General features: G+C 33.3%; 2 protein-coding genes across 3 annotated transcripts; both read left to right on the top strand.

The window, feature by feature from the left end:
- The first annotated feature begins 54,759 nt into the window (after positions 1 to 54,759).
- LOC139841708 (probable receptor-like protein kinase At2g23200) lies at positions 54,760 to 121,116 on the top strand. 2 transcript variants are annotated; one of them, XM_071831912.1, is made up of 2 exons: positions 54,760 to 55,805; positions 120,358 to 121,116. In XM_071831912.1, exons 1-2 carry the CDS (start codon positions 54,909 to 54,911, stop codon positions 120,406 to 120,408), a joined length of 948 nt encoding a protein of 315 aa, XP_071688013.1. In that variant the 5' UTR covers positions 54,760 to 54,908; the 3' UTR covers positions 120,409 to 121,116. The 2 variants fall into 2 exon arrangements, with proteins under 2 accessions (XP_071688013.1, XP_071688014.1); XM_071831913.1 differs by lacking the exon at positions 120,358 to 121,116 and adding an exon at positions 56,063 to 56,996.
- On the top strand, positions 120,549 to 122,274 carry LOC139841136 (receptor-like serine/threonine-protein kinase At1g78530). The gene is made up of 4 exons (XM_071831369.1): positions 120,549 to 120,572; positions 120,861 to 121,886; positions 122,073 to 122,144; positions 122,257 to 122,274. Exons 1-4 carry the CDS (start codon positions 120,549 to 120,551, stop codon positions 122,272 to 122,274), a joined length of 1,140 nt encoding a protein of 379 aa, XP_071687470.1.
- The last annotated feature ends 21,905 nt before the right edge of the window (positions 122,275 to 144,179 follow it).

The following is a 144,179-nucleotide window of genomic DNA, read 5'->3' as shown; positions in this document are numbered from 1 at the left end:
TAAACTCAAATTGGAAGTATGTTTTCCAAAATGGTCATCAAGACGTCGTTCTTTCGACTGAAATGACTACCTTTACAAAAAATACTTGTAACCTGTATTTACGACTATAAACTTATACTTTTTCTGTTTAGATTCATAAACTTAAGTTCAATATGAAACCATTGCAACTTGAAACACTCAAAACGGATTTAAAACGAAGAAGTTATGGGAAAAATAAGATTGGATAATTTTTCTTGTTGTAGCTACGTGAAAATTGGTAACAAATCTATATTAATCATATCCTAGCTAACTTATATTGTATTATACATGTATTATAATATATTATGTAATCTTGGGATACCATAGACACGTATGCAAATGTTTTGACATATCATATCGACCCATCTATATATATTATTTAGAACAACCATAGACACTCTATATGCATTAATGTTGGAGTTAGCTATAAAGAGTTGAGGTTGATTCCAAAAATATATATACTTTGAGTTGTGATCTAGCCTGAGAAGTGTATACACTGGGTCGTGGATTGACTCAAGATAATATATATCGATTTATTTCTGTACATCTAACTATGGACAACTAGTTGTAGGTTACTAACGAGGACAGCTAACTTAATAAACTTAAAACATTAAAACGTATTAAAAATGTTGTAAATATATTTTGAACATACTTTGATATATATGTACATATTTGTTATAGGTTCGTGAATCGACCAGTAGCCAAGTCTTACTTCCCGACGAAGTAAAAAAATCTGATAAAGTGAGTTATAGTCCCACTTTTTAAATCTAACATTTTTGGGATGAGAATGCATGTAGTTTTATAAATGTTTTACAAAATAGACACAAGTACGTGAAACTACATTCTATGGTTGAATTATTAAACCGAATATGCCCCTTTTTTAGTCTGGTAATCTAAGAATTAGGGAACAGACACCCTAATTGACGCGAATCCTAAAGATAGATCTATTGGGTTCAACAAACCCCATCCAAAGTACCGGATGCTTTAGTACTTCGAATTCATCATGTCCGAAGGGAGTCCCGGAATGATAGGGGTTATTCTATATGCATCTTGTTAAGGTCGGTTACCAGGTGTTCACCATATGAATGATTTTTATCTCTATGTATGGGATGTATATTGAAATAAAAAAAATCTTGTAGTCTATTATTACGATTTGATAAATATATAGGTTAAACCTATAACTCACCAACATTTTTGTTGACGTTTAAAGCATGTTTATTCTCAGGTGATTATTAAGAGCTTCCGCTATTGCATGCTAATATATGGACAAGATTTGGTGTCAGCATGCTTGTATAATATTGTTTAAAACTGCATTCGAGATTTATTTTGTTGTAACATATTAATATTGTAAACCAATATATATTGGTAGTGTGTAAGTGTGATATTTTTAGATTATTATTTCTGGATAATCTAGGTGGTGTCTTTTTAACCTTGTCGATAAAATAAAGGTTATGGTTTGTTTTAAAAATGAATGCAGTCTTTGAAAAATGTCTCATATAGAGGTCAAAACCTCGCAACGAAATCAATTAATATGGAACGTTTATAATCGATATGAACGGGACATTTCAGTTGTATGGAACATTTTGGTTATAATTCTGATTTTGATTGTAGTTTGGTCTTGGCGGTTGATAATTATTCTGATAATTATTTCCAGGCCTTTGGTTTATATATGAAACATTCTCTCTTTGTTTCATTGTTTGTTCAATACTGAGACAATCTTTTGTCAAATGTGGTCCTCCACACTGCTCACAACTAATTCGTATTGCGTGAATATCCTTAGTCATCTTTTCCATTCGTCTTTCAAAAGCATCTAACTTTGCGGAAATGGAATCAAATTCATGGCTAGAATCGGCTCTAGCCTCTTTAGATGATCTAACGATGTCTTTTTCTTGGTGCCACTCATGTGAGTGGGAAGCAGTGTTATCAATAATTTTGTAAGCTTCAGGTGCGGTTTTCTTCATAATGGAACCACCAGCTGCTATATCGATATCTTTTCGTGTAGTAATATTGCATCCTTGGTAGAATATTTGTACTATTTGATAAGTGTCTAAACCATGTTGAGGACATCCTCTCAACAACTTTCCAAATCTTGTCTACGCCTCATATAGAGTTTCATTTGGCTTCTGTGTGAACGTAACTATTTCTCCTTGAAGTCTCATAGATTTAGATGCCGGAAAGAATTGTTTAAGAAATTTTTCAACAAAAACATCTCATGTATCAATCGCCCCTTCAGGTAACGATTCTAACCAATCTTTGGCTTCTCCCTTTAAAGTCCAGGGAAATAACATGAGATAGATCTGTTCATCCTCAACTTCTCTGATTTTGAATAGAGTATAGATCTTATTAAAGGTTCGAAGATGTTCTTTTGGATCTTCCTTCGGCGCACCACTAAATTGGCATTGATTAGTTACCATGTGTAGGATTTGTCCTTTGATTTCATAATCTGGCGCATTAATATCTGGTTGAGTAATTGCGTGACCTTGGCCAGTGCATTTAGCTCTCATACGGTCTTCCATACTTAGAGGTTCCAGATTCTCCATGATTGAAATTGTTGAATCTCAATCATTAGAGGATTCTGACTTAATGGTTTCTTCCTCGATAATCTCCGGATGAGTGATTTGTGGTTCAGGATCTCTGAATTGTCCCTGACTATCCTCCGGATTCTCAATTGTGAGGTCGGGTTCAAAAAATGGATTATCGGAAATTTGAATTGGAGTACTTGGTCGACTTGATGACGATTCTAAAGAAAAATCAACGGCGACAATGTTGGCTAGATGTCTTGATCGAGTTACAGGTTGTGAACGTATGAAAGGTGGTGAACATTTTGCTCGGTGCATTCACTGAATATCCTATTAGTTATAAAAGATAAAAAAAATTATATAAGTTATCAAATTAATAGACTTTTCTGATTTTGCCCACGTTTCGAATAGCCAATAGATGCAGCAGGTAGCCAGGACCCTTTAAATCGGAAGCCCACAACTCGCCACTAACAAATCCAACTATTACTACGAACCAGAAAATTTTGGATGTCTATCAATTTAACCGCTTAAAATAATTTTTCGTTTAATTTAAAAAATAAAGAAAATTCTATGTCCTAAAAACTAGAGCGTCGAGAAATAAGAAAGAAAAAGAGTGCGTCGAAAAATAAAAGTCGAAAAATAATAATAAGAAAGAGAAACGTCGAAACTTAAAAGTCTAAAAACTAAAAATTAAAACTTACGTCTAAAGGTATTAAAGCTTAAAGAAATTCTATATTCAAAACGGCAATAACTTAATTAGGCACTAAAATCTATTAAATACGGCGTCGCAAAATTCTAAAGCACCTAAATCTTAGTCTAAAGAAATGCACTTAAGGGATTTTACGGCAAAGCCTAAAAATCTAGAGATAAGAATAAACTACGGCAAAACTAATCTTAAAACTAATTACGAACGATAAATATACAAATTAAGAATTATATGTTTAAAAAGATACGAAATGAAAAAAAATAAAACTTAAGTTATAAAAGTACAATTTTTATAAAAATATTATTTTTATATTATTATTTTATAAAAGTATTAATTTTATAAATTAATAAAACTAATTATCACTTAAAATTTAAAATAAAACTTTAATTAAACTATAACTAATTAATATTAAATATAAACTCTAATTAGTTTAATTAATAATAATTAAATTAAACCCTAATCTGTAATTAATGCGTACAAGGTTGCAGATGTCAGACGGCTTCGTGAGTGCGGATGTCTTCTGCCCAAAAATTCCGCTAGTGCGGAGGATGCAAATTCAAACGAGCTGCAGGTTCAAATTCGTTCGACAGGTTTAGTTTTTAATATTTTTTTTACTTTTTTACTTTTAATTTATATTTTCTGTTTTTAGTTTTTATAAAATATAACTTATATAAAATTTATATTTTAACAATTACTTATTAGATTTTTATAATTCTAAAAAAAATTAAACTTTTTAATTAAAACACCTAAATAGATATATATTTTTTTATGTTTTTATATTTTTTTTTTAATATTTAAAACTTATATTTTTACAAAAATAGATTAAAACTTAATAAAAATCTTTTTTTATAGCGTTTAGCTTCGACGTTGAATTTTCCCCGGCAGAGGCGCCAAAAATACTTGATGTTATGCGAGGTGTATACGAAATAGTTATATTTTTACTACCAAATACTATTAAATACGATACAATTTTACACAAGTTATTTATTTATTTATAGAGTGGATATACCTAAACCTTGCTACAACACTATAGACAGTGTACCTAATCGTAGAGTAGTGTAGTTTTTAGTAAGTCCGGTTCGTTCCGCAGGGAGCTAGCCAAGTTTAACGCTATATTTTATTTTAAACTATATTTGTATATAAATATATATATATATATATATATATATATATATATATATATATATATATATATATATATATATATATATATATATATATATATATATATATATATAAGTAGTATTATTATTATAAAAAGGGGGTTTTACCGTTTAACGACTGGTTTGTCAATTTTATGTCTCAAGTCGCAATTAAAACCTAATGTAAAATATTAAATATAAATACAACTTAATTTAAAGCGTAAAGTAAATAACGAAAATAAAAGTGCGCTAATTAAAAGTGCGATAAATAAAATGACGATAAATAAAATTGCGATAATTAAAAGTACGATGAGATATAAAATAAAGGAATTATGCTTATTTAAACTTCCGTAATCATGATGTTTGACTTGTTGATTTTAATTTATTACCATGGGTTAATTGTCCTTTGTCCTGGATTATTCGATATGTCCATATAGTTTTGTCCATAATAGTCCATCAGTCATAATTATAAAGTGCGAGAGTCTTCGTCAAATTATCCTTATACTCGAAGTCAAATATTCCAACTAATTGAGGATTCGAACTGTAACAAGGTCTTAATACTTTGTTTAATGAATACACCAGGTTATCGACTGCGTGTAGTCCAAGGTTTTAATACTTTGTTAACAATTACACCAATTACCCTTGAATGTAATCCACCCCTGTTTCAACGAGTCCATTGACTATTAATCCATCCCCGTGTCCGGTCAAATGAACAATAATTCGTATTTATATATATCCCGCCCACCGTACCCGATTAAGCGTATGTGGTTATATATAGATACGTCAAATTATAACCTTTATATTAAATTAACGAGGTATCATTTAGTTAATATAAAGCCCATTGATAGCCCATAGTCTAATTTCCACAAGTGTCGATCTTTTGTCCAAACCCCAATTATGGTCCAAAGCCCAATAACCCCGTCTTAAATATTTAGCCCAACATCATGATTACTTCAATTTAAATAAGCATAATAATAACTTAGCTACTAGACATTAATTTAAAAAGGTTGAACATAACTTACAATGAGTATTAATAGTGTAGCGTTACACGGACAGCGTTTCGACTTACAAACTTAAAACATTCGCCACTATAACCTTATTATTATTAAACTTAAATTAAAATTAAAATAATAAAATATAAATATAAATATATCATAGATAGATAGATAGAAAAAGGTGTGTTTGATCGAGCATAATTTGTTGTCTTTTATAGGCCCACTCGATCACTGTGTAACTCCGCGAGTGCGGATGTTTTGTTCCTCACAGCTCCGCGAGTGCGGAGCTCTGGATTCCAGCTCATTGATCAAATCCAAAACTTGGGCTGCGTATAATTATAATAAATAATAATATATATAATTAATTATATATTATATTATATTCTTGTGCATAGTTGACTTGTAATTTTTGGTCCGTTGCGTCGCGCGCTGAAAGTTGGTTCATGTCTCGGTTCCGGATTTTCGAACACCTTTTCGTACGATTTAATATCTTGTACTTTACGTTTCACGGCTTGTACTCTTGTAATTTTTAGACAGTTCTCATCAATAATTTAAACAACTTGGATTGTACTTTGTACTTTTTAGCTTTTTGGTCATTTGCGTCTTCAATTCGTCGAATCTGTCTTTTGTCTTCACCTTTTATTATTTAAATGAATATAACTTGTAAATAGAACAATTGCAACTAAAAGCTTGTCTTTCTTGAAGGCTAATGCTATGAAATATATGTTCGTTTTTAGCATTATCAAAAATCAACTGTACACACATCAATAGAACACCAAAGATTCTGAGAGTTTCCACCAAAAGTTCTTCATATCTTCAATACTAATGATGAAAATCGAAGAAATAAAGATCTCCATAAGAAGAATTTCTTTATTATCTAAGTCATGAGTTATCTAAATCTTAAACACTAGAGTTTTATAAACCAAAGAATCCAATCCATAACATCAAAGAAAAGTCTCTAGACAATAACAAATCGTCTACCAAGTTTCCTCAGAAGAACAAAGGCAAGAGACTTGTTGGACATATAGAGAACTTTAAACAATTAGAGGGAAGCTTCCACGAAGTTGTTAGGAAACTCACATGTAGCTTCTACGAAGTTATGAGGAAATTCACATGTAGCTTCCATGAAGCTGTCAGAAAACTCACATGTAGCCTCCATAAAGCTGTCAGGAAACTCACATGTAGCTTCAAGGAATTGTTTTTAGCTTACTCCTTAAATCATTCTATAAATAGACCATCTTGTAACTCATTGTAAACACACCACAAATATTCAGTAAATACATTCTCTAGTTGGTCCGTGGACTAAAGCTGTTGGGGTGTAATATGATGAATATCGTATGAATGTATGAATATCTATGAAGATTGATATGAATATCTATGAAGATTGATACGAATATTGATAGGAAAAGTCAATTGGTCAAGATTGACTTTTCCACAACTCTCTTGAACTCTTTTAGGTACTTGACTATTGTGTGTGAATGGCTCACTTCTAAGGTTGCCTTGTGGGATATATATAGCCCTCGTCTATATCCCACCTTTACAAGGCTTAGCACACAATCTATGCAATTCCCGGGGTTCTAACAATCTCCTCTTTGCATTGATTGTGTGCAAAAATTTAGCAACCTTACAAATTACATACAAAAAATCTAAAACTACAAGTCTAGTCTTCGATTCATGTATGTAGCCGTTGTTGACGAACTTGAATTTCTTGAATTCTTGGAACTTCAATGAACTTCTTGAGAATCTTCTTTGATTTTGCAAATTGCTAAAGACCTCGTACTTTCCCTTATATCTCCCCTTCAAAATGTGACTAACTCTTAAGCATATTTTGATCTGAGAGGGAAAGGGTATCAGAGCCTATGCAAAGATAATCGGCATTGAATCTTCATGCATAGCTCCCCCTTGACTAATGCAGAAACTTAATCAAGGTATCAGAGTCAGGAATCGTTGTAAGCATGTGTTCACTCCCCCTGGAAAGAATAACTGGTGCTCCCCCTGGAAGTAAGAACACTTTCTCCCCCTTGACAAGTTACGTCCGTCAAGTTATTATGTTTAACATCTCTTTGAAGACCGGGTCCCATACTGAAGTATATGGAAACCATAGTGAAGTTAAATCATCGTCGTTTGAGATACCATTTGTAGGTATCATCAATTGCATCTATAGATTCTTCACTCCACTTTGTCGGAACATTTGGTTTAGCTTTCGAGAATAGTTCCGGTGGCACAGAAGGAAATGAAGTTTTAGCCATATTCACGGATCTTGGCTTAAACTTGATCAACTCTTGAAAAGAGTATTTGGTTTTTGTTGTTGCGGAAACGGGTGTGGTGCCAGCTTTGATTGACACTTGTTTCGGAAACTGAATCTTTGAAGGTTTAGAAACTAGGTCAACTTTGGTGCGAGGGGTTTTTCTCGGACCTATGGATGACTTATTGGTTTTGTGTGGAAACCAACCATATTGATCGCGATAACCCGTAATTTCTCCATTCTCCCCGTATGTGGTTTTCAAAAACGGACGATTCAAGTTGGTTTCGTAACCGGAATAAATCTTTTTGCTTGAGGAAAATGTTGTCTTGGGTTTAGAAACCGTAGGAGGAGTGGATTTCGTCTTGATTACCTTATTCTCAACAGTTTGAGGAGAATTCAGAATCGTCATCGTTGATGTATCCACTACTGATATCGGATCAGTATTAACTCCTAATGACACCATAGTGGGTTTCAGAATTGGTGTTGATTTAACATCTAACTCCTTTTGTAACTCAGACATGCGTTTCTCAAAGTCACACATTAATGTTCGATTCTGATTTCGAAGTTGAGTGATGATCTTTGAATCAAGCTCACATTCCTTGAAAAGTACTAGTTTTTCAACAACCTGTGAACGAAGATCATGAATGATGTGAGCGTTACTCTCATCTTTTTCTTTGTAAGTCTTTGCTTGTATCTCTAAGTCACTTTGAAGATTAGTCACTTTCTTTTGAAGCTTTTCAGATTCTAATTTACTGTATGCAACTAGAGATTCCAATTCTTTGATTTGATCTTGCAACTTGAAAATCTCTGAAGATGTCATTTGATCTTCTTGTTTTCGCATCTGTTGAAGTTCTGTTTGAAGTTGTTGATGAAGTTTGTGTTGTATAAAGATACAATTGGAACGTTCACTTATGTTGTGGCATGAACAACCATATTCATAATGTGCAGTCACTTCAACAGACGATGGTTTGCGTAGAGTCATTAACAAAGCAATCGACTTAAGTGGAGTAGCTTTTGTCGCTTCCACAAATATGATAAAAGCACATTTTTCGGGAGTGTTGTAATAACAAGAACATCTCTTGTCTCGATGATTAAATCGTTCAATGAAATCGGGTTTCGGAGGTAAATCTTGTGTAACACGCTTCATTATCACGAAACGTTGAATAATATCAAGTATTATCGTCTTTTCTCCCCCTCAAAATATGATTCCGGTGAATCAAATTTTGTTTTTGGACGTTTCGTTAACTTTCGTTAAGTCCTCGTCAGTCTAGATTCGGTATGGGACCACCCTTGTAAATTCTGATAAACTGACAGGGGCTGAAAGTGTCAAATAAGTCCTCAAATTCGGTAAAGGACTGATGTTGCAAAAATCCTAAAACTTTCAGGGACTAAAACTGACAATTTTGCACTCAGATTCGGTAAGTGGACTCAATTAATAGTTCGGTAGGCCCAAATTCGGTAAGCCCAAGGAACAATCCAATACCGAACCAAATTCAGAGTACAGTAACCATCATCCTCAATACCGAGTCTCAATATCGAGTCTTAACCGAATCAGTAACTGATTCAATACCGAGGCTAATACCGAATCAAACTTCAAGTTGAGTAAATCGAATCAATTATGAATCAATACTGAATTAGAATCAGTCAATAATCGAATCACAGTTTTAACTGTATACCGAATCTGTAACAATATTGATCTGCATCTGCTTCTTCACCAACAACGACCGGTCATCCTCAATTTTTTCAAACTCGATATCACTTCGAATTGATTATTAAAATCGATTTGTAAGGACTTCTATATTTGCGATGAACAGCATATGTGAACAATTACTTGCCAAAACAACATCAGCATCATCTAATTGATGATGAACATTCGCGACATTGAAGATGAAGATGAGAAATTGATTTTCATATTCAGACACGTTCAAGCTATGAATCCTTCATGAAAAACGTGTGAAATCCTTCCAACAATGCTCGAAAATCATCATCTATAATAGAAACTTCATATAACTCGCGAATTCAAAGAATCGAAAACCGTTTGACTTTTTATTTTGAACTTTAACTCAGTAATTCGATCTCAAATCTGCATGTTTGGATCTGAATTTGAACAAGTAGTTTCACGAGATGAATACGAAGGAATCTACACTTTTACTTTTTCTCAAAACGTGATGAATCAGTTCGAAGCTCAAATCGGTCCTCAATGAACACGAATGAATAAATTCGAATCAATTTCTTTGAATTTGTTGTTGATTTAATCTCCTGAGGATGTCGGGTGTTAGATTCCAGATTAGGAACAAGAAACGGTACACAATTTTTGATGAACATCAACAATTAATGATTTGATAATTTGAGGTGATGATGAACTCATTACTCGTACTGTAGCAAGTAATAATATGAATCTGAATTTGTTTTATATGTAGGTGTTGATCGATGTTGTTGATGAATGATATATTCGATAATGAAATTTTTTTATGAAGAAGAAGATTCGGTAAATCGTATTTTGTTTATGATGTGTGTATGGTTGAAGATAGATCGATGTTGATAGATTAGATGATCGATGTAATTTTTTTGTTGCTTGATGTATGGGAATTTATATTTCCACTCTCACTTTTACTTCTTCCACATAAAATGTCTAAACTGCCCTTAATGATATACTTGCACAAACTTTTTAAAACATTATAATATAATTTAATGAGAGATATTATAGGAATGAAACATCAAATGATGGTGGAAGAAGTAAAAGTGATGTTGGATTTATCATCTCCCTGTATGTATAGTATTAGGAGAGAGATGATGTTACTCGGTACTGTATATTGAGAGGAGAGATAGATGTCACGTGATGAAATGTCAGGATAGGATTCGGTATCCTTTGTTTTTATTTAATTGTTATATCTGATGAGAGAGATGAGATATATGGAAATGATTTTGGTACTGTGTATGTCAGATCACATTCGGTATGTGATATATTTTATTTTATTTTTAATTTGAAGATTCGGTAAAAAAAAATTTGAAATTCGGGTTCGGTAATTTTTGAGTTTGAAGATTCGGTATGAATATTTGAAGATGTGTATAAAGATTGGAAAATGTGTATGAAGATTGGATGAAGATTTGAAGATATGTATGAATATTGGATGAAGATTGGAAGATTCGGTTTGAATGTGATATGAAGATTCACACGATATTCGGATCGATGCTAAAAGCTTTTGCTCTGATACCAAATGTTGGGGTGTAATATGATGAATATCGTATGAATGTATGAATATCTATGAAGATTGATATGAATATTGAGAGGAAAAGTCAATTGGTCAAGATTGACTTTTCCACAACTCTCTTGAACTCTTTTAGGTACTTGGCTATTGTGTGTGAATGACTCACTTCTAAGGTTGCCTTGTGGGATATTGTAACGACCCGGAAATTTCCGACCAAATTTAAACCCTAATCTCTATATGTTTCCGACACGATAAGCAAAATTTGTAGTATTGAGTCTAGAAAGTTCGAAATCGATATTTAAATAACCAGTTAACCTTTGACCAAGCCTGACGATTCACGAACATTATTATAAATAAATATGTATATATTAAAAATATATGAATATATAATTTTGATTAAATAAAGTGTACTTTAAATAATAGGATTTTAAAATGTGATATAACAATTAGAATAAATAAGTATGTATATATTATTATAAATCTATTATTTTTATTAAATATATATAAAATATACATATTAGCTATTCATTAGATATCAACATATAATATATTATTACATAAAAAAAAAAATGACAAGATTGAATATAATTGATATATTAATATTATTAACGTTACTTTCATTATTATTATTGCTATTAATATTTGTATTAGCAATGTTATTAAGTATAAAATCTGATATGTATAAATTGTTATGATATTATTATTATTAACATTCTTATTAATATTAATGTATTTTTTTATCAGTATCATAATTAACAAAAGTGTTATTCTATTAAAAATTATTATAAGTATTGTTATTTTTATCAAAGATACAATTTATTATTAACATCATTAATATTATAATTATTATTAATATTATTAACATTATTATTAATAATTATTATTATCATTATTACTAATAATATTAAAAGAGTTATTATTATTATGATATATATTTACATTTATTATTAGTAGTTATTAATATTTATTGTATAAAAAAAATAGTAATAATAAAAAGAACAGATATGCGTAAATTATGCTTTACATCATTATCTGATTATGAATAAAACCAAAAAAAATTCGTTTTCTGTATCTTGTTCTCCTCGTGAGTGTTTGTCGAGCCACAGACCCCATATAACACCAATCAACCTTTACTCCATTGATATCAACTATCAACTTCACCTGCGAATTTAAACAGATAACAGACCCCAAATATCCACTGCAAATCGAAAAAAAAAAAATATATAAACAGATAGTTTAAAATAGACCCGACGGCTACCCTGTACGATACAACTTTTAAGCCATACCTCGATTTCGGATCAAAAATCAAAATCTAAAAATACAGTTTTGTTAGGAACTTTTTACTTAATCTTTCTGAAAAGTTTGAGGCCACAATTCATATTAGTTAACAAGAATTTTGAGGTCAAAGGTTAAATTTAAAAAAATCGAACCGAATGCATTTTAATTAAATTCGACTTGGGTTTTGTGTTTCAAGATAATTTGTTATTACTGAAAGTTTCTATATGTGATTTAAAACCTTTTCTATGTTGGAGTCGTGGCCTGAAACATTCCAAAATTCGATACTTGATGTTGAGTTCTTAAACGGGTTTCAAGGGTTTGACACAGGAATTTCTTTTTATTCTTTTCTGTTTTAATCAACTTCAGTTAATTGGTAAACGTTTTTGTCAGTAATTTAAACCGTAAAAAGCAATGAAGGAAAAGATATTAACAAGTTTGGAACCCTGGCCGAATTATGTTGGAGAAGAAGATGACTTAATTAGGGAAACTGTTAGGGAGGAGTTAAATAAATAAACGGGTTATATAATTTCAGAAAGACGAAAATGGTTGGGTGGTAAGGAGTGTTTGTGGTATTCACGAGGTCACAAGGTCGATCCTTGCTTGGGACATCTTTTTAGAAAAGCATTTGAAAGGGTATATATCTTTTTATTTCTATTATTAATATTATTATTACCATTATTAATATTATTATTATTACAATAATACAAGTTGTCATTAATTTCATTAATAATAGTATTGTATCAATTTTGTAACTATTAATATAATTACTATTATTACTAAACAAATGTATCATTAATAGCAATATTATTATTTTCTTTAAATGCTATCATTCTTAATAAAATTATAATTATTAGTAAATCATTAATAACTCTCACAAACTGTAAAATTAGTATTTTTACAAGTATTATTAATAATATCATGATTATTATTATTAATAGGATTATTATTATTATTTTTATCATTTCTAATATTATTTTAGTATCCGTACAAATTTAACGAATAAAAGATATATATACATAAATATACAAAAATGTATTAAATATATATAACATAATAAAATTAATATTTTTATATATATAAAATAAATATATGAATAATATAAGTTATTAATATAACAATGATATAACTTATAAATTATTATATATATAAATTTATTCGATTATAATTATGTGTATTGATAAATAAACACATGATATAGGTTCGTGAATCCGAGGCCAACCTTATAATTGATTAATGGTGTTATATGTATTTTTACTACAAAATACATTAGGTGAGTATATAGTCCCTTTTAAACTCTAAATATTTTTGGGCTGAGAATACATGCGCTGTTTTTTTTAAATGATTTACGTTATGGACACAAGTGATCAAAAATAAAATCTACGTTGAGTTGTACCATGGCATATTTCTTTATACTTGGTAGCTAATATTTACGTGAGGAGCGTAAACGCGAATCCTGTTGATAGATCTATCGGGCCTGACAACCCCAACCGGGCTGGACGACCAGTTTTAAACGGTTGCACAGTACTTCGTTTCGTTACTACACTTTGTACGGTGTAGGGTTTATTTAAGAATATGCTGCTGTGATTTAAATGTTAAGTATGGTTACCAAGTGCTCAACGACTTTTCCATACACGAGGAGTGTATTATGTATAAACATGAAATCTTGTGGTCCATAGTTATTACGCTGCTAGCATCAAACCTATATATCTCACCAACTTTATGTTGACGTTTTAAAGCATGTTATTCTCAGGTACGATTTAAGTCTTCCGCTGTGCATTTGCTCATGTTAAGGACATTACTTGGAGTCGATCGTCGCAATGGAACCAAATGTTGATGACTTCGTCCAGGTGGATAAGGACGGGTCCTCACAGATATATATAGCCCTCGTCTATATCCCACCTTTACAAGGCTTAGTACACAATCTATGCAATTCCCGGGGTTCTAACAAAAGCAATCACAACGATTGCATATAACCACATTATCTCTTGTGTCGATTTACATTTCTTGCATTTATAATCTTTCGTTCATTAAGTGGGTTAGTAATCTTGTAGAATTACTATCGGTGAGTGATTTTGTTGAATCACTTGCGTTGTTATGGGTCCTAATATCCTTACAACTGGTATCAGAGCACAAGGTTTCGTTAAGGGAACGATGGCGGAAGACGGGAAGTTTAGAATCGACTGATTCGAAGGGAGAGACTTTGGCTTTTGGAAGATGCAAATTGAAGATTACTTGTATCAAAAGAAGCTACACCAACTCTTGTTAGAGACCAAGCCTGAAAGCATGAACGATGCCGATTGGACACTTTTGGATCGTCAAGCTTTGGGCGCTATTCATCTTTCACTTGCTAAGAATGTTGCATACAACGTTGTGAATGAGAAGACGACGTTTGCTTGCTTGAAAACACTCTCTAATATATATGAGAAACCTACCGCTTCTAATAAGGTATTTCTCATGCGTCAGTTGTTCAATACAAAGATGAAGGAAGGTACGAGTGCAACGGATCATATCAATGAATTTAATAATATCGTTTCAAGGCTTGAATCGGTAGAGATTAAGTTTGATGATGAACTAAAAGCACTAATCTTGCTTTCATCATTACCGAAAAGTTGGTCGGGTACGGTTACTGTGGTTAGTAGCTCTACGGGAACTACTAAGCTAGCGTTTAAAGCAATAAGGGATTTGATTCTTGGTGAAGATACTCGTAGGAGAAACTCGGGGGAATCGACATCCGGTTCTTTGTTAAGTACCGACAACCGTAGTAGAAAATTTGATCGCGGTGAGAAGAAGGGTAGAAAGAAGGCTAAGAAGAGGTATCCATCGAAAGATAGAAGTGAAGCTGTTTATTGGGGTTGCAATCAAAAAGGGCACTTTCAAAGGAATTGTAAAAATGGTCCGGCGAAAGGTGTAAACTTGAGCGAGGAAGAAAGTGATGATGCACTTTTATGTAGTGTTGAAAATTCTATGGAGTCTTGAATTATGGATTCGGGAGCTTCGTTTCATGCTACTCATGTCAAAAGCATGATGAAGAATTTTCGTTCATATCAAGGCAAGGTGAGATTGGCGGACGACAAACAACTCAATATAGAGGGCATTGGAGATGTTGTATTGAAGACTACTCTTGGCTCTAATTGGACCTTGAAAAACGTAAGGTACATTCCTAAATTAAAAAGGAAACTTTTTTCGGTTGGTCAATTAGATGATGAAGATAATGCGGTTACTTTTGAAAACCGCCAATGGAAGGTGGTTAAGGGTAGTTGTATTGTGGCCCGTAGACATAAAAGGGGAACTCTTTATATGGTTGAAGTGTTTGATGAAGACACGGTGGTTGCTACGGTTAATGTTGAGTCTGAATCAACTCTATGGCACTGAAGACTAGGGCATATGAGTGAGAAGGGTATGAAGATGTTTGTTTCGAGTGGGAGAATTCCGGATTTGAAAAAGGTAGAACTTGGGTTTTGCGAACCATGTGTATATGGGAAGCAAAAGAAGGTGACTTTTGGGGAATCGGGGAATGCTCCTAAGTTGGAGAAATTGGAACTTGTTCAGACGGATGTATTTGGTCCAACGAATGTAGAATCACATGGAGGTTCTCGCTATTATGTCACCTTCATTGAGGACTCCACTCGAAAGGTATGGGTTTATTTTCTTAAAGCTAAATCTGATGTATTTAATATATTTGTGAAGTGGAAAGCTATGGTAGAAAATGAGACTAACTTGAAGGTCAAGTGCTTGAAGTCGGATAATGGAGAGGAATATGGTTGTTTTGAGTTTAAAGACCATTGTGCAAAGCTCGGTATTATAATGTTGAAAATGGTACCGGAGACACCGTAACACAATGGGGTCGCCGAACGTATGAATCGTACGTTAAATGAAAGGGCTAAGAGTATGAGACTACATGCCGGTTTGCCTAAGATGTTTTGGGCAGATGCGGTTAATACGGCGACTTATTTGATAAACAGGGACCCTCAACACCGTTGGGTTTCCGAATTCTCGAGGAAGAATGGCAAGGTAAGAAGGTGAGTTATAATCACCATAGGATCTTTGGGTGTAATGCTTATGTGAAGACCAAAGATGCGGATAGAGACAAGCTTGAAGCTAAGTCAAAGAAGAGTACTTTCATAGGTTACGGGTCGGATGAAATGGGTTATCATTGTTGGGATAACGAGGCTAGAAAAGTGATTCGTTCTCGTGATGTTACCTTTGATGAAGATTCGGTTCATGGCAAACCGGAAACGGGGAGTCCTAAACCGGGTCATGTTACTTTTGACGATGTTTCTATTGATGATCTTGCAGGTTCTAGTGAGAGTACGGGTAACAATGAATTGCCAATTAATGGTGAGGCGTCAGAAAATGCTAATAATGGAAATGATTCGGAAAGCGGTGATGATTCCGAACATAGTGCGAGTTCTAGTGATGAGGAGGACACAAATGAAACCGTTCCAACCATTTCGGTTGCTCCTACACTAAGACTGAAACGACCCATTCATATCACTATAAACGTAGTACGTTATTCATTGGTCCCATAGCGAAGTATTTGACCTCTATATGATACGTTTTAGAAATTTTTGCATTCGTTTCATAAAAAGCACACCATTATTATACATAATGCATGTTTTAAACAAGTGGGCGATTATTAAGAAATAATCCCTATAATACATCGGTTTCCAAATACTACACACATGACATAAAAGTTGAATATAATACATGACGAAGGTTTTATTGAATGCAACACTTCATTTAAACAAAAACATGAGACTCCATGCACAGCTTGCTCAGATAATGCAACAGCGGAAGACTTTCTTAAGGACCTGAGAATAAACATGCTTAAACAGTAAACACAAAGGTTGGTGAGATATATAGGTTTAGCATCGATATAAATATAGACCACAAGATTTCATAGTTATAAATATATGTACACTCGCAAGTGTATAAAAGTATTCTATAAGTTGTTGAGCGCTTCGGTAACCATACTTAACCATTAATGTGGCATATTCCCTTTATTATGAAATCTCCCTACACTGTACTAAGTGTAGTAAAAATGAAGTACTATGCAACCGCTTACGATACTAGAGCGACTAGCCCGGTTGGGGTTGTCAAACTCGATATATCTATCAATAGTATTCGCGCTTACATGTTCTTACAACATGTAAATATTAGTTACCAAGCTATTAGGGAAGATATGCAATGTGATACAACTCAACGTAGAATATATTTTAAGTACTTGTGTCCATGGCGTAAAATATAAAATGCATGTATTCTCATCCCAAAATATTTTTAGAGTTTAAAAATGGGACTATATACTCACAGTAGTAAAAGTATATTAATAATAAGTTTTCAACTTATTAAAAATATGACCGTCGTCCTTGGATTCACGAACCTATAACAATAATAACGATTCAGATAATAATACGACATATGAATAAAATAAAGCAAGTTCATAGAATACTTATATAATAATTTTTAACATTTTATGTTAGTAGTCCATTGTTAGTAGTCCAAAATAGTTCGAAAAGTCCAACAGTCCAATAATCGGTATATATATATATAATCTTAGAATTACCCCACGATGTATTGTATATGTATTGTATTTGCATCAACCCAGAGATGTATTGTATACGTATTGTCTTAGAATTAACTAAGACGTATTGTGTACGTATTGTCTTAGAATTTATCAAAACGTATTGTATACTTATTGTGTTAGGACGTACCAAGAATATTATTATACATATATACAATCACAGAATTAACCAAGATTATAATATTTTGTTATAATACTGATAACATGTCCAAATATATATAGGATATAGGAAATTTTAACAAGGATATGGTTAATATAGTTTTTATAATATAAATTTCGTCCATACAACGTTAATTTTAGCAGATTTTGTTTTGCTCACCAAATATTCATTACAACTCCGTTTAAAGTGAATCAAATTGCTATGGATTCATTAAGAAGTAAATTTTACAAAACCAATTCTAAAAGTTCATCCCAAGAAGTAATTTTTAGAGCTTTACCCTATTTTTGTGTCGGTGGACAGATTTGAAAAAATTCCGGCATCCACCCAATATATGATTTTTGATAAAATACTTTCACTTTGTCTAAAATCATGAAAAAAATACTGGAAGTCTTATTTACATATATTAACATATTTCCAAAGTCTTAGCCTCAAACTCAAAGTCTAAGATAGGTTTTTAATTCCCTACCCAAAACAGCCCGCTTTTTACCGAATGGAGATTAAAGGATATATGTTAAGTTTCAAGGTGTTCTTCATATGTACAAGTTATAAGTTCTTATATTAACTTAATATAACATCATAATACATATAAATAAGTGTTATTAGAGTTAAGTTAGAAATATTAGATTAGTTTTTCAAACAAGCTTGGTGTTCACCAAAACAAGTTCTAGTTTTTACAAGTTTTATAAATATAATAGATAGCAACTATACAAGGAATTGAACAAGGATTTTGAGAAGTATTTTACCTTGATTATGAAGAGGAAAGTTTCTGAAATTAAAGTATGATATGGGAGCATTCAAGTGTGTGTTTTTAGTCTAAGAAAAATGTGGAGTAAAAATGAGTTAAAATGGTCCTTATTTATAAGCTTATAATTTTGGCTTTTAGTGAAAATATCTAAGATAAGTTAAATTGTATTAAGTCATGCATGACATATTAAATTAATTAGGTCATGGATGACATATTACACAAATAATTGCAGATTTCTATTGGTATATACCAATAGTAAATACTTCTAGAAGCTGTGTATAATACGGGTAAAAATACCATATGAATGCAAGTAGAATTCTTGAGGAAATTGAACAGAAATACGAGTATAGCTATCCTTTATATGTATTGATATATTATAAAGTGTATTCAATACTTGTAATGATGTATTTACACTCGTAATACACTATATGTAAAATGTAAATACATTTTAACATAAGTTAATTACGTCGTAAAAATAGTAATATATATATATATATATATATATATATATATATATATATATATATATATATATATATATATATATATATATATATATATATATATATATATTGTTTGAAAACTCTTTAAATTAGTAGTATGAAAATATATATATAATACTTTGTTAATATACTTAATGAGATATTTAATTATCATATTTTCAAGTTAAATATATATAAATCCATATATATACACAATAATTAAACAATTAAATCAAGTTATGACGTTTGTGAATCCTCGGAATAAAAGGGTGACCAAAAGCTTGTGTAAAACTATTTTCGGAGGTTCAAGATTTATTAAAATTCATTGCTTATCAAGTCAGAATTATATAAAGATTAAGTTTAAATTTGGTCGGAAATTTTCGGGTCGTAACAGTACCTACCCGTTAAAGAAATTTCGTCCCGAAATTTGATCGAGGTCATCATGGCTAACAATAAGAATGTTATTATGACGAATATAAGTTGATTCATAGGGTTTTATCATGATTGAGAAATATGGATAAAATAATTCGATTACTCGAAACATATGAGTGAAGCTATCGTAAAAGAGTGAAATGATAAAATAGGGATTCGTCTTATCATTTGACATCATCACGGTTGATCTTTGGATTAAGAAAATCTTTGTAATCTATATAAGTTTTGATTCTTCGGCTATTAAGGAAATTATGATCCTCTTCGATTTAATGCAATAATCTGTCTCGATTTCTCTGTCGGATATTTTACTATAAATCAACCTCCTTCGTTTCCTTATTTCCACATCTCCCATCTTTTATACTTTCTTCCTTTCTTCGTACTTCCAAAACATTTGTCAATATGCTCCATCCAGTTTGATATATTCTTGACTATCACATCTATCATTCTTCTTTTTCATCTCCCACAGGAGGAATCCGTTAATTTCTACTATGCTCTTGGGTTTATAGTGTTCTTAGTTTTTTCGTGTCTTTATATTGCTATACGCATCGATATACACGGTTTGTAATTTCTGCGTTGTCTTCGTGCTTATATTTTTCCTTATGTTTTGGAGTTTCATGCTACCGTCTTCTTTTTCCGACTTCAAGTCAAGCGAATAATGGTCTAGAATTCATAGATATGAAATTCGGAATGAACATAGCTAATGCTCTAAGAGAGAAATTGTAATAGCACAATTTGACTTGTGAAATTACCAGTATCCAAAGGAAAAGATAGAACTATCAATAGAATATGTTCTTGATAAGTTTAGAGATTAGATTGAATGTAAGAGTCATGTAACATGGCACATGATGACGTTATGGTCTGTGAATCATTACGTACCATTTAGAAACTCACATGACTTACTGTAATATAATCACGTTGATCAAGTGTCATTATATTATACTAACTCATGCTTCAGTTCCCAACATTACTTCAAATACATTCATACTTTACACTCAGAGGTTTCAGATGTTTAGAAACTAAAACAGTTTTCTTTATGATGTGATACATATAACGCGAAGGAATAAATGATTTCAGATAAGAATGGTTATGAAAATATCTTCAGAAATATGAAGGATAATGATAATGGAAGATACGATGATATCTTAGAATATTTAAGATAAGAGGATGATGAAGAATATTGTCCGCAAGGGTTTTAGAGTAAGGAGCAAGGTATTTACTAAGGATTTTAGCAGACACCGAATCATTTGGATTCTTTGAAGGTAGATTTTGTCCTAGTGATTTGTCCACAGCCTCCTTCAGGGCTTGCTCAATCCGTTTTCCAGTTCCAAACCTTCTCTTTTTCTATGCTTTGCTAACGCAATATTCTTTATCATCAACTTTTGACTGCTACGGTTGTCTACAGTTTCTGCTGTTTCATTCAGCTTTTTCAAAACTTCATAGTACTGATTCGTAGGCTGAAGTGCTATTCCAGATTTTAGAATTATAATTCTAGGAAATAACGTTATATGTATATGCAAAAATGATGTGAGATTCAAGAATAATTATTGATGCTTCCTGGAGTTTGGTATGACAATTATTGTTACAAGATGTAGATGGGTACATGACAAGGTTTTATAGTGATCTTTCAGAGAGATTTAATTCAAAGAGTGATGTCGTGCGGGGTGTATATAAAATAGTTATTAATTTTAGCAGGAAATACTATTAAATACGATACAATTTTACTCAAGATATTTATTTATTTATAGAATGGATATACTTAAACCTTGCTACAACACTTATAGGCAGTGTACCTAATCGTACAGTAGTGTAGTTTTTAGTAAGTCCGGTTCGTTCCACAGGGAAATCTTTAAACAAAGCTTAACGCTATATTAGTTTACTTTTATAAAAATACAAATATATATATAAGTAATATTATTATTATAAAGGGGGGTTTTTACCGTTTAATGACCGGTTTGTCGATTTTAAAACTTTAGTCGCAGTTAAAACCAAATGTAAAATAATAAAAATAAATACAAGACTTAAATTAAAGCGTAAAGTAAATAACGATAATGAAATTGCGAATAATAAAAGTGCGATAAAATAAACTTGCGATAATTAAAAAGTACGATAATTAAAAGTGCAATTAAATAAAATAACAATAAAAATGCGATAATTAGAAGTGCAATTAAATATAAAATAAAGGAAATTAAGTATGAAATAAAAGAATTATGCTTATTTAAACTTCCGTAATCATGATGTTGACGTGTTGATTTTAGTTTTATGCCCATGGGTTAATTGTCCTTTGTCCTGGATTATTTAATATGTCCATACGGATTTGTCCATAATAGTCCATCAGTCATAAATATAAAGAGCGAAAGCCTTCATCAAATTATTCTTATTCCCGAAGTCAAATATTCCAACTAATTAGGGATTCAAATTGTAACAAGGTTTTAATACTTTGTTTAATGAATACACCAGGTTATCGACTGCGTGTAAACCAAGGTTTTACTACTTTGTTAACAATTACACCAATTACCCTTGAATGTAATTCACCCCTGTTTCAACAAGTTTATTAACTATTAATCCAGTTCCGTATCCGGTAAAATGAATAATTATTGGTATTTATAGATATCCCGCCCACCGTACCCAGTCAAGCGTATGTGGTTATATATAAATACGTCAAATTATAAGTTTGTATATTAAATTAACAAGGTATTGTTTAGTTAATATAAAACCCATTAATAGCCCATAGTCTAATTTCCACAAGTGTCGTTCTTTTGTCCAAACCCCAATTATGGTACAAAGCCCAATTACCCAATTTTAGTAATTAGCCCAACATCATGATTACTTCGGATTAAATAAGCATAATAATAACTTAGCTACGAGACAATAATGTAAAAAGGTTGAACATAACTTACAATAATTAAAAATAGCGTAGCGTTACACGGACAGAATTTCGACTTACACCCTTACAACATTCGCTAACATACCCTTATTATTAGAATTATAATTAAAATTAAAATATAAATTATAAATATATATATATATTTTACGTATGAATGAGGAGAAGAAGAAAAAGATGGTTTTTGCGATCAGAATTCGGTTGCTTTTATAGGGATTTTCGATTTTTGGGGCTCCACGACTCGCGGCATTTTTGCCTTCAAACTCCGCGAGTCGCGGAGTTTACTTTTACAGCTCACACAAGATTGGCTCTTTGTTTACCGACGGTTTAAATATAAATATAATATATTAAATAATTATAAGAATTATTTAAATATTATATTATATTTATGTGCATAGTTGACTTGTAATTTTTAGTCCGTTGCGTCGAGCGTTGAGAGTTGACTCTGGTCTCGGTTCCGGATTTTCGAACGTCCTTGCGTACAATTTAATATCTTGTACTTTGCGTTTTGAATCTTGTAATTTCGAGACGTTTCTTATCAATAATTGGAACCTCTTTGATTGTCTTTTGTACTTTTGAGCTTTTTGGTCGTTTGCGTCTTCAATTCGTCGAATCTGTCTTTTGTCTTCACCTTTTATTATTTAAACGAATATCACTTGTAAATAGAACAATTGCAACTAAAAGCTTGTCTTTCTTGAGGAATAATGCTATGAAATATATGTTCGTTTTTAGCATTATCAAATATTCCCACACTTGAGCGTTGCTTGTCCTCAAGCAATATCGTCTTGAAATACTAGAATCACTTCTTTATTCTTCACACTTTGTACATCAGTGATTTCTATACGGCGGTATAAACAATGGTAGTAACGATATGGTTTACAGTCCCACATGACTATAAAAATTTAGATCCATTAAGGAAATTGGATCTTTATGAAAACATTTGATCTTTTGAAAATTAAATCTAGTTTTTACCCTAGATAAGTTTTCCGGAATAACCCTTTACCGGTGTTTGCAAAATATTTTTGTAGGTTTGGTGGGTTTCAGATTTGAAAATTTTAGCTCAAAACTTTTTGTTTTGTGTCACCCACTTGCTAACCTTGTATTTGGAAAGCAACACGTCCAGTTCACTTGTCCCGTATATTACCTTTCGGTAAACTACCGTCCAGTTGTAAAGGAAATCGTTGAACAAGCAACTGTTAAGGCAATGTCCCCTGACATGCTTTTAATTATGGTCTATAACGTGTCGGACGCAATTACTATCCTTGGTAGGAGCAATAGTAAAGCTCACCCTTATAATTTTTTGGTATGGCACAAGGTCCTGTCTTTGACCACTATGCAACCACCGTTCTTACGGTTGACACCCGATTTAGTTCAGGTGACCTAATGAATTCCAGGTGAATTCCTAGGATTTTACGTTCAATGGTAATGAACGCATTGAAAATAGGGTTTTCAGAAAACAAATCGGTTTGTAATTTTGATCAAAATATTTTCTCGTTCAAGCTCGAGTTTAGATATCATTGAATTCCATGAGTTTGAATTCTCAATCTTTAAGGTCAATCTCTAGGATTGAGTAATATCAGGCTTAAAAGCTGATTTTTGATCTTTTAAGGAGATTATCCTTTCTGGGGATCTGATTCATTAGTCTTATCCAGCTAATTTGCATGGTGCCCCCCCATTGTACGAGATAAATCCTTCTCATGGTTAGGATAAATCTTACCACTTGGCGACCCTGTTTAATGCTGAGGTCCGTGGATTTCCTGCTGATTTTAGTGATGACTTTTCTAGATTTTTCGTCAACCTACAGCTGGTCTGGACGACAACTTCATGACCTAAATCAAGAAGTGCGTTTCTTTTTCGAAAGACTTTACTTCCTTTTAATGATGGAATTGATTCATCGTGTAGATCCATCTTTCTTTTCTTTCATCGGGTAAAACAGTTTAGTTTAGTTCAAAGCAAAAGTATTTTCAGTTATTTGTTACAGATATATGTGACATATGTTTAAGATAACTTGGTAAATTTTCCCACACTTGGCTTTTATTTTCCTTTTTATCGTCCTCTATTCCATTTTAAATGAATTTTAACATTTTAGTTTGTTTCTCAATTTATGTCCTTTCCGAGGTAACAATAATTTCGGTGTTAACACCTAGTTTTATCGTTCATAAATATGTATAAACATGAATTTGAGTTCATTTAATTGAAAATTTTTAAAAATTTTACTAGAATTGGGTAGTCAGTATATAAGACTAGGGCTGTTCTTTATTATCAGAGAGCACTAGATTCTAATACAACTACTACTTTACTAGTATTTTTAATGGTAACCAAGTGTATAAAGTAAAAAATTTTAAAATCCGAAAGAATTTAACCCCTTCCCACACTTAAGATCTTGCAATGCCCTCATTTGCAAGAAATCAGTAATAATTTAAATTATTGAGGGTGATTTGTGTGAAAATGATTAAATTTTTACCAAAGTTTCCAAATATATTGGCGTTTGTTTGCTGAATGATAAATGGTGCACATCATTTGTTCATTCCGTCTTGTTGTTATTTCACATATATTTTGCATCTTGTCGTCAAAATTAGTTGCTTTTGCTGAACTTAATGCCAGTCTTTGAAAATGCGTTGTTTTAACCTGTTGTGTACATAAGATAAACTGCAAACATATATACATATTTTTGAAGTTTGGTATATTACCCCACATTCAAAATTTAAAATCTAGGAATAAAAGTTAGAAAATTATAAAAACTATTACAATATTAACAAAAGTATTAAACGTATCAATCATTACAAATTACAAAATAAAAAAAAATAAGTATACTAGGGATGATATTGATACCAATAGGGGTTCCAGGCATAACCATAGGTGCTATAGAATGCTTCGGCAGGGTTATACGTAGGATACGGTGGCTGCATCTCTATAGACCAGGGAGGGAAGATGGGTTTCGGTGTAGGAATATAGTTTCTACCTATATGTTGGCAATGAGCTATGATTTGGTTCTGATGAACTTGCCAATCTTCAAATGCTCTCTGTCTAGCATTTTCGTACTCCTGAGAAGCTATAAACCTTTGCATTTCTTGCATCTCATTCCCCCCTCCTACATTACCTTGCTGTTGGTTTCTCTCAACCTGTGGATGTCTACCATGGTATGGTACTGCGGCGTTATTTCGCCTCTTCAAAACTTTCGCACCATGGTATACATTTAAACCTATAGTATCGCGGGGTTCTGGTTCTTCTACTAATAATCCCCCCCGACTTATATCCACACCGAGATATTCACCAATCAAAGTAATAAAAATACCACCTCCTATTATGCTATGTGGTCTCATCCCCCTAACCATAGCTGATAAATAATAACCCACACAATATGGTATACTTACAGCGCTTTGTGGGTCTCGAATACACATATGGTAAAACAAATCCTGTTCATTTACTTTTTCCTTGTTCTTACCCCTTTGTGTAATCGAATTAGCTAAAAACTTATGAATCACTCTTAATTCGGCTCTATCTATATCCAAATAAGAGTAATTTCCCCCTTTGAAACGGTTATGGCTTGTCATTTGACTCCACACACCGTGTGTATCAAAATTTTCATCTATCTTTCTACCGTTTAGTATCAACCCTCTACAATCGGCAGATGCTAACTCCTCAGGCGTATATATACGTAAAGCCTGAGCCATGTCCAGTAAAGACATGTGGCGCATCGAACCGCCTAACAAAAATCTAATAAAAGAACGATCGGTTAAACTAGCTACCCGATCATTCAACTCTATACTACACAACAATTCTTCACACCATACTTTATATACAGGTCTACGCATGGTGAATAAACGTACCCAGTCATTAAAAGTAGAATTACCATACCTCTGTACAAGTAATTCCCTAATTGGCCCGGCCAATTCTACAGCTTCTAAGGGTCCCCATTCTATGACCCTCGGTACCTCAACAACCTTAGAATGAAGAGTATGCAAACCCCTTTGATATTTTGGATAATCTATCCAGAGTCTGTCAAATCTCAGGTTCGGGTGCAACTCTTCCAAGTGCATATCAGAAAAGGTCATGACTGGATGAGGTATATCCTGCTTGTAGTAGTTATCCACCTCCTGTTGTTTCGCATTCTCAGCAGGAGCATTGCGAGCTTGGGATGAAGATTCACCCCTTTCAGTCTGCAAAACACATCAAACACAATTTTTGTGCATCCAAATATGCATTAGTGTCAGCAAAATCATCAATCAAAATAATTACAATGACATGATCAATTTATATCAAACTTAAGCTCATTTTCATATTTTCATCAAATCTACACTTTTTCAAAATAGTATATACGAAAATGTTTGCCAAGTTCATAAGCATTCAACTCAAATAACATGTCAAAATAATCATTACTAGCAATTAAACAAGTTTCAAATGGCATTATCTCTCAAAAATCAAGTTCATGAATTTTAGACTTTGAAAAAGTCCACTTTAATTCTCAAAATCATGTTTAGGCTCAAATTTTGGATCATTTAACTACCTAAACATATTACACTACTTAATTTAGCAACAATTCATGACAAAAATCGGCCATAACCTGTTTATATCAAAAAGCCCCAAATTTGCTCAAGAAAACAAACCCTAGATTACTCAAAATTTGAAGTTTAAGGCTTCTAATCATGTTAAACAGCATCAATCTAGGTTATACAAGCATAATACATAAACAATTTAAGCCTAATTACACTAAAAAGCATCAAAATCAAATTGGGGAAAAAAAATTGCTCAAGAACACCAAATTTCGAATTAAATGGTGTTTAGGTGTAGAAATTTACCGTTTTTCTTGAGTAATTCCTAGATAGCATCCTTCTCAATATGATTTTAGCAAAAGATTTGGTGATTAACGGTCAAAAATTGTGAATTTGGGGTGTATTTTGCGGGGTTTTTCGGCTTTTTTCGCTGTTCTTCGCAGTATTTTTGGGTGGGGGAGTGAACTGATCCGTTTTTTACGTTTTATTTTTTTCTGGGTTTTGGTCCCTCCGCGACTCGCGGTGTTTGGACCCTTCAAACTCCGCGAGTCGCGGAGTTTGATTTTTTTTTTATAATCTTTAACTTATAAAACAATTAAGTAATTAATTTTAAAATTTTGTTTCCCTTGTTATTTAGGACGAGGTCGTTTCGGATCGATGTCCTAGTCCGTCCTTCGACAAAATTTTAAATTTTGTCTTTTTGTAGCGATTGTTTTAAAAGCTGAGATTTTTGGGGTTTTTTTAATGTTTTTGGCATACTTTAATTCAATAAGATTAAAAATAATGATAATAAAAGTTCTCGTCCCTCCCTCGGGTAAAGCAATTTCGGTTCAAAGACCTAGTCTTCAACTTACGACGAATTTTAAAAATCATCTTTTTAACTTAATGAGATAAATTAAATTTTTGTTTTTAAATTCACACAACTTTAATATGAAATTCAAAATTAATATTAAAAATTCACACCAAACTTAAAATTTAAAATGCATAAAATTACAAATTCATATTTTAAAAATTCACACCAAACTTAATTTAAAAATTCATATTATAAATTCACACCAAACTTATATTATGGTTCAAATATTAACAATTTTAAAAATATTGTTTTTACAAAGTTTATAATATTAATTTAAGATTTATATATTAATTTTAAAAACAAGGTAAAAATAAAAGTAAAAATCTTTTTGGCTTTTTATCCCACTTTAATCAATCAAATATTATCAAAAATATGCGCCCCTCTTTTCGGTAAAGTAATTTCGGTTCCAAGACCTAATTTAACTCATGACGAATTTTTTGAAATATTTTGGGTTGATTGATTAAAGATATTTATACCTTAAGAATAAACGTTAAATTTCGCAGTGATGTAATAAATTTTTGAATGATATCAATAATTTCGGTCGCCAATCCTAATTTTATTCAATACCAATTTAATACTTTTTAGCGAACAAATTAGCGTTTATTATCAAAAGGTTAAAAATAAAAAAAATAAAATAAAAACTGTACAGACATACCTGTGAAATAGATTTCTTAGTTATATGATCTATCTCATTCATAAGATAGTCGGTTTAATTGGTTTTCCATAGCTACATAGGCGTAACCTCGAGCATTCAGTGTCTTTTCTTCTAAACATATGAACGGTCCGTCTCTGCATAAAGTAACAAATTCGGTATTTGAATAGGTTTGATTATTTGAACATTTACCTCCATGTGACCATTTTCCGCATTTGTGACATCTTTCTAGGTGTCGTGCTCTTCTTTTTGCTGCGGATTTTGATTTTCCTTTACCAAATTGTAATTTATTATCTTCGCATCTGGATTCTTTTCTAACTCCGTCCATTCTTTCTCTGATTACTGATACTAATTCACTAGGTAGTATGTCATTATTACGTTTAGTGATCAAAGCATGTAGCATTAGACCATGGTTTAGTTCACAGGCAGTCTTCATTTCGTAAAAACCTAAAAAAAATTAAAAATTCGAATGGGGGGAGAAGACTAGTTCTTTAGGGTCTGCTAGGGAAAGACCATTCGGGTTCCATTTTCGAGAACTACACGAAAACAGACAATCTAACTCTAACAGAAATACATATTATCCTTTAAAGACTTGATTCTCCCCACACTTAGTTAGCTGTGGTGTCGAAATTGTGATTAACTTCGTTGTCAGCTTCCATCGGACCATGTATGTAATGTTTAACTCTGTGACCATTAACTTTAAATTCAATTCCTTTTAAATTTATTAATTCTATCGTTCCGTATGGGAAAACTCTTTTGACTATGAATGGTCCAGACCATCTTGATTTCAATTTTCCAGGAAATAGCTTGAATCGTGAATTGAAAAGAAGAACTCTGTCTCCTTCTTTAAATTCTTTTGAACTTCTGATTCTTTTATCATGCCATTTCTTCGTTCTTTCTTTATAGATTAACGAATTATCGTATGCTTCATGTCTTAATTCTTCTAATTCGTTTAGTTGACTTAATCGTAGACGTCCGACTTCATGTAAATCAAGATTACATGTCTTCAAAGCCCAAAATGCTTTGTGTTCAATTTCTACTGGAAGATGACATGCTTTTCCATAAACAAGTCTAAAAGGTGTGGTTCCAATTGGAGTTTTGTAGGCTGTTCTAAAAGCCCAGAGTGCATCCTCCAATTTAATGGACCATTCCTTTGGATTTGATCCTACGGTTTTCTCTAGAATACGTTTTAAAGCTCGATTGGTATTTTCAACTTGTCCACTTGTTTGTGGATGATATGCGGTGGATATTTTATGAGTTACTCCATATCTTTTAAGAACTTTCTCAAGTTGATTATTACAGAAATGAGTACCCCGATCACTTATTAAAGCTTTCGGTGTTCCAAACCTTGCAAAAAGACGTTTTAAAAAGTTGACTACAACTCGTGCATCGTTAGTTGGGAGAGCTTGTGCTTCCGCCCATTTAGATACATAATCAATGGCTACGAGTATATATAGATTATTATGAGATTTTGGAAATGGACCCATAAAGTCAATACCCCAAATGTCAAATACTTCACATACTTGGATGACATTTTGTGGCATTTCATCACGTTGACTTATTTTTCCGGCCCTTTGACAAGCATCACAGGATTTGCAAAGAAGGTGTGCGTCTTTGTAAATTGTAGGCTAATAGAATCCAGCATCATAAACTTTTCTTGCTGTTAGTTGAGGCCCATAATGCCCTCCTGTTGGTCCTGTGTGACAATGGTTTAATATTTTACTAGCTTCATCTCCAAATACACATCAGCGTATTATTCCATCGGGACAACTTTTAAACAGATGAGGATCTTCCCAGAAATAGTGTTTTATATCGCTGAAGAATTTCTTTCGTTTTTGGTACGATAATCCTTTCTCAAGGAATCCACAAACTAAGTAGTTTGCATAGTCTGCAAACCATGGAATTTCATTATAATCTATCTTCAATAGATATTCATCAGGAAAGTTGTCTTGTATGGCCGATTCATTCAGAACTTCTAATTCGGGATTTTCAAGACGAGAAAGATGATCAGCGGCGAGATTTTCTGCTCCTCTTTTATCTCGGATTTCAATATCAAATTCTTGTAAGAGTAAGATCCAACGGATTAATCTTGGTTTAGCATCTTGTTTTGAAAATAGGTATCTAAGAGCAGAATGGTCGGTATAGACCACCGTTTTTGCTAGAACGAGATATGATCAAAATTTGTCAAAAGCAAAGACAATAGCAAGGAGTTCTTTTTCAGTAGTTGTATAGTTCGTTTGTGCTCCTTGTAACGTCTTACTAGCATAATATATAGGTTGAAATCGTTTTTCAATCCTTTGTCCTAAAACGGCTCCCATTGCAAAATCACTTGCATCGCACATTAGTTCAAATGGTAGATTCCAATTTGGTGTTATCATGATCGGTGCATTAGTGAGTTTCTCTTTAAGAATATTAAAAGATTTGATACACTCATCTGAAAAGATGAATGGAGCATCCTTTTCTAGGAGTTTATTCATAGGAGTGGCAATTTTAGAAAAATCTTTTATGAAACGTCGGTAAAAACCGGCATGCCCTAGAAAACTCCTAACTCCTCTAACATTGGTGGGATGTGGAAGTTTAGCAATTACATCTACTTTAGCTCTATCCACTTCAATTCCTTCTTTTGAAATTTTATGACCAAGAACGATGCCTTCTTTAACCATGAAATGGCATTTCTCCCAATTAAGAACTAGATTTGATTGTTCGCATCTAATAAGCATTCGTTCAAGATTAACTAGACATGATTTAAATGTATCACCGAAGACTGAAAAGTCATCCATGAATACTTCCATGCATTCTTCTATCATGTCGTGAAAAATCGCCATCATACACCTTTGAAAGGTTGCTGGGGCGTTGCAAAGTCCAAATGGCATGCGTTTGTAAGCAAAAGTACCATAAGGGCACGTGAATGTGGTTTTCTCTTGATCTTCAGGTGCTATTGAAATTTGAAAATATCCGGAAAATCCATCTAGAAAACAATAGTAACTATTTCCGGCTAATCTTTCCAACATTTGATCTATGAAAGGTAAGGGAAAGTGATCTTTTCTGGTGGCGTCATTTAATTTTCTATAATCAATACATACACGCCATCCTGTTACAGTCCTAGTAGGAATATGCTCATTTTTCTCATTTGTAATGACAGTCATGCCACCCTTCTTAGGTACGCATTGAACTGGGCTTACCCATGGACTATCAGAGATTGGATAAATTAAACCTGCATCTAGCAGTTTAATAATCTCTTTCTTAACTACATCTTGCATATTAGGATTTAGTCTTCGTTGGCGTTGCACATACGTTTTATGACCTTCTTCCATAAGGATTTTATGTGTGCAATACGAAGGACTTATTCCTTTAATATCATGAATCTTCCATGCAATGGCTGGTTTATGAGCTTTCAACACAGAAATGAGTTGTGATTTCTCATTTTCAGTAAGAGAAGACGATATTATTACAGGTAATTCAGATTCACCATGTAAATAAGCGTATTCCAAATGGTTTGGAAGTGGCTTTAACTCTAATTTCGGAGGTTCTTCTATCGATGATTTGTATCGATATCTGTCTTCTTCTTTTAGCATTTGAATTTCTTCTGTTGTTGGTTCATATCCATTAGCTATAAGTGTAGCTAACATTTCAGCTTCCTCAATTGGTTCATTACCTTCTCCTAAAGAACATTCTCCTGTTCCTTGTAATTCTGGAAATTCTTCTAATAATTCTGCATGTGCATCTATAATTTGAATATAATAACATGTATCATCTGCAGATTGTGGTTGTTGCATTGCTCTATCAACTGAAAAGGTAACACTCTCATCCTCTATACTTAGGGTCAGTTTCTTACCGAACACGTCTATCATTGCTTTAGCCGTGTTTAAGAATGGTCTTCCTAATATGAGAGGAACTTGAGAATCTTCTTCCATGTCCAAAACAACAAAATCTACTGGAAATACTAAAGTACCAACTTTAACTAGCATGTTCTCCATTATCCCTCTAGGATATTTTATTGATCTATCGGCTAGTTGTATGCTTATTCTTGTTGGTTTCAATTCTCCAAGGTCTAGTTTAGTGTATAGTGAATACGGCATTAGATTTATACTAGCATCTAAGTCTGCTAATGCTTCTATTGAACTAAGACTTCCCAGAAAACATGGAATTGTGAAACTTCCTGGATCAGATAGTTTTTCTGGTATCTTATTCAACGGCACTGCTGAACAATTAGCATTCATAGTAACAGCCGAGAGTTCTTCCATTTTCTTTCTATTTGAGATTAGATCTTTCAAGAATTTAGCATATCTAGGCATTCCTGAAATCACATCAATGAAAGGAAGATTTACATTTATCTGTTTAAACATATCCAAAAATTTGGATTGCTCGGCTTCAAGTTTCTCTTTCTTCATTTTACTCGGGTAAGGAAGTGGTGGTTGGTATGGTTTAACATAAGGTTTATCCTTAACTGTGTTATCTTCATTAACCTTTTCAACTACCGGTTCTTTTTCCTTATCTTGATCAGGTTGTGGTTCTTGTGGAGTAGGAATAGCTTCATCAGAAATTACAGGTATTTCAGGTGGTTTAAGTGTTGTACCACTTCTTGTGGTAATGGCTTTAGCTGTTTCATTCTGGGGGTTAGCATTTGTATCACTAGGTAGACTTCCCGGTTTTCTTTCACCTATTAACCTTGCTAGGTTACTTACTTCTTGTTCCAGATTTTGAATAGAAGCTTGTTGATTTCTAAATGCTTGAGCATTTTGTTCATTGGTTTGTTTCTGAGATGTGAAAAACTGCGTTTGAGTTTCAACTAGCTTCGTCATCATATCTTCTAAATTTGGCTTTTTATCATCGGTTTGTTGTGGTGACTTGTTTTGAAAATAGGTCTTTGCTGATTGTAAGTATTATTGGATACTTGTTGATTGCTAGGACCTTGTTGGTTGTTGTATGGAATATTTCGGTTATAATTCTGGTTTTGATTGTAAATCGGTCTTGGCGGTTGATAATTATTCTGATAATTATTTCCAGGCCTTTGGTTTATGTATGAAATATTCTCTCTTTGTTCCATTGTTAATTCAATACTGAGACAATCTTTTGTCAAATGTGGTCCTCCACACTGCTCACAACTAATTCGTATTGAGTGAATATCTTTAGTCATCTTTTCCATTCGTCTCTCCACAGCATCTATCTTTGCGGAAATGGAATCTAAGTCATGGCTAGAATCGGCTCTAGCTGCTTTAGATGATCTAATGATGTCTTTTTCTTGGTGCCACTCATGTGAGTGGGAAGCAGTGTTATCAATAATTTTGTAAGCATCAGTTTCAGTTTTCTTCATAATAGAACCACCAGCTGCTATATCTATGTCTTTCCTTGTAGTGATGTCGCATCCTTGGTAGAATATTTGTACTATTTGACAGGTGTCTAAACCATGTTGCGGACATCCTCTTAATAACTTTCCATATCTAGTCCATGCCTCATATAGAGTTTCATTTGGCTTCTGTGTGAACGTAACAATTTCTGCTTGAAGTCTTACGGCTTTAGATGCCGGAAAGAATTGTTTAAGAAATTTGTCAACTAAAACATCCCATGTATCAATCGCCCCTTCAGGTAACGATTCCAACCAATCTTTGGCTTCTCCCTTTAAAGTCCAGGGAAATAACATGAGATATATCTGTTCATCCTCCACTTCTCGGATTTTAAATAGTGTGCAGATCCTATTAAAGGTACGTAGATGTTCATTTGGATCTTCCTTCGGCGCACCACTAAATTGGCATTGATTAGTCACCATGTGTAGAATTTGTCCTTTGATTTCATAATCTGGCGCATTAATGTCTGGATGAGTAATTGCGTGACCTTGGCCAGTGCGTTTAGCTCTTATTCGGTCTTCCATACTTAAAGGTTCCAGATTCTCCATAATTGAATTTGTTGAATCGGTATCACTAGATGATTCTGATTTAATGGTTCGTTCCTCAACAATCTCTGTTTGAATGATTGGTGGTTCCTGAGGAAAGTTTAATGGTTCAGGATCTACGAACCGTTCCTGAATATTCTCCAGATTCTCAATTGTGAGGTCGGGTTCAAAAAATGGATTATCGGAAATTTGAACTGAAGTACTTGGTCGACTGGATGACGATTCTAAAGAAAAATCAACGGCAGTAATATTTGCTAAATGTCTTGATCTAGTTACAGGTGGTGAACTTACAAAAGGTGGTGAACGTCTTGCTCGGTGCATTCACTGAATATCCTATTAGTTTTTAAAAGGAAAGAAAAATTATAATAAGTTATCCAATCAATAGACTTTTCTGATTTTGCCCACGTTTCGAATAGCCAAAAGATGCAGCAGAGGGGCAGGATTCGTTTGGTCTCAATATAATTGAGGACTGTTTGGCTCCAATAACCCGGTCCACGTACAAATCCAACTATTACTACGAACCAGAAAATTTTGATGTCTATCAATTTAACCACTTAAAATAAATTTTCGTAATTTTAAGAAAATTTAGATAAGAAGTAGAATAAAAATCTATGTCCTAAAACTAGAATAGCGAGAAAGAAAAAGAGTTCGTCGAAAAAGGTCGAAAAAGAAAAAATGGTTGAAAAATAAAAGGTGACGGAAAAATAAAAGAAACTTATAAAAATTAAAAATACTTGACTAACCTAACCTTATTACTACAACTAACTTAAAATTATAATCGCAAATTGAGATAACTAATTGGAATGATAATTGGTACATAGTAAAAGGTGTCTAAAAATTTTAAAGCTTACAGGAAAAACTATATACCAAATGGAAATAACTTAAAAAGAAACTAAAACTTAAAAAGGCGTCGCAAAATTCTAAAGCACCTAAATCTTAGTCTAAATAAAAAGCACTTAAGGAATTCTACGGCAAAGCCTAAAAATCTAGGAGTAAAAATAACTATGGCAAAAACTAAGTTTAAAACTAAATATGAGCTAAATATATAAATATTACGCTAAAACGATTAAAAAGGGACAAAATATAAAAATATACAAAAAGTTGTAAAAAGTACAATTTTTATAAAAATATTATTTTTATATTAATTATTTATTAAAACTATTAATTTTACAATTTAATTAAACTAATTTAACTAAAATATAAATTAAATAAAACTTAAATTAAAATAAAACTAATAATAATAATAATAATAATAATAATTAGGGTTAATAATAATTATAATTAATAATAATCCGTAATAAATGCAGTTTAGGGTTTCTGTCGGTGTCAAAGAAACTCCGCGAGTCGCGGTTCTCAAAGCTGCAAACCTCGCGAGTCGCGGGGTTCCAGTTTTCAACTCTGGAACAGTTTGAAATTTTACGCGTTTTTCTTCTTTCTTTTTTTTTTATATTTTTAATTTCTGTTTTTAATTTTCTGTTTTAATAAAAGTATTTATATAATAAAAACTTATATCTAAAAACTAAAATAGAAATATTTTATAATTTTATAAATAAAAATCTTAAAACTAGAATTATATATATTTTTTTATATGTTTTTAAATAAAAACAAAATACTTAAATAAAACTTATATAAAAATAAAGAAACTTTATAAAACTTAAATATTTAACAAAATCTTAAAAATACATAAATTTTTTTTTATATATTAGCGTTGCGCTTCCGGCTTTTAAGAGACTCCCCGGCAGCGGCGCCAAAAATACTTGATGTCGTGCATGGTGTATATAAAATAGTTATTAATTTTAGCAGGAAATACTATTAAATACGATACAATTTTACACAAGATATTTATTTATAGAATGGATATACTTAAACCTTGCTACAACACTTATAGGCAGTGTACCTAATCGTACAGTAGTGTAGTTTTTAGTAAGTCCGGTTCGTTCCACAGGGAAATCTTTAAACAAAGCTTAACGCTATATTAGTTTACTTTTATAAAAATACAAATATATATATAAGTAATATTATTATTATAAAGGGGGGGTTTTTACCGTTTAATGACCGGTTTATCGATTTTAAAACTTTAGTCGCAGTTAAAACCAAATGTAAAATAATAAAAATAAATACAAGACTTAAATTAAAGCGTAAAGTAAATAACGATAATGAAATTGCGAATAATAAAAGTGCGATAAAATAAACTTGCGATAATTAAAAAGTACGATAATTAAAAGTGCAATTAAATAAAATAACAATAAAAATGCGATAATTAGAAGTGCAATTAAATATAAAATAAAGGAAATTAAGTATGAAATAAAAGAATTATGCTTATTTAAACTTCCGTAATCATGATGTTTGACGTGTTGATTTTAGTTTTATGCCCATGGGTTAATTGTCCTTTGTCCTGGATTATTTAATATGTCCATACGGATTTGTCCATAATAGTCCATCAGTCATAAATATAAAGAGCGAAAGCCTTCGTCAAATTATTCTTATTCGTCAAATATTTCAACTAATTGGGGATTCGAATTGTAACAAGGTTTTAATACTTTGTTTAATGAATACACCAGGTTATCAGGTTATCAACTGCGTGTAAACCAAGGTTTTACTACTTTGTTAACAATTACACCAATTACCCTTGAATGTAATTCACCCCTGTTTCAACAAGTTTATTAACTATTAATCCAGTTCCGTATCCGGTAAAATGAATAATTATTGGTATTTATAGATATCCCGCCCACCGTACCCAGTCAAGCATATGTGGTTATATATAAATACGTCAAATTATAAGTTTGTATATTAAATTAACAAGGTATTGTTTAGTTAATATAAAACTCATTAATAGCCCATAGTCTAATTTCCACAAGTGTCGTTCTTTTGTCCAAACCCCAATTATGGTACAAAGCCCAATTACCCAATTTTAGTAATTAACCCAACATCATGATTACTTCGGATTAAATAAGCATAATAATAACTTAGCTACGAGACATTAATGTAAAAAGGTTGAACATAACTTACAATGATTAAAAATAGCGTAGGGTTACACGGAGAGAATTTCGACTTACACCCTTACAACATTCGCTAACATACCCTTATTATTAGAATTATAATTAAAATTAAAATATAAATTATAAATATATATATATATTTTACGTATGAATGAGGAGAAGAAGAAAAAGATGGTTTTTGCGATCAGAATTCGGTTGCTTTTATAGGGATTTTCGATTTTTGGGGCTCCGCGACTCGCGGAATTTTTGCCTTCAAACTCCGCGAGTCGCGGAGTTTACTTTTACAGCTCACACAAGCTTGGCTCTTTGTTTACCGACGGTTTAAATATAAATATAATATATTAAATAATTATAAGAATTATTTAAATATTATATTATATTTATGTGCATAGTTGACTTGTAATTTTTAGTCCGTTGCGTCGAGCGTTGAGAGTTGACTCTGGTCTCGGTTCAACATTTTCGAACGTCCTTGCGTACAATTTAATATCTTGTACTTTGCGTTTTGAATCTTGTACTCTTGTAATTTCGAGACGTTTCTTATCAATAATTGGAACCTCTTTGATTGTCTTTTGTACTTTTGAGCTTTTTGGTCGTTTGCGTCTTCAATTCGTCGAATCTGTCTTTTGTCTTCACCTTTTATTATTTAAACGAATATCACTTGTAAATAGAACAATTGCAACTAAAATCTTGTCTTTCTTGAGGAATAATGCTATAAAATATATGTTCGTTTTTAGCATTATCAAAGAGCAATAAAGTTGCTGGTAAGTTTACTACTAATGTGGTGGAATATAAAAGGTTCCCCAGTAATGATGGCGAAAAGACAACGTATATATCAAGGTTATAATAAGGCTACTCCGGATGAAAAGTCGAAGTTGTCTTTTTGGAGCTGTGATAAAATTCGCTATTTTGAAAAGTGATTGTAAAGTTATTTTGGGTAATAATAATGCTAAAGGATCTGACACGGATACGTGTTGAACCTTTGCTTAGGTTCAAGTGTCCTCCGAATGCATATCTATATGCATATATTCTTCGTATGTATCGTGTGATTGGTTCATTGTCTCGATTGTTCCTTAGTTGAGATGTTTTCAAGAATTTTGAAGGGTTTAGACGCATTTTGTCATCGTCAATATCCGTATAATGAATTCGTCGTGAATCTTGAATGATACGAATATCTTTATGAGTTCTGTGAATGAAAGTGATGTTCTAGTATAGTTTGAATTTAAAATATTATTTTGAAGGATGTAGGAATTTAAGATTGATGGCACTTCGTAAATCTTGACTTGGATTTTGATCTGTCAAAATCAGAATATGTAATTGAATTGGTATGGAAAATGGTTGTCTTGAATTTTGTGAAATGATGTATATTGCTATGAAAGGAGAGAGTATAATTAACGATTGTCGAAACATCATTGAAAATGTACAGTGTAACATATTAATGTGAACTTAAGTATTTCTCGGGTATTACCTACCCGTTAAAATAAAATTTCACAAGTAATATTTTGTATAAAAGAATTTTTATTACAGTCTTTATGAAAATATATGTATGTATATTTTCTTCAGATGTAATATGGATTTAATGAGTTAATATTATATTAATCTCATTTGGTTTACGGTTGGAACTAGAAATGAATAATCCCTAAAACTTTAGAGATTACATAATCGCCGCGGAATATTTCTTCAACGTAAATGAAATAATGAATTAATACTTCATCACTCATTATTGTTGGTATCCCTCAGTGCCTGCGGTGCGTATGATGTTGATGCTCGTAATGTGGCTTGCGATGTTGAGGCTTGTGATGTTGTTGGTAATGCTGCTGCTGGTGCTGGTAGTGGTTTGATGTGAGTATAGATGATGAGAATTTGTTTTGTTTTGTATTGTGAAAGAAGATGTTTAAAGTTTCTTGAATAAAAAGAGAGGTCAAGAGCTTTATAAAGGGAATGAAATGATGTAGAATGCACTTGCTAATGAAGTTTTGCTTTTCATGACAGTAAATTTTTATTTTTATTTTTTACTAAATAATTCACCATGCAAGATACGGAGTAAAGGTCGGATAGCCTCAATAATATTAGTAATATTATACTCCTTGCGGCATATCCTGGAAAGGAGAGAGAAAATGGTGTTACGAACGGGTTCGTCGGTAAGTGCCTCATGTTCTTCACCAAGAGGGCAATGTGGTGGATGGAAGGGATTACCTTCTTCTGTCTCCAATGATTAAGTAGACTACGAACCCATCCCTAATTCATCCAAAATAGATGATGGCTAATTGGTTGATCCATTCCGGTCACACTGCTTTCGGAGCTCGAGTGAAATTCCGTATCGGAATTCGAGGGACTTGAACTACTGGAGAGTTTCATTTCGTACGACTGAATAAAGGATTTTTCGATATGAAATGATTTCCGGCTATCGGATGGTATTCTAATTACATAGAATATCTATATATATAGAGCAAAAGATTTCATAGATTACGGAGGAATTTACGGAATATGTTAGGCAAAGTTTACAGTAACAGATATGCTAAGATATGAATTAGCGAATTAGCATATACGCTAAAATATGAACTTTGTCTATACACTATTTATGCAATCAATGCAGTAAGATGTGTCTAGACTAAGAATGATAAGCATATAATTTTCTAAGGGTGATAAGCAGATGATTTCCGACTAGAAATGATAAGCAAAATTTTTGACATACAGCTAAGGTTGAAGTCCAGACCTACTAATGCATCCTAACAACTATCAGTTAGACACACTAATGCAAGACCTGGTTTGCTAAGACCACCGCTCTAATACCAACTGAAACGACCCGTTCATATCACTATAAACGTAGTACGTTATTCATTGGTCCCATAGCGAGGTATTTGACCTCTATATGATACGTTTTAGAAATTTTTGCATTCGTTTCATAAAAAGCACACCATTATTATACATAATGCATGTTTTAAACAAGTGGGCGATTATTTAAGAAATAATCCCCATAATACATCAGTTTCCAAATACTACACACATGACATAAAAGTTGAATATAATACATGACGAAGGTTTTATTGAATGCAACACTTCATTTAAACAAAAACATGAGACTCCATGCACAGCTTGCTCAGATAATGCAACAGCAGAAGACTTTCTTAAGGGCCTGAGAATAAACATGCTTAAATAGTCAACACAAAGGTTGGTGAGATATATAGGTTTAGCATCGATATAAATATAGACCACAAGATTTCATAGTTATAAATATATGTACACTCGCAAGTGTATAAAAGTATTCTATAAGTTGTTGAGCTCTTCGGTAACCATACTTAACCATTAATATGGCATATTCCCTTTATTATGAAATCTCCCTACACTGTACCAAGTGTAGTAAAAATGAAGTACTATGCAACCGTTTACGATACTAGAGCGACTAGCCCGGTTGGGTTTGTCAAACCCGATAGATCTATCAATAGGATTCACGCTTACATGTTCTTACAACATGTAAATATTAGTTACCAAGCTATTAGGGAAGATATGCAATGTGGTACAACTCAACGTAGAATATATTTTAAGTACTTGTGTCCATGGCGTAAAATATAAAATGCATGTATTCTCATCCCAAAATATTTTTAGAGTTTAAAAATGGAACTATATACTCACAGTAATAAAAGTATATTAATAATAAGTTTTCAACTTATTAAAAATATGACCGTCGTCCTTGGATTCACGAACCTATAACAATAATAACGATTCAGATAATAATACGACATATGAATAAAATAAAGCAAGTTCATAGAATACTTATGTAATAATTTTTAACATTTTATGTTAGTAGTCCATTGTTAGTAGTCCAAAATAGTCCGAAAAGTCCAAAAGTCCAATAATCGGTATATATATATAATCTTAGAATTACCCCACGATGTATTGTATACGTATTGTCTTTGCATCAACCCAGAGACGTATTGTATACGTATTGTCTTAGAATTAACTAAGACATATTGTGTACGTATTGTCTTAGGATTTATCAAAACGTATTGTATACTTATTGTGTTAGGACGTACCAAGAATATTATTATACATATATACAATCACAGAATTAAACAAGATTATAATATTTTGTTATACTACTGATAACATGTCCAAATATATAGGATATAGGAAATGTTAACAAGGATATGGTTAATATAGTTTTTATAATATAAATTTCGTCCATACAACGTTAATTTTAGCAGATTTTGTTTTGCTCGCCAAATATTCATTACAACTCCGTTTAAAGTGAATCAAATTGCTATGGATTCATTAAGAAGTAAATTTTACAAAACCAATTCTAAAAGTTCATCCCAAGTAGTAATTTATAGAGCTTTACCCTCTTTTTGTGTAGGTGGACAGATTTGGAAAATCCCGGCATCCACCCAATATATGATTTTTGATAAAATACTTTCACTTTGTCTAAAATCATGAAAAAAATACTGGAAGTCTTATTTACATATATTAACATATTTCCACAGTCTTAGCCTCGAACTCAAAGTCTAAGATAGGTTTTTAATTCTCAACCCAAAACAGCCCGATTTTTACCGAATGGAGATTAAAGGATATATGTTAAGTTTCAAGGTGTTCTTCATATGTACAAGTTATAAGTTCTTATATTAAGTTAATATAACATCATAATACATATAAATAAGTATTATTAGAGTTAAGTTAGAAAGATTAGATTAGTTTTTCAAACAAGCTTGGTGTTCACCAAAACAAGTTCTAGTTTTTACAAGTTTTATAAATATAACAGATAGCAACTATACAAGGAAAGGAAGAAGGATTTTGAGAAGTATTTTACCTTGATTATGAAGAGGAAAGTTTCTGAGATTAAAGTATGATATGAGAGCATTCAAGTGTGTGTTTTTAGTTTAAGAAAAATGTGGAGTAAAAATGAGTTAAAATGGTCCTTATTTATAAGCTTATAATTTTGGCTTTTAGTGAAAATATCTAAGATAAGTTAAATTGTATTAAGTCATGCATGACATATTAAATTGATTAGGTCATGGATGACATATTACACAAATAATTGCAGATTTCTATTGGTATATACCAATAGTAAATACTTCTAGAAGCTGTGTATAATACGGGTAAAAATACCGTATGAATGCGAGTAGAATTCTTGAGGAAATTGAATGAAAATATGAGTATAGCTATCCTTTATATGTATTGGTATATTATAAAGTGTATTCAATACTTGTAAGGATGTATTTACACTCGTAATACACTATATGTAAATACATTTTAACATAAGTTAATTACGTCGTTTAAATAGTAATATATATATATATATTGTTTGAAAACTCTTTAAATTAGTAGTATGAAAATATATATATAATACTTTGTTAATATACTTAATGAGATATTTAATTATCATATTTTCAAGTTAAATATATATAAATCCATATATATACACAATAATTAAACAATTAAACAATTAAATCAAGTTATGACGTTTGTGAATCCTCGGAATAAAAGGGTGACCAAAAGCTTGTGTAAAACTATTTCCGGAGGTTCAAGATTTATTAAAATTCATTGTTTATCAAGTCGGAATTATATAAAGATTAAGTTTAAATTTGGTCGAAAATTTCTGGGTCGTCACAAAGACGCTCGACTAGAGTGCCCAAACCTAATCCTAGGTATTCTCCATCAGCAAACTAATTTCTCTATACCGAGAATGGTGAACCCGAAAGTTACTTTGAGGCAAGGAAAACAAATGAATCCATACAATGGGAGCTTGCCATGAAAGAAGAGATGGGGTCACTTGAGAAAAATAAAAGTTGGTCACTAGTAAAGTTACCACATGATAAAAGGGCGTTGCAAAGTAAATGGGTGTATCGAATCAAGAATGAGTTAGATGGCAAGAAAAGATACAAGGCTCGTTTGGTAGTCAAAGGCTTTCAACAAAAGGAAAGGGTTGACTACAAAGAGATATTTTCACCAGTAGTTAAAATGACTACTATCCGTTTGGTACTTTCTATGGTTGCATCCGAAGACTTACATCTAGAGCAACTAGATGTGAAGACCGCATTCTTGTATAGTGATCTTGTTGAAGAGATCTACATGAGGTAACCCGAGGGCTTTGAGATAAAGGGTAAAGAGAAGTGGGTTTGTAAGCTAAAGAAAAGTTTGTATGGATTGAAGCAAGCACCTCGGCAATGGTACTTGAAGTTTGATGATTTTATGAAGAAGAATGGTTTCTTAAGATGTGAAGTGGATCACTGTTGCTACTTGAAGAAACTCAAGTCTTCTTATATAATCTTATTGTTGTATGTTGATGACATGTTACTTGCAGGTTCCAACATGTCCGAAATTAACAAGTTGAAGGGATTACTTTCCCGTGAATTCGATATGAAAGATCTTGGTGGTGCTAGGCAAATACTTGGCATGAGTATTGTGCGTGATCGTGTGAAAGGTACTCTATACTTGTCTCAATCCAAATATATTGAGAAAGTAGTAGAGGTTTAATATGGAGAATTCAAAGGCTCGTTCTATGCCTTTGGGAAGCATGATTAAGTTATTAAAAAGTCAATCACCAAAGACGGTAAAAGACAAAATGGATATGGAAAAGGTTCCATATGCATCGGCCGTGGGTAGTATTATGTATGCCATGGTTTGTACAAGACCCGATATCGCTCAAGCAGTGGTAGTTGTAAGTCGTTATTGAAGGATTTTCGTATGCCCGAGAGACATATTGAATTAACGTGGCTAATATGTTTTGATCCAAGTCGGGTCATACCCAATAACAAGCTTACCAACACATTATTCGTATTTGATCTTAACGACTGGATCATTGATCAAATACGCGACACTTGGATTTTAGAAAATCGGTTTTCTAAAATATCATCACTTGGGATAAATTATTTGGATAATTTATATGTAATTATTTATAGGTTTAAATAATTATGTTGTGTTATATTTTATAAAATGGTTTATAAAATTGTTGCAAGTAACAAATACATGTTTGTTTTATATAAGTTTTATAAACTTATATACAAGTTTTATAAAATTGAATCTTGTATAAAATAAATGTTCAAGTGTGGGCAGTTTTGTAGGCTCCAAGAAGAGTCCACCCATGCTTATTCTTGTGACTTTTAAAGACCACAACTCCCTAAGTGCATGCTAGTTTTATAGACCAAAGAAAGACTCAAAATAAACAACATTTTGAAGTAAAAAACCAGCTGAATATTGCTGTCAAAAACTGCTGCTGCTGTTCGACTTTTTTGGGCAGAAAGAAGGGATCTTCAAGCTTGGGTTTTGGTCATTCAAGTGTCAAACAAAATCCTAACTAATAGCAAGGGTGTTGGTGCATAGTTTGGGGTATAACTACTTGAGGTTTCATTGTTTTGGAGCTCCATTCATCATCATCTTCATCATCATCTATCAACAAGCTAGGAGAAGGTATAAACACTTTTCTTACTTGTAGTTTGTAAGTATGTTTCACAACTTGATCCTAATTGGGATTTAACTTTAATTGGTTAAAGATTAACAAGTTTTAAATGATAATATGAACATGCTTCCGCTTTTATTTGATTCTTTAAAGGTTTTAAGTATTATGAAACTTGTTAAATCCCAACAATGGTATCTAGAGCCGAAGTTGTTGAAATATGCTTCGAGATGGTTATTAAACCCACTATAATTTTGCATTCTATGAACATGCATGAAGTAGAATGTAAAATTTTCGGTTTTGGGTGTTTTGTCATTTTTGGCCAAAATCACTTGTGATTCTGTATTGCCAATCACTTGTGATTCTGTGTTTGCAGATCACTTGTGATTCTGTGTTTCCAATCACTTGTGATTCTGTACTGCCAATCACTTGTGATTCTGTACTGCCGATCACTTGTGATTCTGTACTGCCAATCACTTGTGATTCTGTATTGCCTATCTCTTATGTAGTTAAAGTTCACAATCTAAGCCTTGACCTTGTGTTTGGTTGCATGCATGGTTGATTGATATTTATTCAATTGGTTTGTAATAATATTTATTCATTTGGCATGTAATGATTCATTTGGTTATGTAATTTATTTTATATTTGGTATGTAAAATAGATTAGGTTGTAATTTTATTTTTTAGACAAAATGTATTAGGATATATTTTGTAAAATGATGAAGAATGATGAAGACTTGAAGAACACATGAAGAAGCATTTGGATGCAAGGTTAAGTGGGAGATTTAAAATCTCCTACTTTGTGTAATTACCCCTTATCCGGTGGCATTTGTTTTCGGCTAAACAAATGTCTACCAAAATGGCTTGATTGTGAACATATTTGTTTTGCATGCATGGTTGTTTATTGTATGATTGTGGATTGTATGTTTGTATGCTACAAGTTAATCACACAAGTAAACAACAAGCAAAATGGCAATTTAATTGGTTAAATTATACATTAATTAACGACATGCAAAACGACAATTTAATTAGTTGAATTAAAAATGGCTAAAAGGACATTAATAAACGGTTATTAAGATCATGATTAGGATCATATATATAAAATGGTTTATAGACATGAAAATGGATTTTCATAAGAACCATACACTAAATGCATGTTAGTGTATGGCATAAAAGTTTTCTCAAACTAGAATTAATGAAAACTTAAAATCCCTTAACTAAAACAAGGTAAACAAGTTTAACGCCATCCTTTTGTGGGAACACTTGAACATAGTAGGGAACTCATAATGGGATAAAGGTCACCTAACCATTATGAACTAACTAATATGCTTAAGGTAAAATTCGCATGCTTGTGGGATAAAGGTCACCTAACCACTTGTATGTTAATTTTACATGTTTACACAAGTAGGACGACTTGATTTGGGAATCATGAACTTAGGGTCACCGAAGCATGAGGAACAAATAGGCGTTGATGGGATAAATATGCCATGCAAAAGGATTGCATGATCCCATAATTTAGAAGTTGCAAAAGGATTGCAATTGTCATATAAATGACTACCTAGCTAAATCAAATAACGGGATAAAGGTCACCTAACCGAAATTTGATTTACCGTTGGATTCTAATATTTAATAAGATAATTATAATATAAAAGGGTATTGTTTATTAAATTTGAAATCAATACTTAAATGAACTTTGTTAATTTTGTAGATGGCCGCTAATAACAACAACAACATGCAAAACGCACCACTTAACCTAAACAACCTATCGTTAAGGTCTCTCCTTGAGAAAGAAAAACTCAACCATACGAACTTTATGGATTGGTTCCGTAATCTTAGGATTGTCCTCAAACTCGAGGATAAAGCGTATGTGTTGGAGGACCCCATTCCCGATCAACCCGACATGGATGATACGGAGGGCATGGCCTACTATGACAAATATTGTGCCGATTCGGTGCAAGTTGGTTGCCTAATGCTTGGGACTATGATACCCGAACTCCAAAAGGATTTCGAACATCATAGTGCATATGACATGATTACGCAATTGAAGGAGATGTTCCTTCAACAAGCACGTGTCGAGCGCTTCGAAACGGTTCGAGCGCTACATGCATGTCGTATGGATGACACCCAATCCGTCTCCTCCTATGTCCTCAAAATGAAAAGCCTCATTGATCGCGCTAACCGTCTCAATCTCAACATATCCAATGAGCTAGCCACTGATCTTATCCTAAACTCCTTGTCAAAGAGGTTTGACCAATTTGTAATTAATTACAATATGAATGGGATGGATAAGACCATTGGTGAGCTTCATGGCATGTTAAGGACGGCCGAAACTAGCATGGGTAAAAGGGCTTCACCCGTGCTAGTGATCAATGATGGTGGGTCCAAAGGTAACAACACCTCTAAGCCTAAGGCGGCTAAGAGGAAAGGACCCGCCCATCAAGGCAAGGGAAAGGGAAAGATACCTACCCCAACCAAAAACAAGAATAAGAAACAAAAGGTTGCCGGACAAGCAAACCCCAAGGAAGACCCATGTTTCGGTTGCGGTGAAATGGGTCACTGGAAACGAAACTGCCCGGTCTACCTTAAGGAGTTGAAGGAAAAGAGGGATGCGGGGCAATCCTCAGGTAATATATATATGGTATATATAGAGCTTAGTATTACTTCTTCTAATACATGGGTATTAGACACTGGATGTGGAACTCACATTTGCAATTCATTGCAGGGGTTCAAAGGAAGTAGCGAGCAAACGGGAACATCAAGTCTCTACATGGGTAATGGAGCCAAAGTGCATGTGAAGGCTCAAGGAGACTTTGTGTTAAAGCTTCCAAGTGGTTTGGAACTTATTTTGAAAGATGTTTTGTATGCACCCGATTTATGTCGAAACATTATTTCCGTTTCCCGTTTGAAACAATGTGGTTTTAATCTTAATTTTGTTAATGATGATATCCATGTTTATTTAGATAATGTATTCTATTTCAAGGCTTCGCCTTCAAATGGAATTTATGAATTGATTCATAATGACACATCATCTAGTAGCTCAATGTACCATACAAGCACCAAGAAACTCAAAAGGGATTTGAGTGATTCCTACTTATGGCATTGTCGCCTTGGTCACATAAACAAGAACCAAATGCATACACTTCAAAAGAATGGACTCTTGAAATCAAATGAGATGGACTCGTTTGATGTGTGTGAATCTTGTTTACAAGGCAAAATGACTAAAGCACCTTTCAAAGGGACCTATGAAAGGGCTAAGGACTTATTGGGATTAATACATTCGGATGTATGTGGACCCTTTAAGCCCATAGCTAGGAATGGTGAAAGATACTTCGTTACTTTCATTGATGACTTCAGTCGTTTTGGATATGTCTACTTGTTAAGACATAAGGACAAAACTTTTGAAGCATTCAAAGAGTATCAAAGCGAAGTACAAAATCAACTCAATAAGACAATCAAGGTACTTCGTACCGATAGAGGAGGTGAATACCTAAGTGATGCTTTCCAAGATCATCTTAGAAGTTGTGGGATTATCTCACAACTTACTCCACCAGGAACACCCCAACTTAATGGAGTTTCCGAAAGGAGGAACCGAACCCTAATGGATATGGTTCGATCTATGATGGCAAGAAGCTCGTTACCTCTATCGTTTTGGGGTTATTGTCTATGCTCCGCGGCTCGTATTTTAAATATGGCCCCAACCAAGAAAGTGGAACGAACTCCTCATGAGATGTGGTTTGGAAAACCTCCGTCTCTATCATACTTAAAGGTATGGGGATGTGAAGCTTATCCTAAGCGTTACGTCCCTAATAAGTTGAATGCTCGATCCACGAAGTGTATCTTCATAGGATATCCCAAGGATGATATGGGATACTATTTCTATGATCAAACCGAGCAAAATGTATTTGTTGCTCGAAAGGCTGAATTCCTTGAAACTAAGTTCCTAATGGAAGGAAATAGTGAGAGGAAGATAGATCTTGAAGAAGTTCAAGATCAAGTAGATGATACACAATTGGTTGACACTAGCACTCAACATGAAAATGTTGAGAGTGATCAAATGGATGATCAAAATACACAAGACATTCGCAGATCTGGTAGGATTAGTAATCCTCCTGAGAGATATGGGTTTCTCATGGATGGTTGCTATGTGGTTGATTTGGATGAACCAACAAACTACCAAGATGCTTTATCAAGGATTGATAAGGATAAATGGCAGGAAGCCATGAACGCTGAGATGCAATCCATGTATGACAACCAAGTTTGGGAACTTGTTGAACAACCTACTGGCTCAAGGCTAGTTGATTGTAAATGGCTTTTCAAGATGAAAACCGACATACATGGAAACTTGGATACATATAAAGCTAGACTTGTAGCAAAAGGTTTCACTCAAACTCAAGGGGTTGACTATGATGAAACTTTTTCACCTGTGGCAATGCTAAAGTCTATTAGGATATTGCTTGCCATTGCTGCTCATTATGATTATGAAATATGGCAAATGGATGTCAAGACCGCTTTCCTAAATGGACATCTTGAGGAAGATGTCTATATGGTTCAGCCTGAGGGTTTTGTTGATCCGAAATATCCTAAAAAGGTATGCAAGTTAAAGAAGTCAATCTACGGATTGAAACAAGCATCTAGAATGTGGAATCATCGTTTTAATGAGGAAGCCGTGAAATTTGGCTTCATTAAAAATGGTGATGAAGCTTGTGTATATAAGAAAGCCAGTGGGAGCACTATCATGTTCCTTGTACTATATGTGGATGATATATTGTTATTTGGAAATGATATTCCGGCAATGCAAAGAGTAAAAACTTGGCTAAGTAAATGCTTCTCCATTAAGGATCTTGGAGAAGCACAATACGTTTTGGGGATTGGGATCTACAGGGATAGATCCAAGAAACTGATAGGTTTGAATCAAAGTGCATACATTGAAAAGATCTTGAAAAGGTTCAAGATGGAAAACTCTAAGAAAGGTTTGGTACCTATTCAAAGAGGAACACTCCTCAGTTCATCTCAGTGCCCCACCACGAAAGATGAACAAGAGAGAATGAAAAAAGTCCCATATGCGTCTGCCATTGGGTCAATCATGTATGCAATGATATGCACTAGACCGGATGTGTCATGCGCTCTTAGCCTGACAAGTAGATACCAGAATAACCCAGGAAACAGTCATTGGATTGCTGTTAAAAGTATATTGAAATACCTTAGGAGGACTAAGGATATGTTTCTGATATATGGGTCTGGTGAGGAGGAACTCGCTGTAAAAGGTTACGTGGATGCGAGTTTCCAAACTGATCGTGATGATTCTCGATCACAATCCGGTTATGTCTTCACATTAAATGGAGGTGCAGTCTCTTGGAAGAGTTCAAAACAGGATGTTGTTGCTCTATCCACTATAGAGTCGGAGTACATCGCCGCATCATTAGCAGCTCAGGAAGCTGCATGGATGAAGAAATTCATCGACGACTTAGGAGTAGTCCCTTCCATTCAGGACCCTCTTGAGATCTTTTGTGACAACGAGGGTGCGATTGCTCAAATCAAAGAACCTCGTGCTCACCAAAAGACCCGTCACATTGAGCGGAGATTCAACTACATAAGGGATGAAGTTGAAAAGGGAAAGATATGTATTCGCAAAGTTCACACAGATCTTAATATAGCGGATCCTCTCACGAAGCTCTTACATGGACCAAAACATGCAGGACATGTTTGTGCATTAGGGCTTCGATATTCTAGTGATTGGTCATGATCTGTTTTAAGTATTGTAATGGAACGAAATTGTTCAAACTCATTAATATAATTATGGTATTAATTTATTTTGAGTTATGTTCTTATTTTGCATATTTTATCCATGAATAAGTAATTATTCTAAATTCCGTAGTCGATCACATTTGTGGGAACAAGTGTGAGGTTTAGACTATTATGAACTTGGATTGGTGTACATTCACGGGATGAATGTGGGGCAAGGTTGCAACCAAGGTTCATAGATATTTGTGGGATACAAATATTGGAAGACCCGCCCTCAAGATTTACAAAATGGAGCCTTTGTGGTTGATCACATGTAATCTTGAGTAAAGGCGAATATCATTGTATCCTCTGACCTGAGATACATATTGGGTTCAGATATTTGCCAAGTATTGTGCCTTGATTCTTTCCTTCGCTATTCTGAAATATGGTAGTTCATAAGGAGGAGCTCAGGTATAATGCAAGGTATATATTTAGGACATATGTAGTCAAGATGGAATTTGTCCCTCTTATTCGTTGAGAGTCAGATGTCTAAAGGCCTGATAAAGTTAAATCTAGAAGAGAGTGATCACTCTATGTCTCTTGGATTTAACATGACATCTAGGACGAAAGGATGTGATGAAAGATTCACCTATTCATATTCGAGATGGGAACTCGAAAAGGATGATGTTATTGAATGGCACAAAGTCATAACATATTGGGGGTGATGGACGGTCGTTAGGTGGTATCCATCACTTGCATTAATTTCTTATGTTTCTCGTGCAAGTGGGAGATTGAAGGATTTTCGTATGCCCGAGAGACATATTGAATTAATGTGGCTAATATGTTTTGATCCAAGTCGGGTCATACCCAATAACAAGCTTACCAACACATTATTCGTATTTGATCTTAACGATTGGATCATTGATCAAATACGCGACACTTGGATTTTAGAAAATCGGTTTTCTAAAATATCATCACTTGGGATAAATTATTTGGATAATTTATATGTAATTATTTATAGGTTTAAATAATTATGTTGTGTTATATTTTATAAAATGGTTTATAAAATTGTTGCAAGTAACAAATACATGTTTGTTTTATATAAGTTTTATAAACTTATATACAAGTTTTATAAAATTGAATCTTGTATAAAATAAATGTGCAAGTGTGGGCAGTTTTGTAGGCTCCAAGAAGAGTCCACCCATGCTTATTCTTGTGACTTTTAAAGACCACAACTCCCTAAGTGCATGCTAGTTTTATAGACCAAAGAAAGACTCAAAATAAACAACATTTTGAAGTAAAAAACCAGCTGAATATTGCTGTCAAAAACTGCTGCTGCTGTTCGACTTTTTTGGGCAGAAAGAAGGGATCTTCAAGCTTGGGTTTTGGTCATTCAAGTGTCAAACAAAATCCTAACTAATAGCAAGGGTGTTGGTGCATAGTTTGGGGTATAACTACTTGAGGTTTCATTGTTTTGGAGCTCCATTCATCATCATCTTCATCATCATCTATCAACAAGCTAGGAGAAGGTATAAACACTTTTCTTACTTGTAGTTTGTAAGTATGTTTCACAACTTGATCCTAATTGGGATTTAACTTTAATTGGTTAAAGATTAACAAGTTTTAAATGATAATATGAACATGCTTCCGCTTTTATTTGATTCTTTAAAGGTTTTAAGTATTATGAAACTTGTTAAATCCCAACAGTTATATGTCTAAGAAAGAGCATTGGGAAGCGGTCAAATGGTTGCTTCGTTATTTGAAAGGTACTTCTAATATGGGATTGTGTTTCTCCAAAAACAATCTCATACTTAGGGGTTATGCGGATGCTGATTTGGGTGGATGTGATGATTCGAGGAAAAGCAATACAGGTTATGTTTTCACAATAAGGAAGACGGCGGTTAGTTGGATGTCTCGACTATAAAAGAGTGTTGCTTTATCAACCATCGAAGCCAAATATATGGCTATTATGGAAGCTTCTAAAGAGCTTGTTTGGTTGAAAAACTTCTTAGGTGAGTTGGGTAAAAGACAAGACTATTGTGTATTAAATTGTGATAATCAAAGTGCGGTTCATCTTGGGAAGAATCCGGTGTTTCATAGTCGTACGAAACACATCAAGATAAGGTATCATTTTATTCGACAATATATAAATGATGGTACTTTATTATTGGAGAAAATCCTTGGTACGAAGAATCCTACTGATATGTTTACTAAGGTTGTTACGACAGAGAAATTGAGGTTTTGCATTACCTCAATTGGTCTTCTAATTAATTGATGAGAGAAGACCCCAACTAGAGAATTAGAGAGTTAATGTTTCAATTCTAACAAGTAGTATTGAAGACCTTGTATCGAAAGTCTGCTCATCCGAAGTATGTGTTGAGTGTGCGTGTCCCAAATGGAGTTTGGCGGTATAATGGTGGTTTAACGTTCTTGGTTAGATCGTTGATATTTTGGGTTGACGAAGGTTGGGTTTGTTCAAAGTCTCCAAGTGGGAGATTGTTGGAGATATGGAGAACTTTAAACAATTAGAGGGAAGATTCCAGGAAACTCACACGAAGCTTCCACGAAGTTGTTAGGAAACTCACATGTAGCTTCTACGAAGTTGTTAGGAAACTCACATGTAGCTTCCATGAAGTTGTGAGGAAATTCACATTTAGCTTCCATGAAGCTGTCAGGAAACTCACATGTAGCCTCCATGAAGCTGTCAGGAAACTCACATGAAGCTTCAAGGAATTGTTTTTAGCTTACTCCTTAAATCATTCTATAAATAGACCATCTTGTAACTCATTGTAAACACACCACAAATATTCAGTAAATACATTCTCTAGTTGGTCCGTGGACTAAAGCAATCACAACGATTGAATATAACCACGTTATCTCTTGTGTCGATTTACATTTCTTGCATTTATAATCTTTCGTTTATTAAGTGGGTTAGTAATCTTGTAGAATTATTATCGGTGAGTGATTTTGTTGAATCACTTGCGTTGTTTTGGGTCCTAATATCCTTACAAGACTATGAACGTACAAATCACACGAGATTGTTAGGTTGAGATTTATTGATGCAATGTGTAAATGATTAGTTTACCCCTAGGTGTGATTCATTATGCCCCTTGTAATCACGTAATTTGTACAAAGATTCTATGAAAGTATAATTAGAATATTTGTCCTCATATTTTAAATGCAAGAAATGTAAATTCCATTAGTAAATCCTAGCCTCCTTCTCCCAAGTTTCATCATTTTTTTAACGGCTAAAAATTTTATTAGTAAAAAACCACTAGCAAGGAGCTAGAGAAGAATTACAAAGAAGACATTAACCAATTATTCCAGCTACTACACCACGAGTCTTAATCCAAGAAAAAGACATAGGACGAATACAACCATAAATAATGTTGTACTTCACCGGTTCGTTGAAAATAATTATGTTCCTATGCCTCCATAAAGTCCATATAGTAGTTGAGAAGATAGCATACATTCTGTCCTTCACATGATTAGTAGAGTCCAAGGGCGGATCTATATAGGATCCAGTGCTAGCACGGGCTACCACTAGAATACGCGATGCAGTAAAAAATTTCGGGGTTTTTAAATAGTGATACCACTGGATAGTGTAATTTTTTTTTGAACTTTTAACTAATGACATCAGTGACTACGAAATCTAGATTCGCCACTGGCAGAGTCCAACCTTTGTACCAAGAGTTCAAGTCCGAGAGGGAAATAAACGATGACATACCTATATTAGTCCATGTGCGTATCATACTACAAGTAGCAGCAGCAGCAGCTATAGTTCACTGGATTCAACCTCGCAAATCCTTTTACCCTTGTAACCTTTAACTTTAATGCTATTTTGACTAGTTTAGATTTTGTTTAACCATTGTGTTTATTATATCTATGTTTACCAATATGATCTATCTATATCATATAATATATCAATCATCATCACAATCGCAAGCCACATTCACTGTTTCGTTGCATGGGTATTGTCACCGTGGGGCTCTAAGCTAGCTGAATCATTCAAATGTGTGATTGATTAAATAACAACACCAACCAACACCCAACTTGCAACTGTTTTCTTTGGATGATCTGAATCTTTATCATATTATATTCTTTGGTTTATTTTCTTTATATAAGCCTTAATTACAACATGCAAATAGTCAACTTGCATTTAAAGCATCACCAACTCTCTGCTCCAGCTCACTTAATACGCAATTAGATGTTGACTAAGATTTGATCGATTCATAGCATCTTCCAACCTTCAAAATCTCTATGTCACATATCAAGTTACATTACATTATTAATTACATTACATTATTAATTATTTGGCAAGGTTATTTAGAATTTATTATTCATAAGAGAAAGTCAATTAGCTAGGAGATATTTATATTATGCGTGTGTGTGCGTGCATAAAAGCATAAAGTTTGCAATCCAAATATTTTTTTCTATTGATAAAGCAATAGCTTAAATTCCATTCCTTTGTTTTTATACTCTTTCATAAGATAAATAGTTTTTTGCTATCCAAAAAGAGATATGAAATCTTCAATCACGAAGTTTAGTCACTTACAGATCCCACTTGAAGACGTACTAAAAGCCACCAACAACTTTGATGATAAAAATGTCATCGGGCGTGGTGGATTGAGCGAGGTTTATAAAGGGCGAATGTTTTTGTCTGGGAAATGGGTCAATATTGCTGCTCGGAGATTTTACAGTAAGCATAAGCACAGCATCGAGTTCTTAAGAGAAATTTCGGCGCTTTCTAGTCTCAAGCATGAAAACATAGTCTCTATTATCGGGTTTTGTGATGAACATGATGAAAAGGTCATCATAATGAAGCGTGAGGCCAAGGGAAGCCTCGAAATGCATTTAAGAAAACCAATCACATGGATTCAAAGGTTGAGGATAAGCATTGGTATTGCGCGTGATTTAAGTTACATCCATAATGAAGGAAGTCTAATACATCTTAATATCAACAGCTCTACGATATTATTAGATAATAAGTTTGAGCCTAAGTTATCCGGATTTGAATATTCCATCAACCATCCAGTACATCGAAAGGATGATGTTGTTCTTTCAAAAGCTATTGGAACAAGAGCGTATATGGACCCCGAAATGTTAAAGACGGGTGGTGTGACCCACAAGTCCGATATCTACTCATTTGGTGTCGTATTATTGGAAATATTATGTGGGAGGAAAGATGATGATTTGTTTCTGGTTTCACTAAGCAAATTGAAAAATGAAAACAATGAATTACTGAAATCAATTCCGGCTAGCTTATATCGTCAAATGGGTAAGAAATCATGCCAAGCTTTCGTATTAAATGCATTATATTGTTTAAAGGATGAGCGAGTACAACGCCCAGATATGAAGTATATTGTCCAGGAACTTGAGAAGGCATTGGAATTTCAGCTGCCATATGAAAGTTTAATTGTAAGACCCTACCCTTCATTGTTTTCCTCTGCTATCATCATTTTGTCTATTAATTATTTTTTACCATTGTTTTCATTGATGATAAGTAATAAGTAATTTTAAGTTTTACGTTGACATAGAATGGTTTGAATGTGGTTGGAGAAATACGATTAAATTGGGTTTATTTCATTAACTAAAAAATGTGTCTATAAACAAATTATTCTAATTGATTTGTGATTGTTTTTATCTCGTATAATTCTTAAAACGAATTTAATAAGGTTATTACACATTTGGTCCTTTATCCGGTGACATGAGCAACATCTTAGTGAGCAAGATCTCGGTTAGAAAGCATAAACCTTTGATGGATAAAAGCAAGGGCCCAAGCGTGTCAAAGAATTCGAAGAAGAAAGAGGTCGCGGAGTGTATGTTGGCGGATGATGACTTGGGAGTAGGTGGTTCATCAGTTATTAAGAAGAATAATATTGTGGACGATTTTGAGGAGGACGTTATTCCGATTCATTCCTCCTCGTCGGAGTTAGATACGAACTTTCCGTTTTCTACTCGTTCGGTTTTCGATGATTAACGGTAAACTACTTAAACTGATCTCCAAATACAAGGTTGATAGCGCGAAAGTGGAGCAATTTCGGAAGACTATGGACCATTTGTTTGGTGGGTTAAACTCATCGCGTCGGCTATTTAGACGTTTACTTTTTTTCTCGTTTCTTTCTTGTGGGTTCCTTTTTATTTAGTTTCTTGTGGTTTGTTTTCTTGTTTGTTTACGGACTAGGATGTTGTGCTCTCAGTGTAGTTATTCTGGATTTGTTTTGTTTTTTAGTTTAGTGTGTCGTGTGAAGGATACCAAAACAAAAGAGAAATTCGAAAACACATCGAGGCGCGCCGCGGGCCTACTTGGCGCGACGCGGCCTACACGCATACAAGTGTTTGATTTGGGAGAAAGCTTCTGGTCCGGATTTACACGTGGAGGCGTGATGCGGCCCCTCCTGGGTGCGCCGCGGCCTTGGTCTCACAGGAAGGAAACTTCCAGATTTGATTTTTCTTGCTCCTTAAGTTGTTGTATGCCTATAAATACATCTTATTGTAACCCTAAACTCTATGTACGAAAATATCAACAAAAATCACTCTAGTTAGCCGTGGACTAAAGCAATCTAACCGATTGCATATAACCACGTAATTCTTGTGTCGTTTTCTTTACTATTCTTTATAATCATTCGTTTGTTGTTTGTGGGATCACCAAATCTGAATTGGTTATTGTTGTTTGGGTCCATAAATTCTCAACAACTAGTATCTAGAGCACAAGGTTTGATTAAAGGGCACGATGGCGGACGAAGGAAAGTTTAGAATTGATCTGTGATGCCCCGTACAAAACCATCGTGTACGAATCATCAACAACAGGATCATTACAAGGTCAAATACTATATGCTGTTTCAAAAAGAGTTTGCATTCATGATAAAAGGTGACGTTTTAACCAACGTCAAATGTTTAACATCCGAAAGTATGTTTCAACGAATAGCAAACAAAAATAATAGTACGTGACCCGTAGGTCGTTACAATTACATCGTTTCAAAAGTAATATAGTTTGAATGCAAATTAAACATTTCATGCGGTGACATCTCTAATAAGCGCAACGGGTGTCTACAAAGCATGACTAGTACAGTGGAAGCAAGCAAACCTTAAGCACCTGAGAAAAACATGCTTAAAAACGTCAACACAAAGGTTGGTGAGCTATAGTTTAAGTATAACAGTAATGTAAGGTAGGTCACGAGATTTCAGTGCTTCAACAACGTTTCAAAACAGTATGAAAAGTATATGTATAACCGTGGGCACTTGGTAACTAACTTAATGTAAATAACACCCCCTAAAAGTACACTTGGCGAGTGCGTAAGTTTACGAAGTATTAAACACCCGTTAAATGCTAGCGCTACTAGCCCGAGTGGGGATGTCAAACCCTATGGATCCATATCTAAAATTCGCGTTCACCGGTTCAAAGACCAATGACTAAACGTTACCGAGCTAAGGGGAAAGTTTATGCCGTTGTATAACCCACACATATACAAAGTTTAAGTACTCGTGCCTAGTATGTAAAACGTAAAATGCGTATGTATTCTCAGTTCCCAAAATAGTTAAAGTAAAAAGGGATGCTATAACTCACAGTGGAAAGTAGTAAAAGTCGATACGCGGGAATAGTAAGCAAATGGTTGGTCCGGAAGGTCCTCAACCTAAGTCAAAAGTTACTAAGTCAGTAAATCGTTCCCAAAGGTTTAAAAGTATGTAAATTAGGTCTTAAGTACCATCATCATTCATCATTAAACAAAAAGTGTAAAGTAAGTTTTAAGTCAAGACTAGGGTTTGAAACAAGGGCTGACTTCGTTCAGTCGCCACGACCTCTATACAAACTGAAATGAGGTGAGACCAGTGGCCATGGCTCCGTATATGAGTCCCCTAGAGGCTGAAAAATTTCCAGACTTCATTTGACCGTGGTGACGGTTTAAGTGCGAGTAGGTCAGAAATTTCAGCACAACGTTAATAGGGTGTAGTGACTTTCGGGAGGCCATAGATCCTAAACCGTAACTCGGATTAAGACGAGGTCTAAACGGAAAATCATCTACTCGAACCGAAATAACTGAAAATCTACTTTATAGTAGCTCAGGTAGTCTGATAAGTTCCAGAAAACAGTAAGAAATGTATTCCGGTGGGTTCTTGGTGCTTGATGCTCATCACGGTTCTCATCCTTGATGCGTATAGCTTCAAGTGTACAACTCGTTGATGGGTTTGCATCATCTTAACCAAGGTTTGACCATCATAACACTAGTGTAAGTCTAAGATATGTAGCACAACTCACTTAAGAGTTGTATGTAGTTTGATGAACCAAAGTTACATCAAGATCTTAGATCCGACACATACATGAGTTCTACTAGTAATATTAAGCTACAAACTTGAAAGTAAACTAAATAATCAAGATCATAAGTTATAGAACTTAGATCTTAGCTAGATCTTAAAGATCCTAAACTAGAAAGTCTAGATCTAGTGTTCTTAAGTTAGATCCTAAGTTACAAAACTTGGATCTACACTTTAATGAAACCATAAGTTATGAAACTTATATTTTCAACTTGAAAAATGTATGTAAGCTTGTAAGCTCTTATTTACAACAAAATTAGAAGACCATAAGCTATAGAAACTTAGATCCAACATAAGTATATGAAGTTATAACTAGAAATTTATACTTCCATGTTCTTGAACTTATAAAGTTAACTTTTAGTTTCAAGAAATATGAGATCAAGATTAACTAGTAATACTTGACCAAATTAACAACATCACAACTTTAAAGTACATAAATTGAAGAGATAAACTAATTCTACAAGTAATAAGTTCATGGTTGTTCATACTTAGAAAGATTCAAGCCAAGGCTTTGATCTTTTAGGAAAGTAAACCTTAAGTTTACAAACATGAACACAAGTATGATTATAAACTCATGAACTTTTCTTTTAACAAGTTTTATGGAGGAATCAAACTACAAACTTGATCCTCACTCGGTTCTTGTTTGTTCTTGAAATAACAAGATAATATGAAGAATAAACTAGAGAGTTTGATTTTTATAACTAGTAAGTAACAACAACAACAAAAGAACAAGTAACAAAGCAAGCAAATGATGATGATGTTCATGTTATATTTTGGTTTTATGAAGGAAAAAAGAAAGAACATAAAGCTTATTACTTACAATATTTTGAGAGAGAAATGAGAGAAAAGAGAAGTAAGTTGTGTGTGTGAAGAATGAAGTGAAATAATACAAGTAATAAGTAAACAAAAAAAAAATTGAACTCCTCCCTCCCATAGTCAAAGTGGACGGTTTTGGGACCAAAGAGGAAGGGTTCAAATCTACTTTCTTGTGTTGGAGAATGGTGAGAACTTGGAATGGCATTAAAGCTAAATGGTATGGGAATATGGTGTAAGTATACTTGTAACTAGATTCCCATGAACTAATTAATCCTTGTTCTTAATTTTAATAATTCATTAGCTTAATGATGGGCTAACTAGTCCATTAAGTGTGTAGGGTGGGCTTCCAAGTCCATTTCCAATAATAAAAACCTAAGTCCAAGTAAGTATACAAATAATCAAATAAAGGCCAAGAAATTAAATAGTAACATTAGTTAATTAAAATGATCAATATTAATTAATCATGACTGTAAATAATATTCGAAAATATTATTTGTGAAAAGTACGTGTGTACAAAGACAAGTCGGGCCATGAAAAGTTAAATACGGTAACAAGTAACACGTATAAGAACACGTTTATTAGAACGCAAGCATTAATAATGAATTATTAATAAATAAACGTTGGAAAATCCAGGATCGTTACATGATCGGTTCGATGGGAAGGATTTCGGGTTTTGGAAGATGCAAATAGAGGATTATTTGTATCGGAAAAAATTGCACTTACCTTTAAAGGAGGAGAAACCTGATGATGTTAAACAAGAAGATTGAGATCTACTAGATCGCCAAGCCTTCGGCGGTTAGGATGTCTCTTGCCAAAAACGTTGCTTACAGCGTTATTAACAAGAAGACTACGTTTGGGTGCATTAATGCACTTACAAACATGTATGAGAAACCTAATACTGCCAATAAGGTTTTTCCCATGCGTCAATTGTTCAACCAAAAGATAAAGGAGGGTGCTAGTGTTAACGATCAAATCAATGATTTTAACAATCTCATCTCAAGACTTGCTTCAGTGGAGATTGTATTTGATGATGAACTTCAGGTACTGATCTTGCTTTCGTCTTTGCCTGAAAGTTGGTCAGGTACCGTTACGACTGTTAGTAGTTCTACGGGAACTTCTAAACTCAAGTTTTGTAGTGACCCGAACTTTTCCATGTTTATATATATATTAAATGAAATTGTTATTTACATGATTAAGTGTTTCCAACATGTTAAGCAATCAAACTTTTTAAGACTTGATTAATTGAAATAGGTTTCATATTGACAATTGACCACCCAAGTTGACCGGTGATTCACGAACGTTAAAACTTGTAAAAACTATACGATGACATATATATGGTTATATATATAGTTAACATGATTTTATTATAAGTATGTATCTCATTAGGTATTTTAACAATGAGTTATATACATAAAAATGAGACTATTAATTTAAGAAACTCGAAAACGATATATATAACGATTATCGTTATAACAACGTCTTACTAGGTACATATGAATCATATTAAGATATTGATACACTTGGTTAATTATGTTAAATGATAAGTAAATATATTATTAAGTGTATTAACAATGAAATACATATGTAAAAATAAGACTACTAACTTAATGATTTCGAAACGAGACATATATGGAAACGATTATCGTTGTAACGACATTTAACTGTATATATATCATACTAAGATATATTATATATCATAATATCATGATAATATAACAATTTAACATCTCATTTGTTATAATAAACAATGGGTTAACAACATTCAACATGATCGTTAACCTAAAGGTTTCAAAACAACGTTTACATGTAACGACTAACGATGACTTAACGACTCAGTTAAAATGTATATACATGTAGTGTTTTAATATGTATTCATACACTTTTGAAAGACTTCAAGACACTTATCAAAATACTTCTACTTAACAAAAATGCTTACAATTACATCCTCGTTCAGTTTCATCAACAATTCTACTCGTATGCACCCGTATTCGTACTCGTACAATACACAGCTTTTAGATGTATGTACTATTGGTATATACACTCCAATGATCAGCTCTTAGCAGCCCATGTGAGTCACCTAACACATGTGGGAACCATCATTTGGCAACTAGCATGAAATATCTCATAAAATTACAAAAATATGAGTAATCATTCATGACTTATTTACATGAAAACAAAATTACATATCCTTTATATCTAATCCATACACCAACGACCAAAAACACCTACAAACACTTTCATTCTTCAATTTTATTCATCTAATTGATTTCTATCAAGTTATATCTTCAAGTTCTAAGTGTTCTTCATAAATTCCAAAAGTTCTAGTTTCATAAAATCAAGAATACTTCCAAGATTGCAAGTTTACTTCCAAGTTTTCTAAATCCATTCCAAGTAATCATCCAAGATCAAGAAACATTTGTTACTTACAGTAGGTTATATTTCTAATACAAGGTAATAATCATATTCAAACTTTAATTCAATTTCTATAACTATAACAATCTTATTTCGAGTGGAAATCTTACTTGAAATTGTTTTCGTGTCATGATTCTGCTTCAAGAACTTTCAAGCCATCCAAGGATCCTTTGAAGCTAGATCTATTTTTCTCATTTCAAGTAGGTTTATCCAAGGAACTTGAGGTAGTAATGATGTTCATAACATCATTCGATTCATACATATAAAGCTATCTTATTCGAAGGTTTAAACTTGTAATCACTAGAACATAGTTTAGTTAATTCTAAACTTGTTCGCAAATAAAAGTTAATCCTTCTAACTTGACTTTTAAAATCAACTAAACACATGTTCTATATCTATATGATATGCTAACTTAATGATTTAAAACCTGGAAACACGAAAAACACCGTAAAACCGGATTTACGCCGTCATAGTAACACCGCGGGCTGTTTTGGGTTAGTTAATTAAAAAATTATGATAAACTTTGATTTAAAAGTTGTTATTATGGGAAAATGATTTTTATTATGAACATGAAACTATATCCAAAAATTATGGTTAAACTCAAAGTGGAAGTATGTTTTCTAAAATGGTCATCTAGACGTCGTTCTTTCGACTGAAATGACTACCTTTACAAAAACGACTTGTAACTTATTTTTCCGACTATAAACCTATACTTTTTCTATTTAGATTCATAAAATAGAGTTCAATATGAAACCATAGCAATTTGATTCACTCAAAACGGATTTAAAATGAAGAAGTTATGGGTAAAACAAGATTGGATAATTTTTTTCATTTTAGCTACGTGAAAATTGGTAACAAATCTATTCCAACCATAACTTAATCAACTTGTATTGTATATTATGTAATCTTGAGATACCATAGACACGTATACAACCTATCATGTCGACACATCTATATATATTTCGGAAAAACCATAGACACTCTATATGTGAATGTTGGAGTTAGCTATACAGGGTTGAGGTTGATTCCAAAATATATATAGTTTGAGTTGTGATCAATACTGAGATACGTATACACTGGGTCGTGGATTGATTCAAGATAATATTTATCGATTTATTTCTGTACATCTAACTGTGGACAACTAGTTGTAGGTTACTAACGAGGATAGCTGACTTAATAAACTTAAAACATCAAAATATATTAAAAGTGTTGTAAATATATTTTGAACATACTTTGATATATATGTATATATTGTTATAGGTTCGTGAATCAACCAGTGGCCAAGTCTTACTTCCCGACGAAGTAAAAATCTGTGAAAGTGAGTTATAGTCCCACTTTTAAATCTAATATTTTTGGGATAAGAATACATGCAGGTTTTATAAATGATTTACAAAATAGACACAAGTACGTGAAACTACATTCTATGGTTGAATTATCGAAATCGAATATGCCCCTTTTTATTAAGTCTGGTAATCTAAGAATTAGGGAACAGACACCCTAATTGACGCGAATCCTAAAGATAGATCTATTGGGCCTAACAAACCCCATCCAAAGTACCGGATGCTTTAGTACTTCAAAATTTATATCATATCCGAAGGGTGTCCCGGAATGATGGGGATATTCTTATATATGCATCTTGTTAATGTCGGTTACCAGGTGTTCACCATATGAATGATTTTTATCTCTATGTATGGGATGTGTATTGAAATATGAAATCTTGTGGTCTATTGTTACGATTTGATATATATAGGTTAAACCTATAACTCACCAACATTTTTGTTGACGTTTAAAGCATGTTTTTTCTCAGGTGAATACTAAGAGCTTCCGCTGTTGCATACTAAAATAAGGACAAGATTTGGAGTCCATGTTTGTATGATATTGTGTAAAAACTGCATTCAAGAAACTGATTTCGATGTAACATATTTGTATTGTAAACCATTATGTAATGGTCGTGTGTAAACAGGATATTTTAGATTATCATTATTTGATAATCTACGTAAAGCTTTTTAAACCTTTATTTATGAAATAAAGGTTATGGTTTGTTTTAAAAATGAATGCAGTCTTTGAAAAACGTCTCATATAGAGGTCAAAACCTCGCAACGAAATCAATTAATATGGAACGTTTTTAATCAATAAGAACGGGACATTTCAGTTTGTATCCGAGCGTTGGTCTTAGAGAACCAGAAAATTTGCATTAGTGTGTCTTATCGAGTTTGTTAGGATGCATTAGTGAGTCTGGACTTCGACCGTGTTTTCACTAAAAATGATTGCTTAACATTTTTGTTGGAAACTATATATTATTAACATGTATATATTATGTGATATATTAATCTCTTAACATGTTTGATATTGTGTGATAGATATCTACCTCTAGCACAAATCCCATTGACTCACCTAGTAATAATGAAGAGTCGAATATATATTGGACTGATTCACAAGTTCCTGAAGAGGAACCGGAAGAAGAATCAGAACCGGAAGAAGAATCAGAACCGGAAGAGGAGGAACCGGAGGAGGAAATAGAACCGGTGGGGGAAATAATAAAACGGTTAAGTAAAAGAAAATCCTCAACCAACCGACCAAGGTTAATTATGGTCAATGGTGTTTCCGTCAAGGAAGCAAAATATTGGGAGGATTACCAATTCTCCGATGAATCGGATTCCAACGAGAATTCCGATGATGTTATAGAAATTACCCCAACTGAATTTAAAAAGGCAAAAAAAAAATAATAAGGGAAAGGGCATAAAAATAGAGAAATCTAATTCCAACCCCGATGAACTTTATATGTATCGTCAACCCCCGAAGTCCTTAAGTTGTAACAATGACCCGGGAACCTCTAAACCACCAGGTTTTTCTAAACCGTTGTGGAAAATAACAGCTAGTATTAGGGGAACATCATATATCCCTAGAAACTTGGCAAAACGAACCAAAACCGAAGAAGAAGAAACGAGCGAGTCGGAATAAGATAATTGTATTCGTGTGGTGTAATATATGTAATATAGTGTGCTTATGCTTTATGATATATGTAAAAATTGCTTGTATTAATAAGTATTTTTTTTTTATGAATCTAACTCTTGTCTATTTTACAGTATAAAAACACAAAATGGATAGACAACCCAATAATTTAAGAGACCTACCCGGAGACATGATTGATGAAATCTTGTCTAGAGTCGGTCAGAATTCTTCGGCACAACTATTTACGGCGAAATCAGTTTGTAAGACATTCGAAGAACGTTCCAAGAATGTCTTGGTTTATAAGAGACTTTCGTTTGAAAGATGGGGGATATCACATTGGGAAACCCATAAGTTACGATGTGTTTACTTTGACGCATATATTGCGGGGAACCCAAATGCTATTTTACGCAACGGGTTAAGAAATTATTTTGACTCAATGTATCCGAATATAGAACTTCATGATTTAGAAAAAGCGGCTAACATGCAACATAAAGAAGCATGCTATGCTTACCGGTTAGTAATGTTCGCTTCTCACCAAAGTGAGAAAAAGAACATCGGGCTACAACTATTAAACAAAACGTTCCCACAAGTGACGGAGTCGGTAATTGGGGTAAGAAATGAGGTTTTTAGGTTATTACGAGACTGTTGGTCATTACGTAACCCTCGTCCCTTTGACGACGTTACAACACGCTGTCTTATCAACGGTCATAACGGTTATGTTCCACAAGACCAAGGATGGGAAGTAGTCCTAGTAAAACCAGAATGCATGACTTGTTTCTGGACGTATGAATTACGTGTCTTTATTGCCTTTGCTGAACGACGTGTGTACTAGCTAGAATTATCTTCACAACTATCTTGTATCAAATTTATTGTGTGCTATATTTCATGATATATGTAAAATAAGCGGTATTGTAAGTTTATAAAATATTGTCTAAAAGTTTGAACGCGAAATATTATTATAATCAGTTTTTCATATAGAATTGTAGTAGTTTAATTGTATAATAGCTACTAAGTTTGAACTTAACGGGTAGGTACTACCCGAATTTAAACTTATAAAACGCTAATATGAAGAAAAAGCTTTTATAAATGAGTTCATATTATGTTACGAAATACTATTAACTACTCTTAATATTCTGTATGATTAACTTGTTCCATTTGACTATCTTGAAGGAAATGGCTCCGACTACTCGACACACCGTGAATATGAATGAAGAGGAATTCCGTACTTTTCTAGCTTCAAACATAGCCGCAGTACAGGCTGCGCTACATACCAACAATAACCTTGGATCTAGCAGTACAGAAAATCGTGTAGGATGCACCTACAAAGAATTCACTACCTGCAAACCTTTGGAATTTGATGGAACTGAAGGACCGATCGGATTGAAACGGTGGACCGAGAAGGTTGAATCGGTGTTTGCCATAAGTAAGTGTACTGAAGAGGACAAAGTGAAGTACGCTACGCATACCTTCACAGGTCCTGCGTTAACTTGGTGGAATACCTATCTAGAGCAAGTGGGACAAGATGATGCGTACGCACTACCGTGGTCAGCATTCAAGCACTTGATGAATGAGAAGTACCGTCCCAGAACCGAGGTCAATAAACTTAAGACAGAACTTAGAGGGTTACGAACCCAAGGATTTGATATTACCACGTACGAAAGACGATTCACAGAATTATGCCTATTGTGTCCGGGAGCGTTCGAAGATGAGGAAGAGAAGATCGACGCGTTTGTGAAAGGATTACCGGAAAGAATCCAAGAAGATATAAGTTCACACGAGCCCCCCTCCAAACAACAGGCATGTAGAATGGCTCACAAACTAGTGAACCAGATTGAGGAAAGAATTAAAGAACAGACGGCTGAAGAGGCCAATGTGAAGCAAGTCAAAAGAAAGTGGGAGGAAAACGGTGATAAGAATCACCAATACAACAACAACAGCAATTACAATAATAATCGCAACAATTATCCCAACAATCGCAACATCAATCGCAACTACAACAAACGGCCCAACAACAACAACAACAACAACAACAACAGCAACTACAACAATCATCCCAACAACAATAACAACCGCAACAACAACAACAATCAGAAGCAGCTATGCCAAAGGTGTGAAAAGTATCACTCGGGGTTCTACACCAAATTTTGCAACAAGTGTAAAATAAATGGTCATAGCGCGGAAAAGTGTGAGGTCTACGGACCAGGGTTAACAGAACAAAAGGAACAAATGGTGTCGGAACGAGTAATGGTGGAGCAAGTAGTGTCGGAGCAAGTTATGCCAATGTAGTTTGTTATAAATGTGGAAAACCGGGCCACATTATTAGAAATTGCCCGAACCAGGAGAACACGAATGGACAAGGCCGCGGAAGAGTTTTCAATATTAATGCGGCAGAGGCACAGGAGGACCCGGAGCTTGTTACGGGTACGTTTCTTATTGACAATAAATCTGCTTACGTTTTATTTGATTCGGGTGCGGATAGAAGCTATATGAGTAGAGATTTTTATGCTAAATTAAGTTGTCCATTGACGCCGTTGGATAGTAAATTTTTACTCGAATTAGCAAACGGTAAATTAATTTCAGCAGATAATATATGCCGGAATCGAGAAATTAAACTGGGTAGTGAAATATTTAAGATTGATTTGATACCAGTAGAGTTAGGGAGTTTTGATGTAATAGTTGGCATAGACTGGCTGAAGAAGGTGAAAGCAGAGATCGTATGTTATAAAAATGCAATTCGCATTGTACGAGAAGAAGGAGAACCCTTAATGGTGTACGGAGAAAAGGGCAACATGAAGCTACATCTTATTAGTAATTTGAAGGCACAAAAACTAATAAGAAAAGGTTGCTATGCTGTTCTAGCACACGTCGAGAAAGTACAAACTGAAGAAAAGAGCATCAATGATGTTCCCGTCGCAAAAGAATTTCCCGATGTATTTCCGAAAGAATTACCGGGACTACCTCCACATCGATCTGTTGAATTTCAAATAGATCTTGTACCAGGAGCTGCACCAATAGCTCGTGCTCCTTATAGACTCGCACCCAGCGAGATGAAAGAACTGCAAAGCTAACTGCAAGAACTATTAGAACGTGGTTTCATTCGACCAAGCACATCACCGTGGGGAGCTCCTGTTTTGTTTGTCAAGAAGAAGGATGGTACATTTAGGTTGTGTATTGACTACAGAGAGTTGAACAAACTTACCATCAAAAACCGTTATCCACTACCGAGAATTGATGACTTATTTGATCAACTACAAGGCTCGTCGGTTTATTCGAAGATCGATTTACGTTCTGGATATCATTAAATGCGAGTAAAGGAGGATGATATTCCAAAAACTGCTTTTAGGACGCGTTATGGTCATTACGAGTTTATGGTTATGCCGTTTGGATTGACTAACGCACCAGCTGTGTTCATGGACCTTATAAACCGAGTGTATGGGCCATATCTTGACAAGTTTGTCATTGTTTTCATCGATGACATACTTATTTACTCAAAGAATGATCAAGAGCACGAAGAACATTTGAGAAAAGTGCTAGAAATATTGAGGAAAGAAAAACTGTACGCTAAGTTTTCAAAGTGTGCATTTTGGTTGGAAGAAGTTCAATTCCTCGGTCACATAGTCAACGAAGAAGGTATCCAGGTGGACCCGGCAAAGATCGAAACCGTTGAAAAGTGGGAAACCCCAAAAACTCCGAAGCATATACGTCAATTTTTAGGATTGACTGGTTACTACAGAAGATTCATCCAAGATTTCTCCAAAATAGCAAAACCCTTGACTGCATTAACGCATAAAGGGAAGAAATTTGAATGGAAGGATGAACAAGAGAAGGCGTTTCAATTATTGAAGAAAAAGCTAACTACGGCACCTATATTGTCATTTCCTGAAGGGAATGATGATTTTGTGATTTATTGTGACGCATCAAAGCAAGGTCTCGGTTGTGTATTAATGCAAAGGACGAAGGTGATTGCTTATGCGTCTAGACAATTGAAGATTCACGAGCAAAATTATACGACGCATGATTTGGAATTAGGCGCGGTTGTTTTTGCATTAAAGACTTGGAGGCACTACTTATATGGGGTCAAAAGTATTATATATACCGACCACAAAAGTCTTCAACACATATTTAATCAGAAACAACTGAATATGAGGTAGCGTAGGTGGATTGAATTGTTGAATGATTACGACTTTGAGATTTGTTACCACCCAGGGAAGGCAAATATGGTAGCCGACGCCTTGAGCAGGAAGGACAGAGAACCCATTCGAGTAAAATCTATGAATATAATGATTCACACTAACCTTACTACTCAAATAAAGGAGGCGCAACAAGGAGTTTTAAAAGAGGGAAATTTAAAGGATGAAATACCCAAAGGATCGGAGAAGCATCTTAATATTCAGGAAGACGGAACCCGGTATAGGGCTGAAAGGATTTGGGTACCAAAATTTGGAGATATGAGAGAAATGGTACTTAGAGAAGCTCATAAAACCAGATACTCAATACATCCTGGAACGGGGAAGATGTACAAGGATCTCAAGAAATATTTTTGGTGGCCAGGTATGAAAGCCGATATTGCTAAATATGTAGGAGAATGTTTGACATGTTCTAAGGTCAAAGCTGAACATCAGAAACCATCAGGTCTACTACAATAACCTGAAATCCCGGAATGGAAATGGGAAAACATTACCATGGATTTCATTACTAAATTGCCAAGGACTGCAAGTGGTTATGATACTATTTGGGTAATAGTTGATCGTCTCACCAAGTCAGCACACTTCCTGCCAATAAGAGAAGATGATAAGATGGAGAAGTTAGCACGACTGTATTTGAAGGAAGTCGTTTCCAGACATGGAATACCAATCTCTATTATCTCTGATAGGGATGGCAGATTTATTTCAAGATTCTGGCAGACATTACAGCAAGCATTGGGAACTCGTTTAGACATGAGTACTGCCTATCATCCACAAACTGATGGGCACAGCGAAAGGACGATACAAATGCTTGAAGACATGCTACGAGCTTGTGTTATTGATTTCGGAAACAGTTGGGATCGACATCTACCGTTAGCAGAATTTTCCTGCAACAACAGCTACCATTCAAGCATTGAGATGGCGCCGTTTGAAGCACTTTATGGTAGAAAGTGCAGGTCTCCGATTTGTTGGAGTGAAGTGGGGGATAGACAGATTACGGGTCCGGAGATAATACAAGAAACTACCGAGAAAATCATCCAAATTCAACAAAGATTGAAAACCGCCCAGAGTCGACAAAAGAGCTACGCGGACAGTAAAAGAAAAGATATAGAGTTTGAAATTAGAGAAATGGTCATGCTTAAGGTTTCACCTTGAAAAGGCGTTGTTCGATTTGGTAAACGGGGGAAACTAAATCCAAGGTACATTGGACCATTCAAGATTATAGATCATGTCGGACCAGTAGCTTACCAACTGGAGCTACCTCAACAACTCGCGGCTGTACATAACACTTTCCACGTCTCAAATTTGAAGAAATGTTTTACTAAAGAAGATCTCACTATTCCGTTGGACGAAATCCAAATCAATGAAAAACTTCAATTCATTGAAGAACCCGTCGAAATAATGGATCGTGAGGTTAAGAGACTTAAACAAAACAAGATACCGATTGTTAAGGTTCGATGGAATGCTCGTAGAGGACCCGAGTTCACCTGGGAGCGTGAAGATTAGATGAAGAAGAAATACCCGCATTTATTTCCAGAAGATACGTCAACACCTCCAACTGCTTAAAATTTCGGGACGAAATTTATTTAACGGGTAGGTACTGTAGTGACCCGAACTTTTCCATGTTTATATATATATTAAATGAAATTGTTATTTACATGATTAAGTGTTTCCAACATGTTAAGCAATCAAACTTGTTAAGACTTGATTAATTGAAATAGATTTCATATAGACAATTGACCACCCAAGTTGACCGGTGATTCACGAACGTTAAAACTTGTAAAAACTATACAATGACATATATATGGTTATATATATAGTTAACATGATTTTATTATAAGTATGTATCTCATTAGGTATTTTAACAATGAGTTATATACATAAAAATGAGACTATTAATTTAAGAAACTCAAAAACGATATATATAACGATTATCGTTATAACAACGTCTTACTAGGTACATATGATTCATATTAAGATATTGATACACTTGGTTAATTATGTTAAATGATAAGTAAATATATTATTAAGTGTATTAACAATGAAATACATATGTAAAAATAAGACTACTAACTTAATGATTTCGAAACGAGACATATATGTAACGATTATCGTTGTAACGACATTTAACTGTATATATATCATACTAAGATATATTATATATCATAATATCATGATAATATAACAATTTAACATCTCATTTGTTATAATAAACAATGGGTTAACAACATTCAACAAGATCGTTAACCTAAAGGTTTCAAAACAACGTTTACATGTAACGACTAACGATGACTTAACGACTCAGTTAAAATGTATATACATGTAGTGTTTTAATATGTATTCATACACTTTTGAAAGACTTCAAGACACTTATAAAAATACTTCTACTTAACAAAAATGCTTACAATTACATCCTCGTTCAGTTTCATCAACAATTCTACTCGTATGCACCCGTATTCGTACTCGTACAATACATAGCTTTTAGATGTATGTACTATTGGTATATACACTCCAATTATTAGCTCTTAGTAGCCCATGTGAGTCACCTAACACATGTGGGAACCATCATTTGGCAACTAGCATGAAATATCTCATAAAATTACAAAAATATGAGTAATCATTCATGACTTATTTACATGAAAACAAAATTACATATCCTTTATATCTAATCCATACACCAACGACCAAAAACACCTACAAACACTTTCATTCTTCAATTTTATTCATCTAATTGATTTCTATCAAGTTATATCTTCAAGTTCTAAGTGTTCTTCATAAATTCCAAAAGTTCTAGTTTCATAAAATCAAGAATACTTCCAAGATTGCAAGTTTACTTCCAAGTTTTCTAAATCCATTCCAAGTAATCATCCAAGATCAAGAAACATTTGTTACTTACAGTAGGTTATATTTCTAATACAAGGTAATAATCATATTCAAACTTTAATTCAATTTCTATAACTATAACAATCTTATTTCGAGTGGAAATCTTACTTGAAATTGTTTTCGTGTCATGATTCTGCTTCAAGAACTTTCAAGCCATCCAAGGATCCTTTGAAGCTAGATCTATTTTTTTCATTTCAAGTAGGTTTATCCAAGGAACTTGAGGTAGTAATGATGTTCATAACATCATTCGATTCATACATATAAAGCTATCTTATTCGAAGGTTTAAACTTGTAATCACTAGAACATAGTTTAGTTAATTCTAAACTTGTTAGCAAATAAAAGTTAATCCTTCTAACTTGACTTTTAAAATCAACTAAACACATGTTCTATATCTATATGATATGCTAACTTAATGATTTAAAACCTGAAAACACGAAAAACACCGTAAAACCGGATTTACGCCGTCATAGTAACACCGCGGGCTGTTTTGGGTTAGTTAATTAAAAAACTATGATAAACTTTGATTTAAAAGTTGTTATTCTGGGAAAATGATTTTTATTATGAACATGAAACTATATCCAAAAATTATGGTTAAACTCAAAGTGGAAGTATGTTTTCTAAAATGGTCATCTAGACGTCGTTCTTTCGACTGAAATGACTACCTTTACAAAAACGACTTGTAACTTATTTTTCCGACTATAAACCTATACTTTTTCTGTTTAGATTCATAAAATAGAGTTCAATATGAAACCATAGCAATTTGATTCACTCAAAACGGATTTAAAATGAAGAAGTTATGGGTAAAACAAGATTGGATAATTTTTCTCATTTTAGCTACGTGAAAATTGGTAACAAATCTATTCCAACCATAACTTAATCAACTTGTATTGTATATTATGTAATCTTGAGATACCATAGACACGTATACAATGTTTCGACCTATCATGTCGACACATCTATATATATTTCGGAACAACCATAGACACTCTATATGTGAATGTTGGAGTTAGCTATACAGGGTTGAGGTTGATTCCAAAATATATATAGTTTGAGTTGTGATCAATACTGAGATACGTATACACTGGGTCGTGGATTGATTCAAGATAATATTTATCGATTTATTTCTGTACATCTAACTGTGGACAACTAGTTGTAGGTTACTAACGAGGACAGCTGACTTAATAAACTTAAAACATCAAAATATATTAAAAGTGTTGTAAATATATTTTGAACATACTTTGATATATATGTATATATTGTTATAGGTTCGTGAATCAACCAGTGGACAAGTCTTACTTCCCGACGAAGTAAAAATATGTGAAAGTGAGTTATAGTCCCACTTTTAAAATCTAATATTTTTGGGATGAGAATACATGCAAGTTTTATAAATGATTTACAAAATAGACACAAGTACGTGAAACTACATTCTATGGTTGAATTATCGAAATCGAATATGCCCCTTTTTATTAAGTCTGGTAATCTAAGAATTAGGGAACAGACACCCTAATTGACGCGAATCCTAAAGATAGATCTATTGGGCCTAACAAACCCCATCCAAAGTACCGGATGCTTTAGTACTTCAAAATTTATATCATATCCGAAGGGTGTCCCGGAATGATGGGGATATTCTTATATATGCATCTTGTTAATGTCGGTTACCAGGTGTTCACCATATGAATGATTTTTATCTCTATGTATGGGATGTGTATTGAAATATGAAATCTTGTGGTCTATTGTTACGATTTGATATATATAGGTTAAACCTATAACTCACCAACATTTTTGTTGACGTTTAAAGCATATTTTCTCTCAGGTGAATACTAAGAGCTTCCGCTGTTGCATACTAAAATAAGGACAAGATTTGGAGTCCATGTTTGTATGATATTGTGTAAAAACTGCATTCAAGAAACTGATTTCGATGTAACATATTTGTATTGTAAACCATTATGTAATGGTCGTGTGTAAACAGAATATTTTAGATTATCATTATTTGATAATCTACGTAAAGCTTTTTAAACCTTTATTTATGAAATAAAGGTTATGGTTTGTTTTAAAAATGAATGCAGTCTTTGAAAAACGTCTCATATAGAGGTCAAAACCTCGCAACGAAATCAATTAATATGGAACGTTTTTAATCAATAAGAACGGGACATTTCAAGTTTGAGGGGATTCGAGATTTGATTCTTGGAGAAGATACTCGTAGGAGGAATTCCAAGGAATCATCAGGGTCTCCCTTAAATACTAACAACAGGGGCAGGAAGAATGATAAGGGTACGGAGAAGGGTAAGAAATTCAAGAAAAGGTACAACTCTAGGGACCGAGAATCGGCGGTTTGTTGTAATTGCAATCAAAAGGGTCACTTTAGCACTCAATGAAAGAATCCGAAGGTAGATAATGCTATGGTGAACTTTACTTTTGGAGATACGGATAACGCTTTGGTTTGTTGTGTTGAAAATTCGGTTGAAGCTTGGATCATGGATTCGGGTGCATCATTCCACGCTAATCCTAGTAAGGAGATGATGAAGAATTTTAAATCGTATCGGGGGAAAGTAAGATTGGCGGATGATAAACGCTTAGACATAAGAGGCATTGGAGACGTGATATTAAAGACAATCACAAGATTCCGATTGGACGTTGAAAGATGTGAGATACATTTCGGATTTAAAACGGAAGCTTATCTTAGTTGGACACTTGGATGAAGAAGGCATTCACACTACCTTTGGTGATCGCAAGTGGCAAGTCAAAAGAGATGATCGTATCGTGGCATCGAGACATAAAAAGGGGAACTTTATACATGGTCGAGGTATTCGATGATGATGAGGTTAATGTGACGAGTAATGTAGGGGACGATTCTACTCCATGGCACCGTCGTTTAGGGCATATGAGTGAGAAGGGGATGAAGTTGCTAATTTCTAATGGGAAGATTCTGGATTTAAAGAAAGTGAATATCGGGTTTTGCAAACCATGTACCTTGGTGAAGCAAAAGAAAGTGTCCTTTCGGAAATCAGGAATTGCGCCATAGAAAGAGAAGCTTGAACTCGTTCATTCCGATGTTTATAGACCTACAACGGTCAAGTCACATGGTGGTTCTCGCTACTATGTCACCTTCATTGATGACTCCACAAGGAAGGTATGGGTTTATTTTCTTAAAGTTAAATCTGATGTATTTGTTACCTTTAAAGTGTGGAGAGCTGCTGTTGAAAACGAGACTAACTTGAAAGTTAAGTGCTTGTAATCTGAAAATGGAGGAGAATACAGCAACAAAGAGTTTAAAGACTATTGTGCGGAACATGGTATTCGTATGTTGAAAACAGTTCCGGAAACACCACAACACAATGGGGTTGCCGAACGCATGAATCGGACACTTAAAGAGTGGGCTAGGAGTATGCGGGTCTACCAAAGATGTTTTCGGCAGATGCCATGAACACGGCAGCTTATTTGATTAATAGGGACCCTCAACACCGTTAGAGTTTCAAATTCTTGAAGAAGAATGGACCGGTAAAAAGGTGAGTTTAGCTCATTTAAGGGTTTCGGTTGTAATGTTTATGTGAAGACCAAAGACATTGACAAAGACAAGCTTGATGCAAAATCAAGAAGATGCACATTTATCGGGTATGGTTTAGATGACATGGGTTATAGGTGTTGGGACAATGAGGCAAGAAAGGTGATTCGTAGTCGAGATATTATCTTTGATGAAAACTCATTGTATGGCACTAAGGTAACGGTTAATTCCAATAATGATCCGGTTATGTTTGATGATTTTGTTGATGTGAATACAGGTTCTAGTGGGAGTTCGGAAACTATTGAATTGCCGATTAACGGTGAGGATCAAAACGACGGGGATGATTCGGAGAGTGGTGAAAGCTCCGAAAGTAGTTGAGCTCTAATGGTGGAGATAGTGGTAATGTAACTCAATCACCACAACCAGTTACACCACCATTGAGACGCTCAAGTAGAACGCCCAAACCTAATTTTAGGTTTTCTCCATCGGCAAACTATCTACTCTATACCGAAAATGGTGAACTCGAGAGTTATTTTGAAGCAAGACAATCTAAAGAATCCATACAGTGAGAGCTTTCTATGAAAGAAGAGATGGGGTCACTAATAAAGAACAAGACATGGTCACTAGTGAAATTACCTCTAAATAAAAAGGCGTTGCACAATAAATGGGTCTTTCAGGTCAAAGATGAGTTAGATTAGAAAAAGCGGTACAAGGCTCGGTTGGTAGTTAAAGGATTTCAACAAAGGGAAGGGGTCGATTCTAAAGAGATTTTCTCACCGGTTGTGAAGATGACTACTATTCGGTTGGTTTTGTGTATTGTTGCTGCTGATGACTTACATCTAGAACAATTAGATGTTAAGATCGCGTTTTTTACATTGAGATCTTAATGAAGAGATTTACATGATGTAACCTATGGGCTTCGAGGTAGTTGGTAAAGAGAAGTGGGTTTTCAAATTAAAGAAAAGTCTGTATGGGTTGAAACAAGCACCTCAGCAATGGTACTTGAAGTTCGATGACTTTATGACTAGGAAAGGCTTCATGAGAAGCAATTAAGATCATTGTTGTTACTTGAAGAAAGTCAAGTCCTCCTATGTTATATTGTTAATATATGTTGATGATATGTTGATTGCATGATTGGACATGTCGAAAATCAATAAGTTGAAGAGACAGTTATCTCTTGAGTTCAAAATGAAAGATTTGGGTGCTGCTGAATAGATACTCGGGATGAGTATTACAAGGAATTGAGTTGAAGGTACTTTAACTTTGTATCAAACCAAGTATATTGAGAAAGTGTTAGAGTGGTTCAACATGGAAGATTCAAAGGAACGATCCTTGCCTTTAGGCGGTACTTTGAAGTTATCGAAGAGTCAATCACCTACAATTGATAAAGAGAAAGAGGCAATGGCTCAAGTCCCTTATGCTTTTGTGGTTGGAAGTATTATGTATGTTATAGTATGTACAAGACCCGACATAGCTCATTCAGTGGGAGTTGTGAGTCGGTTTATGTAGAATCCAGGTATTGAGCATTGGGAAGGAATAAAGTGGCTTTTATGCTACTTAAAAGTTACTTCTAAAATGGGGTTACAATTCACTAAAGGTGATTCCATTTTAAGAGGGTACGTTGATGCTGATTTGGGTGGATGTGATCATTTGGGAAAAAGCACTACGAGTTATGTTTTCACGATTGGAAAGACTGCGGTTAGTTGGTTGTCGAGACTCCAAAGATGTGTTGCATTATCAACAACGAAGGCTGAATATATGGCCGCCGTCGAAGCAAGCAAATAACTAGTTTGATTGAAGAATTTTATGATGGAGTTGGGGCGAGTTCAACAAAATTGGATCCTTTACTGCGATAATCAAAGTGCTATCCATTTAGGGAAGAACCCGGTGTTTCATGGTCGTACGAAACACATAAAGCTAAGGATTCATAAAATTCGCGAACTCATTAAAGATGGTACTTTAGTTGTTATGAAAATTCCTGATACTAAGAATCCTACTTATATGTGTACTAAGGTGGTTACGATCGGGAAGTTGAAGTTTTGCATAACTTCATTTGGTCTTCTTTTTAACTAAAAATAAAGGACATCGACTAGAGTGATAAGGGTTATTGATGTTAGATTTCGACAAGTAGTGTTGAAGACCTTGTATCAAAAATCTACTTTTCTTACGATGTTGAGTTTGCGTGTCACATGTTTGATTGGTGGTATAAAAGGGGTGGTTCGACTTTCTTTGTTGAAATGGTTGGCTTTGGGTTATTGTTTTGACTATTTTCAAGTGGAAGATTGTAAAGACCAGTCCTAATCCATCTGGATGAATACATTACATTTGGTTACATCGCGAGGTACTTGACCTCTATATGATACATTTTACAAACATTGCATTCGTTTTTAAAAGACAAACTTTCATTTCATCGAAAGTTGACGGCATGCATACCATTTCATAATATATCCAACTATAATTGACCTAGTAATAATCTTGATGAACTCAACGACTCGAATTGAAATATGTCATGAATGACTCCAAGTAATATCTCTAGAATGAGCTAATACACAGCGGAAGATTTCTTTCATACCTGAGAATAAACATGCTTTAAAGTGTCAACCAAAAGGTTGGTGAGTTCATTAGTTTATCATAATCATCATTTCTATAATTTTAATAGACCACAAGATTTCATATATTTAAATTGTACACGTAACTCGAGTACATAATAACATGCGTAACCCGCGATTAAAATTCATTCATATGGTGAACGCTTGATAACCGAACTAACAGGATGCATATAGAATATCCCCATCATTCCGGGACTCTCATCGGATATGATAATCGAAGTACTAAAGCATTCGTACCCCGAATGGGACTTGTCAAAGTCCATAGATCTATCTTTTGGATTCGCGTCAATTGGTGGCAATTATAATAAACACCAATTCTTAGGCTATGATAAGGCTAAAAATGAACACATATTTCATTGCATTATCCCCCAAGAAGACAAGATTTTAGTTGCAATTGTTCCATTTTCAAGTAATATTCGTTTATATTAAATAAGTGCGAAGACAAAAGGCGAAAACGACGAATTGAAGACAGAAAGGTCCAAAAAGCTAAAAAGTACAAGATTCAATTAAAAAGGTTCAAATTATTGATAAAGAACGTCTAAAAATGACAAGAGTACAAGTTACAAAACGCAAAGTACACGATATAAAATTGTACGAAAGGACGTTCGAAAATCCGGAACCGGGACATGAGTCAACTCTCAACGCTCGACGCAACGGTGTAAAAATTACGAGTCAACTATGCACAAGAATAAAATATAATATTTAAATAATTCATAATAATTCATAATATTAAATAATAAAAAGTTGTTAATTGAGCATAGTTCAGGGGTCGTAAATGAAAATTCAATTTCAAAATTCGCCTATAAAAGGCAGTGTATTCGATCAATTTTAGGTACACCTTTTTTCTATCATATTTCTATCTATATATCGATCCATCTATCTATTATCAATATCAATTATCAATATCTATATTCTATATCTCTATCATAATGTTAACTTAATAAGATATAACAATAATCTTAATTTTAATTTTAAATTATGATAATAATAAGATTTATGATAGAGATCGTTTGAGTGTGTAAGTCGAAATTCTGTCCGTGTAACGCTACGCTATTTTTAATCATTGTAAGTTATGTTCAACCTTTTTACATTAATGTCTCGTAGCTAAGTTATTATTATGCTTATTTAATCCGAAGTAATCACGATGTTGGGCTAATTACTAAAATTGGATAATTGGGCTTTGTACCATAATTGGGGTTTGGACAAAAGAACGACACTTGTGGAAATTAGACTATGGGCTATTAATGGGCTTTATATTTGTTTAACTAAATGATAGTTTGTTAATGTTAATATAAAGATTTACAATTGGGCGTCCCTATAAATTACCATATACACTCAATCGGACACGATGGGCGGGGTATTTATATGTACGAATAATCGTTCATTTAACCGGACACGGGAATGGATTAATAGCCACTAGAATAATTAAAACAGGGGTGAAATTATGTACAAAGGACACTTGGTATAATTGATAACAAAATATTAAAACCTTGGGTTACACTCAGTCGACAACCTGGTGTAATTATTAAATAAAGTATTAAAATCTTGTTACAGTTTAAATCCCCAATTAGTTGGAATATTTAACTTCGGGTATAATTAAAATTTGACGAGGACACTCGCACTTTATATTTATGACTGATGGACTGTTATGGACAAAAACCAGACGGACATATTAAATAATCCAGGACAAAGGACAATTAACCCATGAGCATAAAACTAAAATCAACACGTCAAACATCATGATTACGGAAGTTTAAATAAGCATAATTCTTTTATTTCATATTTAATTTCCTTTATTTTATATTTAATTGCACTTCTAATTATCGCATTTTTATTGTTATTGTATTTAATTGCACTTTTAATTATCGTACTTTTTAATTATCGCAAGTTTATTTTATCGCACTTTTATTATTCGCAATTTCATTATCGTTATTTACTTTACGCTTTAATTTAAGTCTTGTATTTATTTTTTTTATATTTTACATTTGGTTTTAACTGCGACTAAAGTTTTAAAATCGACAAACCGGTCATTAAACGGTAAAAACCCCCCCTTTTATATAATAATACTACTAGTACATATATATATTTTTCTATTTTTCTATTTTGTGTACGTTAAACTTCTCGAGCTTTCCCTGTGGAACGAACCGGACTTACTAAAAACTATACTATAATACGATTAGGTACACTGCCTATAAGTGTTGTAGCAAGGTTTAAGTATATCCCACTCGATAAATAAATAAATAACTTGTGTAAAATTGTAGCATATTTAATAGTATTTCGCACTAAAAATAATACTATTTTGTATACACCCCCTACAACATCAAGTATTTTTGACGCCGCTGCCGGGGATCGCCGAAGCGAAACGCTATATAAAAAAAGGAATCTAGACAACTAGTTACCTTATTTTAAGATATATTATAAAAAAATAATAAAAAAATAAAAAAATAATAATAATAAATAGAACATTTGGTAACTAACTTCCAAATTCAACTTTCATATTCAACTTTTTCAAATTCACGTGCACACTTTGACTATTTTTCACGTGTTTGTAAGTTTTTGGAGAAAAATAACATTTCTATCTTATACTACGAATTATTGATTATTAATAAGTGATTATTAATATTAGTATGATGACTTACTACATATAAATATAAAAGATCTAAATTATTTTAAAGGATGGGACATTAGATGAAGCCAATAGAGTAGACCAAGACTTAAGTAAATAACTCTTCTACTTGAAAATATTTTATTATATTAATAAATAAAGTAGAAGTAGATGCCTTTAATCTGTTTCAATTGAAAATTTTGTAGTTATTATTTTAATTATTAATATGTAAATGCATATAATCTACTCCACTTGGAAATATTAAAGTTCAATATCATCACGTTCAATATAATCTGCCGTCCAATAAAAAAAAAATTGTAAAAAAAAAAAAAACGTTTTTTTTTAAGAAAAAAAAAATTCGTTTTTAAAAAAAAAAAAAAAAAAAAGTGTTAGTGTCCCAATCACAATTTCACCCACTTGACAAACGAGAATATTTATCTCCCATTCTTCAAATTTCTTTGCCTTTTGATAATTAAAAGCATTCTCAATTAATCATTGAGCCACCCACTTCCATTTTCTTCAGCCCACAAACGGACCTCTTCAACCCAAGTGGCGTAGCTACTTGTGTGGCACTGGGGTCAATTGACCCCATTCATTTCACTCGAAAGTCATTACATATGTATGTAAGTAATGTATACAGAATGTGACTATGAGCACGTGACTCCTTCCCACACTTAATTTATATTTGTAAAAAAAAAAATTAAAAAAAAATTATATTTTTAAGATTTTGTCTATAAAATTAAAAAAAAATATATTTTAAGTTTTATTACCTTTAGTTTTTTTTAGACTATAGTCACAACTTTTAGTATTAAATTTAGTTTTTTTTGCCGTAGTTATTTTTATACTACCAGATTTTTAGGCTTTGCCGTAAAATCCCTTAAGTGCTTATTCCTTAGACTAAGTTTTAGGTGCTTTAGAATTTTGCGACGCCATTTTTCGCGCTATTTTCTTATTTTTATTTTTTCGACGCCTTTTACCTATGTATCAATTATAATTCCAATTAGTAATCTCAATTTGTAGTTTTAATTTTAAAATAGTGATCGTTATAAGGTTGGATTAGTTGTGTGTTTTAAAGTCTTTTAAGCCACTCTTCGCCTTTTTTTTTCATTTTTTTTCGACACTTTTCGACGCGCAATCTATTTCTTCCTTATTTCTCGTCATTCTAGTTTTTAGGACTTAGAATTTTTTCTACTTCTTCTCTAAATTTCTTAAAATTACGAAAATTTATTTTAAGTGGTTAAATTAATAGACATCAAAATTTTCTGGTTCGTAGTAATAGTTGGATTTGTACGTGGACCGGGTTATTGGAGCCAAACAGTCCTCAATTATATTGAGACCAAACGAATCCTGCCCCTCTGCTGCATCTTTTGGCTATTCGAAACGTGGACAAAATCAGAAAAGTCTATTAATTGGATAGCTTATATAAGTTTTTCTCATTATTTTTATAACTAATAGGATATTCTGTGAATGCACCGAGCAAGACGTTCACCACCTTTTGTACGTTCACCACCTGTAACTAGATCAAGACATTTAGCAAATATAACCGCCGTTGATTTTTCTTTAGAATCGTCATCCAGTCGACCAAGTACTTCAGTTCAAATTTCCGATAATCCATTTTTTGAACCCGACCTCACAATTGAGAATCCGGAGAATATTCAGGAACGGTTCGTAGATCCTGAACCACTAAACTTTTCCCCGGAACCACCAATCATTCAAACAGAGATTGTTGAGGAACGAACCATTAAATCAGAATCCTCTAGTGATTCCGATTCAACAAATTCAATTATGGAAAATCTAGAACCTCTAAGTATGGAAGACCGAATGAGAGCTAAACGCACTGGCCAAGGTCACGCAATTACTCATCCAGACATTAATGCGCCAGATTATGAAATCAAAGGACAAATTCTACACATGGTGACTAATCAATGCCAATTTAGTGGTGCGCCGAAGGAAGATCCAAATGAACATCTACGTACCTTTAATAGGATCTGCACACTATTTAAAATCCGAGAAGTGGAGGATGAACAGATATATCTCATGTTATTTCCCTGGACTTTAAAGGGAGAAGCCAAAGATTGGTTGGAATCGTTACCTGAAGGGGCGATTGATACATGGGACGTTTTAGTTGAAAAATTTCTTAAACAATTCTTTCCTGCATCTAAAGCCGTAAGACTTCAAGCAGAAATTGTTACGTTTACACAGAAACCAAATGAAACTCTATATGAGGCGTGGACAAGATATGGAAAGTTATTAAGAGGATGTCCGCAACATGGTTTAGACACCTGTCAAATAGTACAAATATTCTACCAAGGATGCGACATCACTACAAGGAAAGACATAGATATAGCAGCTGGTGGTTCTATTATGAAGAAAACCGAAACTGATGCTTACAAAATTATTGATAACACTGCTTCCCACTCACATGAGTGGCACCAAGAAAAAGATATCATTAGATCATCTAAAGCAGCTAGAGCCGATTCTAGCCATGACTTAGATTCTATTTCCGCAAAGATAGATGCTGTGGAGAGACGAATGGAAAAGATGACTAAAGATATTCACTCAATACGAATTAGTTGTGAGCAGTGTGGAGGACCACATTTGACAAAAGATTGTCTCAGTATTGAATTAACAATGGAACAAAGAGAGAATATTTCATACATAAACCAAAGGCCTGGAAATAATTATCAGAATAATTATCAACTGCCAAGACCGATTTACAATCAAAACCAAAATTATAACCGAAATATTCCATACAACAACCAACAAGGTCCTAGCAATCAACAAGTATCTAATAATACTTACAATCAGCAAAGACCTAATTTTCAAAACAAACCACCACAACAAACCGATGATAAAAAGCCGAATTTAGAAGATATGATGACGAAGCTAGTTGAAACTCAAACGCAGTTTTTCACATCTCAGAAACAAACCAATGAACAAAATGCTCAAGCATTTAGAAATCAACAAGCTTCTATTCAAAATCTGGAACAAGAAGTAAGTAACCTAGCAAGGTTAATAGGTGAAAGAAAACCGGGAAGTCTACCTAGTGATACAAATGCTAACCCCCGAAATGAAACAGCTAAAGCCATTACCACAAGAAGTGGTACAACACTTAAACCACCTGAAATACCTGTAACTTCTGATGAAACTATTCCTACTCCACAAGAACCACAACCTGATCAAGATAAGGAAAAAGAACCGGTAGTTGAAAAGGTTAATGAAGATAACATAGTTAAGGATAAACCTTATGTTAAACCATATCAACCACCACTTCCTTACCCGAGTAAAATGAAGAAAGAGAAACTTGAAGCCGAGCAATCCAAATTCTTGGATATGTTTAAACAGATAAATGTAAATCTTCCTTTCATTGATGTGATTTCAGGAATGCCTAGATATGCTAAATTCTTGAAAGATCTAATCTCAAATAGAAAGAAAATGGAAGAACTCTCGGCTGTTACTATGAATGCTAATTGTTCAGCAGTACTGTTGAATAAGATACCAGAAAAACTATCTGATCCAGGAAGTTTCACAATTCCATGTTTTCTGGGTAGTCTTAGTTCAATAGAAGCATTGGCAGACTTAGGTGCTAGTATAAATCTAATGCCGTATTCACTATACGCTAAACTAGACCTTGGAGAATTGAAACCAACCAGAATAAGCATACAACTAGCCGATAGATCAATAAAATATCCTAGAGGGATAATGGAGAACATGCTAGTTAAAGTTGGTAATTTAGTATTTCCAGTAGATTTTGTTGTTTTGGACATGGAAGAAGATTCTCAAGTTCCTCTCATATTAGGAAGACCATTCTTAAACACGGCTAAAGCAATGATAGACGTGTTCGGTAAGAAACTGACCCTAAGTATATAGGACGAGAGTGTTACCTTTTCAGTTGATAGAGCAATGCAACAACCACAATCTGCAGATGATACATGTTATTATATTCAAACTATAGATGCACATGCAGAATTATTAGAAGAATTTCCAGAATTACAAGGAACAGGAGAATGTTCTTTAGGAGAAGGTAATGAACCAATTGATGAAGCTGAAATGTTAGCTACACTTATAGCTAATGGATATGAACCAACAACAGAAGAAATTCAAATGCTAAAAGAAGAAGACAGATATCGATACAAATCATCGATAGAAGAACCTCCGAAATTAGAGTTAAAGCCACTTCCAAACCATTTGGAATACGCTTATTTACATGGTGAATCTGAATTACCTGTAATAATATCGTCTTCTCTTACTGAAAATGAGAAATCAAAACTCATTTCTGTGTTGAAAGCTCATAAACCAGCCATTGCATGGAAGATTCATGATATTAAAGGAATAAGTCCTTCGTATTGCACACATAAAATCTTTATGGAAGAAGGTCATAAAACGTATGTGCAACGCCAACGAAGACTAAATCCTAATATGCAAGATGTAGTTAAGAAAGAGATTATTAAACTGCTAGATGCAGGTTTGATATATCCAATTTCTGATAGTCCATGGGTAAGCCCAGTTCAATGTGTACCTAAGAAGGGTGGCATGACTGTCATCACAAATGAGAAAAATGAGCTTATTCCTACTAGGACTGTAACAGGATGGCATGTGTGTATTGATTATAGAAAATTAAATGACGCCACCAGAAAAGATCACTTTCCCTTACCTTTCATAGATCAAATGTTGGAAAGATTAGCCGGAAATAGTTACTATTGTTTTCTAGATGGATTTTCCGGATATTTTCAAATTCCAATAGCACCCGAGGATCAAGAGAAAACCACATTCACTTGCCCTTATGGTACTTTTGCTTACAAACGCATGCCATTTGGACTTTGCAACGCCCCTGCAACCTTTCAAAGGTGTATGATGGCGATTTTTCACGACATGATAGAAGAATGCATGGAAGTATTCATGGATGACTTTTCAGTCTTCGGTGATACATTTGAATCATGTCTAGCTAATCTTGAACGAATGCTTCTTAGATGCGAACAATCAAATCTAGTAATTAATTGGGAGAAATGCCATTTCATGGTTAAAGAAGGCATCGTTCTTGGACATAAAATTTCAAAAGAAGGAATTGAAGTGGATAGAGCTAAAGTAGATGTAATTGCTAAACTTCCACATCCCACCAATGTTAGAGGAGTTAGGAGTTTTCTAGGGCATGCCGGTTTTTACCGACGTTTCATAAAAGATTTTTTTATTCAATACCAATTTAATACTTTTTAGCGAACAAATTAGCGTTTATTATCAAAAGGTTAAAAATAAAAATAAAAATAAAAACTGTACAGACATACCTGTGAAATAGATTTCTTAGTTATATGATCTATCCCATTCATAAGATAGTCGGTTTAATTGGTTTTCCATGGCTACATAGGCGTAACCTCGAGCATTCAGTGTCTTTTCTTCTAAACATATGAACGGTCCGTCTCTACATAAAGTAACAAATTCGGTATTTGAATAGGTTTGATTATTTGAACATTTACCTCCATGTGACCATTTTCCGCATTTGTGACATCTTTCTAGGTGTCGTGCTCTTCTTTTCGCTGCGGATTTTGATTTTCCTTTACCAAATTGTAACTTATTATCTTCGCATCTGGATTCTTTTCTAACTCCGTCCATTCTTTCTCTGATTACTGATACTATTTCACTCGGTAGTATGTCATTATTACGTTTAGTGATCAAAGCGTGTAGCATTAGACCATGATTTAGTTCACAGGCAGTCTTCATTTTGTAAAAACCTAAAAAAATTAAAAAAAAAATAAAAAATCTTAAGCTTTTAAAACAATCGCTTGAAAATGACAAATTTTAAAATTTTGTCGAGGGACGGACTAGGGCATCGTTCCGAAACGACCTCGTCCTAAAAAGAAACAAAATTTTAAAATTAATTAATATTTGTTTTATAAGTTAAAGGTTTTATAAAAAAAAAAAAGTATGTATATATTTGTTTGTAGTTTATCTTATAAACAGGGTAAAACAACGCGTTTTCAAAGACTGGCATTAAGTTCAGCAAAAGTAACTAATTTTAATGACAAGATGCAAAATTATATGTGATGTAACAACAAACGGAATGAACAAATGACGTGCACCATTTATCATTCAAAACAAACGCCAATATGTTTGGAAGTTTTGGTAAAATTTAATCATTTTTCTACGCTAATCACCCTCAATAATTTAAATTGTTACTGATTTCTTGCAAATGAGGGCATTGCAAGATCTTAAGTGTGGGAAGGGGTTAAATTCTTTCGGATTTTAAAATTTTTTTGATTTAAACACTTGGTTACCAATAAAAATACTAGTAACGCAGTAGTTGTATTAGAATCTAGTGCTCTCCGATAACAAGGAACAGCCATAGTCTTATATACTGACTACCCAATTCTAGTAAAATTTTTTAAAATTTTCAATAAAATGAACTCAAAATCATGTTTATACATATTTATGAACGATAAAACTAGTTTTTAACACCGAAATTATCGTTACCTCGGAAAGAACATAAATTGAGAAACAACCAAAATGTTAGAATTCATTTAAGAATCGAATAGAGGAGAAAAAGGCAAAGAAAAACATAAATAAAAGCCAAGTGTGGGAAAACTTTACCAAACTATTCAAAACATATATCACATATTTTTGTACAAATTTTTGAAAATACTTTTGTTTTGGAACGATAATCAACTGTTATATCCGATGAAAGAAAAGAAGAGATAGATCTACACGATGAATCAATTCCATCATTAAAAGGAAGTAAAGTCTTCCGAAAAAGACACGCGCTTCTTGATTTAGGTCATGAAGTTGTCGTCCAGACCAGCTGTAGGTTGACGAAAAATCTAGAAAAGTCATCACTAAAATCGGCTGGAAATCCACGGACCTCAGCATCAAACAGGATCGCCAAGTGGTCAGATTTATCCTAACCATGAGAAGGATTTATCTCGTACAATGGGGGGCACCATGCAAATTAGCTGGATAAGACTAATGAATCAGATCCCCAGAAAGGATAATCTCCTTAAAGATTAAAAATCAGCATTTAAGACTGATATTATTCAATCCTAGAGATTGACCTTAAAGATTGAGAATTCAAACTCATGGAATTCGATGATATCTAAACTCGAGCTTGAACGAGAAAATATTTTGATAAAAAATACAAACCGATTTGTTTTCTGAAAACCCATTTTCAATGCGTTCATTACCATTGAACGTAAAATGCTAGGAATTCACCTAGAATTCATTAGGTCACCTGAACCAAATCGGGTGTCAACCGTAAGAACTGTGGTTGCATAGCATGGTCGGAGACAGGACCTTGTGCCAGACCGAAAAATCATAGGATGATCTTTACTATTGCTCCTACCAAGGATAGTACTAGCATCCGACACGTTAAAGACCATAATCAAATGCATGTCACGAGACATTGCCTTAACAGTTTCTTGTTCATCGCTTTCCTTTACAACCGGATGGTAGTTTACCAAAAGGTAATATACGGGACAAGTAAACTGGACGTGTTGCTTTCCTAATACAAGGTTAGCAAGTGGGTGACACAAAACCGCAAGTTTTGAGCTAAAAATTTTCAAATCTGAAACCCACCAAACCCACAAAAATATTTTGCAAACACCGATAAAAGGTTATTCCGGAAAACTTATCTAGGGTAAAATCTAGCTTGAATTTTCAAAAGATCAAATGTTTTCATAAAGATCCAATTTCCTTAAGGATCTAAATTTTTATAGTCATGTGGGACTGTAAACCGCCTTTCAAATGTGCACTTTGCTTTGGAAACCGAAAGTAAATCGGCTATTTGATTGCAAGTGTCGTTGACCTAAACCCGAGGCAACTGTGGATGACACACCCACCTTTAACCATGGTTACATTGTTACTACCATTATTCATACCGCCATTTTGAAATCACTGATGTACAAAGTGTGAAGAATAAAGAAGTGATTCAAGTGTTTTTCAAGACTATATTGCTTGAGGACAAGCAACGCTTAAGTGTGGGAATATTGATAAGGCTAAAAACGAACACATATTTCATTGCATTATCCCCCAAGAAAGACAAGATTTTAGTTGCAATTGTTCCATTTTCAAGTAATATTCGTTTATATTAAATAAGTGCGAAGACAAAAGGCGAAAACGACGAATTGAAGACAGAAAGGTCCAAAAAGCTAAAAAGTACAAGATTCAATTAAAAAGGTTCAAATTATTGATAAAGAACATCTAAAAATGACAAGAGTACAAGTTACAAAACGCAAAGTACACGATATAAAATTGTACGAAAGGACGTTCGAAAATCCGGAACCGGGACATGAGTCAACTCTCAACGCTCGACGCAACGGTGTAAAAATTACGAGTCAACTATGCACAAGAATAAAATATAATATTTAAATAATTCATAATAAGAATAATATTAAATAATAAAAAGTTGTTAATTGAGCATAGTTCAGGGGTCGTAAATGAAAATTCAATTTCAAAATTCGCCTATAAAAGGCAGTGTATTCGATCAATTTTAGGTACACCTTTTTTCTATCATATTTCTATCTATATATCGATCCATCTATCAATTATCAATATCAATTATCAATATCTATATTCTATATCTCTATCATAATGTTAACTTAATAAGATATAACAATAATCTTAATTTTAATTTTAAATTATGATAATAATAAGATTTATGATAGAGATCGTTTGAGTGTGTAAGTCGAAATTCTGTCCGTGTAACGCTACGCTATTTTTAATCATTGTAAGTTATGTTCAACCTTTTTACATTAATGTCTCGTAGCTAAGTTATTATTATGCTTATTTAATCCGAAGTAATCATGATGTTGGGCTAATTACTAAAATTGGGTAATTGGGCTTTGTACCATAATTGGGGTTTGGACAAAAAAACGACACTTGTGGAAATTAGACTATGGACTATTAATGGGCTTTATATTTGTTTGTTAATGTTAATATAAAGATTTACAATTGGGCGTCCCTATAAATTACCATATACACTCAATCGGACACGATGGGCGGGGTATTTATATGTACGAATAATCGTTCATTTAACCGGACACGGGAATGGATTAATAGCCACTAGAATAATTAAAACAGGGGTGAAATTATGTACAAAGGACACTTGGTATAATTGATAACAAAATATTAAAACCTTGGGTTACACTCAGTCGACAACCTGGTGTAATTATTAAACAAAGTATTAAAATCTTGTTACAGTTTAAATCCCCAATTAGTTGGAATATTTAACTTCGGGTATAATTAAAATTTGACGAGGACACCCGCACTTTATATTTATGACTGATGGACTGTTATGGACAAAAACCAGACGGACATATTAAATAATCCAGGACAAAGGACAATTAACCCATGGGCATAAAACTAAAATCAACACGTCAAACATCATGATTACGGAAGTTTAAATAAGCATAATTCTTTTATTTCATATTTAATTTCCTTTATTTTATATTTAATTGCACTTCTAATTATCGCATTTTTATTGTTATTGTATTTAATTGCACTTTTAATTATCGTACTTTTTAATTATCGCAAGTTTATTTTATCGCACTTTTATTATTCGCAATTTCATTATCGTTATTTACTTTACGCTTTAATTTAAGTCTTGTATTTATTTTTTTTATATTTTACATTTGGTTTTAACTGCGACTAAAGTTTTAAAATCGACAAACCGGTCATTAAACGGTAAAAAACCCCCCCTTTTATATAATAATACTACTAGTACATATATATATTTTTCTATTTTTCTATTTTGTGTACGTTAAACTTCTCGAGCTTTCCCTGTGGAACGAACCGGACTTACTAAAAACTATACTATAATACGATTAGTGATTTTATGCGAGGTGTATATAAAATAGCTTATATTTTACTAGGAAAAACTATTAAATACGATACAATTTTACACAAGATATTTATTTATTTATAGAATGGATATACTTAAACCTTGCTACAACACTTATAGGCAGTGTACCTAATCGTACAGTAGTGTAGTTTTTAGTAAGTCCGGTTCGTTCCACAGGGAAATCTTTAAACAAAGCTCAACGCTATATAAAAATACAAACATATATATATAAGTAATATTATTATTATAAAGGGGGGTTTTTACCGTTTAATGACCGGTTTGTCGATTTTAAAACTTTAGTCGCAGTTAAAACCTAATAAATAAAAGACTTAAATTAAAGCGTAAAGTAAATAACAATAATGAAATTGCGAATAATAAAAGTGCGATAAAATAAACTTGCGATAATTAAAGAGTACGATAATTAAAAGTGCGATAAAATAAATTAACAATAAAAATGCGATAATTAGAAGTGCAATTAAATATAAAATAAAGGAAATTAAATATGAAATAAAAGAATTATGCTTATTTAAACTTCCGTAATCATGATGTTCGACGTGTTGATTTTAGTTTTATGCCCATGGGTTAATTGTCCTTTGTCCTGGATTATTTAATCTGTCCGTCTGGTTTTTGTCCATAACAGTCCATCAGTCATAAATATAAAGTGCGAGTGTCCTCGTCAAATTATTATTATACCCGAAGTTAAATATTCCAACTAATTGGGGATTCAAATTGTAACAAGGTTTTAATACTTTGTTTAATGAATACACCAGGTTATCGACTGCGTGTAAACCAAGGTTTTACTACTTTGTTAACAATTACACCAATTACCCTTGAATGTAATTTCACCCCTGTTTTAATTATTCTAGTGGCTATTAATCCATTCCCGTGTCCGGTTAAATGAACGATTATTCGTACATATAAATACCCCGCCCATCGTGTCCGATTGAGTGTATATGGTAATTTATAGGGACGCCCAATTGTAAATCTTTATATTAACATTAACAAACTTTCATTTAGTTAAACAAATATAAAGCCCATTAATAGCCCATAGTCTAATTTCCACAAGTGTCGTTCTTTTGTCCAAACCCCAATTATGGTACAAAGCCCAATTACCCAATTTTAGTAATTAGCCCAACATCATGATTACTTTGTTTTAAATAAGCATAATAATAACTTAGCTACGAGACATTAATGTAAAAAGGTTGAACATAACTTACAATGATTAAAAATAGCGTAGCGTTACACGGACAGAATTTCGACTTACACCCTTACAACATTCGCTAACATACCCTTATTATTAGAATTAAAATGAAAATTAAAATTAAAATATAAATTATATATATATTTTACGTATATATGAGAGAAGAGAGATAGATGGATTATATGAATTGTGATCAGAATTCGGTTGGCTTTATAGGGATTTTCGATTTTTTGGGGCTCCGCGACTCGCTGTGAATTTTGCCTTCAAACTCCGCGAGTCGCGGAGGATGAATTTACAGCTCAGTCCTTGGAGTCTTTCTCTGCCGACGGTTTTTTATTTATAAATATAATATATATATAATTAATATAATTAATTATATATTATATTATATTTATATACATAGTTAACTTGTAATTTTTAGTCCGTTGCGTCGAGCGTTAAGAGTTGACTCTGGTCCCGGTTCCAGATTTTCGAACGTCCTTGCGTACAATTTAATATCTTGTACTTTGCGTTTTGAATCTTGTACTCTTGTAATTTCGAGACGTTTCTTATCAATAATTGGAACCTCTTTGATTGTCTTTTGTTCTTTTGAGCTTTTTGGTCGTTTGCGTCTTCAATTCGTCGAATCTGTCTTTTGTCTTCACCTTTTATTATTTAAACGAATATCACTTGTAAATAGAACAATTGCAACTAAAAGCTTGTCTTTCTTGAGGAATAATGCTATGAAATATATGTTCGTTTTTAGCATTATCAAATATTTCCACACTTGAGCGTTGCTTGTCCTCAAGCAATATCATCTTGAAATACTAGAATCACTTCTTTATTCTTCACACTTTGTACATCAGTGATTTCTATACGGCGGTATAAACAATGGTAGTAACGATATGGTTTACAGTCCCACATGACTATAAAAATTTAGATCCATTAAGGAAATTGGATCTTTATGAAAACATTTGATCTTTTGAAAATTAAATCTAGTTTTTACCCTAGATAAGTTTTCCGGGATAACCCTTTACCGGTGTTTGCAAAATATTTTTGTGGGTTTGGTGGGTTTCAGATTTGAAAATTTTAACTCAAAATTTGCGGTCTTGTGTCACCCACTTGCTAACCTTGTATTTGGAAAGCAACACGTCCAGTTTACTTGTTCCGTATATTACCTTTCGGCAAACTACCGTCCGGTTGTAAAGGAAAGCGTTGAACAAGCAACTGTTAAGGCAATGTCCCGTGACATGCTTTTGATTATGGTCTATAACGTGTCGGACGCAATTACTATCCTTTGTAGGAGCAATAGTAAAGCTCACCCTTATAATTTTTCGGTCTGGCACAAGGTTCTGTCTTTGACCATGCTATGCAACCACCGTTCTTACGGTTGACACCCGATTTAGTTCAGGTGACCTAATGAATTCCAGGTGAATTCCTAGGATTTTACGTTCAATGGTAATGAACGCATTGAAAATAGGGTTTTCAGAAAACAAATCGGTTTATAATTTTGATCAAAATATTTTCTCGTTCAAGCTCGAGTTTAGATATCATTGAATTCCATGAGTTTGTAATTCTCAATCTTTAAGGTCAATCTCTAGGATTGAGTAATATCAGTCCTAAAAGCTAATTTTTAATCTTTAAGGAGATTATCCTTTCTGGGGATCTGATTCATTAGTCTTATCCAGCTAATTTGCATGGTGCCCCCCCATTGTACGAGATAAATCCTTCTCATGGTTAGGATAAATCTGACCACTTGGCGACCTTGTTTAATGCTGAGGTCCGTGGATTTCCTGCTGATTTTAGTGATGACTTTTCTAGATTTTTCGTCAACCTACAGCTGGTCTGGACGACAACTTCATGACCTAAATCAAGAAGCGCGTTTCTTTTTCGGAAGACTTTACTTCCTTTTAATGATGGAATTGATTCATCGTGTAGATCCATCTCTTCTTTTCTTTCATCGGGTAAAACAGTTTAGTTTAGTCCAAAGCAAAAGTATTTTCAGTTATTTGTTACAGATATATGTGACATATGTTTAAGATAACTTGGTAAATTTTCCCACACTTGGCTTTTATTTTCCTTTTTATCGTCCTCTATACCATTTTAAATGAATTTTAACATTTTAGTTTGTTTCTCAATTTATGTCCTTTCCGAGGTAACAATAATTTCGGTGTTAAAACCTAGTTTTATCGTTCATAAATATGTATAAACATGATTTTGAATTCATTTAATTGAAAATTTTGAAAAATTTTACTAGAATTGTGTAGTCAGTATATAAGACTAGGGCTGTTCTTTTTTATCAGAGAGCACTAGATTCTAATACAACTACTGCTTTACTAGTATTTTTAATGGTAACCAAGTGTATAAAGTAAAAAATTTTAAAATCCGAAAGAATTTAACCCCTCCCCACACTTAAGATCTTGCAATGCCCTCATTTGCAAGAAATCAGTAACAATTTAAATTATTGAGGGTGATTTGTGTGAAAATGATTAAATTTTTACCAAAGTTTCCAAATATATTGGCGTTTGTTTGCTGAATGATAAATGGTGCACATCATTTGTTCATTCCGTCTTGTTGTTATTTCACATATATTTTGCATCTTGTCGTCAAAATTAGTTGCTTTTGCTGAACTTAATGCCAGTCTTTGAAAATGCGTTGTTTTACCCTGTTGTGTACATAAGATAAACTGCAAACATATATACATATTTTTGAAGTTTGGTATATTACCCCACATTCAAAAATTATTAAAATCTAAGAATAAAAGTTAGATAATTATAAAAATGATTACAATATTAACAAAAGTATTAAACGTATCAATAATTACAAATTACAAAAAAAAAAAATAAGAAGTAAACTAAGGATGATATTGGTACCAATAGGGGTTCCAGGCATAACCATAAGTGCTATAGAATGCTTCGGCAGGGTCATACGTAGGATATGGTGGCTGCATCTCTATAGACCAAGGAGGGAAGATGGGTTTCGGTGTAGGAATATAGTTTCTACCTATATGTTGGCAATGAGTTATGATTTGGTTCTGATGAACTTGCCAATCTTCAAATGCTCTCTGTCTAGCATTTTTGTATTCCTGAGAAGCTATAAACCTATGCATTTCTTGCATCTCATTCCCCCCTCCTACATTACCTTGTTGCTGGTTTCTCTCCACCTGTGGATGTCTACCATGGTATCGTACTGCGGCGTTATTTCGCCTCTTCAAAACTTTCGCACCATGGTATACATTTAAACCTATAGTATCGCGGGGTTCCGGCTCTTCTAGTAATAATCCCCCCCGACTTATATCCACACCGAGATATTCACCAATCAAAGTAATAAAAATACCACCTCCTGTTATGCTATGTGGTCGCATCCCCCGAACCATAGCTGATAAATAATAACCCACACAATATGGTATACTTACAGCGCTTTGTGGGTCTCGAATACACATATGGTAAAACAAATCTTGTTCATTTACCTTTTCTTTGTTTTTACCCCTTTGTGTAATCGAATTAGCTAAAAACCTATGTATCACTCTTAATTCGGCTCTATCTATATCCAAATAAGAGTAATTTCCCCCTTTGAAACGGTGATGGCTTGTCATTTGACTCCACACACCGTGTGTATCAAAATTTTCATCTATCTTTCTACCGTTTAGTATCAATCCTCTACAATCGGCAGACGCTAACTCCTCAGGCGTATATATACGTAAAGCCTGAGCCATGTCCAGTAAAGACATGTGGCGCATCGAACCGCCTAACAAAAATCTAATAAAAGAACGATCGGTTAAACTAGCTACCCGATCATTCAACTCTATACTACATAACAATTCTTCACACCATACTTTATATACAGGTCTACGTATGGTGAATAAATGTACCCAGTCATTAAAAGAAGAATTACCATACCTCTGTACAAGTAATTCCCTAATTGGCCCGGCCAATTCTACAGCTTCTAAGGGTCCCCATTCTATGACCCTCGGTACCTCAACAACCTTAGAATGAAGAGTATGCAAACCCCGTTGATATTTTGGATAATCTATCCAAAGTCTGTCAAATCTCAGGTTCGGGTGCAATTCTTCCAAGTACATATCGGAAAAGGTCATGACTGGATGAGGTACATCCTGCTTGTAGTAGTTATCCACTTCCTGTTGTTCCAAATTCTCAGCAGGAGCATTGCGGGCTTGGGATGAAGATTCACCCCTTTCATTCTGCAAAACACATCAAACACAATTTTTGTGCATCCAAATATGCATTAGTGTCAGCAAAATCATCAATCAAAATAATTACAATGACATTATCAATTTATATCAAACTTAAACTTATTTTCACATTTTTATCAAATCTACACTTTTTCAAATAAGCATATACGAAAATGTTCGCCAAGTTCATAAACATTCAACTCAAATAACATGTCAAAATAATCATTACTAGCAATTAAACAAGTCTCAAATGGCATTATCTTTCAAAAATCAAGTTCATGAATTTTTAGACTTGAAAAAGTCCACTTTAATTCTCAAAATCATGTTTAGGCTCAAAGTTTGGATCATTTAACTACCTAGACATGTTACACTACTCAATTTAGCAACAATTCATGACAAAAATCGGCCATAACCTGTTTATATCAAAAAGCCCCAAATTTGCTCAAGAACACAAACCCTAGATTATTCAAAATTTGAAGTTTAAGGCTTCTAATCATGTTAAACAGCATCAATCTAGGTTATACAAGCATAATACATAAACAATTTAAGCCTAATTACACTAAAAAGCATCAAAATCAAATTGGAAAATAAATTGCTCAAGAACATCAAATTTCGAATTAAATGGTGTTTAGGTGTAGAAATTTACCGTTTTTCTTGAGTAATTCTTAGATAGCATCCTTCTCAACATGATTTTAGCAAAAAATTTGGTGATTAACGGTTAAAAATTGGGATTTTTGGGGGTGTTTTTCGGGTTTTTCTTGGGTTATTTTCGCAGCTGTTTTTGAGTTGAGGAGTATGAAACTGATCAGTTTGCAGCTCTTATTTTTTTTTCTGTAATCCGGTCTTCCCGCGAGTCGCGGGGATTTACCCTCCAAACTCCGCGAGTCGCGGAGCTTTTTTTTTTTTTTTTTTTTTTTTTATAATCATTAACTTTTGAAACAATTAAGTACTTAATTTTAAAATTTTGTTTCCCTTGTTATTTAGGACGAGGTCGTTTCGGATCGATGTCCTAGTCCGTCCCTCGACAAAATTTTAAAATTTGTCTTTTTGTAGCGATTGTTTTAAAAGCTAAGATTTTTGGGTTTTTTCAATGTTTTTGGCATACTTTAATTCAATAAGATTAAAAATAATGATATTAAAAGTTCTCGTCCCTCCTTCGGGTAAAGCAATTTCGGTTCAAAGACCTAGTCTTCAACTTACGACGAATTTTAAAAATCATATTCTTAACTTAATGAGATAAAGTAAATTTTTGTTTTTAAATTCACACAACTTAAATATAAAATTCAAAATTAATATTAAAAATTCACACCAAACTTAATTTAAAAATTCATAAATTCATATCAAACTTATATTAATTTTTTCAAATATTTACAATTTTAAATATATTGTTTTTACAAAATTTACAATATTAATTTAAGATTTAAATATTAATTTTAAAAACATGGTAAAAATAAATTTAAAAATCTTTTTGTCTTTTTATCCCACTTTAATCAATCAAATATTATCAAAAATATGCGCCCCTCTTTTCGGTAAAGTAATTTCGGTTCCAAGACCTAATTTAACTCATGACGAATTTTTGAAATATTTTGGGTTGATTGATTAAAGATATTTATACCTTAAGAATAAACGTTAAATTTCGCAGTGATGTAATAAATTTTTGAATGATATCAATAATTTCGGTCGCCAAACCTAATTTTATTTAATACCAATTTAATACTTTTTAGCGAACAAATTAGCGTTTATTATCAAAAGGTTAAAAATAAAAATAAAAATAAAAACTGTACAGACATACCTGTGAAATAGATTTCTTAGTTATATGATCTATCCCATTCATAAGATAGTCGGTTTAATTGGTTTTCCATGGCTACATAGGCGTAACCTCGAGCATTCAGTGTCTTTTCTTCTAAACATATGAACGGTCCGTCTCTGCATAAAGTAACAAATTCGGTATTTGAATAGGTTTGATTATTTGAACATTTACCTCCATGTGACCATTTTCCGCATTTGTGACATCTTTCTAGGTGTCGTGCTCTTCTTTTCGCTGCGGATTTTGATTTTCCTTTACCAAATTGTAACTTATTATCTTCGCATCTAGATTCTTTTCTAACTCCGTCCATTCTTTCTCTGATTACTGATACTAATTCACTCGGTAGTATGTCATTATTTCTTTTAGTGATCAAAGCGTGTAGCATTAGACCATGGTTTAGTTCACAGGCAGTTTTCATTTCGTAAAAACCTAAAAAAAATAAAAATTCAGAATGGGAGGAGAAGACTAGTTCTTTAGGGTCTGCTAGGGAAAGACCATACGTGTTCCATTCTCGAGAAATACACGAAAACAGACAATCTAACTCTAACAGAAATACATATTATCCTTTAAAGACTTGATTCTCCCCACACTTAGTTAGTTGTGGTGTCGAAATTGTGATTAACTTTGTTGTCGACTTCCATCGGACCATGTATGTAATGTTTAACTCTGTGACCATTAACTTTAAATTCAATCCCATTTGAATTTATCAATTCTATCGTTCCGTATGGGAAAACTCTTTTGACTATGAATGGTCCAGACCATCTTGATTTCAATTTTCCAGGAAATAGCTTGAATCGTGAATTGAAAAGAAGAACTCTGTCTCCTTCTTTAAATTCTTTTAAACTTCTGATTCTTTTATCATGCCATTTCTTCGTTCTTTCTTTATAGATTAAAGAATTTTCGTATGCTTCATGTCTTAATTCTTCTAATTCGTTTAGTTGACTTAATCGTAGACGTCTAGCTTCATGTAAATCAAGATTACATGTCTTCAAAGCCCAAAATGCTTTGTGTTCAATTTCTACTGGAAGATGACATGCTTTTCCATAAACAAGTCTAAAAGGTGTGGTTCCAATTGGAGTTTTGTAGGCTGTTCTAAAAGCCCAGAGTGCATCCTCCAATTTAATGGACCATTCCTTTGGATTTGATCCTACGGTTTTCTCTAGAATACGTTTTAAAGCTCGGTTGGTATTTTCAACTTGTCCACTTGTTTGTGGATGATATACGGTGGAGATTTTATGAGTTACTCCATATCTTTTAAGAACTTTCTCAAGTTGATTATTACAGAAATGAGTACCCCGATCACTTATTAAAGCTTTCGGTGTTCCAAACCTTGCAAAAAGACGTTTTAAAAAGTTGACTACAACTCGTGCATCGTTAGTTGGGAGAGCTTGTGCTTCCGCCCATTTAGATACATAATCAATGGCTACGAGTATATATAGATTATTATGAGATTTTGGAAATGGACCCATAAAGTCAATACCCCAAATGTCAAATACTTCACATACTTGGATGACATTTTGTGACATTTCATCACGTTGACTTATTTTTCCGGCCCTTTGACATGCATCACAGGATTTGCAAAGAAGGTGTGCGTCTTTGTAAATTGTAGGCCAATAGAATCCAGCTTCATAAACTTTTCTTGCTGTTAGTTGAGGCCCATAATGCCCTCCTGTTGGTCCTGTGTGACAATGGTTTAATATTTTACTAGCTTCATCTCCAAATACACATCGGCGTATTATTCCATCGGGACAACTTTTAAACAGATGTGGATCTTCCCAGAAATAGTGTTTTATATCACTGAAGAATTTCTTTCGTCTTTGGTACGATAATCCTTTTTCAAGGAATCCACAAACTAAGTAGTTTGCATACTCTGCAAACCATGGGATTTCTTTATAATCTATCTTCAATAGATATTCATCAGGAAAGTTGTCTTGTATGGCTGATTCATTTAGAACTTCTAATTCGGGATTTTCAAGACGAGAAAAATGATCAGCGGCGAGATTTTCTGCTCCCTTTTTGTCTCGGATTTCAATATCAAACTCTTGTAAGAGTAAGATCCAACAGATTAATCTTGGTTTAGCATCTTGTTTTGAAAATAGGTATCTAAGAGCAGAATGGTCGGTATAGACCACCGTTTTTGCTAGAACGAGATATGATCGAAATTTGTCAAAAGCAAAGACAATAGCAAGGAGTTCTTTTTCAGTAGTTGTATAGTTCGTTTGTGCTCCTTGTAACGTCTTACTAGCATAATATATAGGTTGAAATCATTTTTCAATCCTTTGTCCTAAAACGGCTCCCATTGCAAAATCACTTGCATCGCACATTAGTTCAAATGGTAGATTCCAATTTGGTGTTATCATGATCGGCGCATTAGTGAGTTTCTCTTTAAGAATATTAAAAGATTTGATACACTCATCTGAAAAGATGAATGGAGCATCCTTTTCTAGGAGTTTATTCATAGGAGTGGCAATTTTTGAAAAATCTTTTATGAAACGTCGGTAAAAACCGGCATGCCCTAGAAAACTCCTAACTCCTCTAACATTGGTGGGATGTGGAAGTTTAGCAATTACATCTACTTTAGCTCTATCCACTTCAATTCCTTCTTTTGAAATTTTATGTCCAAGAACGATGCCTTCTTTAACCATGAAATGGCATTTCTCCCAATTAAGTACTAGATTTGATTTTTCGCATCTAATTAGCATTCGTTCCAGATTAACTAGACATGATTTAAATGTATCACCGAAGACTGAAAAGTCATCCATGAATACTTCCATGCATTCTTCTATCATGTCGTGAAAAATCGCCATCATGCACCTTTGAAAGGTTGCAGGAGCGTTACAAAGTCCAAATGGCATGCGTTTGTAAGCAAAAGTACCATAAGGGCACGTGAATGTGGTTTTCTCTTGATCCTCGGGTGCTATTGGAATTTGAAAATATCCGGAAAATCCATCTAGAAAACAATAGTAACTATTTCCGGCTAATCTTTCCAACATTTGGTCTATGAAAGGTAAGGGAAAGTGATCTTTTCTGGTGGCGTCATTTAATTTTCTATAATCAATACATACACGCCATCCTGTTACAGTCCTAGTAGAAATAAGCTCATTTTTCTCATTTGTAATGACAGTCATGCCACCCTTCTTAGGCACGCATTGAACTGGGCTTACCCATGGACTATCAGAGATTGGATAAATTAAACCTGCATCTAGCAGTTTAATAATCTCTTTCTTAACTACATCTTGCATATTAGGATTTAGTCTTCTTTGGCGTTGCACATACGTTTTATGACCTTCTTCCATAAGGATTTTATGTGTGCAATACGAAGGACTTATTCCTTTAATATCATGAATCTTCCATGCAATGGCTGGTTTATGAGCTTTCAACACAGAAATGAGTTGTGATTTCTCATTTTCAGTAAGAGAAGACGATATTATTACAGGTAATTCAGATTCACCATGTAAATAAGCGTATTCCAAATGGTTTGGAAGTGGCTTTAATTCTAATTTCGGAGGTTCTTCTATCGATGATTTATATCGATATCTGTCTTCTTCTTTTAGCATTTGAATTTCTTCTGTTGTTGGTTCATATCCATTAGCTATAAGTGTAGCTAACATTTCAGCTTCATCAATTGGTTCATTACCTTCTCCTAAAGAACATTCTCCTGTTCCTTGTAATTCTGGAAATTCTTCTAATAATTCTGCATGTGCATCTATAGTTTGAATATAATAACATGTATCATCTGCAGATTGTGGTTGTTGCATTGCTCTATCAACTGAAAAGGTAACACTCTCATCCTCTATACTTAGGGTTAGTTTCTTACCGAACACGTCTATCATTGCTTTAGCCGTGTTTAAGAATGGTCTTCCTAATATGAGAGGAACTTGAGAATCTTCTTCCATGTCCAAAACAACAAAATCTACTGGAAATACTAAAGTACCAACTTTAACTAGCATGTTCTCCATTATCCCTCTAGGATATTTTATTGATCTATCGGCTAGTTGTATGCTTATTCTGGTTGGTTTCAATTCTCCAAGGTCTAGTTTAGCGTATAGTGAATACGGCATTAGATTTATACTAGCACCTAAGTCTGCCAATGCTTCTATTGAACTAAGACTACCCAGAAAACATGGAATTGTGAAACTTCCTGGATCAGATAGTTTTTCTGGTATCTTATTCAACAGCACTGCTGAACAATTAGCATTCATAGTAACAGCCGAGAGTTCTTCCATTTTCTTTCTATTTGAGATTAGATCTTTCAAGAATTTAGCATATCTTGGCATTCCTGAAATCACATCAATGAAAGGAAGATTTACATTTATCTGTTTAAACATATCCAAAAATTTGGATTGCTCGGCTTCAAGTTTCTCTTTCTTCTTTTTACTCGGGTAAGGAAGTGGTGGTTGGTATGGTTTAACATAAGGTTTATCCTTAACTGTGTTATCTTCATTAATCTTTTCAACTACCGGTTCTTTTTCCTTATCTTGATCAGGTTGTGGTTCTTGTGGAGTAGGAATGGTTTCATCAGAAGTTACAGGTATTTCAGGTGGTTTAAGTGTTGTACCACTTCTTGTGGTAATAGCTTTAGCTGTTTCATTCCGGGGGTTAGCATTTGTATCGCTTGGTAAACTTCCCGGTTTTCTTTCACCTATTAACCTTGCTAGGTTACTCACTTCTTGTTCCAGATTTTGAATAGAAGCTTGTTGATTTCTAAATGCTTGAGCATTTTGTTCATTAGTTTGTTTCTGAGATGTGAAAAACTGCGTTTGAGTTTCAACTAGCTTCGTCATCATATCTTCTAAATTCGGCTTTTTATCATCGGTTTGTTGTGGTGGTTTGTTTTGAAAATTAGGTCTTTGCTGATTGTAAATGTTATTGGATACTTGTTGATTGGTAGGACCTTGTTGGTTGTTGTATGGAATATTTCGGTTATAATTCTGGTTTTGATTGTAAATCGGTCTTGGCGGTAGATAATTATTCTGATAATTATTTCCAGGCCTTTGGTTTATGTATGAAATATTCTCTCTTTGTTCCATTGTTAATTCAATACTGAGACAATCTTTTGTCAAATGTGGTCCTCCACACTGCTCACAACTAATTCGTATTGAGTGAATATCCTTAGTCATCTTTTCCATTCGTCTCTCCACAGCATCTATCTTTGCGGAAATGGAATCTAAGTCATGGCTAGAATCGGCTCTAGCTGCTTTAGATGATCTAATGATATCTTTTTCTTGGTGCCACTCATGTGAGTGGGAAGCAGTATTATCAATAATTTTGTAAGCATCAGTTTCGGTTTTCTTCATAATAGAACCACCAGCTGCTATATCTATGTCTTTTCTTGTAGTGATGTCGCATCCTTGGTAGAATATTTGTACTATTTGACAGGTGTCTAAACCATGTTGCGGACATCCTCTTAATAACTTTCCATATCTTGTCCACGCCTCATATGGAGTTTCATTTGGCTTCTGTGTGAACGTAACAATTTCTGCTTGAAGTCTTACGGCTTTAGATGCAGGAAAGAATTGTTTAAGAAATTTTTCAACTAAAACATCCCATGTATCGATCGCCCCTTCAGGTAACGATTCCAACCAATCTTTGGCTTCTCCCTTTAAAGTCCAGGGAAATAACATGAGATATATCTGTTCATCCTCCACTTCTCGGATTTTAAATAGTGTGCAGATCCTATTAAAGGTACGTAGATGTTCATTTGGATCTTCCTTCGGCGCACCACTAAATTGGCATTGATTAGTCACCATGTGTAGAATTTGTCCTTTGATTTCATAATCTGGCGCATTAATGTCTGGATGAGTAATTGCGTGACCTTGGCCAGTGCGTTTAGCTCTCATTCGGTCTTCCATACTTAAAGGTTCCAGATTCTTCATAATTGAATTTGTTGAATCGGTATCACTAGATGATTCTGATTTAATGGTTCGTTCTTCAACAATCTCTGTTTGAATGATTGGTGGCTCCGGAGGAAAGTTTAATGGTTCAGGATCTACGAACCGTTCCTGAATATTCTCCGGATTCTCAATTGTGAGGTCGGGTTCAAAAAAATGGATTATCGGAAATTTGAACTGAAGTACTTGGTCGACTGGATGACGATTCTAAAGAAAAATCAACGGCGGTTATATTTGCTAAATGTCTTGATCTAGTTACAGGTGGTGAACGTACAAAATGTGGTGAACGTCTTGCTCGGTGCATTCACTGAATATCCTATTAGTTTTTAAAAGGAAAGAAAAATTATAATAAGTTATCCAATCAATAGACTTTTCTGATTTTGCCCACGTTTCGAATAGCCAAAAGATGCAGCAGAGGGGCAGGATTCGTTTGGTCTCAATATAATTGAGGACTGTTTGGCTCCAATAACCCGATCCACGTACAAATCCAACTATTACTACGAACCAGAAAATTTTGATGTCTATTAATTTAACCACTTAAAATAAATTTTCGTAATTTTAAGAAATTTAGATAAGAAGTAGAAAAAATTCTAAGTCCTAAAAACTAGAATGGCGAGAAATAAGAGAGAAAAAGAGTTCGTCGAAAAAGGTCGAAAAAGAAAAAATGGTTGAAAAATAAAAGGTGACGGAAAAATAAAAGAAACTTATAAAAACTTAAAAATACTTGACTAACCTAACCTTATTACTACAACTAATTTAAAATTATAATCGCAAATTGAAATTACTAATTGGAATGATAATTGATACATAGTAAAAGGTGTCTAAAAATATTAAAGCTTACAGGAAAAACTAAATCCCAAATGGAAATAACTTAAAAAGAAACTAAAACTTAAAAAGGCGTCGCAAAATTCTAAAGCACCTAAATCTTAGTCTAAAGAAAAAAGCACTTAAGGAATTCTACTGCAAAGCCTAAAAATCTAGGAGTAAAAATGACTATAGCAAAAACTAAGTTTAAAATTAAATATGAGCTAAAAATACAAAAGTTATGCTACAACGATTAAAAAGGGACAAAATATAAAAATATATAAAAAAGTTGTAAAAAGTACAATTTTTATAAAAATATTATTTTTATATTATTTATTTTATTAAACTATTAATTTTACAATTTAATAAAACTAATTAAACTAAATAAAACAAATTAAATAAAAAGAAATTTTAAAATAAAACTTAATTATAATAATAATACATAATTAGGTTTATATTAATAATAATTAATAATAATTCGTAATAAATGCTGAATTAGGGCTTCTGTCGGCGTGTCAGAAAGTCTCCGCGACTTGCGGTATTTAATGCTTCAAACCCCGCGACTCGCGGGGTTCAGAAATTCAGTTGACAGATTTAATCTTCGACGCGTTTTTTCTTTATTTATTTATTTTTATTTTCTGTTTTCTGTTTTTTTTTCTGTTTTTTATATAAATAAAAGATATTTAAATAAAACTTATATTTTTTTATAAACTAAAATAAAAATAAAGAAACTTATAAAACTTTTAACAAACTCTTAAAAATATATAAATTTTTGTTTTTCTTTTTATATTTTCGAATTTTTAAAACGTATTTTTACAAAAGCGACTTTTAATAAAAGTAAAATAAAAATCTTTTTTTTTTATATATATTAGCGTTCCGCTTCCGGCTTTTAAGAGATGTCCCCGGCAGCGGCGCCAAAAATTACTTGATGTTATGCGAGGTGTATATAAAATAGCTTATATTTTACTAGGAAAAACTATTAAATACGATACAATTTTACACAAGATATTTATTTATTTATAGAATGGATATACTTAAACCTTACTACAACACTTATAGGCAGTGTACCTAATCGTACAGTAGTGTAGTTTTTAGTAAGTCCGGTTCGTTCCACAGGGAAATCTTTAAACAAAGCTCAACGCTATATAAAAATACAAACATATATATAAGTAATATTATTATTATAAAGGGGGGTTTTTACCGTTTAATGACCGGTTTGTCGATTTTAAAACTTTAGTCGCAGTTAAAACCTAATAAATAAAAGACTTAAATTAAAGCGTAAAGTAAATAACAATAATGAAATTGCGAATAATAAAAGTGCGATAAAATAAACTTGCGATAATTAAAGAGTACGATAATTAAAAGTGCGATAAAATAAATTAACAATAAAAATGCGATAATTAGAAGTGCAATTAAATATAAAATAAAGGAAATTAAATATGAAATAAAAGAATTATGCTTATTTAAACTTCCGAAATCATGATGTTCGACGTGTTGATTTTAGTTTTATGCCCATGGGTTAATTGTCCTTTGTCCTGGATTATTTAATCTGTCCGTCTGGTTTTTGTCCATAACAGTCCATCAGTCATAAATATAAAGTGCGAGTGTCCTCGTCAAATTATTATTATACCCGAAGTTAAATATTCCAACTAATTGGGGATTCGAATTGTAACAAGGTTTTAACACTTTGTTTAATGAATACACCAGGTTATCGACTGCGTGTAAACCAAGGTTTTACTACTTTGTTAACAATTACACCAATTACCCTTGAATGTAATTTCACCCCTGTTTTAATTATTCTAGTGGCTATTAATCCATTCCCGTGTCCGGTTAAATGAACGATTATTCGTACATATAAATACCCCGCCCATCGTGTCCGATTGAGTGTATATGGTAATTTATAGGGACGCCCAATTGTAAATCTTTATATTAACATTAACAAACTTTCATTTAGTTAAACAAATATAAAGCCCATTAATAGCCCATAGTCTAATTTCCACAAGTGTCGTTCTTTTGTCCAAACCCCAATTATGGTACAAAGCCCAATTACCCAATTTTAGTAATTAGCCCAACATCATGATTACTTTGTTTTAAATAAGCATAATAATAACTTAGCTACGAGACATTAATGTAAAAAGGTTGAACATAACTTACAATGATTAAAAATAGCGTAGCGTTACACGGACAGAATTTCGACTTACACCCTTACAACATTCGCTAACATACCCTTATTATTAGAATTAAAATTAAAATTAAAATTAAAATATAAATTATATATATATTTTACGTATATATGAGAGAAGAGAGATAGATGGATTATATGAATTGTGATCAGAATGCGGTTGGCTTTATAGGGATTTTCGATTTTTTGGGGCTCCGCGACTCGCGGTGAATTTTGCCTTCAAACTCCGCGAGTCGCGGAGGATGAATTTACAGCTCAGTCCTTGGAGTCTTTCTCTGCCGACGGTTTTTTATTTATAAATATAATATATATATAATTAATATAATTAATTATATATTATATTATATTTATATACATAGTTAACTTGTAATTTTTAGTCCGTTGCGTCGAGCGTTAATAGTTGACTCTGGTCCCGGTTCCGGATTTTCGAACGTCCTTGCGTACAATTTAATATCTTGTACTTTGCGTTTTGAATCTTGTACTCTTGTAATTTCGAGACGTTTCTTATCAATAATTGGAACCTCTTTGATTGTCTTTTGTTCTTTTGAGCTTTTTGGTCGTTTGCGTCTTCAATTCGTCGAATCTGTCTTTTGTCTTCACCTTTTATTATTTAAACGAATATCACTTGTAAATAGAACAATTGCAACTAAAAGCTTGTCTTTCTTGAGGAATAATGCTATGAAATATATGTTCGTTTTTAGCATTATCAATTAGGTACACTGCCTATAAGTGTTGTAGCAAGGTTTAAGTATATCCCACTCGATAAATAAATAAATAACTTGTGTAAAATTGTAGCATATTTAATAGTATTTCGCACTAAAAATAATACTATTTTGTATACACCCCCTACAACATCAGGCTACCAAGCTAAAAAGGGGCATATTCGATTCGATAATCAAACCATAGAATGTAGTTTCGATTACTTGTGTCTATTTCGTAAAACATTTATAAAAGCAGCGCATGTATTCTCAGTCCCAAAAATATATATTGCAAAAGCATTTAAAAAGGAGTAATGAAACTCACGATACGATATTTTGTAGTAAAAATATGCATACGACGGAACTGAACAATGCAGGGTTGGCCTCGGATTCACGAACCTATATCATTTGTGTATATATATTAATACACATAATCGAAATCGAATAAGTTTATATATATAACCTATTAATGATATTATTTTTATATTAATAATATATTTATATTTCATATATTCCTTTTATATAATAAAATATTTTGTTATGTTATATGTGTTAAATATATATATTTATGTATTTCATTTGTTTATCAATATAGTAGTTCTAATTATACAAAGTTAATATTAGTAATGATAATAACATTAATAATATACTTATATTAATAATAACTCTATTAATGACAATAACAATGATATTAATAATAATACTTGTAAAGATATTAATTTTATTGTTAATGATAATCATGATACTAATTTTAGTAATTATATGATAATAATACTTGTGATAATATAATTAATAATACTTATGTTATTATTAACAATTCTATTATTTATAAAAAAGATATTAATACTAATATTTACGAAAATAATAATGATCTGTATTATTTTCATAATGATAATAATAACTATATATATAACAAATTTTACTATTTATGATATCAATGATAATAAGTTTAATAATAATGATACTAACTATCTAATGATAGTATTAATAATAATACCTATGTTAATAATAATAATATTACTAATAATTATAAAATGATACTAATCATAATATTTATGAAAATAATAATAAATTGTATTGTTTTAATAATAATAATAATAATAATAATAATAATAATAATAATAATAATAACAATAATAATAATAATAATAATAATAATAATAATAATAATAATAATAATAATAATAATAATAATAATAATAATAATAATAATAATAATAATAATAATAATAATAATAATAATCATATCTCTAATAATGATAATAACCAAAATAATAATACTTACATGATAATAATATTAGTAATAACAATATTAAAGGTAATTATAATTACTATAATTATAATAATGATGATAAATAATAATAATAATAATTATAATACTAATAATAATAATAATAAAAATTGTGACATCGAAAACTACCTTTCAAAGCTTTATAAAAAAAAAGTGCCCCGAACCGGGCTCAAACCCGAGACCTCTCGTTCCTCAACACAACCCTTAACCATTCATCCATGTTCATTTTTCTGTTATAATCTAATACTTCTATATATTTAACCCGAATTTAATTTCCCTTCTTCTTCACCAATTTGAAATCGAACTGGGAATAATCAACTCTAACGATTAATCATATATAAAGTTTAGAATTCAAGTTTGAACATAATAACTAGGTGTGGTCGATCTTGAATAACCAAAATAGAATAAATATCACAGTCTGTGAAGAACAAAAAGAAATTTTTAAATTGAAAATCGATTCTTAATTCCAGAGTGTTTTAACTATTAATTCCTTCATGAAAGTTATTCCAATTTAAATTCCTAATGTTATACAATCGAAATTATAATCCATAACATCACAGGACACTCGAATTTAATTCAAGTTCATACGTTTGACTTTTTGTTCTTCATGTTTGACTTCAAAATTCAAAAGTTATAGAAAGAATTGGAGCGTGAAAACTTACAGAAAGATCAATTTGATGATTCCTAATACTCCTGCATTACTAGATTGTGACAATTTATTCGGATTCGAATTATGATCAAAAAGTTACCACGAACAGAGGGACGTCTAGTTTCTTTTTTTATATCGACAATTAAAAGCTGTTACAAGTAATGTATTTGATAATGATAATGGAATTTTGAATGAATTATCTCAATAACAAGAAACGGGGATTATTATATAACCAAGGTGTCGACATAATCACAATCAAGTAAACAGAAAGGAAGAAAAAAAAAACAAAGTAGATGGATAAGTGTAACTGATTCGTACCACTTTCTGACTTTAAGATTGTATAATTTTTATTAATAATTAATAAATATAAATATATTAATTTTAATAATACTAATAATATTAATAACTATTTTAAAAATAATAATAATAAATAATAATAATAATGATAATAATAATATTATTAATGCAAATAAAAATTTGTATTATTTTAATAATAATAATAATAATAATAATAATAATAATAATATTGATATATAATAATAATAGTAATAATAATAATAATTATCTTCATAATAATAATACTGATAATAATGATTAATGTAATAATAATATAACTACTATAATTAAACTTATAATTACATTTAATATATTAATATTACAATTTATTAATTATGCAATATTTAATAGTTATAAAATATATATATATATATATATATATATATATATATATATATATATATATATATGATAACATATATTTAGTATTTAATATTTATACATTACAATATATACGCTAATAATAATAACAATCTATTTAATATTATTAATAATACTACTTAATAATAATACTAGTAATGATAATACTATTAATATAACAATTATATTCAAACTTGTAATTAAGTTTAATATATTACCATTTATTATATAACATCTACCAATTATCTAATTTATTAAATCTTTAATATTTAATATATATATATATATATATATATATATATATATATATATATATATATATATATATATATATATATATATTACAATATTACTTATGTATAAAATTCATATATATTTACATTTTTATTTACACACCGATGTTCGTGAATCGTCGGGAATAGTCAAAGGTCAATGATTCCATATAAATAGTTCAAAATTTTTTGAGACTCAACAATACAGACTTTGCTTATCTTGTCGAAACTAAATAAGAAATAAGCTTAAATTTGGTCAAAAATTTCCGGGTCGTCACAAAGATTGTCAGATGTGTGAAGGATATCAAAATAAAGGAGAAATTCAAAAACACATCGAGGTGCGCCGCGGCTCTACTTGGCGCGACGCGGCCTATACGCATACAAGTGTTTGATTTGGGAGAAAGCTTCTGGTCCGAATTTTCACGTGGAGGCGCGACACATCCCTTCCTGGGCGTGCCGCGGCCTTGGTCTGACGGGAAGGAAACTTCCAGATTTGATTTTTCTTGCTCCTTAAGTTGTTGTATGCCTATGAATACATCTTATTGTAACCCTAAACTCTATGTACGAAAATATTAATAAAAATCACTGTAGTTGGCCGTGGACTAAAGCAATCTAACCGATTGCATATAACCACGTATTCTTATGTCATTTTCTTTACTTTTCTTTATTTTCGTTCGTTTGTTGTTTGTGAGATCACCAAATCTGATCTGGTGATTGTTGTTTGGGTCCATTGATAGTGCTCCAAATGAACATATATTTTGTAGAAATATCCTCCCAATATGTAAATTATTTAGTTGTAATTGTTCTATTTTAAGTTGTAATCGTTTATATTAAATAAGTGCGAAGACAAAAGGCGAAAACGACGATTTGAAGACAAAAACGTCCAAAAAGCTCAAATGTACAAGATACAATCCAAGTGGTTCAACTTATTGATAAGAAACGTCTAAAAATGACAAAAGTACAAGTTGCGGAAGGCAAAGTACAAGATATTAAATTATACGAAAAGGCGTTCGAAAATCCGGAACCGGTACCCGAGCCAACTATCAACGCCCGACGCAATGGACCAAAAATTACAAGTCTACTATGCACAAGAATATAATATAATATATAAATAATTATATTAATTATTTATATTTTATATTTATATATAAAATATGTCGACAAGCAAGGTTCCAAAATTGTGTGAGCTGGATTTTCAAACTCCGCGACTCGCGGAGTTTGCAGGCTTAAAATGCCGCAACTCGCGGAGCTGCAAAAATCAGAAATGCCTATAAAAGGCCATGCATTCTGCCGAGTTTAAAAAACATAAAAATAATAATAATAATACTCTGTAATAAATGAAATAGAGAACGAAGTAACTAGAAAGATTGTTAGAATCTCCTTCTTCTAGAGGGATCATCTAGAAAGCGAGTCGTTTTGAATTGAATATATTCAAACAAAAAGCTGACATAGATGTTATGGGTATTATTTTTTTGTAAGTTGGTTCAATCTTAAATCTAGCAATTTATCCATTTTCCATAAAGGAGCCGAATGAAACCAAAGTTTCATGTTCGGATATATATATATATATATATATATATATATATATATATATATATATATATATATATATATATATATATATATATATATATATATATATATATATATATATATATATATAGTATAGGGTAGTTTTATATTAGTTAGTTTGGGTTATGTAACAGTTATTTACGGGTTTTTAAGCCGGAACTCTGTCCGTGTAACACTACGCGTTAAATAATCAATGTAAGTTATGTTCTCCCTTTTTAAATTAATGTCTCGTAACTAAGTTGTTAGTATGCTTATTTGAACCGAAGTAATCATGATGTTGGGCTAAAAATATCTAAAATTGGGTAATTGGGCTTTGTACCATAATTGGGGTTTGGACAAAAGAACGACACTTGTGGAAATTAGACTATGGGCTATTAATGGGCTTTATATTTGTTTAACTAAATGATAGTTTGTTAATTTTAATATAAAGATTTACAATTGGACGTCCCTATAAATAACCATATACACTCGATCGGACACGATGGGCGGGATATTTATATGTACGAATAATCGTTCATTTAACCGGACACGGGAATGGATTAATAGTCTATGGAATTATTAAAACAGGGGTGAAATTATGTACAAGGACACTTGGCGTAATTGTTAACAAAGTATTAAACCTTGGATTACACGCAGTCGATATCCTGGTGTAATTATTAAATAAAGTATTAAAACCTTGTTACAGTTTAAGTCCCCAATTAGTTGGAATATTTGACTTCGGATATAAGGATAATTTGACGAGGACACTCGCACTTTATATTTATGAATGATGGTCTGTTATGGACAAAAACCAGACGGGCATATTAAATAATCCAGGACAAAGAACAATTAGCCCCTGGGAATAAACTAAAAATCAACACGTCAAAAATCATGATTACGGAAGTTTAAATAAGCATAATATATTTTATTTCATATTTCCTCGTACTTTTATTTATTGTCATTTTAATTTATTTTATATTGTTAGTTAAATATCGTCATTTACTTTACGCTTCGCTTAAAATATAAAATCGACAAACCGGTCATTAAACGGTAAAACCCCCTTTTATATATTATTAATATAATATATTTTGTACGAATATAATTGTTTAAAATATAGTGTGAAATAAGCCAGCTCCCTGTGGAACGAACTGGACTTACTAAAAACTACACTACTCTACGATTAGGTACACTGCCTATAGTGTTGTAGCAAGGTTTAGGTATATCCCATTTGTAAATAAATAATTAAAACTTGTCATATTTTGTGTAAAATTGTATCGTATTTAATAGTTTTTCCTAGTAAAATATATAGCTATTTCATATACACCTCGCATAACATCAAGTATTTTGGCGCCGCTGCCGGAGAAATCGGCGAAACACTATATTTTTAATTTATTTTTTTATAAATATATTTATATATATTTTTAGAAAAACAATATAAAATTTAAAAAAAAAATGTTTTTCAACCTCCGCGACTCGCGGAGATTTTCTGGAACGGGACATCGCGACTCGCGGAGCCGCCCTGTCAGGCCACAAAGAAACCCTAAAAAGCATTAATTACGGGGTATTATTAATTATTATTATTATTTAACCCTAATTACTTTATTATTATTATTATTATTATTATTATTATTTAGTTTAAGTTTTTAAATTAATTAGTTATAATTAATTATATTTAGTTTTAATATATAAAAAATTAATACTTTTATAAAATATAAAAATAAAAATATAAAAATAATATTTTTTATAAAAATAAGTAATTTTATCACTTTTTATAATTTGTATCCTTTTATTTAGTGTAATCGTAATATTTTGTATATTTTTCGTTCGCAATTAGTTTTAAAATTAGTTTTTCCGTAGTTATTTTATATGTATAGATTCTTAGGCTTTGCCGTAAAATCCCTTAAGTGCTTTTTCTTTAGATTAAGATTTAGGCGCTTTGGAATTTTGCGACGCCGTTTTTCGCTTTAGTTTTAAATAGATTTTAGTGCCTTTAAGTAATTGCCGTTTTCTGAATAAAATTGCATTTACCTTTAGACCTTTAGGTGCAACTTTTTAGATATAATTTTTAGACTTTTAAGTTTCGACATTTTTCTTTCTTATTTTTATTTTTCGACGTTTTTCGACGCGTATTCTTTTTCTTTCTTATTTCTCGACGATCTAGTTTTTAGAACTTAGAATTTTCTCTATTTCTTCTCTATAATTTCTTTAAAATTTCAACGAAAAATTATTTTAAGCGGTTAAATTGATAGACATCCAAATTTTCTGCTTCGTAGTAATAGTTGGATTTGTTAGTGGCTGAGTTGTGAGCTTCCGATTTAAAGGGTTCTGGCTCCCTGCTGCATCTATTGGCTATTCGAAACGTGGGCAAAAGCAAAAAAGTCTATTAATTTGATAACTTATATAATTTTTTTATTTTATTTTATAACTAATAGGATAATTAGTAAATGCACCACATTGTAGCTAAAATTTGGTAATAAACGCATTATGGAAAATCTCGAAAATATCTTAGAAACTCTTTATGACATCCGAAATCAATTTCATCAATACTCTCAAACAGGTGTTGATGACAATTCATTCGGTCAATCTTGGATCACGAATGACGAAACAATAACTGGTTGTGAAATATGTGGAGATTATCACTCAACATGGGAATGTTATTATTATGTTCCTATGGAAAATTATGAACCCATGGAACCTGAATGGAACGATTATGAGGAATACAATTCTAATTGGGATTATTCACAAGAATATATCCAAACTCAACAACCAGAAGACGAGGAAAATTATGTGCCTGAAAATTCTTTAGATTATATGAAAATCAAACTCAAAGAACTTGATGCTCAAAATGAACAAATGAGAGAGTTTGTAAATCGGCAAGCTGAAACCCTATCAGATTACACACCTGTTGATCTGAGGAGTATTGTGCAAGAAAATTTTATATCATCGAATTTTGATGAATTCGAGAGCTCCGAAATCACCAACTATCCCGATGATACTTTTTATTCAGTTTTACCAATTTCACAACATATCGACACATTAGCCTCTACCGACAAAATCATCGATCCATCAATGAATGAATAAGAAGTAAGGGTGACAAATTGGTATTCTTGGGAAAACGATAACGTTAAAAATTTTACCCCCGAGACCAAAATGGTGAGACCAATAAGTACCATTAATGAAGAAGAATTTGCTTTGATCCCGAAATTCACCATTCCACAACCTTCCAACCCAATATTCTCAATAGACGAGTCATCCACCGGAAATGAACTACGAGCTGTAATAGATAATGACACCTCGAATTTCACCCAATTGGGTAATAGAGGTGAAACCTTTGATCTCGAGAATGAACGGAAGGAAATGTTAGGAATTGTCCGCCCTATAATATGTATGTCGATGTATATCGATCCATTTGACCAAGAACCAAAAAAGAGACATATCCATTTACTAAAAGCTACACTTAAAAAAGAATTAGGTAGTGACGATCGGGTGGGTCTAAACTTTAAACCCATTGATATAATATATACCACCCGAGATGTAAATAACTGGCTCACTATTTTAATTCGTGGAACTTATTCTACCGACTTCACATGTCGTCAGCTAAGTGTGGGGAAGTCTAACCCCACTTAACGTTAAATTAGGGGTTCGGGTTAGTGCATAACTCGTTAATAAAAATGCATGATTAGGGTAAAAGACGCTTTTTCAAATATTAGTAAACAGTTCAGAAAAGCAGCCGTTTTTGAAAAAAAGCATGTGTGATAAAACAAGAAGGAATGAACGATGAGGCTCGCCATATATCATTCGACGAGCTTTGTAATTACAAACTGGGTATTTTCAATCACTTTTCTACACTAATCACCCTCATGAATTTATAATTAGAGTCTGATTTCATGCAAATGAGGACATTGCATGATCTCAAGTGTGGGGAAGGGTTATAAATTCTCTCGGGTTTATACTTGGTTTATTTGCCAAATTTTATGAAAATTTGAAAAATTTTCAACTAAATGAATTTAAAATCATGTTTATATATATTTATGAAAGGTGAAAACTAGGTGTTAATACCGAAATTATCGTTACCTCGGAAAGGACATAAATTGAGAAACACCCTAAAACGCTTGAATTCATTTAAAATGGAATAAAGGAGAATAAAAAGGCAAAGAAAGAAAATAAGTGTGGGGAGAATGTACCTAGTTATTCACTTAAAAACTATCTAGCACATGTTTCTGTAAAGTTTATTGCAGGTGCTTTTGTTTTGGACTAAATTAACTATTTTACCCGATGAAAGAAAAGAAAAGATGGATCTACACGATGAATCAATTCCATCATTAAAAGGAAGCAAAGTCTTCCGAAAAAGACACGCGCTTCTTGATTTAGGTCAAGAAGTTGTCGTCCAGACCAGCTGTAGGTTGACGAAAAATCTAGAAAAGTCATCACTAAAATCAGCAGGAAATCCACGGACCTCAGCATCAAACAGGGTCACCAAGTGGTCAGATTTATCCTAACCATGAGAAGGATTTATCTCGTACAATGGGGGGCACCGTGCAAATTAGCTTGATAAGACTAATGAATCAGATCCCCAGAAAGGATAATCTCCTTAAAGATTAAAAATCAGCTTTTAAGCCTGATATTACTCAATCCTTGAGATTGACCTTAAAGATTGAGAATTACAAACTCATGGAATTCAATGATATCTAAACTCGAGCTTGGACGAGAAAATATTTTGATCAAAATTAAAACCGATTTGTTTTCTGAAAACCTATTTTCAATGCGTTCATTACCATTGAACGTAAAATCCTAGAAATTCACCTGGAATTCATTAGGTCACCTGAACCAAATCGGGTGTCAACCGTAAGAACGGTGGTTGCATAGCATGGTCGGAGACAGGACCTTGTGCCAGACCGAAAAATCATAGGATGATCTTTACTATTGCTCCTACAAAGGATAGTACTAGCATCCGACACGTTTATAGACCATAATCAAAAGCAAGTCACGGGACATTGCCTTAACAGTTGCTTGTTCATCGCTTTCCTTTACAACCGGATGGTAGTTTACCGAAAGGTAATATACGGGACAAGTAAACTGGACGTGTTGCTTTCCTAATACAAGGTTAGCAAGTGGGTAACACAAAACCATAAGTTTTGAGCTAAAATTTTCAAATCTGAAACCCACAAAACCCACAAAAAAATCATTTTGCAAACACCGGTGAAGGGTTATTCCGGAAAACTTATCTAGGGTAAAAGCTAGATTGAATTTTCAAAAGATCAAATGTTTTCATAAAGATCCAATTTCCTTAAGGATCTACATTTTCATAGTCATGTGGGACTGTAAACCGCCTTTCAAATGTGCACTTTGCTTTGGAAACCGAAAGTAAATCGGCTATTTGATTGCAAGTGTCGTTGACCTAAACCCGAGGCAACTGTGGATGACACACCCACCTTTAACCATGGTTCTATCGTTACTATCATTATTTATACCGCCATATCAAAATCACTGAAGTACAAAGTGTGAAGAATAAAGAAGTGATTCGTGTGATGTATTATATTATTTCAAGTTATGTATTGCTTGAGGACAAGCCACGTTCAAGTGTGGGAATATTTGATAGTGCTCCAAAAGAACATATATTTTGTAGCAATATCCTCCCAATATGTAAATTATTTAGTTGTAATTGTTCTATTTTAAGTTGTAATCGTTTATATTAAATAAGTGCGAAGACAAAAGGCGAAAACGACGATTTGAAGACAAAAAACGTCCAAAAAGCTCAAATGTACAAGATACAATCCAAGTGGTTCAACTTATTGATAAGAAACGTCTAAAAATGACAAAAGTACAAGTTGCGGAACGCAAAGTACAAGATATTAAATTATACGAAAAGGCGTTCGAAAACCCGGAACCGGTACCCGAGCCAACTATCAACGCCCGACGCAATGGACCAAAAATTACAAGTCTACTATGCACAAGAATATAATATAATATATAAATAATTATATTAATTATTTATATTTTATATTTATATATAAAATATGTCGACAAGCATGGTTCCAAAATTGTGTGAGCTGGATTTTCAAACTCCGCGACTCGCGGAGTTTGCAGGCTTAAAATGCCGCAACTCGCGGAGCTGTAAAATCAGAAATGCCTATAAAAGGCCATGCATTCTGCCGAGTTTAAAAAACATAAAAAAAATAATAATAATACTCTGTAATAAATAATAAATAAATATATATATATATATATTATATATATATAGTATAGGGTAGTTTTATATTAGTTAGTTTGGGTTATGTAATGGTTATTTACGGGTTTTTAAGCCGGAACTCTGTCCGTGTAACACTACACGTTAAATAATCAATGTAAGTTATGTTCTCCCTTTTTAAATTAATGTCTCGTAACTAAGTTGTTATTATACTTATTTGAACCGAAGTAATCATGATGTTGGGCTAAAAATATCTAAAATTGGGTAATTGGGCTTTGTACCATAATTGGGGTTTGGACAAAAGAACGACACTTGTGGAAATTAGACTATGAGCTATTAATGGGCTTTATATTTGTTTAACTAAATGATAGTTTGTTAATTTTAATATAAAGATTTACAATTGGACGTCCCTATAAATAACCATATACACTCGATCGGACACGATGGGCGGGATATTTATATGTACGAATAATCGTTCATTTAACCCGACACGGGAATGGATTAATAGTCTATGGAATTATTAAAACAGGGGTGAAATTATGTACAAGGACACTTGGCGTAATTGTTAACAAAGTATTAAACCTTGGATTACACGCAGTCGATATCCTGGTGTAATTATTAAACAAAGTATTAAAACCTTGTTACAGTTTAAGTCCCCAATTAGTTGGAATATTTGACTTCGGATATAAGGATAATTTGACGAGGACACTCGCACTTTATATTTATGACTGATGGACTGTTATGGACAAAAACCAGACGTGCATATTAAATAATCCAGGACAAAGAACAATTAACCCATGGGAATAAACTAAAAATCAACACGTCAAACATCATGATTACGGAAGTTTAAATAAGCATAATATATTTTATTTCATATTTCCTCGTACTTTTATTTATTGTCATTTTAATTTATTTTATATTGTTAGTTAAATATCGTCATTTACTTTACGCTTCGCTTAAAATATAAAATCGACAAACCGGTCATTAAACGTTAAAACCCCCTTTTAGATATTATTAATATAATATATTTTGTACGAATATAATTGTTTAAAATATAGTGTGAAATAAGCCAGCTCCCTGTGGAACGAACCGGACTTACTAAAAACTACACTACTCTACGATTAGGTACACTGCCTATAGTGTTGTAGCATGGTTTAGGTATATCCCATTTGTAAATAAATAATTAAAACTTGTCATATTTTGTGTAAAATTGTATCGTATTTAATAGTTTTTCCTAGTAAAATATATAGCTATTTCATATACACCTCGCATAACATCATCCATAAATTCCCAACATAGTGAGCTTGAGCAGTTTAGTTGAGCTCTTTGTCTGTCTATGTGCTCGTACTCCGTTAAATTTTCTTTCATTTTTCATAAAAGTATCCTTTTGTTATAATTTTATGAGAAAAGAGCAATCATCTTTTTCAAAACTGTGATCTTTTTTCCGTTGCATGTCTCTGTCGGTAGTGGTGATTAGTGTGGTGATGAGGTCTTTGGTGGTGGTGATTGGTGTGGTAATGGAGATGAACGGGGAAGTGGCAAGGAATAGTGTTTGGTGGTATTGATGATGCTATTGGTGGTGGTGATGATGGTATCGAGCAATTATGTGTATTGATGCTGTGAGTGGTGGCGATGTTGGTCCCTATGATGTTGATGGTACTGTCTGGTTCGGGACCTTTTTTGCCTTTTAAGATACTGAAAATCGTAAAAATCACAAAAATATTAAAGAATCCTATCCTGAATATCCGATCTTATCTTGTGCAACACGCACCACACACGAACCAACACGCGTTGTGCGTGGATCATGTTGGGTGATATGAGTGTATGACCATCAACTGATGCTCGATGACACACACCACACACGAGTTTGCACGCATGATGTGTGGGTGCGTGGTCATAGGGCATTTTTGAAATTACGTTTTTCTGAGCATATTGTTAAATACTTGTAGAAATTGGGGCATTTTGACCAATTTTCCATAATCTTTAGGTTAGAAACCCATATCTAATCGGACTAACGTCAATTCAGGCCCAATGAGATTAGTAGCCCAACAACTCTTACTCAAGGTTCATTTGATAACAATGATTGAGGCCCAAGTAACTGACCAGGCCTATTTAGGCATTTCTCGAATTAAATTGGCCAAAGTAAACCAAGCTAAACTAACGCCCAAATTGAAACCAAACCGGGTCCAACATCCATTTTAAATTTAAGGCTCAAAAGCTAATCGTTGTTAATATTTTGTTACATTTTCAGTTTGTATCTTACGAAGGACTAACAGTGAAAGTTTTTGATATTTTAAAACATGTAGTTTTCTGATTATTTTGGATTATCAGGTTTATCAGTTTTCACGGGAAAACTTGATACGCTTAATAAGTTGATTTCGAAAGTCAATTCTTAACCGATAATTGTTCGTATTATTGGTAGTTTACGAGTTGTTTTTTTTTTTTTTTTTTTTTTTTTTTTTTTTTTTAGATTTTGCAAGTATTGACAATTTCTCAATGGATCCTGCAAAACGGACTTTGACGCAAGAAAGAGAATATCTACAGCGCAGTCGTACATTTTTCTTTAGAGTACCAAAGAATTTAGTGGGCTTATATGTTGGACATGTTGTTGGCCTAAGCAATCCTACCGGATAAACTAGGCTTTGGAATAAGACCTAGTCAATGGGCGAAATGGAGAAGGATTTAGTTATGAAATAAGGCTAACCAAAGTTAAAAAGAATTTTAGTGGCACAAACTGAAGTCTAATCTGCGGACGGTAACTTAGAAGTAGTTTATTAGCAAATTTGTCATAGTGAAGTTATACAAAAGACAATCTAGGCATCGAAAATACTGACATTGGACACTTACTATATTATAACCCTTTTTATCTTACAATACAAATCTTGTACCCTGTTTTATATTTGGTGGTGGTGGGGGGTTACGATATAGTTTCTTTTCAAGTAAAAGCCTTATGTTTTTCACTTGTTGTTGCAGAGAGTAAACTTGGAACACTCGGTGTCTCAACTCAGTCACTTAAAGACCAGACTTGCTGATATAACTCTAGCTACCGATAACTTTTCTGACGAGTACAGCATCTTTGAAACCATGTACTATGACATATATAGAGCAGAAATGGAACTTTGGGATAAAGAAAATTTTGACTCTATAAAAGAGAAGAACAGAAGTGATGAACGTTCCGAGAGACGCACCACTGTATTTATAAAACGCTTGCGCCCTAGAGAAGACGAACATGGAGAAAAAGTATTCTTTACAGATATTATAATGCTTGCAACTTGTAAGCATCACAACATAGTCACTTTACATGGATTTTGTGATGAAGGTCAGGAGAAGATCCTTATTGTTGAGGATGCTTCTAACGAATACCTTGTTAGTTATTTGGATAACAAAAAAGATAAATCTAATCTAACTTGGGAAAAACGGTTGAGAATATGTCTTGATATTGCATATGGATTGAAGTACTTACATTATGAGATGGAAGACCATAAGACGGTGATAAACCGTGATATCTCTACATTCTCAATTACGTTAGATCATAATTTTCGAGCTAAGATCGCTGACTTTGGGAGATCGGTCTTCCTTCCTCCGAACCTAGACACTCTTCAATTCTTGTATGTTCGTAAAACGTTTCCACTATACATTGATCCGGAATTTAATAAAAGTGCCAAGTTAAGAAGAGAATCAGACGTATATTCTTTCGGAGTAGTTTTGTTTGAAATTTTAAGTGGAAGGTTAGCCAACGATGAAATGTACATGACGGATAATAAAGACGGGCTGGCATATGTGGCACACCGAAGCTTCCTTAAGGGAACAATAACGGAAAAAGTAGACCCTATAATTATGGAAAGTGGTGATAAAAACTTTCTTACAACTAAAGGACCCAACAAAGATTCTATAGACACGTTTACAAAAATTGCATTTTGGTGTTTGGCTAAAACTCAAGAACCACGTCCAACAGTGAAAGTCGTCGTAGAAGAGCTTGAGAAAGCTCTCACGTTTCAAGTAAGTTAAAAAAATCTTATTTTGCCTTCAATTTATTGTCAATGTTATTTTGATATGCATAAATCACAAATTTCTGAATCTTATATATATGTGTGTCGAAGCACATGTCTTGCAACTATGAAAAACATAACCTTGACATTTACGATACACTAATCTTTATGTTTTTTATGTTAATTCTTAATGGAGGAGCAAGTCAAATGCCAAGATTCTGACCAAGTTGTCGAATCTATAGAACTGAAATTGACAGATGATGATCCTGTAAGATTCTTTTTCCTATTATTATCATATTATCAGTATCAATTTTTACTATTCGAATAAATGACTTATTCCTTGTTGTATTTGATCTTATAGAAACAATTAAATAATGCAGTTGAAAGTCTGTGGGTGAACCTGAAGGTAATCTTTCATAGATTTTTACTTATTTAATTTACTTTTTTTTTAATAACGGCAACAACAAAATTTTATTAATAAAAAACGATCCTTAGCAAAGCGGTAAATGATATTACAAAGGCATTGATAACCATAAGTTCCAGTTGAAAATAGAATGACTTCTATTTTTGATCCAACGAAAGGACAAAGATCTAATAAAATCGAACAAACTATTTCTAATACAAAAAGATTCATCAAAAACAATTCTGTTCCGAAAAGTACCAACGAACCCAAATCATAGTTACAACGATTCCAATAATCCGTTCCTTTTTCACCATAGCAATTCAAAAACTCTCGATCCAACTTAAAACGATTCACATGAAGTGAAATATGGCAAGTTGACATCTAACCACATTCTCACCATAGCCCAAAGATCCTATGCCACCGAGCAAGAAAAATATAAATGGTCAATGACTTCTGTCTCATTCAAACAAATCGGGCATACAATTGAAGAAATATTGATCCCTCTCGCGGAAAGGTTCCAACGGAGAGGAAGAGAATCCAATCTCAAACGCCAAAAGAAAATATTAACCTTTTTTGGTAAGAACTGAAACCAAAAAGTTTCTACGTTAGAAGAAGGGAGTAACTTGCGGACGATATACTCCCTTGCCGATTGTTACCATATATAAACCATCCGATGCTAAAGTGTACGCCCAACAATATAATTGTTAGGGTACAAACCAAAGTCCCACATCAGTCATGGGACGACAAAACATATGTATGTATATAAAGTCTAAGGGGAAGTCCCTCTATCACCAATTGGTTTTAGATAAGGATGGACTCTTGGGCTTATATTGCGGGACATTGTGTTTGGACTATGCGATCCTTACAACTGGTATCAGATCTAGGCTTAAGCCCCGATGTGGTGGATGACGCACCCCGATCGCACGCAGCGACGTGGCGCACCCTCGATGAGACCTAACGATGAGTGGACCCAGCTATCGTTCGAGGGGACCCTGGCACGATGAGTTGATCCTGGTAGCCGCCGCTTGATCCGGACTACCGTTGGAGGGGAGGCACGATGAGTTGATCCTGGAAGCCGCCGCTTGGATCCGGACTATCGTTGGAGGGGAGGCCCATATCGACTTGGGTTTAAGGGGAGGTTTGTTAGGGTGCAAACCAAAGTCACACATCGGTCATGGGACGACAAAACAAATGTATGTATATAAAGTCTAAAGGGAAGTCCCTCTATCCCCAATTGGTTTTAGAAAAGGATGGACTCTTGGGCTTATATTGCAGGACATTGTGTTTGGGCTATGCGATCCTTACAATAATCGTCGCGAGTAGTAAGCGGACAGTGACCAATTAACTCGTGAAGATCATTAAGAAGCTGAGAGTTTCGAGCACCAATATTGTCTCTCGACCACGTCCAAATCCAATTACAATCCACGCATTTTTCGGCAATACAGTCATTCTTATTAGTATCAGGAATGTAAAGACGATTAAAACGAGAAGAGAGGCAAGAATTACCACACCAAAGATCAAACCAAAATCGAACATCTCAACCATTTCTAACCCGCATTTGGAAAAAATAAAGGAGTGATTTGTATGGTCATAGCAGTAAGAAACGATTGCAGACCATCGAGTAGTGCAATGAGCTGTTGTTTGTTTCGAAAACATTTCCATGAATGACATTAACAATAGAAAACCAAAAATCGTCCGGTTTTACCAAATACCTCCATCTCCACTTATGTAAATGTGCTAGGTTGAAAGCTTTAAGACTATCAACATTTAAACCTCCCATATCCAGAGGAGATAAAATTGAATCCCACGTAATCCACACCATTTTCTTTATGGACATGCTACCACCCCAAAAGAATCTAGCCCATATAGCCTCTAACTGTTTAAGAATCGTTTCAGGGCACTTGAACATATACATAAGGTAGATACCAAGACTACCCATCACCGTTTTGATGAGGACCAATCTCCCACCCGAAGATATTAAACTAGCTTTCCAAGAGGAAAGCCTTGCTATATATTTATCAACAAGTGACTCCTAATTTGAAACACATTTTATATTTGTGCCAATCGGAATACCAAGATACTTGGTGGGAAATGTAGTGACCCGAACTTTTCCATGTTTATATATATTAATTGAGATTGATATTTACATGATTAAATGTTTCCAACATGTTAAGCAATCAAACTTGTTAAGACTTGATTAATTGAAATATGTTTCATATAGATAATTGACCACCCAAGTTGACCGGTGATTCACGAACGTTAAAACTTGTAAAAACTATATGATGACATATATATGGATATATATATAGTTAACATGATACTATGATAAGTAAACATATCATTAAGTATATTAACAATGAACTACATATGTAAAAACAAGACTACTAACTTAATGATTTTTAAACGAGACATATATGTAACGATTATCGTTGTAAAGACATTTAATGTATATATATATATATATATATATATATCATATTAAGAGATATTCATACATGATAATATCATGATAATATAATAATTTAAAATCTCATTTGATATTATAAACATTAGGTTAACAACATTTAACAAGATCGTTAACCTAAAGGTTTCAAAACAACACTTACATGTAACGACTAACGATGACTTAACTACTCAGTTAAAATGTATATACATGTAGTGTTTTAATATGTATTTATAAACTTTTTAAAGACTTCAATACACTTATCAAAATACTTCTACTTAACAAAAATGCTTACAATTACATCCTCGTTCAGTTTCATCAACAATTCTACTCGTATGCACCCGTATTCGTACTCGTACAATACACAGCTTTTAGATGTATGTACTATTGGTATATACACTCTAATGATCAGCTCTTATCAGCCCATGTGAGTCACCTAACACATGTGGGAACCATCATTTGGCAACTAGCATGAAATATCTCATAAAATTACAAAAATATGAGTAATCATTCATGACTTATTTACATGAAAACAAAATTACATATCCTTTATATCTAATCCATACACCAACGACCAAAAACACCTACAAACACTTTCATTCTTCAATTTTCTTCATCTAATTGATCTCTATCAAGTTCTATCTTCAAGTTCTAAGTGTTCTTCATAAATTCTACAAGTTCTAGTTACATAGAATCAAGAATACTTTCAAGTTTGCTAGCTCACTTCCAATCTTGTAAGGTGATCATCCAACCTCAAGAAATCTTTGTTTCTTACAGTAGGTTATCATTCTAATACAAGGTAATAATCATATTCAAACTTTGGTTCAATTTCTATAACTATAACAATCTTATTTCAAGTGATGATCTTACTTGAACTTGTTTTCGTGTCATGATTCTGCTTCAAGAACTTCGAGCCATCCAAGGATCCGTTGAAGCTAGATCCATTTTTCTATTTTCCAGTAGGTTTATCCAAGGAACTTAAGGTAGTAATGATGTTCATAACATCATTCGATTCATACATATAAAGCTATCTTATTCGAAGGTTTAAACTTGTAATCACTAGAACATAGTTTAGTTAATTCTAAACTTGTTCGCAAACAAAAGTTAATCCTTCTAACTTGACTTTTAAAATCAACTAAACACATGTTCTATATCTATATGATATGCTAACTTAATGATTTAAAACCTGGAAACACGAAAAACACCGTAAAACCGGATTTACGCCGTCGTAGTAACACCGCGGGCTGTTTTGGGTTAGTTAATTAAAAACTATGATAAACTTTGATTTAAAAGTTGTTATTCTGAGAAAATGATTTTTATTATGAATATGAAACTATATCCAAAATTTATGGTTAAACTCAAAGTGGAAGTATGTTTTCTAAAATGGTCATCTAGACGTCGTTCTTTCGATTGAAATGACTACCTTTATAAAAACGACTTGTAACTTCTTTTTCTGACTATAAACCTATACTTTTTCTGTTTAGATTCATAAAATAGAGTTCAATATGAAACCATAGCAATTTGATTCACTCAAAACGGATTTAAAATGAAGAAGTTATGGGTAAAACAAGATTGGATAATTTTTCTCATTTTAGCTACGTGAAAATTGGTAACAAATCTATTCCAACCATAACTTAATCAACTTGTATTGTATATTATGTAATCTTGAGATACCATAGACACGTATACAATGTTTCGACCTATCATGTCGACACATCTATATATATTTCGGAACAACCATAGACACTCTATATGTGAATGTTGGAGTTAGCTATACAGGGTTGAGGTTGATTCCAAAATATATATAGTTTGAGTTGTGATCAATACTGAGATACGTATACACTGGGTCGTGGATTGATTCAAGATAATATTTATCGATTTATTTCTGTACATCTAACTGTGGACAACTAGTTGTAGGTTACTAACGAGGACAGCTGACTTAATAAACTTAAAACATCAAAATATATTAAAAGTGTTGTAAATATATTTTGAACATACTTTGATATATATGTATATATTGTTATAGGTTCGTGAATCAACCAGTGGCCAAGTCTTACTTCCCGACGAAGTAAAAATCTGTGAAAGTGAGTTATAGTCCCACTTTTAAAATCTAATATTTTTCGGATGAGAACACATGCAGGTTTTATAAATGATTTACAAAATAGACACAAGTACGTGAAACTACATTCTATGGTTGAATTATCGAAATCGAATATGCCCCTTTTTATTAAGTCTGGTAATCTAAGAATTAGGGAACAGACACCCTAATTGACGCGAATCCTAAAGATAGATCTATTGGGCCTAACAAACCCCATCCAAAGTACCGGATGCTTTAGTACTTCGAAATTTATATCATATCCGAAGGGTGTCCCGGAATGATGGGGATATTCTTATATATGCATCTTGTTAATGTCGATTACCAGGTGTTCACCATATGAATGATTTTTATCTCTATGTATGGGATGTGTATTGAAATATGAAATCTTGTGGTCTATTATTATGATTTGATATATATATAGGTTAAACCTATAACTCACCAACATTTTTGTTGACGTTTTAAGCATGTTTATTCTCAGGTGATTATTAAGAGCTTCCGCTGTCGCATACTTAAATAAGGACGAGATTTGGAGTCCATGCTTGTATGATATTGTGTAAAAACTGCATTCAAGAAACTTATTTTGTTGTAACATATTTGTATTGTAAACCATTATGTAATGGTCGTGTGTAAACAGGATATTTTAGATTATCATTATTTGATAATCTACGTAAAGTTTTTTAAACCTTTATTGATGAAATAAAGGTTATGGTTTGTTTTAAAATGAATGCAGTCTTTGAAAAACGTCTCATATAGAGGTCAAAACCTCGCAACGAAATCAATTAATATGGAACGTTTTTAATCAATAAGAACGGGACATTTCAGGAAAAGACCCCGCATGACAATCAACTTCATTTGGAAAAGCAGCCACTTCATTTTCGTCCACCCCGATACCGAAAATATGAGATTTTACAACATTAATCCTCAAACCATAAATCAAGTAAAAAACCTGTAAGATTCGAATAATGTGCAGCAATTCCCGTTTACTCCACTCCTAAAAAATAATAACATCTTCCGCATACATAAAGTGGGAAAGATGATTGTCTACATCCGCATCTTAGGATTCGTATTTTTGAATCAAACCATAATCTCACTAAGCATCATGGACCATCTAAAATCTGTTTGCCAGAAATGAAAGCCGACTGCATCGGACTAGTAATCTTATCAATAACAAAAAGTAACCTGTTAGTGAGAATTTTCGTGACAATTTTGTAGAAAAAACCGACCAACGAAATCGGTCTAAGATCCGTAATGAGTACTGGGTTCTTTACTTCAGGTATAAGCAAGAAGAAAACAACATTTGAACCTTTAGGTAATACGGACGTAGCAAAGAAATTTTGAATGTCCCTACAAATATCCGAATGAAAAAGATCCCAAAATTCCTTTATAAATTGAAAAGAGAAACCATCCGGTCCGAGAGCTTTGGTATAACCACAATCCCACACGGCGTGTTTAATCTCATCATCGTCCACGTCTCTCTCGATAAAGGCTGAATCATAATTCGAGATAAAATAATGCAGTTCAATCGAAATAAAATCAGCCCCTGAATCTAATTTATCAAACTTTGCTTTGTACTAATCAAAAAACTTTTTTTAATGACATCCGGGTCGACTACCCAAGTACCATCTACCATCAACCCATGAATTAACTTATGAACGCGTTTGTGTTTCAAGGAGCAATGAAAAAACTTAGTGTTCTCGTCACCCTCCGCATCTCACATAATTATTGATTTTTGCAACTTATCAAGACCCTACAACTTATAAATCTTCCTTTTCGATAAATAATTTGTGTCGCAGGTCTACCTGATTGTGAACAGCCTGTCCCGCATCAATATAGACATCGAGGTCGACAATCTGTTTGTCTAACTCCACTAATCTTCGAGCTTCAGTGGACCTAGAGTTATGGATCCAACTTTTTAAATGGTACTTTAACAATCTGAGATTGGCCACAATGTTTAATTGTTGGTCATCCAATTTTGCCCCACTAAAATACTTGCGGTCAAACCAAGAAGCAACAACTTTGAAATAAGTAGGCCCGAAATTAATCTTACCATGAAACAATAAAATATGAGAATGATCCGAATAACCGCGTGACAAAATGATACCTTTTATTTCCTTTTCCAAAAACATATGTTTCGGCAGGGATATGCAACCTTTTATTTAATTTACTTTAAACTTAATTTATATAACATAATAGGAACGGGTTCTAATAATAAAAACAACGAAATAAAAAGAAATGGTGAAACACACTTTTTGGCCGTGGAACGTATATATGTGGAATATAGTGTTACAAGCATTGGGATTTGTAGTGATGACATGTCACATCTGTACCTTCTGATGGTTCTCTACTCGATCTAGATCTACTTTTATCAATTACCTGAATCCAAACACTCATAGGCAAACCTTTGAATCTTTCCTGATCATTCCCTTGTTGATAATTATATCCTGAATCCCCTCAAAAGTCAACTTAGTAGTTCCAAATGAAATACTGTATATGTTGGAGCTATTCAGATCTTGGGATCGAAGTTTCTAGCTAATCGTTGACTTTCGAGTATCGATTTAGTCGACCAATCAATGAATGATGGATTAGATCGATGCCTAGAGTTGTTATTCGACTTGGATGGGTTTTTGGGACTGATTTGGATGAGAGGATTCGGCAAGGGTTTTGGAGAGTGATCAACCATCAAATGAAGCATATCAACTCCTTATATATACTCGTCTTGGGCCCGGTCCATACGGATGTATTTACATCCGTAGGGATGTACCTGTATCTGTCTACATATGTCTCTATCCCTAAATATGCATATCTCATCCGTACAGATGTCTTCACTTGATACGAACTCGACTCGGTTGATATAACTAGAGACTTATAATGCGCCAACAAACTCTCCCTAGGACCTAGTTCTATCAACATTCCTTCTTTACCCAAACCTATACACCACCAAACTCCCTTGAGAATCAACATACTCCCCCTATGATGTGGTGTTAGTTCCAGCTTTACTTGATTTTCCTTTATGCACCAATACACTCCCTTCTATGCCACATATCTTCTCTCTTCATCTTCATCCTCGTCATATTACAATAATAATCGAAAGTCGATACAATTATCAAGAAATACAATAAGTTGAACCTTTAAGTAAAATCTATTTTGATAATCGGAGACTTATACTCAACAATATTCAAAGCTCACTAGTCACCAGATTAACCCAAACTTATGACTGTTGTGACTTTACTCTTTAGGTTATTCAATTTCTTCAAATCTTCATAGATGCAACAGAATTTGAAATTTGACTTTGTTTGGCCCATAATCAGACGCTTCAGTTTACACCATAGTAATTTCTATTCTCTTCTAAAGCTTCATAACATGTACATGGTAACATTACATGAAATGTCCCGTTCTTATTGATTAAAAACGTTCCATATTAATTGATTTCGTTGCGAGGTTTTGACCTCTATATGAGACGTTTTTCAAAGACTGCATTCATTTTTAAAACAAACCATAACCTTTATTTCATAAATAAAGGTTTAAAAAGCTTTACGTAGATTATCAAATAATGATAATCTAAAATATCCTGTTTACACACGACCATTACATAATGGTTTACAATACAAATATGTTACATCGAAATCAGTTTCTTGAATGCAGTTTTTACACAATATCATACAAACATGGACTCCAAATCTTGTCCTTATTTTAGTATGCAACAGCGGAAGCTCTTAATATTCACCTGAGAATAAACATGCTTTAAACGTCAACAAAAATGTTGGTGAGTTATAGGTTTAACCTATATATATCAAATCGTAACAATAGACCACAAGATTTCATATTTCAATACACATCCCATACATAGAGATAAAAATCATTCATATGGTGAACACCTGGTAACCGACATTAACAAGATGCATATATAAGAATATCCCCATCATTCCGGGACACCCTTCGGATATGATATAAATTTCGAAGTACTAAAGCATCCGGTACTTTGGATGGGGTTTGTTAGGCCCAATAGATCTATCTTTAGGATTCGCGTCAATTAGGGTGTCTGTTCCCTAATTCTTAGATTACCAGACTTAATAAAAAGGGGCATATTCGATTTCGATAATTCAACCATAGAATGTAGTTTCACGTACTTGTGTCTATTTTGTAAATCATTTATAAAACCTGCATGTATTCTCATCCGAAAAATATTAGATTTTAAAAGTGGGACTATAACTCACTTTCACAGATTTTTACTTCGTCGGGAAGTAAGACTTGGCCACTGGTTGATTCACGAACCTATAACAATATATACATATATATCAAAGTATGTTCAAAATATATTTACAACACTTTTAATATATTTTGATGTTTTAAGTTTATTAAGTCAGCTGTCCTCGTTAGTAACCTACAACTAGTTGTCCACAGTTAGATGTACAGAAATAAATCGATAAATATTATCTTGAATCAATCCACGACCCAGTGTATACGTATCTCAGTATTGATCACAACTCAAACTATATATATTTTGGAATCAACCTCAACCCTGTATAGCTAACTCCAACATTCACATATAGAGTGTCTATGGTTGTTCCGAAATATATATAGATGTGTCGACATGATAGGTCGAAACATTGTATACGTGTCTATGGTATCTCAAGATTACATAATATACAATACAAGTTGATTAAGTTATGGTTGGAATAGATTTGTTACCAATTTTCACGTAGCTAAAATGAGAAAAATTATCCAATCTTGTTTTACCCATAACTTCTTCATTTTAAATCCGTTTTGAGTGAATCAAATTGCTATGGTTTCATATTGAACTCTATTTTATGAATCTAAACAGAAAAGTATAGGTTTATAGTCGGAAAAATAAGTTACAAGTCGTTTTTGTAAAGGTAGTCATTTCAGTCGAAAGAACGACGTCTAGATGACCATTTTAGAAAACATACTTCCACTTTGAGTTTAATCATAATTTTTGGATATAGTTTCATGTTCATAATAAAAATCATTTTCTCAGAATAACAACTTTAAAATCAAAGTTTATCATAGTTTTTAATTAACTAACCCAAAACAGCCCGCGGTGTTACTACGACGGCGTAAATCCGGTTTTACGGTGTTTTTCGTGTTTCCAGGTTTTAAATCATTAAGTTAGCATATCATATAGATATAGAACATGTGTTTAGTTGATTTTAAAAGTCAAGTTAGAAGGATTAACTTTTGTTTGCGAACAAGTTTAGAATTAACTAAACTATGTTCTAGTGATTACAAGTTTAAACCTTCGAATAAGATAGCTTTATATGTATGAATCGAATGATGTTATGAACATCATTACTACCTTAAGTTCCTTGGATAAACCTACTGGAAAAGAGAAAAATGTATCTAGCTTCAATGGATCCTTGGATGGCTCGAAGTTCTTGAAGCAGAATCATGACACGAAAACAAGTTCAAGTAAGATCATCACTTGAAATAAGATTGTTATAGTTATAGAAATTGAACCAAAGTTTGAATATGATTATTACCTTGTATTAGAATGATAACCTACTGTAAGAAACAAAGATTTCTTGAGGTTGGATGATCACCTTACAAGATTGGAAGTGAGCTAGCAAACTTGAAAGTATTCTTGATTTTATGAAACTAGAACTTTTGGAATTTATGAAGAACACTTAGAGCTTGAAGATAGAACTTGAGAGAGATCAATTAGATGAAGAAAATTGAAGAATGAAAGTGTTTGTAGGTGTTTTTGGTCGTTGGTGTATGGATTAGATATAAAGGATATGTAATTTTGTTTTCATGTAAATAAGTCATGAATGATTACTCATATTTTTGTAATTTTATGAGATATTTCATGCTAGTTGCCAAATGATGGTTCCCACATGTGTTAGATGACTCACATGGGCTGCTAAGAGCTGATCATTGGAGTGTATATACCAATAGTACATACATCTAAAAGCTGTGTATTGTACGAGTACGAATACGGGTGCATACGAGTAGAATTGTTGATGAAACTGAACGAGGATGTAATTGTAAGCATTTTTGTTAAGTAGAAGTATTTTGATAAGTGTATTTAAGTCTTTCAAAAGTGTATAAATACATATTAAAACACTACATGTATATACATTTTAACTGAGTCGTTAAGTCATCGTTAGTCGTTACATGTAAGTGTTGTTTTGAAACCTTTAGGTTAACGATCTTGTTAAATGTTGTTAACCCAATGTTTATAATATCAAATGAGATTTTAAATTATTATATTATCATGATATTATCATGTATGAATATCTCTTAATATGATATATATACATTAAATGTCTTTACAACGATAATCGTTACATATATGTCTCGTTTAAAAATCATTAAGTTAGTAGTCTTGTTTTTACATATGTAGTTCATTGTTAATATACTTAATGATATGTTTACTTATAATAGTATCATGTTAACTATATATATATATATCCATATATATGTCATCATATAGTTTTTACAAGTTTTAACGTTCGTGAATCACCGGTCAACTTGGGTGGTCAATTGTCTATATGAAACATATTTCAATTAATCAAGTCTTAACAAGTTTGATTGCTTAACATGTTGGAAACATTTAATCATGTAAATATCAATCTCAATTAATATATATAAACATGGAAAAGTTCGGGTCACTACATTACAAAATACAATGACATATATAATCACTAGTACGTTAGACATAGTCAATCTCTCATTTCTTTACAACGTAAACGTTATAATCAGCAAGACGATTAATTAAGAAGTTTATTTCTTACTCTCACGTACACCATTCCTTCACATTCATCAGAAGCTCCAGCTTTAACTCCTTGTTTCAACTAATATGGATAGTATGTATATCAACTTTGACAACATGTTAGTCATATGAAACATTTAGTTCAAACACACACTGATTTGACCATTTTCAGCCAATATTTTTCACTATCATCCAACATTCAAATCACATTGTTTAAACATATAAACGCATTGAATTTTCAAACAGAAAAAACACTTTAGGTTTTCAAACACACTTACCTTCAGTCTTATACGTCAATTTTAATTACATGAGTAACCAGAAAAAAATAAGACAGAAAATACTTTTGTGTTTTATAAAGTTTATGCTGAAACACATAAAAAAAATCTTTTAGTATTATTCAATTAAACAATATGCAGTAATGTAAACATGCAATAATGTAAAGTATATGAAACTGAAACATGCAAGCTTTAACCATGCAGAATGTAAACATTAAATATTTTCACAATGCAGTCATATTATCTAGCAATGAAAACAAACCCACGATAAAAGTTTACTGTAAACACTAGATTTCCACACAGTAACAAATATGAAAATGCACATTTTTTGCGAGTTGTTAACTTAACCAGGGATCAGAACACCGAACTATAGTAGCATGATACTTAACATTCATTCATTTAAAATTAAATAACTACAAGTTAATATTTGATTATTGGTATCAAGCCTCATTAAACTCTCACTGACTTTCCTCTTTGACTTTTTGATGATCACGTTGGAATTATTTACTTTAACATATTGCTATGTTAGCTTAGATCATAAATTCAGTCACCACTTGAGATCACACAATTTATTAGGTAATCAATTCAGTACAAGAACTTGTACCATTCCGTTATCACATCAATGTTTTTTTGATTTAATTGAACAAGAAGATTCTCACGACATTTTGAATAACCCTGGCTGCCTTTGGCTTCTACCTTAAACTTATACCTTTCGTTCCGGTTGGCTTAAAGTAGCTGGAGGAAACGGATATTTGAAAGACTCTGCTTTCTGTGGGTGATATGTTAGAATACCCTCCAGAAAACATCCCTCGCTATCTAGGCCTTAATGGGCACAATCCCATACCACAGACAATAAGTGAAAAGTCCAGCGAAGAAGTAGCGTTGTGGATAGAATGATTTGAGTTCTCTTGATCTGGTAACTTGTTTTGTCTCAGATAACATATCACGAACAGACTTCTTATCTTGAAACACCTTTAATCTTGGACTTAGATAGAGTCTTGCTATGGCCTACAGTTCTTGATCCTTGAGTTGTGTTGCACCATCCTGATATACATCTTTTCAATATTTATTGTTATTACTTTTTTATTTATTTTTTCATTTTTTTTATTTTTTCATTTTTCAATTTTTCCCCTTTTTCATTTTTTGATGATGCACCACAATCTTTGACTTAAGTTGAATCTCGATTAGACTTGTCTTCATTTTTTGGTGTTGATCTCGTCTATGCACATTTGGTGTTGCATACTTAAATCATTCATTGGCTGTGATGAAGGGTTGCACTTTTCAACCCGTTCATAAGAAAGTCATTTCCCTTTGGATAAACCAACTTTTTGAGTGATTAGTTTCGATTAAATCATTAAAGGCCAATAGTAATTAGTATGCACACACCAAACAGAGTATTCTCACCTTAAAGATATTCATCACCAACCTTCACTATCGAGATAAGTCGTAGTTTGGGAGACTCACAACTGACTGTTGATTTTCCCAACAATTATTTATAGATAAATTTCCAATGATAATTAGGTGACTACCCTCAACCGCTTTAGACCTTTCCATGAATTCCTTATCCAGATATTTTAATAGCTGTGAGTGTGATCATCCCATTTTAAGATTTGGTCAGTAAAGTCTATCAATACATCATCAACTAACCTCTGCTACTTACTTTATATGTACAATGATAGGCATGCAAGTTTTGCAATACAATCATTTCCCAACAGATACATCAACTACTCATTTTTATGTTTTTATGTTTTTATGGATTTTCATTTTATAATTCTTTTGTATTTTTTGATGTTGCCATCCCCCCCGATATAATTCTTTTGTATCGTGGGTTTGTTTTCATTGCTAGATAATATGACTGCATTGTGAAAATATTTAATGTTTACATTCTGCATGGTTAAAGCTTGCATGTTTCAGATTTCCACACAGTAACAAATATGAAAATGCACATTTTTTGCGAGTTGTTAACTTAACCAGGGATCAGAACACCGAACTATAGTAGCATGATACTTAACATTCATTCAGTTAAAATTAAATAACAAGTTAATATTTGATTATTGGTATCAAGCCTCATTAAACTCTTCCTCTTTGACTTTTTGATGATCACGTTGGAATTATTTACTTTAACATATTAGCTTAGATCATAAATTCAGTCACCACTTGAGATCACACAATTTATTAGGTAATCAATTCAGTACAAGAACTTGTACCATTCCGTTATCACATCAATGTTTTTTTGATTTAATTGAACAAGAAGATTCTCACGACATTTTGAATAACCCTGGCTGCCTTTGGCTTCTACCTTAAACTTATACCTTTCGTTCCGGTTGGCTTAAAGTAGTTGGAGGAAACAGATATTTGAAAGACTCTGCTTTCTGTGGGTGATATGTTAGAATACCCTCCAGAAAACATCCCTAGCTATCTAGGCCTTAATGGGCACAATCCATACCACAGACAATAAGTGAAAAGTCTAGCGAAGAAGTAGCGTTGTGGATAGAATGATTTGAGTTCTCTTGATCTGGTAACTTGTTTTGTCTCAGATAACATATCACGAACAGACTTCTTATCTTGAAACACCTTTTATATTGGACTTAGATAGAGTCTTGCTATGGCGTATAGTTCTTGATCCTTGAGTTGTGTTGCACCATCCTGATATACATCTTTTCAATATTTATTGTTATTACTTTTTTATTTATTTTTTCATTTTTTTTTATTTTTTTCATTTTTCAATTTTTTCCCCCTTTTTTCATTTTTTTGATGATGCACCACAATCTTTGAATTAAGTTGAATCTCGATTAGACTTGTCTTCATTTTTTGGTGTTGATCTCGTCTATGCATATTTGGTGTTGCATACTTAAATCATTCATTGGCTGTGATGAAGGGTTGCACTTTTCAACCCGTTCATAAGAAAGACATTTCCCTTTGGATAAACCAACTTTTTGAGTGATTAGTTTCGATTAAAGCATTAAAGGCCAATAGTAATTAGTATGCACACACCAAACAGAGTATTCTCACCTTAAAGATATTCATCACCAACCTTCCCTATCGAGTATAAGTCGTAGTATGGGAGACTCACAACTGACTGTTGATTTTCCCAACAATTATTTTTAGATACATTTCCAATGATAATTAGGTGACTACCCTCAACCGCTTTAGACCTTTCCATGAATTCCTTATCCAGATATTTTAATAGCTGTGAGTGTGATCATCCCATTTTAAGATTTGGTCAGTAAAGTCTATCAATACATCATCAACTAACCTCTGTTGCTTACTTTATATGTACAATGATAGGCATGCAAGCTTTGCAATACAATCATTTCCCAACAGATACATCAACTACTCATTTTTATGTTTTTCTGTTTTTATGGATTTTCATTTTATAATTCTTTTGTATTTTTTGATGTTGCCATCCCCCCCCCCCCCCCCCCCCCCCCCCCTTCAACCTAAAATACTAAACCCGAAAATCTTTTTGGTTTTGTGGATTTTATCAACACAGTAACATAAGAAAATATATAGAATGAAAAATAAAAGTATCATGCAAATTCTACATATCTTAACTAATAATGCAAACAATATGAAGCATTCAAGATAGAGAGAAATCATGCAAATCAAAGTAAAATACAAATAAAACACGCAAATAGAAAGAAACTATGCAAAACATAAACACGTCATGCAGAGATACACATGGACATACACTAAAACACAGAAAGTCTGGTTACTATTCTGACTCATCATCAAGAGAGTTATCAGTCTCATTAATAGGGGTGACCTAGGGGATAACCTCAGACCTATCCTTAACTCCTAGTTCATTTAACAGGGGTAAATAGGCCAGCTCTCTTGGTGGTTGTACCTATCGGTAGGACATTAATCCGTTTCTTTTCATAACAGTCTTTAATGAAATGGTACTTAATCCCTATGTGCTTAATCTTAGAGTGGTTTACAGGATTTTTAGTACAAGCTATGGCAGCATTATTATCAATAAAGATAGGAGTGTTAGAGATATTCAAACAGCAGTCACATAGCTGTTGCTTAATCCAAACAACCTGTGAGGTACCAGTGGCTGCGGCAATATACTCAGCTTTACATGTTGACTGAGCCACTGCTGTCTGCATTTTGCATTACCAGGTTACTAAGCGACTTCCCAGAAACTGACATCCCCCTGACGTTGACTTGAAGTCTCATTTACATCCTCTATAGTCCGAGTCATTGTAAGCAGTCAACGCTAAATCATCGTCACATGGATACCATAAACCCAAACTTTGTGTGCCCTTTAGATAGCGCAAGATTTTCTTGACCACAAAAAAAAAAATTATTCACATTCGGTTTTGCCTGATAATGAGCACATAAGCATGTGACAAACATGATATATGGTCGAGAAATAGTAAGATGCATTAAAGACCCAATAATAGCTCTATACAATGTTCGGTTTACTTTCTGTCCCTGATTCTCTGGTTTAATCATGTGATTCACCAATAGATGATTGTTGGCAACTTTTTCTTCGTCCATCTTGAATCGGCTCAAGATTTCAGCTACGTACTTAGTTTCATGTAGAACGATGCCATCATCAGTTTGGTCAACCTGTAGACCTAGAAAGAACTTAATTGTTCCAAGAGAAATCATTTTTAACTTCTGCATCACCTGCTCAAACTCATCTACCATTTTCTTATGATTGATAAGGTCGTCCACGTATGCCTGTACCAGCATGATATCCCAACCAGTGTCCTTGATGAATAGAGTCTGATCAATGACACCTCGTTTAAAACCATTTATCAATCATCTAATTAGACAATGTTGCGTACCAGGCTTTTGGGGCTTGATGTAAACCATACAATGCCTTTTCCAAATGATACACCTTTTCTAGATGATGTAGATTCATAAAACCAGGAGGTTGTGTGACGTAAATAGTTTCTTGTAGATTGCCATACAATAAGGCACTTTTCACATCTATCTTATATACCTTAAAACGTTTGAATGAGGCAAAGGCAAGAAAGATGTGAATAGCTTCCATTCAGGAAACCAGAGTGAAAGCCTCATCATAATCCAGATCTGCTATTTGCTGATAACCTTTAACCACTAACCTAGCTTTATTCTGATTAACATAACCCTGATAGACTTTATTATTCTTGAGCACCTGATGCAGTCCATAGGGTTTACAACCATGAGGTGGATTCACTTGTTTCTAGACACCCAAATGCTTGAGTTGTAGAAGCTCTTCCTGCATAGCATTTACCCAAGATTCATATTGTAACGCGTCCTTCACATCTTCTGGTTCAATTTGAGAAATGAAACATGAGTGTGCATGTCGTATAACGGCACCTGTCTTATTTAGATTCTTGTAAAATGCTCTAATAACATTTGTACTGAAATTTGGCCGTTTGTCTTTTTACGGAGTCTCACTTAAGTGAGCGCCTGATACTCCCTTTGGATCTATCACAAAATCGTCAAAGCGTTTAGGAATTACAACTCGACTAGATTTTCTAACCATACAAATTGAAGTAGATTCCTCCTGAACCTACACTATGGGTGGCGGATTTTGTACGGGATTATCACCTTCAGATTGTTGAACAGTATCAATTAGTTCTTCATCATCAAAATCAGATTCTTCTAGAATTGATTCGGGTGAAGATTCAAAATTTGGAGCTCTTGAAGATTGTTGTGGCATCTCAGTTGAAACATCAGGAGCAATTTGTATATCATATATCATTTGAGCAGCTATTTCATCATCAGAGATTTTCAGATGGTAGATTAAACGAATCAAACTTATCATCATAGTCAAATTTTCAGGGATGTCCCTTGCCAAGAACGAGCCTTTCGTTTTGATGAACTTCTACTTCTAGCCTTTCCTCTACACATCTGGTCTCATTGTTAAAGATTCTTTTATCCCATAGCCTAAAAATCTTCTTGTCAATGCTTTTGCATTAAACTTACCTCCAGAATCATGGACTAAAATAGTACACGGTGCTCCAAATGGTTCAAGATGTTTCACGTTTGGCTTTATGCGATGTAACAAATCATAGCATGTCTTCCTGTGCCTTTTAACCACTAAAACTCTGTTCATTGTATAACACGCATTTGATATAGCTTCATTCCAAAACATCACAGGTAAACCTAGATCAGCTAACATAGTTCTTGCTGCCTCGATTAATGTTCTATTCCTCCTTTCAGCTACTCCATTCATCTAAGGACTGTATGGTGCGCTGAATTGCTATTGAATACCCTTTTCATTACAAAACTCTTCCATCTTCTGATCATTAAATTTTGTTCCATTATCTGGTCTGATTCTTCGTATCTTGAGCTTGTACAAAGACTCTAACTTGGTAATCAGAAGCTTAATATGCATAAAAGTATTGGAGTACTATTTTATCATGAGCACCCATGAGAATCGCGAATATTTATCAGTTACCACCAAGCAATAGGAAACCCTGTTTATACTTTGATGTCTGATCTGACAAAAAGATCCATATGTAATTAAAGATGAACATTGATGGAGTGATGTTTCTTTGACTTGTGCGATTTCTTGGTTTGCTTATCCTTTTTTACATGGAACACAAACATCTGGAACATAAAATCTCTGAACATTCACACCTTTGACAAGGTCGTTATGCACCAAATGGTTCATCTTGCGATAACTTAAATGACCATATGCTTGTGCCAAATATTTGAGTCTTGTTCACTTGCCATTGTTATAAAAGCTTGATGACTTGAAGTGGCATTGACAGATGCTTTATACATGTCTAGAATATAAAGTTTCTGGCTTTGTTGTGTAGTCATAATGATCATGTATCTGGAATAACAAACTCTGGCCTCAAGATGTAACACTGTTTATTGTTGAATGCAACTTTGAATGCTTTGTCACACACTTGAGAAAGAGACTGCAAATTGTTTGAAAGTTGTTGTACGAAGTTGACTTTTCCGAAACTCACTTTCCCATTTACATCCTTTCCCTGGGCAGAGATAAAACATTATCACCTGCAAATGCTACGCGTCCTCCTTTGATAGATTTAACTTCTGTAAGCAAAGAGGAATTTCTTGTCATGTGCCGAGACGCCTCACTCTCAACAATCCTATTCTTGGTGAGTGGATTTTAGACGATGTGCACAACAAAAATAAACGATTGGTTTAAAGGGGTAACCCCCGCCGCACCTGCAATGGGTTTCCCATCAACATCATAATGACCCGCACCACTAGTCTCCCCCTTATATTTCTAAATCTGGGTCCTATGCAACAGCTAAATAAAATAAACAGTCGTTTGGTTGATAGGTTTAGTACTTAACAATTGTGGTGAAGACATTTTAACAGGAGATGTGGATTGACTCTTAAATGACCGTCTTGGTGATCCAGAATTAAAAGTATCACGCTTCAGATCCACCTTTCTACGAGGTGTTTTAATTTTTTCAACACATTGATTTGCCCCGATGAACCACCTTCCCATAATGAAAACAAGGTGTTGAGTCACCGGGTCAATCGTATCTTGAGGTTCTAGACTCAAAGTGTTGTCTAATATAAGGTCGTGGTCTTGGTGGTGAAAATTTTACAGAACTTTCACCCATGTTCCTAGTAGGCACAATCCGCTTGGGACTCCCCTTCTTAGTGGATGACTCTATAGGTGCGCTCATAAAATCTTCATCCTCAAAATTTGGTCGTTGTTTAAACTTGAAGGGTTTTAATACGGATCTACTACTATAGGGGGATTGATATCTAATCCCACTCATATCAACCCTCCTGCGTATATTTTGTAAGATAGTAACATGTATGAGGTTGGGTTTGGGTTTAGGATTAAACATCTTATGAGTTTGAACTAACTTAACCTCATGATCACCTTCGTCATTCGAATCTGATTCCCACTCCTTAACTACACCATCAACAAACTTAGAGGGTCTGGGCTTATCACTACTTAATGTTTCCACCTTAGATTTCTCAAGATTATTTGTCACATTGGATTCAGATGCGGTAAGCTCTTCTAGGCAAGTCTCAGAAGGTACATCTAGATACTTATGCTAAAGGGAGGAAGCACTAGATGATAACCTAACTCCTTAAGTTTAGCATGCTTAATAGGCAAGAAATAATCAGTAATAACGGATGACTTCTGATAACTATCCAACTTTACCTTAGCAGCCTCACATCCTATTGTAAGTGACTCATTTTCTTTTCTAAGTTTCTCATTTATATCTGGCTGCCTGCGTGTCTATCATGATTTCTCGAAGGTACCTAACTTGAGTCTGCAAGGTTTTTATTAACTCCTTTAAGGTCCTTTCATTATTCTTAATAACAAGGTGATTCTTCATCTGAGATGTGTCATCCGTCCAGACATCACCATCATTATGTCGTGCATTCTTGAACTTCTCTTGGACCTTCCGATTCATTTCCCCCCTATGCACTCATCCAATAATTACATAAGCCCGTTTGGCACGTGCATACATCTTGCAGATGATATAGTTGCATCCCTTATCATAACCAACACAACCTACCTTTTCACGTTCTTTCTTTTCAGAATCAAGTTCCTCCCCTGTTAGTAGTGTTCTTACCATATGTCCAGTCACTAGAGTGTTCTCATCTACAAAACTGAGTGTCTAGTCATAACCTTCATCAGAATGCGTATCAGCAAGAGCCCTGTAAGTTGATTTTGTACTCGAACTTCTCGTCACTTCTTCCACTACTACAACAACTCTAGTAGGGTTTTCTTGTGGACGGTTTGAAAATGGATTCTGTGATAAGATAACCTGCTGTTCTGGGTTTACCACAAGTTTTTGCAAAATGACCCTGTTCATCCCAATTATAGCACCTAACTTTGTTTATATAAAAACCAAAATTAATCTTTATTCACAACAGCGTTTCTATAGCATGTCCTCTTCATATACTCCTTGGCTCTTCTGACAGCACTAGCCATATGCCACATGATGTCCATCTTTTCCATCTCTCCTTGTCAACTTGATCATAGTCTTCAGCGGTAAGATGACAATTTCCAAGATTACTAGCAATCAGGGCATCATATCAGTTAACAACCAAAGCAACCATGGTCATATCTTCCTCTTCTACTTCTAAGGTCTTCCGCTTCAAATTCTTACTTTTTAACACTGTTGTATTAGTCACATGAGCAGTTGATAACCAATTTGTACTTGTACTTTCGAATCAACTGCTTGACTTGTACACATTCTATGAGTTATCACTTCCCTTAGAATTAGAAATGAAATATGTTTGAAATGGAGCATGACCCGATCCCTTATTAGAAGTACCATCCTTGTATACCACGAGATCCTGACTGTATTCCATACGAGCAACCTTAGTCTTTTTGTGAAGTTCCTTCTCTCTCAGATTAGAGACAAACTATTTCGAAGTATACCTTTCCAGTGCATTGTTAGTTTTTAAGATTTCAATATAAGAGTTGAAACGCTCTGGAAGTGCTTCAGTCAAGCACTCTACAATTTCATACTATTCCAAGAATGTCTCATGAGCCTCCAGTTCAGACAAGAGATGACGATAATGCGCAATTAGATCATGAAGAGCCTAATCCTTCATAGTAGTGAACCTATTGAACTCAGCTCTCAAAGTCTTACCCTTTTTGATTATGTACCAGGCATTACCCTCATTACTAGCTTCCATTGTTGTCCATATCTTCCATGAAGTTTTGTTACTGGTGCTGAATTGATGGAAAATATCGTGATGCAGTGCCTGAGTAAGATTAGCATATGCTTTACACTCTAAAGAATAAGACTTCCATTCCTTCTCTGCCATAGCACTATCTAGCTTTGCCTGACCATTCTCACCTAGTGATGCTACATACTCCTTCTCAATGAACTCCCACAAATGGGGGTTAACACCAAGGATCCAAATTTTGAACCTAGGTTTCCAGGTGGGATAATCATCCATGGTCATGAGCTTAGGAACCTTGTTTATATTCCCTAATTCAGTCTCAGACAGTATAAGGTTTTGCATCTTGGTAGTGGATGTTGGAAAAGCGTGATCAGTTGTTGAAAAATCTGAGGATTCTGACATTTCTATACCTACGGATGAAATGCACAGATAGAGTATACGTACGAATATGAGACACATATGTGGTATATGTACGAATGAGACTAATACGTACGAATATGAGACACATATGTGGTATACGTACGGATGAGACTAACTGATATGCTATTCTCAGGGATGTGGTATAAGATGATGTATTCGTATGGATAAGGTATACGGATGGGATATACGGAATCTGTAAACGTACGGATGGGGTTGTATACAATACATATGGATAAAATTTACGGATGGAGTGCTGGTACGGATGTGTTGTATACATACGGATAAGATGCTATACGTACGAATGGTGTTCTTGTCTGTGCAGATCACGAAAACGGTGAAAAACTAG

This window comes from Rutidosis leptorrhynchoides, chromosome 4 (assembly GCF_046630445.1).
Source record: "Rutidosis leptorrhynchoides isolate AG116_Rl617_1_P2 chromosome 4, CSIRO_AGI_Rlap_v1, whole genome shotgun sequence".
In the NCBI taxonomy this organism is placed as follows: Eukaryota; Viridiplantae; Streptophyta; class Magnoliopsida; order Asterales; family Asteraceae; genus Rutidosis; species Rutidosis leptorrhynchoides.
This window is presented reverse-complemented; position numbering and strand designations above follow the sequence as displayed.

Coding starts and splice junctions, on each gene's coding strand:
- LOC139841136 (XM_071831369.1), top strand. CDS start 120,549: ATGGGCGAAATGGAGAAGGATTTA. Junction 120,573..120,860: donor GCGAAATGGAGAAGGATTTA/GTTATGAAATAA, acceptor TTGTTGTTGCAG/AGAGTAAACTTGGAACACTC. Junction 121,887..122,072: donor AGAAAGCTCTCACGTTTCAA/GTAAGTTAAAAA, acceptor TTCTTAATGGAG/GAGCAAGTCAAATGCCAAGA.
- LOC139841708 (XM_071831912.1), top strand. CDS start 54,909: ATGAAATCTTCAATCACGAAGTTTAGTCACTTACAGATCCCACTTGAA. Junction 55,806..120,357: donor TGCCATATGAAAGTTTAATT/GTAAGACCCTAC, acceptor TTTTTTTTTTAG/ATTTTGCAAGTATTGACAAT.